The sequence below is a fragment of the Sminthopsis crassicaudata genome, chromosome 3 (genome assembly GCF_048593235.1).
Source record: "Sminthopsis crassicaudata isolate SCR6 chromosome 3, ASM4859323v1, whole genome shotgun sequence".
NCBI classification, from domain to species: domain Eukaryota; kingdom Metazoa; phylum Chordata; class Mammalia; order Dasyuromorphia; family Dasyuridae; genus Sminthopsis; species Sminthopsis crassicaudata.
In genome coordinates this window covers 636,622,595-636,758,330 of record NC_133619.1, presented here as the reverse complement: position 1 = coordinate 636,758,330, position 135,736 = coordinate 636,622,595, and the positions used below count along the sequence as shown (strand labels likewise).

Here is a 135,736-nt window from a genome sequence, read left to right as displayed (position 1 = left end):
CCCGCGCCTGCTGCCCCACTCCAGGCCATGAGCCGGCACAGCCGGCTGCAGAGGCAGGTGCTCGGCCTGTACCGCGAGCTGCTGCGCGCCGCGCGGGGAAAGCCGGGCGCCGAGGCCCGGGTCCGAGCCGAGTTCCGGGAGCAGGCGCGCCTGCCGCGCACCGACGTCCTGCGCATCGAGTACCTCTACCGGCGCGGCCGGCGCCAGCTGGAGCAGCTGCGGGGCCGCCACACCACGGGCGTGGGCGCCTTCGTCCCGGCGCCGGAGCCCGCGCCCGAGCCCGGCCCGGGGGGCCGCGAGACGCGCCCGGACCCGGACCCTCCAGACGGCGGCCAGGGCGCACGCGCAGACTCTGGGCCCGCCGCCCCGTCCGGGCCCCCGCGCTAGGCTGTCCCGCCCTCCGGGAGCCCCGTCTACTCTGAGGTCCCGGGCCCTTGAGCCCGCTTCTGGGCAGCTGTTCTCCCGCGCCCCAATAAAGAACCCCGTTTTCTAAGCGTCTGGCTTCTTTTCTGGGTGCGGGGCGCGTGCAATTGCAGGTTTCTGGTGGGACCGAGTGGAGGGTCCCCTGAAGCTACCCAGGGTCAGCAAGTGGCGAGGGGGTAGTGCGCCTTCCCTCCTTTCCTTCCTTTCTTTCTTCCTTCCTTCCTTCCTTCCTCCCTTCCTCTCTTCCTTCCTCTCTTCCTTCCTTCCTCCTTCCTTTCCTCCTTCCATCCCTCCCTTTTTTCTTTCCTTCCTTCTTCCTTTCTCCTTCCCTCTCTACTTCCCTTCCTTCCTTCCTTCACACATAGTAGATGCTTAACAAATGCTTTTTTTTTTTTTTTAACTAAAAGCCCCATTTGGGGTTTTTATGGCAAAGAACTGTTTGCCATTCCCTTTTACATTATCAAATCTATGGGAAGCAGTTTCTGATCCATTCAAAGTGCCTTGTATTTAAAGTATTCGGCATCTTTTTCTTTGCACTTTATTCTGCATCCATGGAGAGTATACCCACCTCTTTGTTTTCTCCTCTTCCCCCAAGGCCTTTCAAATGTCAGTTTCTGAAGCCTAGAATTTCCCCAAACACAGTAGGTGCTTAATAAATGCATATTGATTGATTCTCCTGTCCAGGATTTCTTCACAAGCCTGAAGATTTACAGAGGGAAGAGGGAGCATGCTGAACACCTGGGGAGAGGGAGAACTATCCCCAGCTCTCCAAACCCTTGGCCCTCAACCGTGTTCCTAAAGTAGTTAAATTAGGTTTAAAATTGGAGTTAGGCCCAGAATTATCTGGAAAGGGCTCCCATCATCATTATTCAGTCATTTTCAACTACTCCATTTGCATTTATTTATTTATTTTAATGGCATTTTCTTTTTCCAGACACATGCAAAGCTACTTTTCAGCATTCGCCTTTTGCAAAACTTTGTATTCCAAATTTTTCTCCTTGTCCCTGAAGTTGTTTTTTTTTGTTTGTTTGTTTGTTTGTTTGTTTTTGGAGTAGTTTGCTATTTCCTTCTCCAGTTCATTTTGCAAATTAGGAAACAGAATGAAGTTATTTGCTTAGGATCCCACAACTAGGACCTGTCTGAGGCTGATTTTGAACTCGGGTCCTCTTGACTCCAGGAGCTTCATCCACTTTGTCCCCTAGCTTTGCTCCTGTCCTAACTAGTGAGATAAAACAACTAAGGGGAGGGTTTGGACGCAGTTAGGTCTAGATGGATGGTACCGTATAGGAATTTCTGGCTTGGACATTTTGGCTTCTCCAGCCTTTGAGTTGAGGTTAGATTGGGTTGTTTTTGCTGAATCTTTTCATCTTCCCCTCCTTTTCCCACATCTGGGCCAGTATCTGCCGAGTTGAAGACGGCGGATACCCAAGGAATATACTTGACCCTCGTTCCTGTAGGCCTTCAATGCCTTCAGTTAAAGGAAAGGTTTCTAGTTTCCACTTTGTATTTTATTTTATTTATATATATATATTTTTGGCTGAGGCAATTGGGGTTAAGTGACTCCCCCAGGGTCACACAGCTAGGAAGTGTTAAGTGTCTGAAGCTAGATTTGAACTCAGGTCTTCCTGACCTCAGGGCTGGTACTCTATCCACTGCGCCACCTAGCTGCCCCTTCTATTTTATTTTTAATTATAAATTGATTTTTTTTTCTTATATGAACTTCAGTGCACTGTTTTTCCCCCTGAAATATTTGGCGGTACAAGGAAGAGAACAACATTAAGTGCCTACTGTATGCCAGATATTGTGCTAAGCATTTTATGAATAGTCTTTCATTCAGTCCCAGAAGAGTTGTCTCAAGCTGCTATAGGAATTACTGATCTTGCCTAATTTGACTGTGGACATGCCCCCTGGATTAGAATGTAAATTTCTTGACTGAATGTGGATTAAAACATAATTTTTTTTTTTATCTTTTTTTGTTGTTTGATTTTTTTATTTCATTTTTTTTGGGATTTTTCCCCTTTTGATCTGATATTTCTTGTGCAGCATGGCAAATATGGAAATATGTTTAGAAGAACTGTACATATTTAACCTATATCAGATTATTTGGGGTCTAGGAGAGGGGGAGTGGGGGAGAAAAGAAGGAAAATTTGGAGCACAGGGTTTTGCAAAAGTGAATGTTGCATGTGTTTGGAAAAATAAAATACATAAACTCGTGGAGGGCAGGTGTGTTTCTACTTTGTCTTTGTTTCTCTTGTACAAGGCACCTCATAAAGACTTGAGTATCAAAGGATATGAACAGACAATTTTCAGATGATGAATTGAAACTATATCCACTCATATGAAAGAGTGTTCCAAATCACTATTGATCAGAGAAATGCAAATTAAGACAACTCTGAGGTATCATTACACACCTGTCAGATTGGCTAAGATGACAGGAACAAATAATGATGAATGTTGGAGGGGATGTGGGAAAACTGGGACACTGATGCATTGTTGGTGGAGTTGTGAAAGAATCCAACCATTCTGGAGAGCAATCTGGAATTATGCCCAAAAAGTTATCAAAATGTGCATACCCTTTGACCCAGCCATACTACTACTGGACTTATATCCCAAGGAAATACTAAAGAAGGGAAAGGGACCTGTATGTGCCAAAATGTTTGTGGCAGCCCTTTTCATAGTGGCTAGAAGCTGGAAGATGAATGGATGTCCATCCATTGGAGAATGGTTGGGTAAACTATGGTATATGAAGTTTATGGAATATTATTGTTCTGTAAGAAATGACCACAGGAGAAATACAGAGAGGCTTGGAGAGACTTACATCAACTGATGCTGAGTGAGACGAGCAGAACCAGAAGATCATTATACACTTCAACAGTGATACTGTACAAGGATGTATGCTGATGGAAGTGGATATCTTCAACATAGAGAAGAGCTAATCCAATTCCAATTGATCAATGATGGACAGAATCAGCTACATCCAGAAAAGGAACACTGGGAAATGAGTGTAAACTGTTATTTTTACCTTCTGAATCCAATTCTTCCTGTGCAACAAGAAATTCAGTTCTACACACATATATTGTATCTAGAATATACTGTAATATATTTAACATGTATAAGACTGCTTGCCTTCTGGGGGAGGAAGGGAAAAAATCTGAACAGAAGTAAGTGCAAGGGATAATGTTGTAAAAAATTACCCATGCATATGTACTGTCAAAAAAAAAGTTATAATTATAAAATTAAATAATAATAAAAAAAAAGACTTGAGTAATTGATTTAGAGAAAATAAAGCCTTATCCCCAGGAAGGCCGAGAGGGGACATCAATAAGGAGACGTTTATTTTGTTTTCCAACATTCACTTTTGTAATATTTTGAGTTCCAAACTTTTTTCTTAGCAGTGTAAACATAATCTGATTTTTCTTGTGCAACACAATAATTGTATAAATATGTACACATATATTGGATTTAACATTTCTACCATGTTTAACATATATTGGACAACTTGCCATCTGGGGGAGGTTGTGGGGGAAGGGAGGGAAATTGGGACACAGGCTTTTTCGAGAGCTAATGTTGAATAATTGTCCATGTTTTGAAAAATAAAAATAAATTTTTAAAAGAGTATAAACCATTTGACAAGGGTCTATGAACTGGCTTCGTTAACGCTTCGGTTGGGAAATGCTGACTGACAAACTGAGCATTTATTTTGTGGGTTCAAGTACTCACTTTGAAGCAGGTTGTAAAATGGAAAATTAATACTTAGATGGTCCTTTAGACTTTTAAGCCAAAGCTTTCCCAGGCTCGTAACTTAGGAGCCATCCCAGAGTCCTATTTCTCATCCCCACACCCAAGCTGTTGCTGAAGCTTGTCATTAGAGCATCTTCCTCCTCTCTGACATGGCCTCCGCCCTCCTCATCTCTCCCCTGGATTACTGCTGTAGCTGCTGGAGAGTCTGACAGCTTCCAGTCTCCCGCTTGCCTCCAGCCTCATTTGTCCACCAGTGGGATATTCAGTCCATGCTTTCCTCCCTTGTTAGGCCCTCATGGCCTTCTGGAGGCTGTTCCACCTCCTCCTCTGCCTCCTGCCCTCCCTGATATCAAATCCCAGCATCCAAAGCAAACGTTCCCCAGTCCCACTTTATTCTTGTAAATGATCTCTTTTTACCTGTGTATTTGTATATGATTGTTTCCTAAAGGCCTTCCCCACTAGATGATGAGTTCCTCAGGAGCAAGGAACCGTCTTGCTTTTATATTCTCAGCACCTGACAATAGTAGGCACTTAATAAATGCTTATTATCAACTTATTATCAACTGATCTTTTCCTCTTAGAGGGCAGGAATTATTTCATTTTGGCCATTTCCCTCTCCACCTAGTATGAGTAAGAATATTTTCTTGACATGAAAAATATTCTTTTTTTTTTTTTTCAGTTCTAAATTTTATCCTCCCTAGTTCCTCTCCTTGAAAAAGCAAGCAATATAATACCAATTATAGCTGTGAAATCATGCAAAACATTTCCATATTAGCTATATTGCAAGAAAAAAAGGAAAGAGAAAAAATTCAATCTGTACTCAAGAGTTTATCAGTTCTCTTTCTGGAAACAATATTTTTCATCATGAGCTGTTCCAATTTTCTTTCTGAGGCAATTGGGTTAAGTGACTTGCCCAAGGTCACACAGCCAGGAAGTGTTAAGTGTCTGAGGTCTGATTTGAACTCAGGACCTCCTGACTTCAGGGTTCATTGTATTGACCAGAATACCTAATTGATGTTCAATGTTCTGCTTCAGCTCATCTCACTTTACATCATTTCACATATAGTTTTAGGTTTTTCTACAACCATCCTCTTTGTCATTTTTTCCCCTCAATAGTATTTTATTTTTCCAAATAAATGTAAAGATAGTTTTCAGCATTCATTTGTGTAAGACTTTGTGTTCCAAATTTTTCTCCCTCCCTCCCTTACTTCCCCTCTCCCCAAAACAGTAAGTCATCTAATGTAAATTAAACATGTAGTCCTTTTAAATATATTTCCATATTTATTGTGCTGGGCAAAAAAAAAATAATAAAATAAAAGGGAAAGAAGCCATGAGAAAGAAAAAGACAAAAAAATGAAAAATTCTTTGCTTCAATGCACATTCATTCTGCAGAGTTCTCCCTCCCAAGTCTATTGGAATTGCATGCATCACCTACTTGTCGTTTCTTATAACACAATAGTATTCCATCACAATCATACATCACAGCTTGTTGGACCATTCCCTGGTTGATGGGCAGCCCATAAATTCTCATTCTTTGTCACCACAAAAAGAGCTGCTATAAATCTGTACAAAGAGGTCCTTTTCCCATTTTTTTGATCTCTTTTGGATACAAACTTAGTAAAATTATTGCTGGATCAAAGAGTATGCATCCACCTCCCAGTGTTATGAGGATCAACTGAGATAATTTTTTTTAAAGTTTAATTTAATTTTTTATTTTTAACACGCATTGCTTTATGAATCATATTGAGAGAGAAGAATCAGAGCAAAAGGGAAAAACTATGGAAGAGACAAAAAAGCAGAAAAAAGAAATGAACATAGCACGTGTTGATTTACATTCTGAGATAATTATTGTTGCTGGTCAGTAGCTTGGTTTGTCATTTCCCTCTCCAGTGGATGAAAGCGAGCAAGTGAAATGACTGGCTCAGGCTCACACAATCAGTAAGTGTCTGAGGCAGGATTTGAGTTCAGGTTTTCCTAATGCCGGGCCTAGTGTTCATTTACTGAACCATCCAGCTGTCTCAGGCTATTATTATACCAAGATAAGCTCAAAATGGGTTCGTCATGTAGACATTAACAAATTAGGAAAGAATGGAAAATATTACTTGTCAGATTTATGGATATGGCATAGCTCCAAATTATCCAGAATGGTTGGACCAGTTCACAACTCCACCAACGGTGTATTAGTGTTCCTCTTCTTCCACCTCCCTTCAGTGTTTGTCATCTTCCTTTTCTGACGTCTTGGCCAATTTGCTGGATGTGAAATGGTATCTCAAAGTTGCTCTATTTTGCATTTCATTAATTATTGATGATAGCATTTTTTTTTTCACATGACTGTTGATAGGTCTGATTTCTTCTGAAAACTACCCTTTCATATCTTTTCCCCATTTGTCACTGGAGAAAGAGCTTTCATTTTTATAAATATGTCTCAGTTATTAAAGAAATTTGCTGTAAATTTTTTTTTTCCTGGTTTCTTGCTTTTATCCTAATTTTTGCTGCCTTGGTTTTGTTTGTGCAAAACCTTATTAATGTAATCAAAATTATTCATTTGATCTCTCATGATTTTATTTCTTGTTTAGTTATAAATTCTTCCCCTATCTATAGATCTGATAGATATTTTCCATATTCCCCTAATTGCTTATAATACCTTTTATATATCTAAATCAAGAATCTGCTTTGACCTTAATTAATATTCATATACTATCTATTATGTACCAGGCAATGTGCTAAAGACTTTACAACAATTTTTTCATTTGATCTTCACAATAATCCAGGGAAGTAATTGCTATTATTGAGCTATACCTAGTTTCTCCCAGACAGCTTTCCAGTTTTCCCAGAAAACTGGTCACATGGTGAGTTCTTGCTCCAGTAACCTGAATCTTTAGGTTTATTAAGCTTTATAGTGTGTGACTAATCTATATTTGATCTTATACCCTATCTTTTAGCTTTCAGTTCCAGATTGATATATAATGATTATTGCTTTGTAATATAGTTTGAGATCTGGTACTGCATGACCCCCTGACTTTGGGTTTTTCCCTCCAATTGATGTCCTTGGTATTCTTGGTCTTTTGTTCCTCTGGATGAATTTTTCAAATTTGTTTTTTTTGCCTCTAAAAAATAATTCTTTGGTAATTTGACTAGGATGGCAAAAATATGTAAATTAATTTAGGTAGTATTGTCATTTTTATTATACTGGCTTGGTCTACCCAGAAATTATGAACATTTCTCCAGCTGTTTAGATCTGTCTTTATTTGTGTGAAAAGTGTTTTGTAATTTATAGTTCCTGTGTATATCTTGGCAGGTAGGCTCCCAAGTGTTTTATTCTGTCTGCAGTTATTTTAAATGGAATTTCTCTTTCTATCCCTTCCTGCTGGGTTTTGTTCATGATTTATTGAAATGCTAATGATTTATGTGGGTTTATTTGATATCCTGCAACTTTACTAAAGCTGTAAATCATTTCAACTAGTAAATACCAATAAAACCAGGAGAAATGCCAGTGGAACAGAGGTCTTACACAATGTTCATTGATCTCATTGAGGTCTTTTACACTTTCAGACGTGGTGAGAACTTATGAGGAATTATGTCAAAATTTGGTCGCCCAAGAAGTTGGTCAGTTTCGGGACAGGGTTCTTTCCCAAGTTCTGGATAATGGGAGATGCTCTCGTGTATTCCCAGTCACCAGTGGAGTGAAACAAGGTTGGGCGCTTGCTTCCATGCTTTTTAGCCATGTTGTCAGATGTCTCCACTGGGGATAAGGGCATCAAGGTCAGTAACTCCCTTGATGGTAAATTCTTCAACTCGGAAAAGGCTACAAGAAATAGTAAAATTGAAGGAGGGCTGGTGCACGTTATTTTTGTTTGCTGTCTCTAAAAATTCCACAAAATATAGATTAATTTTCTGCTGCTTGTGCTAATTTTAGTCTAACAATTAACACCAAGAACTCGGGTGACTCCATCAGCCAGTAGCACATCAACTGTATATGGAACCAATTATGATTTTTGTTAGGTTTTTTATGGATATAGTCAGTGATGTTGACAGTTTTCTTAATATTGCACTAGCCCTGCATTATATATAATATAAATATATAAATACCACCTGATTATAATGTATGATCTTGCTAGTATTTTACTTTAAATTTTTCGTATTAATATTCATTAAAGTAATTAGTTTTCTTTCTCTGTTTTTGGTTTAGGAGTCAAAACTATATTTATGTCTTGGGAGAAATTTTATATGGCTCTTCCTTTACCTATTTTCTCAAATAACATACACAATGTTGGAATGAATTATCCTTTAAATGTCTGGTAGAATTCACTTGTAAATCTATCAAGTCCTAGACTTTTTTTTTGTTTGTTTGTTTGTTAAGAAGCATATTTATGGCTTGTTCAATTTAATTTTTGAAAGATAGGATTGTTTTTCTTCTTCCATTAACTTGGGCAGTTTATGGTTTTTTTAAAATGTTCACTCATTTCATTTAGATTGTCAGTTTTATTGGCATATAATTGGACCACAAAGCTCTAATAATTACTTTAATCTCATCTTCATTGCTTATGCATTCACTCTTTTCATTTTTTATACTGATAATTTGGTTCTAAAATAAGAACTTTTCCTTTTAAACTTCCTAAAATATGACATAGAGGTTCTTTTGATCATGGCTTTTAAATAGTCCAATAATTCTTAAATTAAGATGCTTTACTTGATTTATTTTCTAGGACAGTTGCCTATGGGGTTTATGTTTTCTTCTATTTTGGGGGGGGGGGTTGACTTTCTTGTATTGTTTCCAGATGTCTTGGAATCATTAGCTTCCACTTGACTAATTGTAATTTTTAAGAAGTCATTTTCTTAAATAATGTTATATAACTTACCATTTGGCTAATTCTGATTTTTAAGGAATTATTTTCTCCAATATTTTTATGCCTCTTTTATAAAGCTGTCAATTCTCTTTTCATAATCTATTTGCATTTCTCTCATTGCTTTCCCAAATTTTCCTCTTCCACTCATATATTTTAAATTAAAAGAAGGGGGGGGGGGTTAAGTGACTTGTCTGGGCCAAACAGCTAGTAAATATTTAGTGTCTGAGGCTGGATTTGAACTCAGGTCCCCCTGACTCCAGACCAGTGCTCTATCCACTGCACCACCTAGCTACTCCCTTATTTAAGTCTTTAATCATTTTTTTGCTCTTTAAAAAAAAAAATATCTCATTCTTTAGGGATTCTTGTGTCAAATCTGCATTTTTCTTTGAGGTTTTGTAGATTTTTTAAATCATTGTCTTCTGAATTTGTGACGATCTTCCCCATCACTAAGATAGCTTTTTATGGTCATGTTCTTTTTGTTATTGTTTGCTTGGGTTTCTAGCCCATTTCTTGACCATGGACTTTGTTACGTTTGGGCTCTGGTCATTTGGGGGAGTTACAAGGCTATCTGGTCTGGTCATTTGATGTATTTTCTGCAGCTTTCACAGCTAGGCCTAGAATGGCGGGGGAAGGGCCGTGGAGCTTTGAGCTTTTAGTGTGCTCCGGGGCTGGTTCTGTTCACTCCCACCTGGTCCTTGTTGGGGTAGGGCCCCATGTTCCCACCCTCTTCGCCCTGGAATTTCTCCCAGTTCACTCTTTTTCATGACCCTGAAATTGAGTAATGAGCAGTCGAGTTCTATGCTCAGTGATTCCCCCTAGACGTCGGTAGAGGCATCCCCCAGAATCTCTTTCTCAGCAGGAGTTCCGTTTCCTTACTGTCCAATACGTTGCAGCCCCCATTACTGACTGGAGGCCCACAGCTTCCCGGGCTGCTCCTGGGTCGTCTCCCCCACGGTATCTTCCAACCGCTCTCCTCCTAAGCGATTCCCTGCGTGGGAAAGCGGGTTATTCTGACTTCTCGGTTATTTGCCTAAAATTCTATTTGAAGCAGCCCCCCCCCCCCCATTTTTGGACAATCCATGTTTTTAAATTATTGAAGTTTATTACTTTTAAAACATCCGCATGGATAATTTTTCAACATTAACCCTTGCAAAACTTTGTGTTCCCATTCTTCCCCCGCCGCCTCATTAGACAAGTAATGCAGTGTCTGTTAAACCTGGTAAACACATAGGCCTAGTTACGGTTATCCGGAAGCAGTTCTGGGGAGAGAATGTTTTCCCTTCTTGCCTCCTGTTTCAGGCTTGCCTTCTGGGACTGAAGATCCCCTTCTTTTCTGCAGTAAGGGGCTCCAGCTCAGCAGTGATCTAAGCGTGCCCGGTCTGATAAAAGCTACTACCGACACCAGACTTCGGGAGTACTGAGCCGCCGCCCCACTCTGGGAAGCCCCCATAAAACACCGACAGGCGCTCTCCTTTCACCCTAAGCTTGGCGGGAACCTCACTTAATGCCCAAACCAGACCGTAGACGCGCACCAGGGACCCCCAGTCTCGGCTGCGCTCCATGGCCGAGGCTCTCCCCCGGGGACGCTGGAGCACCCCCAGGTTTGCGTTCAGGCAGGACTGCCGGCAGAGGGCTGCAGGCCTTCGGGCTCCCGAGCTTCCGGGTGAGACCCTTGTCCCGCAGGGCTGGGGTGAGACCGGTTTGGGGGGGCTAAGAAGGGAGGCTGACGGTTTGTCCCTAACGAGATTGATGGTTAATAAATATTATAATTAAATATCTAATAATGTTCACACAGGGGAGTGTGCAGATCCATTGCGGGGATGAGCACGGGGGGGGGGGGGGGGGGGGGGTGAGGGCCTCCGTGAGGGAGGATCCTTTCTCTCCTCTCTCTAGTTCCGGACGGGGTCTCCAGGCCGCTCCGGACACTGCGGGGCCCCTCCCACCCGGGCTCGGCCAGCCCCGGCCCCTCGGCTTCCCTCCCGCCAGGCTTGGCCGGGCCCCCCGAGTCCGGGAGTCTGGGGACGGAGCCTTTGTCCGAGACAAGCGGGGTCACGGGAGCAAATCCGCGTTTCAGGGTGCCCCTTGCCCCCGATTGTCCGCGGGCGGGCCGCCCGAGGCCGGGGAAGCGGGTTTAGTTGTTGGCGCGGGGCGCCGGCGGCCCCTTCATTAATTGTCTCTCGGGGGCTCAGTACACGTCGATTTCCCGGACGCGGCTCCTCCCGCCTTTTCCGCGGCGCTCGTTCGAGTAGTGAGGGAGGAGGTTGACTCTGCGGGAACGGCCCGTGGTGGGCGCTCGGGGACCCCGGCCCGGCCCCGTGAGGTGTTTGTGGGTCGTTCGTAGATTCGTGACACGGACACGGCGGCGGTGTAGACCCGCACGGCGTGCGGTGTAGCCGGGTGGGGGGTCTCGGGGGCCAGCTGAAGGGGTTGTGTGGAAAGCCCAACGCGGGGTATCAGCCCCTTGGGGCCGGGCCCTCCTGGTTCCAAACAGAACCTCCTCGGTCCCGTGGGGGCCCTCCCCCCGGGGGCTGCCGCTGCTTTAACCCGGGAGGGGGAGGGGCGGGAGATCCCCCCGAAAATGCGGAACGCCCCTGGGCCCTGGGCGGGCTCCTCCCCCTCCCGGGTCTGGAAGCAGGAACTGTCGGGGGGGGGGGGGGGGGGGGGAGGGGGGGCGGCGGAAGCTCTGGGACAAGAACTGCACGAAGTTGGGTTTGCAGCTTTATTCCCGGCTCTGCTGGGAGGCCCGGGCTCAGGTGGGGGGCGGGCCGTTGACATAGCTGAGGACCAGGTGCAGGGGCCCGGGCAGCCGCGGAGGGGGGCAGTGAGGCCCCCTGGGGGGCGGCAGGAGGCACGCCACCCCGAGGAGGAGCAGCAGCAGCGCGAAGAGGAGGGGGCGGCGGGAGCGTGGGGGCTGGGCGCCCCCGGCCGGCCCCTCCCCCTCCTTGTGGATCTGGACGGTCACATCCCGGGGGCTGGGCTGCTTCCTGTCCGGGGGGGCCACAGCCCGGGGGCCGCCCCACGGCCGGAGGGGCCACGCCTGCGGCGAGAAACACCGAGCTGGGCGCGGGAGACGTCGGGGGCTCGGATCCCTGCGCGCCGCCCCTGCCCCCGCAGCCCGGGGGCCTCCTTGGCGGAACCCCCCCCTGCAGTGTCCCAGGCGGCCCGAGGGGGAGACCCAGGAGGCATCGGGGCAGCCCCCCCTTCCCCCTCCTCTCCAGTCGGGGTCTCCGTCTCTCTGTCTCTCACTTTCTCTGTCTCTGACCCTCTTTGTGTCTCTGTCTCTCACCTTCTCTGTCTCTGTCTCTGACCCTGTATCTCTCATCTGTCTCTCTGACCCTCTTTGTGTCTCTGTCTCTCACTTTCTCTGTCTCTGACCCTCTTTGTGTCTCTGTCTCTCACTTTCTCTGTCTCTGACCCTCTTTGTGTCTCTGTCTCTCACCTTCTCTGTCTCTGTCTCTCACCTTCTCTGTCTCTGTCTCTGACCCTGTATCTCTCATCTGTCTCTCTGACCCTCTTTGTGTCTCTGTCTCTCACTTTCTCTGTCTCTGACCCTCTTTGTGTCTCTGTCTCTCACCTTCTCTGTCTCTGTCTCTCACCTTCTCTGTCTCTGTCTCTGACCCTGTATCTCTCATCTGTCTCTCTGACCCTCTTTGTGTCTCTGTCTCTCACCTCTCTGTCTCTGTCTCTGTCTCTGGGTCTCTTTCCCCTCTTCTTTCTCCCTCACCCCCCCCCCAGTGGAAGAGCCGGGGCAAGGCAGGGAGCCAAATATCCCGAGAAGAGACGGGGGTGGGGGGGAGCCCCTCGGACAGACGGACAGCCCGCCCCCTGCCCCAGCCCAGGCCCAGCTCTGACTCACCCCCAGCGGCTCCACGTGTCCGCACACTTCACAGGGGGACCCTGGCGTCCAGACTCTCCTGCTCCTGAAGGCACCCAGCCCCCCCACATCCCCCGTGGGGTCCCATTCCAGCTCAGCTCCGGGACCTTCCAGTGGGAGACCAGCCCTCTCTCCCCCAACCCCTGGGCCCAGACCCCCTGGGCCGGCCCCGGGCCCCTCTGAGTCAGTGTCAGAATCTGAATCCTGGATCCAGGCAGGGTCCTCAAACACCTGGAAGCAGAGGTCAGGGGTAAGAGGTCAAGGGTCGGAAGGGCTGGTTATAGGCAGGAGTCACTGGGGAGGGGGTCCGAGAAGGGCCAGGGGTCCCAAGGGTGGCCTTTGCCAGGGCTGGGATCAGAGGGGCAGGGACGGCAGCGGACTGAGGAAGCGGTCACCAGAGGGGGTGTCCATACCAGGCTGTAGGCGATCAGCCGGCCGCGACGCCGCCCGGGGTGCCGGACACCCTGGCAGTGGGCAGCTGGGGCGGGCCTGCCCTCCTCAAGGGTGGCCGCGCTCCGGGGCTCCCTCCTCCGCATCAGACCCTCCCCTGGCCCGGGCTCCGCGCTGGCTGATCATTAACCAGGAAGGCCTAGGGGGAACCGGGACACTGGGGACCAGGCCCGAGAGCGCCCTGTGGGCGGCCCCTCCAGGAGCCCCCAGCCCCCTTCTTCCCTGCCTGTGGCTACCATGCCCTCAAAAACCCGGCTGCTCAGGCCCTCTTCCCCAAAGCTCTGGGTCCCGGCCCTGCCCCACACCCACCGCCGGCCTCTCGTCCCCTGCGGAAGTGGGGGCTCGGTGCCAGTCACAGCCGGGGGTCAGCACCCGTCTTCCCCCAGCCCCCTTCTCCCCTACACCTCCGGGGAGCCGCGTCTCCTCCCTGCCCCTGTACCTGCAGCGGCGAGTCAGGCCGGCCCGCAGCCGCTCCCGGCAGGGGCCAAGGTCCAGGCATCTGCGCAGGGAGCAGGAAGGTTCAGGGCGGCGAGGAGGGGCCTGGCAGGGAGGGACAAGCGAGAGGGGGCAGTAAGGGGGAACCGGCGGGAGTCCGGGCGCCAGTACCTGGGGACCGCCTGCGGGGCGCCCGCACATTTCTTGCTGGCCCCCCACCTCCGTCTCTGGGGACCCAAGCTTCCCATTGACTTCCCAGCTTCCTGCCCTCCAAGAAGAGGCCGGGCCCTGCTCACCCAGGACTGGGGGCGTCTCCTCAGGGAGGCCCGAGCCGGTCCCTTCCCCTCCCCCAACCGGGGCGGAGGCAGCACCCAGGAAACTTGACGCCCAGCTCAGGTGACACTTGGGTAACTGTAACCCCTTCATTCCTGATGCCTGGGCTTCCCTCTGGCCCCTGGGGATCCAGATGTTCTTGAAGGGACCCAAACCCCTGGCCCCCCAGCCTCTGCCTCCTCCCTCACTGACCGGGTGTGTGCCCCCCCCCCAGCCTCTGCCTCCTCCCTCACTGACCAGGTGTGTGCCCCCCCCCCCAGCATCCTCCCTTAATGACCAGGTGTCTGCTTCCCCCCTCCTGGCAACCTCTCTTAATGACCAGGTGTGTGCCCCCCCCCCCCCCCGGCCTCTGCCTCCTCCCTCACTGACCGGGTGTGTGCCCCCCCAGCATCCTCCCTTAATGACCAGGTATCCCCCCTCCAACCTCTGCCTCCTCCCTCACTGACCAGGTGTGTGCCCCCCCCAGCATCCTCCCTCACTGACCAGGGATCCCCCCCAGCCTCTGCCTCCTCCCTCACTGACCAGGTGTGTGCCCCCCCCAGCATCCTTCCTCAGTGACCAGGGATCCCCCCCAACCTCTGCCTCCTCCCTCACTGACCAGGTGTGTGCCGTTTCCCCCCCCCCCCAGCATCCTTCCTCAGTGACCAGGGATCCCCCCCAACCTCTGCCTCCTCCCTCAGTGACCAGGTGTGTGCCCCCCCAGCATCCTTCCTCAGTGACCAGGGATCTATCTTCCCCCCACACCACTGGTCCCTTGCCCCAGTCCCCCTCCCCCCCTTCTCCAGGACATCTGCCCTTGCTCCCAGGCATCCCAGCCCCAACAAATCTAGAAGCCCGAGGTAACTGTAGTTTATTCCGGAACCAGGATGAGAACTTGGCAGGCGGGACCATCCCCCCAGAGAAGGGACGGAGCTGCTTTCCCCGGGACGGAGCCGAGGCGGGCGCAGCAGTTGAGTGATTGATTGGCTTATGGGCGCTGGGAGATCCCTGGGTTTACTTGGGAGATTTCTTGCTCAGCAAGAGGCCGGCCCGCAGCACTCGGGGGACCCTGCGGATGGTCAGCGAGACGCGCGTGCCCCGGGGGAGCAGGGCCCCCGGCCGGGCGGAGGGACAGGCCGAGGCGTTGGCCACGGGGGTGTCGGACAGCGAGTCCACCAAGATTGGGCGGATGCCGTGCAGCAGGTGGGTGTAAGCTTCCCCTCGGAGGACCAGGAGGCTTCTCGGCTCCAGCAGCAGGGAGAACTTGGGGTGCAGCTGGGGCTGGGAGGAGAAAGGACCGGGCTGAGGATGGGAGGCCGCCCGCCTGGCCCGGGCCAGGGCGCCCCTCCCTGCAGCGGCCCCTCACCTGCTCCTCTCGTGGGTCCTTCTCCAGCTCGGGTCCGCGGGGCGGGTACAGATCCAGGACGGTGTGGGAGCCCAGGCTGATGGTGCTGACCGTGGGGTAGTACAGAGGGCCGTCCTCGTGGGGCTGGGGGAGGGGCAGAGCCGGATTGGGGAACCCCCGTGGGGGTATTTACAGGAATCCCATCGGCCTCCGGGAGCACTGGGGGGTGCGTCTGTCCCACAGGATGCCCTCAGCCCCCCCCAAGCTCCATGCCCCTAGCCAGCCTACTGATGGGATCACTTGGTGACCTGGGCATCTTCCTGGCCAGCCCCTCCCCTGCGGGTCACCCCCCAACCCCCAGTCAGGTGGAGATTTCACCAGCTTTCACATTCCTGGATCTCCCTCCCCCCCCCAAGCCCTCGCCAACACTAGTGAATCCCAGAATTCTGAATGCCCAAAGGCCCCTCTGGCCAGAGCAGAGGGTCTTCCTGCCCCCTGCCCAGTCTTTAGCTGCCCTTCACAGGGTGGCACAGGGGGCAGTCACAAGAGCTGATTCACACTGCCTCTGTGATCCTGAACAGCTCCGTCAATGTGCCTCAGTTTCCCCATCTGCACCTCCCTCCCTGGGCAGTTGTGAAGATCAAAGGCGTGTGAAGTTCTTGGCGAGAGGCCTCCATCCCGAGGAGGTGGTTTTCCACTGGTGCCCAGGGCTTTCTGCCTGGCTCAAGCAGCTCCCTGACATCCCCACCACTGACCTCTGACCCTGGTGATCTCCCTCCCCCCTCCCTCCCCCACCAAAGGCCCTCCTGCCCATGACTCCTCCCGGAGCCTCCCTGTGAGCCCCCGGTGTGCAGACGCTCCCCGGAGGTGTCTGGGGAGCCCCTGGAGGATGCCCAATGGATCCGTGTCTGTGTGCAGTGGCGGGTGTGAGGTCACACACTTCCCATGATGCCCCCTCGGGGGTACAGGGGCAGGTGTGAGTCCCCACTCAGAGTCAGGGGCTCAGACTCACCATGATGCCCTCTCCTGGCCGGTACTCATTCACCAGCACGTGATTGGCTGGGGAGCCCCCGAACAAGCCGAGAGCAGAGACGGCGTCCACCCAGCGCTGCAGCCAGCGAGGCAGCTGCTCAGGCACCATGCCCTTCGGGTGGGGGAGCCCACCTGGGGAGGACCAAGGTAGAGGCACAAGAAGGAAGTGACGTCACTCCCAGAGAGCCTCGGGACCATCCCAGCAGGCCTCAGGCCGGGCCCAGCTCTCTTGGAGGGCCGAGGTCTCGAGCCAGGGATGCCCACCCTCTCCCTCCAGACCCGGCCGTGGGGTGCGTTCATGGTGGAGGGTCAGGGAAGCACTCACCCCAGTTCTGTAATTTCCGCCCAGAAAGCTGTGTCCATTTGGGCTTTGGAGCCTCATACACCTAACGGGGTGATCAGAGTGTGACCCTAGGACACTGGACTGACCCTGGGGACTGACCCCGGCCTGACCCGCTCCAGTACCAGAGTCACAAGGAAACCTATGAACTGTGCCTGCCCGCGGGGAGCATATTCGGGCACAGCCGATGTGTTGGGGGGAGGTGGGAAAGGCTCCCGGGCTGGGGGGGCTGGGCGGCCTGGGCAGGGGCTCGCAGTGGGCGGTGGGAGGCGGTGGTCACCTGTCGGAGCAGCTGGGCCTCTTCTGGCTCAGAGATGAAGTCTGGAACATAGTAGATGATGGGTGGGACCTGGAGGGGAGGGGGACAGGTCAGGCTGACCTCTGAACCCTAACAAGCCCCCCTCCCAGGTCCATCTCTCACCTGCTCTATCCTGAACGGCTCCAGGGAAGGGATCACAGCATCCAAGTCGCCCATTGCTGCTGGGGGAAAGCAAGAAGATGGAGGTCACCATTGCCCCTGCCCCATTCCCTTCTGGTCTCCCTCCTGGACTTCCAGACCCTGCCCCTCCCCCGTCATCCAAAGCTTCACCAACCCACTCTCCACAGTCCCCAGTTCTCCATCCCAGGGCAAACCCCCCCACACACTCAGCACCCCTCCTCCAACTGGTCTGGACCAACTCATTCTCTTCCATCTAGGACCAATTCCTCCTACAACTTCCCTTCCCTCCCAACCATCCTGGACCAACCCACGCCCCTCCCCCACCCCCCCCTCCCCCTCATTACAGACTAAGCCATTCTTTTTCCCCGCCCATCCCCAGACCTTTCCCCGCCCCGAACCAAACCATTCCCTGCTTCCCGCCCCCCCCAAACTATTCCCTATTTGTCCCGCCCACAAACCTTTGCCCCGCCCATTCTGGATCAAACCATTTTTCGTCACCACTCCCATCCCGGACCAAACCATTCCCGCTCATCCCTAAACCAAACCTTTCTTGTCTGCCACCCCCATCCCAGACCAAACCATTCGTCCACATACACCCCTCATTCCACTAAATTCATTCCCAAATCTTGGACTAACCCATTTCCCTCCCTCCTTCTATAGGGCGAGTTCATTTACTGATCCCCAAACTAGTCTTTTCCCTGATTTTCCCTGCACTTTCTGCCCCTCGTGAATCTCACCTTAGCCGGCCAGCGGCCCGGCCTGGTTCGGCCCTCAAACTCTATTCTATTTCCCCCCCTCGCGTTGCTTTATGGTCTCGACCACGGCCTTCATGACTTCCGGACTCTGAGACGGTCACCTGTTCTTTCCAATGGACGGTTCGCGGCTACAGTCTTTACCCAATCATCTGCCTAGACACTTAAGGGGGCCCGCCCCCTCACCGTCTTTTCTACGGTTCCGCCCAAAGAAAGGGTGTTCCAGGGAATCTGACCAATGAGAAACATAAAAGGCGTGATTCCTCTTAGAATTGTCCAATCCTAGAGTTTCCAAACCCTCCCTCCTACTCTTCAGTCTGTCAGAAGAATACAGAGGCGGGCTTTGTTGAGATCTTGGCCAATCTCCGTGCTTGTCCTACTCAGCTTACCCTTACCATCCCTCTCTTCACGTGTCGAAGCCTCCAGCCCAAGGACCAATGAGAAAGCAGAACATCATCTTACGTACCGTCACGGGGCCGTAACGGTGGGTAACCGAACGCCTAGTATACAAATGCAAAAAGCTAAGCCCCTCTGTAGATGCATCTGTAAAATGGGCGTGGTGGTACCCGTATTACCTTATTGTAAAAATAAAATGAAAATGGTAGGGTAAAACAGCCAGATGGTGATTCTTCACCCACCTCATTCTCATCTTTCTTATTTGTCCGAGTTCCAATAGAAACGCTCCAGGAACGAATACCCCCGATTTTGTGGTTATTCTTTCTCAGTTTTATTTTTTATAGATTGTAAGGAACTTGGATAAGGTGACTTCGCTTTTGCCATGGGAACCCCTCTTTAAGGCACACTGAAGGCAATTAGCGATTGGTCAATAAACATTAAGCTCCCATTATGGGCCAGGGTACCCTACAAATATTTAATTTGATTAAAAAAAATGCTGGGAGGTATGTACTGTTATTCCCATTTTACAGAGAAGGAAACTGAGGCAGAAGCTGACTTCCCTGAGTCACAATTAATGAAAGACTGAGACTATTTAGAATTTAGGTCATCCTGACGCCAGGCCCAGTGCTGGATCCACTGCGCCCCTGGCAGCCCTCCGTGGCCAGGTTATGAAGGCTTTTGGATATCTAATAGTTTTGTTTTGTTTTTTAATTAAAGCCTTTTATTTACAAATCATATGCATGGGTGATTTTTGTTCCAAATTTTCCCCTCCTCCCCCCCACCCCCTCCCCTAGCTGGCAGGTAGTCCAGTACATCCAACAGCTTTTTTGTGTTTGATCCTGAAGATGAGGAAACAATGGAGTTTAGAGAGTAAATAAATCTATATAAGTAAACTTCTAGGAGCTATATAGTCCCACCTGTACTTTAGGAAAATCACTTTAGTGGCTGGATGGAAGATGGAGTTGGGGAGCCAGGCAGGACCCCCATCCCCCACTCAAAAGCTATTGCAATAGTCCAGGTGGGGATCTTCTCCAGCCAGGCGACAGTCAGGGGAGAGGAAGGAGCAGCGAAGGGAAATCTACAAGGGATACTGCCAAGGTGAAACTGACAACCCCACTGGGATGTGGAGGAGCTGTTGAGCCTGGGGGAGGGGAGCTGAGAGGTTGCAGTAAAAGGGAAGATGGGCCGGTTAAAGGGGAGGATTGTGAGTTCTGTTTGGGAAATAGGAAGTTTAATATGTCTGTTGACATTCAGGTCTAGACTCTGAAAGGCAGTGGGAGATTGGAGATGGGATGGCAGAGAGAACAGACAGAAAAGGCCTATTTGAGAGTCATCGGGGAGCTGAGGAGATCCCCAAGTGAAATAGTATGAAGAGCAGAGGTCCCTGAGGGACCCCTGTATGAGAGGGTGAGAGAGAGGCGAAGAAAGACCCAGCAAAGAAGACAGAGGAGGATGGTGGGACATGATCTATTTCGTTATTGTTTCATTCACTAACTTATTTTATTTATTAAACACTTGCTGTGTTAAGCACTAAGTCCCCATTCTAAAGGAATTTAGAATCTAACGGGTGAGAGACAACAGGCAAACGCATGGGCAAGAAGTGTGGAAGGGACAATTAGGGGGTAATCTCAGGGGCGGCGAGGCGTAATCTGGGGAGGCTTGTGGCAGAAGGGGGCACTTAGTGAGCTGAGCCTTGAAGGAAGCCGGGAGGGAGAGGGGCATTTTAAACCTCGGAACAGCGCGAAGGCACAAGGTGGGGACAGTGTCATGTTACCCTTAAGAGATGGAGTATTAGGTCGGAAGACAGAAAGTGGGCGACAGACCCGGAGTCAGGAAGACCTGACTTCAAAGCAGCCTCAGATCTCCAGCAGTGGCGGGACTCTGGACTCAATCTCTGTCTACCTCAGTTTCCTCATCTGTAAAAGAAAAATAATAATGGCATCTTCCTCCCACGAGGGACCGTCATAAAGATAAAAGGAAGTAATATAGCACATGAATAATAAAAGAGCTTTGCAAATCTTAAAATGAAGCTCTATTACAGAACTACAAATACAAATATGCTATGATAAAAACATAATATAAAATATAAATTCTATTATAAAATATGTATATGAACTATAAAGTATAATCAGTAAAAATGCCATTATAAACAAAATAAAATACAAAATACCATCATAAAAATTGGAACCATATAAAATACAATATATAATATATAAAATGTAAAATACTATCATAAATATAAACAAACATTAAATGTAAGTAAACTGCTATTACAAAATATATTTATATATGAACTACAAACTATAAGTAATCTATTAAAACGCCATTATAAACAAAGTAAAATACAAAATGCTATTGTAAAAATATAAACTATATAAAATATACACCACTATTATAAATGTAAACATGAACAAAGTATAAGTATAAACTGCTCTTATAACATATAAATAAATATAAGCACGTAGATACAATGGTTGGTTGTTGTCCTTCCTTCTGGAAGAGGACCTAAATGATATCAATCAACCATTGTAGCTATAGTTATATTTATATTTACAAAAATAAAACAAAAATACAAAATGCTATTATTATCATCGTTATGCTCTCTGCATCAATATTGGGTTTGGGTGCTTGTGGGCAGTGTGATAATGCTCCAGTTTTAGTACAATGTATTTGTAGCACTCTCAAAAATAGTTTGTGTCTCTAGTTGTAGCTCAGGGCTTGATCATCTGTTAATCTAGGAAGGTTAATGAGCATCTGGTGTCTAAATCTGGCTTTGTGATCGTCTCTAGGTATTCAGGAGATGCTGGTTTTGTGCCCTGTGCATGGTACGGTTTCGACGTTTCCTTGAGACAAGATGCCCAAGCTCATAAAAGATCAACTTTTTGTATGGTAGAAAAACCCGATCCCAAATAGTCTTATATGTCTGTTTCCATCAAAGAAACAAACAAAACACTGAGGATGCAGCCATCGGTCCCGTGTGTGCAGAAACGGCCGAGGAGGGCCTCCAGATTCAATGGCTGTGTCCTCAGCCTTTCCAGCAGCCCTGCGCTTGGGGGCAAAAAGGCCCGAGCTCGAATCTAACCCCGACATTGACTAGCCGGGTGACTCTGGGCAAGTCATTTCACCCCGTCTGCCTGAGTTTCCTCACTTATAAAACGAGATGGGGAAGGAAAGGTCGCAGGTTTCTCTGAGGCTTTTGTAGTATGGAGGTTTTATTAGCAAGTTTATAATTGTAATTAACGTATGTTATTTTATTATATATATATAATTCGTTTTTATTTTATCATATTATTAGCTATTATTACCTCCTGTCTGAAGGAGTACAAGAGCACAGAGCCAGACACTTCCCTGCAGGCGGAGGACTGAACAGAAGGGAAGCCAAGGCCATCGCAGTTGTCCAGGGCAGGGGCAGAGTCATTCCCAGGTGACGCAGAGGCTAGAACGGGAGGCCAGAAAGAGCCGAGTCCTTGGAGAGCCGCACAGCTGGGCGGCCCTGAGCCCATCGGCTCACCTGCCTGGCTGTTTCCTCATCTGTAAATGGGCTACTTGCCTCCCAGAGCTGCCGTGAAGATTAAATGAGCAAAATGAGGATTCTGTAAAATGGGTGTTAGAGGAAAGGGAACGAGCAGTTCTGTGAGCGTGGAGTTTTGCGGAGCCAGTGCATATTTAGGTGGAAATGTCCATAGGATGTGGCTGATCTCGGGGAGAGATGGGCCGGGAGCTGGACACGGGCTGGGGGAACGGCCGCCGGAGAAGCCGACTCTTGGGCCGCCTGCTGACCCAGCACGTCTGGTTCCCCTTGGGCAGTGCCAGGCCGAGGCCTCGGCTCCCGCCAGCCTCCGGGCTCTTCCTTTTCCTTTGCCCAAGGATGGTTCCGTGCCAGGTGGGAAGGCAGCCAGAACGGGGCTCGTGCTTCTTGCCCAGCCTGCCAGCTCCTCCCTGCCCCCTGTGTGGGTGGGTGGGCCCGGCCCCCGGCAGCACTCCCCCGTGTCCCTGAGGCTCCTGAGGGCCCATGAGCAGGAATGGAGACGGACAGGGCCGAACGTCCCCGGCGCACACGGGCCTGGGCTAGAGCCTCACGCTGCCAGGCAAGGACCCTCCCCAGCCTCAAAGGGTCCAGGGCTCTGAACGCTATAATGACTCACAGTGACCCAAGACCCTTGGCCATAGAAATGTCTTTATTGAAGCCAGGCGGAGTGGGGGGGCATGCTGAGTTGGGGGGAGGGGGCATGCGGGTCAGTGAGTGACACCCCAGGCGGCTTTGGGGGCCCTAATGTGAGCGTGGGGCTTGGCCGGGATCCGGGAGGGCCCGAGGTGGGCCCGGGGGTGTAGTGTCTTAAAAAATAGAGATTTCTCTAAGGGGGAGGGGCTAATTGTGAATATCAAGGCACTGGGGGTTATAGGGAGTCACTTAGGGGGTCACCAAAGGTCAGGGGAAGGGGACAATTTGGGGTCATTTCAGGCCGTCTGGGGCTGACCGGGGGTCAGTGTCTCTGAGGGGAGAGTGGATGGCGCGGTCAGTGATGAGTAAGGGAGGGGTCTGACACTGGTGCCCACGTTAACTGGGGTCTGATCCGGAGGGGTGGAATATGGGGGGCTTGGGGCTGGTACATCTGGGGCAAGCTGGGGGTCAGTATACTGGGGGACGATTAGGGTCTCTGGTCCAGAGTCCACCGCGGCTCCTGGCTCCTATGACTGCATTTCTGCCCGAAGCATCCAAGGAAACCAGCAACAGAAGAGTAACCTGGGAGGAGGGAGGGGAGGAGGGATGGGGCCCAGGAAGCCGGGCCTCCCGCCTCCAGCACGGGCACTGCCCCCTTGCCCGCCCCTCTCCTGTGCCACGAGTGGGACGCTGGCGGGCCCAGCTCCTGCTGATCCCTACCATTCCCGCCGCCATCTCTGTTCTGCCCACGGCCACCCCCTTGGCCCGTCAGGCCTCCACCCAGCCCAGACTTGGCCCTGAGCACTCTGCCTCCCGCCACTCTCCCTGCCCCCGAGCTCCCCCTTGCACTTCCTCTCAGCGCCCCCCAGGGGCAGCCCCACTACCCCCCGAGAAGCCGGCTGGAGCTAAGTCAAGCTGGGGACCGCCCCGCCCCCATACCTGGAGATGGAGTTTTCGGACGTGATGTCCTTGGGAGTCCGGACAGTTGGGAACGTACGTTTGGGCTGAGTCACTGGGGAAAGGCAGCAGTGGTCAGGGTGGGGCAAGAAGCCTGGGCCCTCCCGGGTCCCCTGCCCCTCCTGGGGGCCTCCCACCTCACGCACCCCCAGAGCCCCTCCCCCGGGTCCCTCACACCCACTGGTCACTTGGACTTTCTTGGCTGTGACACTGTCCTTGGGGGGGTCAGCGGAGCCACCGATTCTGGAGAAACAGAAGAGGGCCTTCGTCAGCCAGGGCGGCAGGGCGGCAGACCAGTGGGGCTGACCTAGAGGTTCTCTGGGTTTCTGGGGATGCCAGGAGGGAGGGGGGAGGGGTCTTGGCCTTTGCTTGGGGAGGCCGGTCTCTGGGCTTGGAATCGCGGGGGGCCTGGGAGCGTCTGCACTGGTTTCTATGTTCAAGAGTCTGGGAGAGTCTGATCCAGCTCCGGGTTTCCCATGTCCAGTATGTATTTCTGGGGCTCCCGGGTCTTTTACTTGGGGGAGACTCTCAGGTCTGGGGGTACAAGTTTTCCAGCGGGTCCCGGGCCTTACCTCTGGATGCGGGATGCAGGTGCAAAGACCCCATGGCGAGGGGGGCACGTGAAGTATCTGACGCCGAAGACGGAGCCATCGTGCTTCCCCGTCGGGTGGTCGAGCTCAATGCCGAACCAGTAACCTGGGGGCGCAGGGAGGCTGGAGCTCGGCGCGGGGGCCCCCTTAGCCCCTCCCAGACCTCCCCACCAGCCTCCCCACCGGCGCCCGGAGCCTCCACCTTACCAGGGGCAAAGTCTGTTTTCCCATAGAAGCGAATCACGCCCTGCTTCTGCCCGGCCACCAGCACTTGGTCCCCAACCTCAGCTTTCAGGCCCTCGCGCTGGAGGCTGCCCAGGGAGGACGATGGAGACTTTTTCTTTGCTGCAGGAGGGGGAAGGGAAAAGGCAGGATGTTGGGGATCAGAATGTCCCCCTCCCCAGGAACCTCTTAAACCCAAGACTTCCGTCTGATACTCCTCGAACCCAAGACTCACTGGCCCAAAATCCAAGTAGATCCTTGAACACAGGAGACTCCCCCAAATCTTAGAACCTGTGAACCAAGGACTCCCTAAGTCAGGAACGTCCCACCCTCCAAACACTTCCTTGTTTCAGAAGCTGGACCAGACACAGCCATTTCTGGATGGCGACACAGAAGCCGGCCCCCCTCCCCTGGACCTCGGGGCCCCAGGACTCCTTCCTTGCTCTCACAGGGGCCAGGGACCCTTCTGACCTTTGCGCTCCTTGCGGCCTTTGCCAGTAACCCGAGAAAAGTCCATCCGAGGGGTGCGAGGGGTGGAGGTGACAGAGGAAGGAGGGGCGTCGGCTGCTTTTGACACCTTAGAGACTGAGGCAAAGAGCCCTGCGGGAGCAAAGGGTGTCAGAAGGGCTGCACCCTGGGGACCCCCAGCCCCTCCCAAGGGCATCGGCCTCCAGGTTCAGGACAAAGCCCAGGATGGGGCCCCTCCCTCTGGGGACCGAGCTGGGGCAGGGAGCGGCCGCACTGACCCTGCTTAGGGGGGCAGATGAAGTACCGCACGCCCCCCACGCTGCCGTCGTTCTTGCCCTCGGGTTCGTCCAGCTCCACGCCGACCCACTGGCCGCTGGCGAACTCCGTGGTCCCGCAGAAGCGCAGCGTCCCCACCTGGGTGAGAAGGCACAGGGGAGAGATCCGGAGCACTGAGGGGCGGGCGGTCCCCCCCATCTCACGCTGGACGCCCACCTCGTGTTCCAGCCAGTGACTTAGGCCTGCCCCCGCCCCTGTGTCTCATCCCGACCACTGCTCCTGCAGCCCCTGACCTTCTGGCCATCCAGCAGGACCCGGTCCCCGAGCCGAAGGCCGAGGGCACTGAGCATGAGGTTGCCCGGGACGTTGTCATAGTTGGGCAACGTGACCTTGGGGAGGGCACAGGACAGGGGCACGGCCTCCTCCAGCAGCGTCCTCAGCTCCTTGGCCACGAGGGCGGCCTCAGCCTTGTCCAGGGACATGTCCATGGGGTCCGGGACAACCTCAGCGGGAACTTGGCCCTTGCGGTTCTGCGGGGGACAGCTGTGGTTAGGGGGCGCTGAGACTTCTGGGGGTACAGGCCCACGGGGTTCCCCCGCTGAGGGCTGGCTCACGTACCCGCAGAGCAGGGTTGGCGCCGTGCTCCAGGAGGCAGCGGGCAGCCCCGAGGCACAGGTTGGACGCCGCGATGTGCAGGGCTGAGCCGTGGTTGAAGTCACTGCAAGTCGAATTCACCACTAGGAGGGGAGAGGGAGGAGGGGGCAGGAAGGGCCCGTTCAGGGTAGCCAGAGACTCCTCAGGCCCCAGACTCCCCCCCACAGACTGGGGCCCCATACCTCAGGCCCCAGACCCCCCCCCACAGACTGGGGCCCCATACCTCAGGCCCCAGACCCCCCCCCACAGACTGGGGCCCCATACCTCAGGTCCCAGACTCCCCCCCGCCAGGCTGGGCCTCCCCCCCACAATCTGGGGCCTCCCCCCATACCTCGGGGCCGGGCCCCCTTTAGCAGCACACGGATGAGATCGGGGACGTCAAAATATGCGGCATAATGGAGCGCGTTCATGTTTGTCCAGCGGCTCCGCAGGGTCACGTCGCCCCCCAGGGCCAGCAGCTGCTGCGACAGGCGGACAGCGGCCACCGGGTCTCCTGTTGGGAGGTTGGCAGGGTGGGCACAGGCTGCTGGCAGGGGTGAGAACTTAAGGGGACCTGGCGTTAGGGATCTCGGGGGCCTGGGGCCTCAGGAACTCAAGGATGGCTTCTGGGCTCCGGGGCCCAGCCCACTCACCCACGCCGTGAGCTCCGGCCTTGCAGGCGTAGTGCAGCAGAGTCATGTCCGTGAGCCCGTCCCGGTCATTCACGTGACATCCGCGGCGCAGGATCTGGGGGAAGGTCACGCTGTCACCCCCAGCCATCCTGCACCCCAGCCCCCCCCCCAGCCTCTACCCACCTCATTGCCAATGACGTCAATCTTGTGCTGAACTTGGGGCACCCATTGGCGGATGATGGCGAAGAGCTCGGGGATGGTGGTCCGTGGGTCCAGCAGAATCTCCTGACAGGCCGGGTCGTTGGGGTCAAAGAAAGTGAAGGCTGATGGGAGAGACAGGCAGGTCAGCCCAGAGGCTGGTTCCGGGGTCCCCAGAGAGCAGAGCGCTGCCCCCAGGGGTCGCCCTGCAGACTGAGAGTGCTCACCTGGACCCCCTCTCTGCCCCCTCGCTTCCTGCCTTCTGATTCACTAAGGGGGGGCGCCTAAGGGGGGGCCATGTGCGGCCCCGGGGCAGCCTGGGGGCCCTCCTCAGGAGGAGCCTCTAAATCATCAAATGCTCAAGATTAGAGGAAACCTACAAGAGCCAGTGCCCTTATGCCACCAAGTTGAGCCCCCAGCTGGAGATCCAGCAGATCCCGGGAGCTCTCGGGGCTGGATCCTTCTGGATTCCCACCAGGTCGCATCCCTCAGATCCAGATGGATCCCGCTGGGTCACAAGACCGGCCCCTCAGGCTCTCCCGGGATCTGGGCCCACTCCGGAGGCGGCTCCGGGGCTTCCCCGGCCCCCCTGAGCCACACCTCGGCCGTGTTTACCATAGTCCTTGGGCAGCGGGGCTGGGGCGGAGGGGTGCACCACGGGCTTCTGCCGGGGCTCCGGGATGGGGCTGGGCGCTTCGGGCAGGGGCTCCTCCTCCTCCTCCTCCTCCTCCTCCTCTTCCTCCTCCTCCGGGGGCAGCGCTGCGGCGTCCGTCTTCGTCATGGCCCCGGGGACGCTCAGGGAGGGGGCCGGGGCACTGGGGGAGCTGGGATCAAAGCCTGGGGGAGGGGGCAGCGAAGGGGGCGGACAGCTGTCAGGGCTCAGCGCCCCCCAGGGCAGGGCGGCCGGTGTAGCCGCTCCCGGGGTCCCGGAGCCCCCTCCCCCAGACCAAGGCCCGCACCTCTCCCCCCACCCCGCCCTTACTTGGGGAATCTACGACTCCCCCCATCTCCCCGCATCCCCTCCCCTCCCCTCCTGCCTGGACCAAAGCATCAGGCCGCCGGTCCAGCAGATGCCGCGGGGACCGCGGGCTCGGATGCCCGGGCGCTCCTTTACCCCGGTGGGGTCGGTCCCTCTTACCCCTGGTGCAGAGGCAGAGAAGGGGAGAGACAGGTGCAAAGAGAGGAGTACGGAGAGATGATGGAGATGGAGAGACCTGGAGACAGAGACGGGCCGGAGGGCGGGGGCCCCGAGCGCGCATGCGCGCCGGCCGCGCAGCGCCCCCGGGGGCGGGGGACGGGAGGGGGAGCGGGAGCGCGCAGTGAACAGAGACCCCCAGAAAGGCAGGAAAGACACACAGGGAGAGAAAGTCCGAGGCGGCGCTGAGCGGCCAGAAAGGGTTCAGATCCCCCCCAATTCACAGACTCCAGGTTTTCTCAAGTTAGTTTATTGAGTGCAAAAGAATCAGGGAGGCATGGCCCCCACCCCGCCCCCCGGGGCGCTCAGGGGCTGTGGGCGGACGTCAGCGTGTAGAGCACGGTGCCGGCGGGCTGCTCCCCGCACACGATGGTCACGGCGCCAGCCCCCGCGGGCTCGGGGCGTGCGGGGCCCCCGGGCACGCATGTCTGTGGGAAGAAAGGAGGGAGTGAGTGGGGTACAACCCAACCGCGGGCGGCCCTCCCACCGTGCCCCATCAGGGTTCTGCGGCCCGCCCCCCCACGGTGGGCACCCCTCTATATCCCCCTGCCCGCCCCCCCCCCCGTGTTCTCCGGTCCGCCCCGCCCGCTGCTACCCCCCCCCTTGTATCCTCCGTAGTGTCCGGAGCCGCCCCCCGAGGGTCCCCGCAGCCTGCCCTCCCCGCGCTGTGCACTTTTCTGTGCCCCGCGGCCCCCTCCCCGCCGTGTCCCGGCCCGCCCCCCACGTCTCCGGGCCCCGCAGCCTGCCCTTCCCCTCGCCGTGCACCCCTCCCTCCCGGCCTCTCATGGTGTCCCCTTCTATTGCACCGCCCGACCCCCGTCACGTCCCTCCGTCCCCCTCAGTCCCGGGACCCGCCTCCCGCCGTGTCGCCCTCGGGCTTCCCATTCCCCGCCCCCCGCCCCGCAGGCTTACCGCGCCCAGCAGCCGCAGGCGCTCGTGTGACAGCAGGTGGTCCCGATGCAGCTGCTGCACCAGTCCCTCGAGGGCGCCGAGGCGCGCGCGGTGCCGCCGCTGCCGCTGCTGCAGCCCCCGAACCTTGCGCTGCAGCGCCGCCACCAGCCCGTCCAGCCCGGCCTCGGGCTCCAGCCGGGCCCGATGGTAGGCGTGCTCGTCCCGCGGGGCCGCCCCGGACGGCTCCCCCGCCGGCTCCCCGGCCGCCCCGTCGGGCTCCCCCGGCTCGGCCCGCTCAGCCTCGGGCGAGGCCGCGGCGGCCGCGTGGCACACGATGGGGAGCGTGGAGACGATGGGGGTGACGAGCGCCGACGACACCACGGTCACGGGGGCCAGGGGCCGCGCCTCGAGGGGGAGGGCCGGCCAGGCTTCCAGGTACGCCGTCCCCGGGAGCGCGGGGGCCCCCCAGGAGGCCACGGTCGCGGTCGCCTTCAGGGCTGCTGCGGCGGGGATCCAGCCGTCAGGGCCCGGCCGTCTGCGTTCCTGAAACACACACACACACAGACGCCCCGCGTCAGGACCTCGAGCCGTGCCCGGGGCCAGGCCGGGGGCTGCGCGGCCGGGGCACGACGCCGACTCCCCGAGGGAGTGTGGGCCCCGCCTTGGACGCGACCCCGCCCGCCCCGGGCCTCAGTGTCCCCATCCGTACATCTGTCATCCTCCAGGCTGGAGGAGGTCTCCCGACTTTCAGTTCCAGAAGGGACCCGGGACCCTACTCCTAATTATAGGGGAGGGGCTGTGACCCCAGCTGGGCCTGGGGTAAAGGGGAGGGCTGAGTTCAGCCAGAAGAAGACCAATGTGAGAATCCCGGTTCTACGGACTTACTCCCGGAGAGACCTTGGACGAGTCACTTCTGCCTGGGTCTCAGTTTCCTCCTCTGTAGAGAGAGGGGATGGGATTGGTGGCCTCTGGGGCTCCTTCCACCTCTCGCCCAGGAATCCCAGGACTCCTCTCTCTCCCCCCGCCTCTTAGACTGGGGGCGTGGGGAGAAAGGGGAAGCCCCGCCCACACCTCCCTTGGCCCCGCCCTTGGGGCTTCGCTCTTTTTTCGGGAGGGGAATGGGGACCGACGTCACCACGGCGTCTTGACGTCAGAGTCACGATGCCGGAGCGCCCCGTTCGCCCTTCCCAGACAGTGACGCTCACTTGTAGAAAAGCTGAGGCGGAGGTTGTAGGTGCCGAGTAGGCCAGCAGTGTTGAGGCAGGGCGGAGCCAAAGACGTGGGCATGGCCCCGATCTCTGTCCCGGCCCTGTCTGGCTCCCTCCCTCGGGCCTCTGCGGGATTCCCGGGTCGGCCTGGTTCTACGCGCCGCCCTGGTCACGTGACTCCACTCCGCCCTCGTCATGTGCCGGGGTAGGGTAAGGGAAGAGCCCGGGAGCATGCGCAGTTGTAGCTGGACGCCCGGGCATGCGCAAAACTACGCGTGTCAAAGAAAGAGGAACGCACTTGCGCCTGCTCAAAAACCGAGGGGCGGGGTGCAATCGGACTCTAGCCTTTCTGTACCTAGGATGTCCCCGAGGTGGGGAGGGATGAGAAGTCCCTGTAAGTGAGAGGAAATCCCTGTTTCTGCCCTCGGGGAGTTTATTGTCTAATTTGGAAAAAGGAAAAGCTCTGTAAATTCCCGAATACTTTCCCCACTAAACCGGACTTTCTTTTGTCCGAACCGGAAGCTTTCTTACGGGCCGAATTTAGCGTGGAGAAAAGATCATTAATGGAGTAAAGAGGAGAACGGGGTCCCGGAAATAGAAGCAGCTTTGAAGCCTCGTAAATGGACTAAACACGAGAAGAGGCTGAGCCCGCTCACTAACCCAAGCAGCTTAAGGGGATGAAGCCGAGTTCAAATCCCCCTTCGGAAAACGCGCTTACCCCCTGCGTGACTAAATTACTTAGTTCCTCATCTGTAAAATAGGGATAAGACACGTCCGTTCTAGGATTAATTACGAACTTCTCTTGAACGAGTCACGTAAAACACTTTCAAGATTAACTTAAAGTTTCTAGATACTGTTTATAAACATGACATGTAAACTTCTACCGCTGTAAATAATACAATAATAATAAGTTGGGTTAAGCATAGAATACGTAAATGTTATTATTTCCCACCCACCCACCTCCCACTAGAATGTAACTACATCTGGCACATGCATCCGTCTATATTCCATTGGATGTCGAGAATTCTTGAAAGAAACCCCATTAGTGCGATGGACTTTAATTACTCTTTGTTCCGTAACATCTCAGAATTCTCGGAAGGAAGGATTTATTAAACCCTTAATATGCACTTGGCACAAAGCTAGAGTTCCGATTAATTCAATAATGATTAGGAATCATCTACTTCGGGCAAATTAGTCCACAAATGAAACTCACTACCCTCAAGGAAGGGTAGGGTTTGCTGTTTTCACTTTGCACCCAGATGCATGCCTGCCGCAATGTACTTTTCACCTCAACCTTAGTTTCCCAAATTTCCTTCCTTGAGACGGCTCAGACGTCTTCGTTTGCAGGAGCTCCTGGCAGCTACTGAGATTGCCTCCCATAGAACTCCATATTTAGAATGGAAAGGACTTAGTTGTGCCCTCTTGCAGAGGGCCTGGTGAGCCGGGAAGAAGCAGTGATTTGACCAGTCATTCAACCAGTAAAACTCTGAACAATGTTGGAAGCCAGTTCATCCTGACCGCATGGACTGTGCCCTTTTTTCCGTCCATTTCTAGGATGACACTAGCAATGTAGGGCTGTGGGAGTCAGGGAAATGAAATTGACCTCCACAGAAGCCACGCTTGCTGCGGAATTGTTGCTGCAAAAGGCTTTTGAGAGTGCTTTGGACAGCAAGCAAAGAGATCAAATTGGGCAATACTTAGAGAAATGGATTTGATGAGATGTGATCTGGCCCAGATGGGATCTGCCATTCTTCTCTCCAAAGCTTTATGGGTGGGTTCCTTCCGGTTCTCCAAGCTGTGATGAAAAGCTTTATTAATTAGAAAAGACCAATGTCTTGGGCAAGATCAGCTCCAAGAGAGTAATGATGTAGCAAAGAGACATTTTTCTCCAGGCCTATTTTATACAGAAACAGAACAATAAAACAGAATTGCATCCAGAAAAGGTACATTCTTTAGATAATTTTTTCCCCTCTTCCAGAGGGTATGGGGTAAATCCATTTAAGTTTGCTTACACTACTTTGCAGGGCTATCTGCCCTCATCAGATTCAGGCAATTTTTCACTGAAAGATCAAATACTGGAGCTGAAGTTTCCATATTTTGGCCACCTTTGAAAAGACCTTTTATGTTGGGGAAAGACTGAAGGCAAAAGGAGGAAAGGATGGCAGAGGATGAGAGAGAGAGATGGGGTCTTGAATACAATGAGCACGACCAAGGACAGTCTTCAAGAGATAGTGTAGGTAGAAAGGCCTTGCTTGCTGTGGTCCATTGAGTCACTAGGAATCAGATACTTCTGAAAAATGACTAGTAATTATTTGCATGTCATCTGGGGGAGGGGGTGGGGGGAAGGAGGGGAAAAGTTGGAATAGAAGGTTTTGCAAGGATCAATGTTGAAAAATTGCCCATGCATATGTTTTGACAATAAAAAAAAAATTATTTGCATGTTTCTCCTATTAGAATGTGAGCTCCTTGAAGCCAAGAACTTTGTTTGTATCCCCAGTGCTTACTTAGTGCAGTGCCTAGAATGGGGAAAGACAGATTCAAAATAATTCCTCAGATGCTAGTGGTGAATTTAGCATAAGTCATTTGAGTCTCAGTTTCCCCATCTGTAAAATGGGTTTTCCAATCCCACCTCTGGTTCTATGACCTTGTCATTTAACCTTTCTCACCCTAAGTTTCCTCATGTAGAAAATGGGAACAATGATAGCATCTCCTTCACAGAGTTGTTATGAGGATCAAATAAAATAATATATGTAAAAAGCTTTGCCTGGATGAATTTAAATTAAAATTGTAATTAAAGTTAATTAAAACATAAAACTTTAAAAGCATTATATAAATGCTATTCTTTTTTGTTATCTCTTTTCTGATACCAGGAACACTCATTCCAGGAGGTTTTTGTGAAATTCAAATGAAATAATTTTATTTCAGGCAGTACTAGGTAAACAATCATTTTAATTTTCTCCTCTATAAGACAAAATTGTTACTTACTGTTGTTCAGTAAGTAGTATCTGACTCATCATGATGCTCTTGAAGGTTTTCTGGGAACAGAAGTGGATTGGTTTGCCATTTCCTTCTCCAGCTCATTTTACAGATAAGGAAATGGAGGCCGACAGGTTAAGTTGCCCAGGATCACACCAGCTAGGACCAGTCTGGGGTCCCAGAATTCTCTCCTCTTGGATATCCAGCTGCGCAGAAAAGGAGGATGAGAAAGGATTAAATGATCTTAGAAGTTCCCTTCCAGCTAAATACTATCATCCCATGAATGCCCCTATGAGGTTGGTAGTCAAGTCTTAATTTCACAATTTATAGATAAGCAAAATAAGATTTATAAAAGTGAGAAGACTAGGTCAAGTTTGGTGACTATGAACCCTAAACCTTTCCAACAGTAACTTCTGTTCTGATCTTTACTCTGTCTGTAAGATGAAACCAAATTGCCTTTGGGATATGGTCTGACCAACCTTTGTTTCCCAAGGCTTTACCTTATCTTCCAGGCCTCCCAGTATTAGAGAAGTTTCTATATAAAACTCAGCAGGAAGAGCTAAAAAGAGAAACTATTTAAAATTACTATAGAATGTAGAAAATACTGAGGATTCCATGTTCCAAGATAGACACATGAACCATACAACTACAAAGGCTTGTAAAAAAAAAAAAAAAAAAAAGGGTAATTAAGTGGGAAATTTGTTAATTGCTCTTGGGTAGGATAAGCCTGGTTTAACCCTACAATAAACCTAAAGTAATTACTAAAAGTAAAGATAGTTGGCTTAGTGGATAGAGCTCTAGGGCTTAGAATCAGGGAGTAATAGTTAGATACAAACTAATTATTTGGGCCTGGACAAGGCACTTGTTCCTCTATAAAATGGGGCTAATAATAGCACCTGTTTCCCAAGATTATTGTGAGAATCAAAAGAAATAATATTTTTACCCACATTTAACATCATATACTAAGATAAGATCAAAATGGGTCCAAGATTTAGGCATAAAGAACAAAATCATAAATAAATTGGAGGAACATGGGATGGTTTACCTCTCAGACTTGTGGAGGAGGAAGGAGTTTGTGTCCAAGGGAGAACTAGAGACCATTATTGATCACAAAATAGAAAATTTTGATTATGCCAAATTAAAAAGTTTCTGCACAAACAAAACTAATGCAAACAAGATTAGAAGGGAAGTAACAAATTGGGAAAACATTTTTACAGTTAAAGGTTCTGATAAAGGCCTCATCTCCAAAATATACAGAGAATTGACTTTAATTTATAAGAAATCAAGCCATTCTCCAATTGATAAATGGTCAAAGGATATGAACAGACAATTTTCAGATGATGAAATTAAAACTATTTCCACTCATATGAAAGAGTGTTCCAAATCACTATTGATCAGAGAAATGCAAATTAAGACAACTCTGAGATATCATTACACACCTGTCAGATTGGCTAAGATGACAGGAACAAATAACGATGAAGGGGCTGTGGGAAAATTGGGATACTGATGCATTGTTGGTGGAGTTGTGAAAGAATCCAACCATTCTGGAGAGCAATCTGGAATTATGCCCAAAAAGTTATGAAAATGTGCATACCCTTTGACCCAGCAGTGCTACTACTGGGCTTATATCCCAAGGAAATACTAAAGAAGGGAAAGGGACCTGTATGTGCCAAAGTGTTTGTGGCAGCCCTTTTTGTAGTGGCTAAAAGCTGGAAGATGAATGGATGTCCATCAATTGGAGAATGGTTGGGTAAATTATGGTATATGAATGTTATGGAATATTATTGCTCTGTAAGAAATGACCAACAGGAGGAATACAGAGAGGTTTGGAGAGACTTACATCAACTGATGCTGAGTGAAATGAATAGAACCAGAAGATCATTATACACTTCAACAATGATACTGTATGAGGATGTATTCTGATGAAAGTGGATATCTTCAACACAGAGAAGAGCTAATCCAATTCCAATTGATCAATGATGGACAGAATCAGCTACACCCAGAAAAGGAACACTGGGAAATGAGTGTAAACTGAGAGGGTTGTTCTTTTTTTTGTTTGTTTGTTTTGTTTTGTTTCTCTTCCCAGATTATTTTTACCTTGGGAATACAATCCTTCCTTTGCAACAACAACAAAATTCGGTTCTGCACATATATATTGTACCTGGAATATACTATAAGATATTTAATATGTATGGGAATGCCTGCCATCTAGGGGAGGTGATGGAGGGAAGGAGGGGAAAAACTCGGAACAGAAGGGAGTACATGGGATAATGTTGTAAAAAAAAAAAAAAACAAAACAAAAAAAAAAACTACCTATGCATATGTACTGTCAAAGAAAATATTATAATTATAAAAATTAATAAAAAAACAAAAACAAAAACAAAAAAATGTTTACCAGAGAACACACATAAAAAAAAAAAAGAAATAATATTTTTGAAGCATTTACCAATAGTGATGATAGTGTAAAGTGAAATAGATTCAGAGGTTAAATGAAAAAAATTTTAAATCAGAGTGTTTTATTTTCAAAATATATACATGGATAATTTTCAAATTCATCCATACAAAATCTTGTGTTCTAAATAATTTTGATGACATGCAGCTAAAATTTATGTAGTGAATACTACATAAATGTTAGCCTTTATATTGTTATTCTATTTTATGCCAAACTACCAAGGATTGCTTTATGGAACCAGAAAAAAAAATGCCAGAATATTTCTGGAAGAACAAAAAAGGTGCAAATATTAAGAGAAACAATGGGGAAAATGGCAAGAAAAGAGGTCTAGCAGTATCAGATCTCTTTGTAGAGATCAGATCTCTACAAAGCTGTAATCATCAAAACAGTTTAGTACTGGGTAAGAAATAGAGAAGTTAATCATTGAAACAGATTAGATACCATATGCAAAAACAAATAAGCACAGTAGCCTAATCTTTGATAAAGCCACAGATCCCAACTATTAGAGCAAGAACTTACTATGTGACAAAAAAGAAAACAAAAAGTATTGGGAAAACTGGAGAGAAGTCTGGCAGAATCAAGGCATAGACTAACATCTCATATTATATACCAAGAGACTTCAAAATGAGTACATGATTTAGACATAAAAGGAGACATCATAAGCAAATTGGTAGAATATAGAAGACATTACATTTAAGATTTATTGATAGGGAGGGAGTCTATGATTACATGATAAGTAGAAAGATTTCTTTTTTTTAAATAATAGCTTTTTCTTTTTCAAAATACATGCAAACATAGTTTTCACCATTCATACTTGCAAAAACTTGGGTTCCATCTTTTTCACCCTCCCTCCCTCTTCCCCCTAGACAGCAAGTAATCCAATAAATTAAACATGTGCGATTCTTCTAAACATATTTCCACATTTATCGTGCTGCACAAGAAAAATCATCAAAAAGGGGGAAAAATGAGAAAAAAAAAAAAAAGCAAGAAACAAAACAACAAAAGTGAAAACACCAGGTTGTGATCTTAGTCCCCTTAGTTCTCTCTCTGGGTGCACATGGTTCTCTCCACCACAATACATTAGAACTGGCCTGAATCACCTCAGTGTTGAAGAGCCACATCCATCAGAATTGATCATCACATAATCTTGTTGCCGTGTACAATGTTCTCTTGATTCTACTCACTTCACTCAGCATCAGTTCCTGTGAGTCTCTCTAGGCCCCTCTGAAATCCTCCTGCTGATCATTTTTTACAGAACAATAATATTCCATAACTTTCATCTACCATAACTTATTCAGCCATTCTCCAGCTGATGGACATCCACTCAATTTCCAGTTTCTTGCGGCTACAAAGAGGGCTGTTACAACTATTTATGTACACGTGGGTCTTTTTCCCTTTTTTATGATCTCTTTGGAATACAAATTCAATAGAGACAGATCAAAGGGTATGCACAGTATGATAACTCTTTGGGCATAGTTCCAAATTGCTCTCCAGAAGTTGGATCAGTTCACAATTTCACCAACAATGTATGTGTCTCAGTTTTCCCACATCCCCACCAGCATTCATCATTTTCTTTTCCTGTCATTTTAACCAGAGAGCAGGTGTAAAATTAAATAGAGAGGTTCACAAGAGTTAAGTAAATAATTTTTTTAATTAAAGCTTTTTTATTTTCAAAATATACAAATGGATAATTTTCAACATTCATCCTTACAAAATCTTGTGTTCTAAATTAAATAATTTTGATGACATAAAATTTTAAAAAATTTTGCACAAACAAAATCAAATGCAGCTAAAATTAGTGGGGGGAGGAAAGCAGGAAAAGGGGAAGCTTTTGTAGCATATTTCTTTTATAATGATCTCATTTCTAAGATATTTAGGAAAGTGAGTAAAATTTACAAGAAAAAGATTCATTCCCCAGTTGATAAGTGGTAAACAGATATGAATAGGCAATTTTCAGAGGAAGAAATCAAAGCAGTCAATAACCATGTAAAAAACTGCTCTAAATAACAATTAGAAAAATACAAATTAACACAACTATGAGGTACCACTAACATCCATCAATTTGGTTAAGCTGACAAAAATGGAAAACTGCATGCTAGAGGGATTATGGGCGGGAAAGCTATACTAAGGCTCTGTCGGTATAGATAGTCCAGCTGGTCCAAAGAGGCAAGCAATATAGAAGTATGTCCCCAAATCTATGAAATTGTGCATATCTTTTGACCCAGCAATGACCTCTTCTAGGTCTATAAACCAAAGATATCAAAGACAGAACAAAAGGTCATATATATACAAAAATATTTATTGCCTCTCTTGTGGTGGAAAAGTATTGAAACCTGAAGGAATCTCCATCAATTGGGAAATGGCTGAACAAATTATGGTACATAAATGTAATAGAATACAAATGTCCTGTAAAAAAAAGATTGCAAAATGAAGTGAGGAGAACTAGAGGAACAATTTATTCAATAAAAATAATCAATTTTGAAAGAATAACTTTGATTAAACATATAACTAACCACAAGGCCAAAGTACTATCTACCTCATGATAAGGAGCTAATACTCAGAATTGCAGATTATAGAACATTTTTTTCCTCTCTTCATATAAGCAAGAAGCTCTCAGGGCCAAGGAGGACTTGGGGGGGGGAGATTCAGAGTGAAGATTCATTCCCACTTCAACCTTTGAGACACTCGGACAGGAGCTTTCAGGAACCAAAGAGGCCTCCAAGAAAGCTAACCGGGCACAGGAAAAAAAGATTCAGGATGTTGAAGGACACAATAAAGGATCCAGACTTTCTGCATTTGGTGATTATTGAACTGAACTGAAACTAAGGCTGCTCCCAGAAGCTCCCCAAGAAACCTGCTCAAGAAAATGATTACAATTTAGAAAAACAGAACATTACATATAAGAATAAGGATCATTCTCCAATTGATAAAATAGTTTAAGGATATGAACTCAGTTTTCGCAGAATAAATCTAGCCATGTTGGGGGCAGGAGATAGGGAATGTTCCATATGATTAAAGGAATTCAAATTAAAACAATTCTGAGATTCTTCCTTACATTCATATGTTCATCAGTATGGAAAATAGGACCAAAAAAAAAAAAAAAAAGAAAAGAAAAAAGATGAATAACTGTGGAAAAACAGGCACATTGCAACATGGGTGGTGGATCTACCAATGGTAGGCCGATACTCAAAGAGATCAAAGAAAAAAGGGTTCTTATATACAAAGATATTTATAGCACTTCTTTTTGAAGTGACAAAAACTCCCAAAAAGCAGTAACTGAGGAACTAAAAATACGTCCATCAATTTTGAGAACAATTTACCTGATGTCGACGGCAAAAACAAACTGAAAACGGTAAAATTGCCTTTTTTTTTTTTTTTTTTTTTTGCATTCCAGAGTTTAGTACCATTAGGCTATTAACCTGGCACTTGAGTGCTTATTAAGTGTGCGTTGTTTAACATATTGGATTACTTGCTGTCTAGGAAAGGGAGAGAGGAAAAATTTGGAACACAAGTTTTTGCAAAGGTGAATGCTGAAAATTATCTTTGCATGTATTTTGAAAATAAAAAAAAAATTGCTTAATAAATGTATTTTAATTGATTGAAGATGGTCCAGAGGATGGATGATGAAAATATCACAGAGGGGATGCGTTCGGGGTGCAGAGGGAGACATGTTTCTTTCTCTTATTTCCAGTGAGCTGAGAGTGGGAGGGAGAGAAGATAGATTTCTCTTCACTTTAAATAACAAAAAAGACAGGTGGGGGTGGGGGGTTGCACAAGAGATCTATAGTTTCACTCGTTTTATTTTGTTACAAGAGAGCTCTCATGGAGTCGGGGTAATCCGTGAATGTTTGTAACATAAAAGCACACTCGTAAATTTTTAATTAAAATTAAAAGAAAGTACAGGGGGCCGGGGAGGAGCTGGAAACCCCGTCCTCGTTAGTCGGACGAGCTCGGCTCTCCCCACTCCGCCACCACCCGCCAGTGACGCATGCGCCCAGGTCCGCCCCTGGCCTCTGATTGGCTGGCCGCGGGACCGGCCGCTCGGCCATTGGCTGGCCTTGGAGCGAAACGCAGCCAATCGCCCGGGAGCGCCGGCTTTTCCCGCGGCGGTTCGGAGCGAGCGGCCGTTGCGACGGCTAACGGTCTCTCCGCTCGTTCCGATCGACGCCGGGACCGTCGGAAGGGCGCCGGGAGCCGAGATGGCGGCCCCGGAGCCCGGCCTCGGCGGCTACGGGCGGAGCGAGGCGGGGCCCCGCGGGGAGAGGGAGAAGCAGCCCCCGGCGGCCGGGAGCCAGGGCGCGACCCGCAGGAGCATGGTTTCCTCGCCGCCGCCGCCGCCGCCGCCGCCGCCGCTCTGCCTGAGGCGCCGAGTGAAGCTCCTGCCGGGACCCGAGGAAACCGTGCAGAGCCGGGTGAGGACGAGCGCCGCCCCGCCTCCTCCCCTCGGGACCGCCCCTTAACGCCCCGCCCCTCAGGGCCGCCCCGCCCCCGGCCCCTACAGACCGCTTCCTACCTCCCCTCCTCTTGGATCCTAGCCCGGCCTCCACTCCTCCCCCCCACCTCCCTCTCCTCCCGGGGACCGCCCTGCCTCCCCCTCTTTACACTGCCCCCTTCCCTTTACACTGCCCCCCCCCTACCATTCCCTATTTCCCCTCTCAGTGTTGGCCCCGCCCCTTTTCCCTCCTCAGGGATTCTACCCTCAGCTGGTCTCCTGAACGGCGCCGGGATTGGGCCCGGTGGCCTCTGGGGGGCTCTCCCTCACTGACCCCTCCCTAACACTGCCTAGGGGCGGGAGATGCCCGGGCTCCCCGCTCCCCCTTGCCGTCCTGCCCCGTGTCCTCCCCTCCCCCTAGGCAGCTTTGGGGGGGCGGTTATAGATGCCGGGCGTCCTCATTTCACCCCTCTTGGCCTGGATCCCTCTGAGGGCGTGGGAGCAGCTGGCCCTAGATCTGGCGCTGGGAGCCACAAACCTCCAAACTGGCGGGCTCAGTGCGTGTGAGGGGTCCCCAGTCAAGGAACTGGGGCACTGGATGGAGCACCAGCCCTTACAGTCGGGAGGACCCTGGTTCAAATCCGACCTCAGACATTTAATAGCTCCTAGCAGGGTGCTCCTGGGAGGACCACTTAACCCATTATCTTGAAAAAAAAAAAGAACTGGGGACATGACCTTGTTAGGGACGAGCCATTTTACCAGATGGTCGCTTCCTATCCAAGCTGGTGTACGTGAGTGCTTAGAGTATTAAGGGAATGACTAAGAGCGGGAAGGTATCCCGGTAACACTGTGGGGGTGTCCTGGTCATCCCGGAGAAGAGGTCCGGAATGGCGTGGGGGTGGCAGGAGAGCCCGCGGTGCGGAGTGGCCAGCTCGGGACCTTCCGCTGCTGGCTTGCTAGAAGTGGCTGGGAAGGCTCGAGGCTGGGTTTAGGTTGGATCAGAGGGCACGCTCCCTGGCCCTGCTGCTGTCCTCCACATTTAAGGGGGGCTCTGGAGGGAGTAGTGGCCCTCGCTGCTTGGGGGCTCACCCTTGTACCCAAGGTGCTGGGCTCTGTGAGCAAAGCAGAGCTGAAGTACCAAAGGAAGCTAGAGAATCCTCCCCAGATGTTCCTAGGGGCCTGTCCGCCCTGAGGCGGGGCATTCTGAGCTGGGATTGTGGAGCAGCCATGGCACTAACTGGTGATGTCATTCTGGTGGTCTTCCCGAAGGGCGCACAGCGTCCAGCCCCCGATGCCCATGCTGCGCCTTGTGGTTACGTTGGCCCGGGGGACCCGAGCGGGCCTGGCCTCGGGGGCTCCGCAGGAAGGCCGGGCGCCCACTTTGCCGCCAGGTCTCCGGAAGGGCCCTGATGTTTGCTTTCCTTTGGGAGCAGGTGACACTGGAGAAAGTACTAGGCATCACGGCCCAAAACAGCAGCGGCTTAACGTGTGATCCGAACACAGGCCACATCGCCTACTTGGCTGGGTGAGTAGCGCGGCTCCTGCCTCTCCCCTCCATGGCTTTGTGGGCCCCTCCGCAAAGGAGACCCTGCGGTCCAGGCCCCTGGCTCCAGAAAGACTTTCAGGGAGAGGAGCTCCCAGGTCTCTGTACCCCTGTGGAGGCTGGGGACAAAAGTGCTTTTCCTGGACATCAGACGGGGTTATCTCAGTTTAGGAGTTCTGAATAGGGAGAGACAGGAGTGATAGATGCTCTGCTGGGCTTGTTGAAAACTTGGCGCACTTTGTTTGGACGTGATAATCATTCCCCAATGAGCGACCCTTTCACAAACTCCCCATCTCCTCTAATCCCTCATTTAACTCCGGTTTGGCCCTAATCTTTCTTTTGGATATGTCACTGTTAACATGTTTGCTACACGTTTTGTATAAATAGTCATTAGTAATTACTGCTTGACAGTTCTCTTTCTCTGCCGTACCTCTCTTTGGTTTGATTTGTGCCCCAAGGAAGTCAGTAAGAAAGTTCCCATGAGTGCCTTCCATTAAGCAAAATTAGTGAGCATTGTGATTGTGACTGGTTGATACACATGGAACTCAGAGTTGACCTTAACAGAAAGGAAGTGTTGCCTAACATCATTCTTCTGGAACTAACCCAGGCCATTGTGTTCGACCTGAATTCCGTTGTACTTGAGCTATACCTTTATTTACATCCTTTATTTACATCTATTGTTCTTTAGTCGTCCCCAGACCTGTATCCGTGTTCATACGTGTCGTCTCCTAATTCTCTGAATTCATATTTATGTTTCCTTATGGCACCACTGCATCCGATTCATTCGTTTAAGTTTGTCCAGCCATTCTCTAGGGGCTCAATTTGTTTTCATCTTTCTAATGCCAACAGTTCTTTGAATATTTGATACCCACGGGAACTTTCTGTTAGTGACCCCCTTAGGGGGTAAACCTAAACCAAGGAGAAGGATAAAGCAGAAAAAGAGAACTGTGGAGCAGTATTCCCTAATATTGAATTATTAAAATATTCAATTTCAAATACAATTTTAGCAAACATAGAACCAGTAGTCTATCTAAAAGGAGTATATTCATTATGCCCAAGTTGAAGTTAGACCAAAGATCAGAAAAACAAAGCAACATAATTAATCATATAAAATGTGTGTATAAATAATAATAATAATAATAATAAACATAAATCATATAAATAACAAAACCCACAATCATATCAATAGGTTCAGAAATTCCTTTAACAAAGTAGATCAGTCCTTTATGTTAAAAATGCCAAACTGTTTAGGTTTGGAAAGACCTTTTAAAAATAGAATCAAAAACAATTGTTCCACAAAGCAAGAGCTGACGGTGTCTATAATAGGGAAATTTCAGAAACTTCCTAGTATGATCGGGGCTGAAGCAAGAATTTCTCTTCTCTTCACTAGTATTTGTCTAGTATAGGACTAGACATGGTAATTATGTCAGGAAAACAGAAGAAGAAATGAAAGGAATAAACCAAGGGGAAGGTAAAATTATCTATTTGTAGATAGAGGATGGTTTATTTTAGAAACTTATCAAAATGATCAACAACTTCATCAAGTAGCAGGATACAAAATAAAGCCACAAAAATCATCAGCCTTTGTATGTGTTCCCAACGAAGCCAAGACACTTACAACTACAAAATGCATAAAATGTTGGCCACGAACCTACCATGACCCACTTAACACTTAAGTATAACTACAAAGCTATTTATAGAAGAAAGGAACTGAAGAAACAATCGGTTTTAATGCAGGCATTCAGTCCAGTATAACAATGATGGTCTAAGTTAATTTGCAGATTTAATCATTTACCAACTAAATTACCAAATTTGTACTCCACAGAATTTGGAAAAAAATAAAATAAAAATTCTTGTGGAGGAAAAAAAAAAGTTCCCATTAGTTAAAGGAAAGATGGGAGGGGGGGGGGGAAATATATATATATATATATATATATAAAATAAAATATATATTCATATATATATATAATATAAAAAATACATAAAAGGAGTCTCTTAAAACCAGATTTTTATATTTTAAGGTAAATATCAAAAGTATTTGGTTATTGGTGAAAAAAAATAAATCAGTAGGTAGGCTTCATGCAGACAAGTCCAACAATCCAGTGTTGGATTTATCCCAGAATTTGAGCTTATTTGCTGAGAACAGGCAGAATTGTAGTGAGAGGAACGGGAAAATGGTGTTTGGTGAACATTAGTAGGTTTAAACATAGTATATATATATTCTTTGCATGTATATATAGCCACATTAAATTCTAAATAGATTAAATATAAAAGGTCATATTAAAAAAAATTTAGAGGACAATGGAAAATCAGAAATTCCTAACTAGAAAAAAGATAAAAGATTTTGTAAAAGACAAAAAATAGACAATTTCAGGTATCTAAAATTAAAAAGCTTTTAAATGGACAAAATCAGTGCAGCCAGAATAAGAAGAAAAATCATTTGGAAAGAATGTTGTATCACTCATCCCTGATAAAAATATACTATCCTAATTCCACAGGAAATTGGCACAAATTTAAAGACTGAATGATTCCCTGAAAGATAAAGGGTGGAAGGATAATACATAGTTTTCTTTTTCTTTTTTTTTTTTAATGCTCATTTTTCTTTATTCATAGTATATATCATATTACTTCTTGTTCTAATGTAGTCTCTTCATAGAAGTAGTTAGTATAGTTAGTAACTTATGTTTTTATCATGGAACCCTTTGGAAGTCAGATGAAGCTTATACTTGCTCCATAGAGTAATGTTTTAAATACATAAAACAAAATACACCAGGTTACAAAGGAAATCAATTGTAATGATTTAAAGTCAAAAATACAAAATTTTTAAATACAAGTTAATAGATCCCAAATTAAAAAAAAAAAAAAAAACTTGCAGTTTATGGGGTAAGATCATGGAGAAAATAAGTTCCATTCTATTGCTAAAATCACTGATACTTTCATTAAAACAGGAATATAAAGAATACCTTTCTGCATCCATCTTATGCCTTATTGAAAAACACACTGATCTAGAAAACTAGAAGGCTTCTGGGCAGCCAAAGAAATTAAATAGTTTTATATCTCTATTAATCTATCTCATCATTTTTCAAAAGGCATTTGTAAAGCACAAAATTACATAGTTTTCTACAGAAGTGATACAAACTTAACAAGTGTGGGGAAAATGCTTCAAATCACCAGTTGGTGAAATGCAAATTAAAACAACACTTAATTTTTTTTCCTAAAATTGGTCGTTTTAACTTATCAAAATAAAAGGTGGTAGAAGATGGAGAGACTGGGGGAAATAGGTTAGTGGCCCTTCAAGGTTGTTCTAGTTGAAGTAGGAAATTATCTAGATCTATTTATTGAGAAGATACCAGAGGAAGCTGGGATATAGAGTTGACCCACTATCTTCCTTGAGTTCCTTTCAAACAAATGAATTGCTCCTCGGGAGTGAAACATGCACTATTGGGTTGGTTTATGGCCTTGCCACAGGCCCCAATGAGGGGAACATGTGGCCCTGATGGGTGGGAGGGGGCAGCAAGGGAGGGAGAGGGTCCATGTGCTATGGGGAGGGGCGGGAGAAGAGAGGAGGCTGGCTCAAACATTTGCCTGTCTGTGTCTGCAGCTGTGTGGTGGTGATCTTAGACCCCAAGGAGAGTAAGCAGCAGCACATCTTCAACACTGCCAGGTAACCACAGTACCCCAGCATTTCTCTGGCACCTCAAGTGTTACCTTATTTGATTTTTGCAACAACTCTGGGAAGTAGGAGCTGTTATTCTCATTTCCTCACGGTGAGGAAACTGAGGCAGAAAGAGCTTATGTGGCTGAGGCAGCATTTGAGTTTGGGTACAGTCCTGTCCACCTAGCAGGAGTTAGGAGTGGATGGTGACAGTTGAGGGGTCTATCCGGTAGAGAGGTCTGTGTGGGCAAGTGTCTGCGTGCATTTTAGGAGAACTGTGCCTTTTCTCTGATGGCTTGTCTCCTTAATCCAAGAACTCATTGTCTACAGGCCTGGGTGGCAGCCCAAGGAGTAGGCCATGGTGAGGGCCACAGGGAGGCTTTTTGGTTTTTCAAAGATCATTTGGAATTTCTTTTAGTGTTTTTGTTCATCATTAATTGAGGATTGCAAGGATCCCTGCCCAGTGCTTGTCCTTGGCTGGGCCATGTGGCCATGTCCTAATGGGCTGTAGACATCCTCCGAGCGTGGAAACTGGGCAAAACTTTTATTGGTAGAGTCCTGATGGTTGGTTCCTCCCTTTGGCCTCTGGCCTTGCTCACAGGCCTAGGAGGCAGGCCCTCCCATGGGACCTAGAGGGAAGTGTGGCAGCGTGGCTCATGTCCCAGCGCAGCTTTCTCTGCAAGTGTGTAAACCGTTTCTTGGCAGCCAGAAAACTAATAGCCTCCTTCTTGGTCCTCAGGAAAGCCCTGAGTGCCCTTTCCTTCTCTCCTGATGGGAGATACATCGTGACTGGCGAGGTGAGTTAGCAGCTTTTGGGTTCTCTCTGGCTCTTCCAAGGTCATGGGGATTCCCGTGGCCCTGAGGGCTGGCCAGAACAGGTTCCGTGCTCCCTGCTTGATCCCAGAGTCCTCATAAATGCCGCCCCGTACCTGCGACCTGGTCGGGAGCCTGTTCGCTCTGCCCACTGGGGTCCAGGTCTGTCCTGCCCTGCCCGTGGCTGCCGCTATAGCTCTGATTCCAGCCGTGTGGTTGATCCTTTCTGCCCCCCCCCAGAATGGGCACCGGCCGGCTGTTCGCATCTGGGACGTGGAGGAGAAGAGCCAGGTGGCGGAGATGCTGGGCCACAAGTACGGGGTGGCATGTGTGGCCTTCTCGCCCAACATGAAGCACATCGTGTCCATGGGCTACCAGCACGACATGGTGGTCAACGTCTGGGACTGGAAGGTACCTGCCTTTGGCTCTTAGAAAGTGTCCTCTCTTCAGGGGCCAGTTTGGACAGTTCTTGGGAGGGACTGCCAAGGCAGAGGCGGACTTGTCAGGGTATCGTCTGGGCTGTGGACCATGCAGGTAGAAGTGGTCCCTGGGCTCGAGATTGGAGGGAACCTGGAGGCCAGGCCAGTCATTGATGAGTCATTCTTAGCTTTGGGATCCAAGAGTTAGGGGGCTTTCCTCAGCACACCAGGCTGAGAGGGAGGTAGTGTGAACTTTCGTTTTACAAACAAGGAAACAGGCTCCAAGGAGCTGACCCTCACGGTCTGGCATAGGAATAGAATCCAGGCCTTGAAATCTCAAGCCCCGGGCTGGCTTCAGTTATTCTGAGCAGGGAGCGCCCACCTGGCAAACCTCTCTGCTGGCCGTTGTTCGGTGAAGCCCCTTGTGGGGCCACTGGTAGAGAAACAGGTTTGTCTGCCTCCGTCCTGCCGAGAACTGGGGACAGTGGCCCTGCTGCTTTCTTCCTCAAGCCTGGCCCGGCCTGAGCCTCCCTTCCTGGGAGAAGGAGACTGGGGGCCATGGTCCCCTGGGAAATTGATGCTGGCTATCTCTCCACCATGACTGCTGAGAGGAGGTGCTGCCTGGGGAGGGGCAGCATCTGCTGGCTGGACCTTGGGGAAAGGAGGGAAAGCAGCCATGACCCTCCGGGCCAGACTGTCATCTCCTGGAAGGAGATGAGGTGGAAGATGGTTCATGAGTTTGTGTAATTAAACCCCTACTCTGGGTCAGGCTCTGGGGAAACAGAAGAACCCAGTCCCTGACCTCCAGGAGCTTCCACTGGAGGAGATACTGGGCCAGGGAGTTGGCCAGAAGGAGCCCCATGCAGTGTAGGGAGAAAGGCTGGGTGCAATGCCTGGGAAAGGCAGGGCTACCCACGGGGCCCAGGGCATGTCTGGGAACTTTGGGGACGTTTTGTCTGCCCCCTTCCAGAAAGACAGTGTGGTCGCCTCCAACAAAGTGTCGTGTAAGGTCATTGCCATCTCATTTTCTGAGGACAGCAGCTACTTTGTGACTGTGGGCCACCGGCATGTCAAGTTCTGGTTCTTGGAGGTGTCCAAGGAAGTAAAGGTGCGAGACACGGGGGTGGAGGGAGGAGGAGGAGGGGAGAGGTGAGGGAGGGAGAGGGGGAGACCAGAGAGAGCGGCTGGCCTGGGGTCCCCGGAGGAAGTCTTCCTGAGCCCTCTGCTCCAATCTGTCCTTCAGGGGCCGGTGGGAGCCCTGCTGTGCCTCAGGCCCCGGCCATCTCCCCTCCGTTCTCAGGCCCTCCCTGGCGCCTCGGCCTACTCCTTGACTTTCCTCCTCTCCTTCCTGCCTCTCTGCTGGCCCTGGGCCTGCCTCCGGGCTCCGCTCCTCTTCCTCTCCCCTTCCTGCCCTTGTACCCAGTGGGTGGTGTGCTATTTTCAGGCCGCTCTAGTGGCTGCCTCCACATTAACCCTTGCCATCATGAGGCTGGGTGGGGTGCAGAGCTGTGAACTGTCCCTTTCTCCCCTAGGTGACCGGCACGGTGCCCCTGGTGGGGCGCTCGGGCATCCTGGGAGAGCTACACAACAATGTCTTCTGCGGCGTGGCCTGTGGGAGGGGCAGGATGGCGGGCAACACCTTCTGTGTGTCCTACTCCGGACTCCTCTGCCAGTTTAATGAGAAGAGAGTCCTGGAAAAGTGGATCAACTTAAAGGTGTCTACATCTTCCTGTTGATGCTTTGAAATCCCTTCCACTCCAGGAACCCACAGAACTCCCATCCCCCCGTGTGTGCATATCTGAGCTTAGTTCCCTGGGTGGGGCGGCGGGGGAGGGTGAGTGGAGTCATAAAAGACCTGACCCTGTGCCCCCCTCACCCCCACTTTTTTACCCATAGGTCTCCCTTTCATCTTGCCTGTGTGTCAGTGAGGATCTCATCTTCTGCGGCTGCACTGATGGGACGGTCCGCATCTTCCAGGCACATGACATGCATTATGTGACCAACTTACCCAAGCCCCATTACCTGGGAGTGGATGTGGCCCAAGGCCTGGATCCCAGGTACTGCAGATCCCTGATCTTGGAGCTGCCCCTGCCCGAGGGGAAACCAGCAGCCCCTCACTGGCCCATGTCCAAGTGGAGGGAGGGGGCCCCAAGAGGCTCAAAGTCCTGTCATCTCCCCCTCCCCTGGCGAAAGGAGAAGAGGGGTTGGTTCTGGGGATGATGAAGAGAATGAAGTGTCTTCTCTTGGGCAGCTTCCTCTTCAGTAGGAAGGCCCAGTCGGTCTACCCAGACACGGTGGCTCTGGCCTTCGACCCCCACCACCACTGGCTCTCGTGTGTGTACAAGGACCACAGTATCTACGTTTGGGACATCCTTGACCTAACCAAAGTGGGCAAAGTGTGGTCCGATCTTTTCCACAGTTCCTACGTCTGGAATGTCGAGGTGAGCATCCTCCCCTCTCTGCCCCTAAACTCTTACAACCTCTTCAAGGGGAAAGGTCCCAAGTCTGTCCCCGGAGGCCCGTGGAGCCCAGCTGCCCAGGCTCTGCTGGCCGCTGGCTTGGGCACTAGTGACAAAAGCCACCTCACACTGTCCTTGGGGACTCCAGGTCTACCCAGAGTTCGAAGACCAGAGAGCGTGTCTGCCCTCCGGATCGTTTCTGACCTGCTCCTCAGACAACACCATCCGCTTCTGGAACATGGAGAGCAGCCCGACTTCCGGCCGACCCAAGAACGTTTTCAGTAACGTGAGTAACCATGGCCTGATGAGCTTCTGTGGGCGAGGTGGCCCCCACTGTGCCCGAGCTTCCCCAAAGGGCGCTCTGCCGCTGAACCTTCGTGGAGGGTGACGGTGGGCAAAGAGCGTCCACCGGAGAGCACAAATGGTTCCCTATTTTTCCACGTCTTCCCCGTCCGAAAGATTCCCTTGTCTGGATCGTGCCTGTGAAGTTGGGACCAGCTTGTGTCTCCAGCTCAGCTTGGCTCCGATGTGTCCCGGACCCTGCACAGACACCGGGAGCAAGCGAGGGCCAGGCCTTTTCCTGGCTCTCCATCTCTGGGGGCTGCTGGGAGCCTTAGACATAATTGTTTGGTTTTAAAAATTTTATTTAGTATTTTATTCTTCCCTAGTTACATGTAAAAACTTTTAAGATTCCTTGTTTTTGTTTTTGGAGGGGAAGAATGAGCAAGATTAGACTTGGGGCCTCCCGCCTTCAGGGCCAGCGCTCTAGCTACTGTGCTACCTCGCTGCCCTTAACAATTCGTTTTTAAAATTTTGAGTTCCAAATTCTCTGTCTCCATCCCTTCATTGAGAAGGCAAGCAATCTGGATTATACACGTGGACTCACCGGCCTTGCTTAAATTGAGCCCCAAACCTGAAGCTGTGCCATTTCCTGGGCTCCTCCTGTGGGCAGGGCTTTGTGCCAGGGCCTGGGCTCCTGCCCTCTATAAAAGTGGACCAGTGCCCTCCTGTGTAGGGAGCGAGGTACAGCTGGGGCTTGGAGAAGGCTCACACCCTAGGGGAGCTGGGCCAGCCCGATGCCCCGCCACTAGTCACATTGTCTCGGGCCTGGAGATGTGCTTCTGACCTGCCTGCCTGGGGGCAGTCGGGTCTGTCTGCCGTGGCCTGGGCCCTGGCTTTGGTGCTTACGGTGCTTCTGAGCTCGGTGAGGCTGGGCCACGGTTGGAGCCTCCTAGGCCCTCCTGGTGCTGAGCCAACTGATACGCCCCCAATCTCAGTGCTTTCTTTCCTCCGTGACTGACTGTTACTGTTCCTTTTCCCTTCTCTTCAAAGAACCTGCTCAAGGTGGTGTATGTAGAAAATGACATCCAGCACCTGCAAGACATCTCCCATTTCCCGGACCGGGGGAATGAGAACGGGACTCCTGTGGACATGAAGTCAGGAGTGCGGGTCATGCAGGTCAGTCCTGATGGTCAGCACTTGGCCTCAGGCGACCGCAGTGGAAATCTGAGGCAAGTGTCCCCCTCGAGCGGCACCAGCTGTGCTGAAGAGTCGCCTCAGTCAGAGGCCCAACCTCCCCACTGTGTCCTCGCCAGGATCCTTTGGATCTAGCCCCGGAACCTCGAGTTGATGGCAAGTGGGGTGGCAGACTGGGCCCCCGGGGCTAGCTCAGACCCGGCTCCCCTTGCCCACTGGCTGGGGGGCTGTTTTGTTTTGCAGGATTCACGAGCTCAGGTTCATGGATGAGCTGATTAAGGTGGAGGCCCATGATGCAGAAGTTTTGTGTCTGGAATATTCCAAGCCTGAAACTGGTGAGTTATTTTTTTTTCCCTTGGGGTGGGCAAGGAAGTGTTCAAGGAAGTGGAGAAATAGATGGACAAGGGAGGGACAAGGAGCTGCTTCCATGCCGTGACCACGCTATCCGTCTCCTTCAGATTTCTTGGTGCAGGCATGTAGAGAGCTCTGGATTCATCTCAAGACTTTTAAAACTCAGCTTGGAGCTTGAGAGAAATTCCTGGATTTTGTAAGGCAACCTGAACCTTGGGAAAGGCTGAGTTCTCTGGAGGCTGAGCTAACAGGCCCCTGGGAAAGAGCCCGAAGCAGGGGTACGCTCAGTGAGCTAGGACCCAGGTTCTTGGGCAAGTCAGTGTGGGAGGCTGAGAAGGTGGCAGGATCTGCTGGGCAGCCTGGGCCTTCTTATCTTGCCAGGGGTGACATTGCTGGCCTCGGCCAGTCGGGACCGGCTCATCCACGTGCTCAATGTGGACAAGAATTATAACTTGGAACAGACCCTGGATGACCATTCCTCCTCAATCACAGCCATCAAATTTGCAGGTAAGACACAGACTTACAGACCTTCTGACTTAGGAGCCCAGTGGCCATCTATTCTGCCCCATGCTCTATAGTACCCCCGCCTCCATTACAACAAATGGAGAAGGGGGATCTAGTCTCAGCTGGAAGTGCCTCCCTCCCCCATCCCACCCTGGCTCTGGCAGCCCACTTCACTTGTGGTCAGCTCTAATGATTTTCCTGAATCAAAGCTCTATTTGTTTCTTTGCAGCTTCCTCCCATTGTTCTCACTTCTGCCCTCTGGGCCCAAAAGACCAAGTTTTATCTGCCTCTGCATTGTGGTCTTGATCCCTTCTGGCTTGAAGGAGATAAGGGGAGGGCTGAATTCTTAGGGAGACTTCTGGGTGGTCAGGAAGGGTGGTGAGATGGCAGGACAGCGATGAGGGTGCGGGAGGCTGAGAGGACAGAAGGTGGTCAGCCTTTAGGAAGGATGGAGGGGCCCACTGAGATGGCTTGTTCATTGCTGGCACTGAAATGACCCTGGGAGAGAGTGGTGTCGATCTGGGGTGGAAGCTCAGGTGGCTCACGGGAGCCGGGACTTAAAGAATTGGGGGCTGAAGACAATGGCCTGGGAGTGGGGAGGGTGCCTGTGACCAGAGCAGGAGATGGGTAGAAATGGGGATCACGGGAACGATAGAAGGTTGTTTGGGGACAATCCAGCAACAGGTGCAGAAAGTTCTGGGGCAGGAAGAGAGAAAGGAAGGTGGTTAGATTTTTCTTTGAGAGAGTAACTTTAGTAATTTGAAATTTAAAAAGTTTTTACTGGTAAGAGACCAGCTGAGCACCTCATCTGGTTGCATTAGGGCCTGGCAGGATTCTTCCACTTACCAACCAGAGGCAGCTCAGCAAGCTTGTGTCATGTGTGAAGAAGAGGTAGGAACTCCTGATAAATAAAGCCGCCTCAGGGAGCCAGTGCAAGGAGGCTGAAGGGCCAAAGCACCATCTCCCAAGGTTTTTGGAAATTCAGCTTCCAGATAATATATCCCCTCTCTGCAGACAGCAAAGCCTCGAGGGTAGAGTCCCGGCCTTAGAACCAGAATGCCAACTGGGCCTCCGACCTGTCCTGGCCCTGTCAGATCTGTGTAAATAGAAATGGGACAGGAACTATTGCATTGTATTTTTTTTTTTTTTTTAACTGATTTCTGTTTTCCCCAATTACATATAAGTCTGATTTGTACTCGGGCATTTTGCAGGCCTGGAGTTTGAATCGCTATGCTCTAGGCAGATCTGTAAGACAAAATCAACTGTGCAGGAAAGGCTGCTCCTCATTCTTAAGGGAAATTGTTTCCTCATTTGGAAGTTTCCTCTGCCAGTGACATCATGGGCTCAGTCCCGATTCCCTCTTGATTTCTTGAGGAATTCTTGGGAATACCAAGAGAAGAGCAGACAGTATCTCACCCAGGGAGATTCCATCCTCTTGGAACTGGGGTGAGAGTGTAGATCCCTGTACCAGCAGCTAAGAAAATACATGGAGTTTGGGAAGGCAGAGAAGACAATTGGTGGAAAGGCTTCACCTAGCAGGTGGCTTCCAAGTTAAACCAAGTAAATCTAAATAGAACCGAGAAAGGGAGTGTATTCTGGCTGGACAGAAGCATGGAGATTAGACAGAATGTCAAGTTTGGGGGCTGCCAGTTAGTTCCCTTGAGCTGGGAAGGAGAGTAAAACAAAGTCCAGAGAGGTTGGCCAAAAGCAAGTCTTGGAGGATTTGAAATAATAGCAAAGCCGTGATTTTTTAAAATAATAAGTTGGGATCAAATGCTAGTCTGAGGAATTGGTTTTATCTTCTTCCTATTAGGAAGTCATTGGAGATTGAGCAGGAGAGTGATGTTGTGCCCACGTTAGTACCCTGGATATCTTAGAATCAGCCAGAGTCCGGATAAGCAAAAGTCTTTATTCTTGGTCTTTTGGGGTCACCGTCAGGGGATTAGATCTAGGAATCTCCACACCTCCTTCCTCTCTCTCCACCACCAAAAGAATGATTCCCCCCTGTCTTACTCCACCCTCTCATCTCTCTCTTTTCCTTCTTGGTCCATACCCACCGATTGAGCCAGCACAGAATAGTTGGGGAGGGTCGTTCTCTAAGCATATGTTAATAGAGAACAGGCAAATTGGTAATTAGCCTTAAGTGCTTTGTTATCTGGGTTAAGTGCATCTGCTCAGTTCTAGCCCTTTACAGAGTGACCCATTCAGTCTTTGTCTTAGTGATTTTGGCACTTGTATGGAAGATGGATTGGGGAAGGGAGATGCTGGAAATGGGAAAATGAGTAGGAAGCTATTGCAGTAATTCAGGAGAGAAGGAAAAAGGATCTGAGCTAGGCTCAGGACCCTGTGAGTGAGTGAAGAAAGGAGGATAGATAGGGGAGAGGTGGTAACTAAATTTCACAACTGACTGACAGAAGCCAAAAAGAGGGAAGAGTCAGTCTGGATGAGAAGATAAATGGATATTGAGTCGGCCTGGTTATCTGCATAGAGAGCATAATTGAGCTCATGGGAACAAAGAGATCGCCAAGGAAGAATGTAGAGAGAAGAGACCTTCAGGAAGAGCTCTGGTGAAGAGCCCCAATTCTTAGTGTGGAAGATGGGTGACGATGTAGCAAAGGAGATTGAGGAAGGCCTTGAGAGACACAACAACAATGAAAAATGGTCTTCAAAAGCAGTGGAGAATCCCACATTGTGCAAAGAGATGAAAAACTGAATGGGTGAAGAAATTCAGAAGGGAGAAGCTTGGTGGAAATCGTTTCAGTGAGGGGGAGAAACAAGGGAAAGTGGATGACAGACCAGCTGGTGACAAGTTCAAAGATAAGGTATTTGGGAAAGATGACAAGCCTGGTAAGGAAGCAGGAGGCCAAATAAAAAGAGGGATGTAAGACCTTCCAGTAGCTGGGCTCTACTGGTACATGCTCTGGCCGCCCATTATTCTCACACCTATTAGTGACACCTATTGTCTAAGCATGACTGACATTTTCAGATCTGTGTCAGGTTTGAGGGCTGCCTGCCCCTATACTACAAAGTAATTAAAACACTTAACATGATATAATTTGGTTTCCTTGATAATTCCTTCCACAAAAAATGGAGCAAGCACCAAGAAGAACTGTTGGTTTGGATCTGAGTCTGACCACTGTGGATGGGCTGGACCCTGAAGTAAAAATAGGGGCACTGTTGAAGGAAAGAGCCATTCTACCTTCAAACTTGTGACACAGGAGAGGAAAGCCCACCTGTTGTCTGATGCTTAAACCCCCGGTTCTGGAAGATTATTTGGCGCAGTGGAGAGAGCACCAAACTGGGTGTCAGGAAGACCTGGATATAAATCTTGCCTTGAATATTTGAGCTATATGACCCTGGGCAAAGTTAACCCTGATTGCCTCACCCAAAAAAAGAAGGGAACTTTGGGGGGAACATGACTCACATCTTAGAACTTGTGATGGGAAATAGAAGTGACCAGAACAAATAATTCTGATGCGGAAAAATAGGAGCTGTTTAAAGAGACATGGCTGCATAGGGAACTCGAAAAAATTTATTGATGCTGTTAGTTTTTACATTACATTTATTTTTTTATCCTATTTCAGAATATATCCTGTTCTCCCTTGGCAGTTCTATTCTTGTAACATTTAAAAAAGAAACAGGAAAAAAGTTCAGCAAAAATAGCCAAATGTCTCATCTGATAGTGAGCATGGTATTCCATAGTCTTATTCCCCCACTTCTGCAATAAGGAGAGGAAGGTGCATTTTAACTCTTCTCTAGGACCGTACTTTGATCAATTAGGTTTTTGTTTTAATGTAGAAGTTAGAAGCAACAGTGATGGAGGATAAAGTACAAAAGGATAGCCTAATCCTCTAAAAAGTGTATTAAGGATGACAAGAAAGGACACTTTGAGGCGTATTGGGGGCAAGAGGAATATGAAGGAAAGACTCAATGGCCATTACTCTGAGTGAGTGGCTCAGTGGAACTGGTAGTGGAAGACAGGGCTAACCAGCTTCTGTTTTGCTTTTGTTTTCTAAGAATAACTTTAGAGTGATAAGCTCCAAAGTAGGTCACAGTGAACTGAAGCTCCATTTAACTTTGAAAGAGTACCTTGCTGCCCTCCTGAATTCAGACCAATGACAGTGTTCCAGTTGCTGAAGGTAGTGATGGCTAGACTTTCCCAGCCTCAAATCATTTTGGAGAATTCCAGAGCATAAAAAGACTAGGGACGGACAATCTTCCAATTTTCGATCAAGTCAGCGAGTGTGGCTTTGAAGGCAAAACGGTAGATTTGTGTTAAAGGGAAGGCTTGTGAATGGTTGCAAAGGGGAGCAGTGATCAGTAAGGGCTCTGAGTTTGGACTACTCTGCTTTTTAGAAGTTACTCAATAGGAAACCGTTAAATTCAGCAAAGTTCCAATGAAGTGTTTGTGGAAGAGACAGATACGGGCTCTGTGACAGCACAATTGGGTGTTGCAGATCTGGTTTAGCTGATGATTGGATCAATGTCATAGTGAAGGGAAATTTCAAGAGTGCCAGAAATCTGACTTTGGTCTTCGCCACGTGCCATGTTTATTCATGCCTTGGATGAAAACATCAGTAAAAATATGCTTATCAGATTGGCAGATGGCACAGTTAGCGGGTAACTAATGTCAATTAGAATTGGAGTCTAAAATCAGCCAGCCAGTCCCAAACATTAAGTGTGAAGACCTTAAGAGGCAGGCCTTGTGGAATGGCCTGACTAACAAGATGACATTGAGTGGTCACAAATCTGAAATGTTGGATTTGAAAAACTATGGGGAAGCATAACTTGGGGAGGGGGGAGAGCTGGGAATTTCAGGCCCAGTAGGACGTGGCAGCTACATGATCACAGGCCCCTGCCCAGAACAAGGGAGGTGATGGCAGAGCATGTCCTAGATTTTTGAGAAAGTCGAAAGTGGCCAGGATGGAGACGGAACTGGAGAGCTAGCTCCCTGTCAGCTGACCAGTGGAGGGATCAGAGCACATTGAGCCTGGTGAAGAGGAGATTATGGGTCATGAAGGTCTGGTGGCAGAAATAACAGTGCTTCCTTCTGCCTGACCATGAGAGGTAAAAAAAGGGAACAAGGAGGGCTTGAGAGAAGTCATAGTAGCTCAGTGTGTGGGAGAATATTCTAATTAACAGAGCTGACCAAATTGGAGTGGCCGCCTGGGGCCAGAGGGTTTCCCATCAGTGGAGCACTTCAGGTGGATACTGGATAACCCCTTGTTGGGGAGGGGATTCCAATGGAGCAGGGCCTTCCTCAGCCTTTTGGTGAGTCTTGGATAGTCAAGTCTGTGAATGGAACCTTTCCAAGAATCATGATTTTAATGTATGAGCTCGGGTACATTCAGTTACTAAGGAAACTAATTACACTGCAATACATCTATCAAAATATTTTTTTTGTTTTGTTTAATCTGGCCTAAGTAATGATGTTTCATTTATTTTATAGCTTTTTATTTACAAGATATATACATGGGTAATTTTTCAGCATTGACAATTGCAAAACCTTTTATTCCGTTTTTTCCCCTCCCCCCCCCCCATGGCAGGTTGGCCAACATATGTTAAAGTATAAGTTAAATAAAATATATGTCTATATGTCCAAACAGTTATTTTGCTGTACAAAAAGAATTGGACTTTGAAACAGTGTACAATTAGCCTGTGAAGGAAATAAAAAAATGCAGGCAGACAAAAATATGGGTACTGGGAATTCTATGTAGTGGTTCGTAGTCATCTCCCAGAGTTCTTTCGCCGGGTGTAGCCAGTTCAGTTACTGCTCCATTGGAGCTGATTTGGTTCATCTCATTGTTGGAGAGGGCCTCGTCCATCAGAATTGATCCTCATATAGTATTGTTGTTGGAGTATATAATGATCTCCTGGTCCAAAATATTTTTTAAAAAACAAGTTAGAGGATGTTTGAGGAGCACAGGAGAAAGTAGAATTAGCAAATTTAGGAAGTGGAGTTGGAGTGGGATTATAATGAGGAATAGAGGTTGGTTTGGAGTTTGTGAGAGCAGGTGGGGTCACATTTAGGACTTGATCTTGGGAGAAGTAGGGAAATGGCAAGGACTGTGAAGTGGTTGGAGCTGTTAGGGGGAGGTCACTGGCTTGGAGAGGGGAGCAGGCTAGGAGGCCGTAGAGGGGAGCGGGCATTGCATTGTGGAAATGTAGGAGTTACAGGAACAGGGGGGGCACAGGGAGGGGAGATTTAGGGAAGCAATAGATTTATTACAGATCAGAGAATGACTGGTCCCAGTGAGTGCTGAAGGGAGGGGGCAATTGCAGAAACAGGGTGGGCTAAGCTGTGGTCAGGGGCCCAACCTCTCTCCCCTCCTATAGGGAACAGAGACATCCAGATGATCAGCTGTGGAGCTGACAAAAGCATCTACTTCCGCAGCGCCCAAAAGGTCAGGGGGCCACTCCTAGGAATGGGGGGAGTGTGAGGCAGGGGGTTATGGAGCACTCTTTGGGCAGTCTCCCTTCGTGGGCTCTGTTCTTTCTAAAAGCCAAGATGTTCCCCATAGATGATGGGCGGGAGGTGGGATTTTCCCGGCCTCTGAAGGCCGCCTGTGGCCCTAGGTTTCCGATGGCCTTCATTTTGTACGCACCCATCATGTGGCAGAGAAAACTACCTTGTATGACATGGACATCGACATCACCCAGAAGTACGTGGCTGTGGCCTGTCAGGACAGGAATGTGAGGTGAGCCGACGCTGGCTGCAGCGAGCCCCAAAGCAAAGCCTTGTGGCCCTTCCCTAGCCCCCGGTGTCAGGGGCCCCTGACAGAGATGGGCCAGTGAGGTCCTGGTCAGCCCTTCCTGCTCCCCTCTGACCCTTGGGAGGGGCAGGGCTGCGGGGGAGTGGAGGGAGCTGACCTAAGGGCTCAAGTGAGCATTGGAGGCCCTGAGGGTAACTGACGTTCTCCCCAGAGTCTACAACACGGTCAATGGCAAACAGAAGAAATGCTACAAGGGCTCTCAGGGGGACGATGGCTCCTTGCTGAAGGTGAGAGCAGTGCGGGGGTGGGCAGCATGTCTGTGGGTCAGAAGCTCTCAGGGAGGGCTCCAAGCTCTGGAGTGGAGGGAGGGAAAGGCTGTGAGTGAGTAAAGCGGGAAGAAGGCACTGAAGAAAGGGGCCATTTTGTGGATCACGTGCAGCTTAATCCAGATTGCATTGGGGATGCCATGGCCCCTGCAGGTCAGCACCAGCTCTGCAGCGCAGTCTCGGACGCTGGTCAGCATTAGGAGGTGATGGGGATTGTGCAGAGGCCTGATGGTGGAGGCACGCCCTCCTGGCTCCCAGGCCCACTTTCTATCCGTGATGCTGAATGTAATCAAAGCTCACGATTTTGAATACAATCCTGTTTTCTGAAATCTGAAATGTCCACAACTTAAAAGAATGTCTGCATTTTTAAGACTTGGTCTTCTCCAGAGTTGTGTCTTGGCCCTTTGGACATCTGCTCAGGCCCTGAAGGAGTCTGGGAGCTGGAGGGGCAGGAAGGTGCAGCCTGGCAGCCTGTGGGGGTTGGGGATATAGAGACTAGACTAGCCTTGACTAGCGGGAGGGGTTGAAGGCCTGAGGGAATGCCCTTCTCAGGCCAAGGAAGGCCTGACTCTGGATCCGGGTCGATGATGGTTTCTCCCTCTCCCTCGGGCAGGTGCATGTTGACCCTTCAGGCACCTTCCTAGCCACCAGTTGCTCTGACAAGAGCATCTCGGTGATTGACTTCTATTCTGGAGAGTGCATTGCCAAGATGTTTGGACATTCAGGTAGGGCCGCCCACCAGGCAGGGGGTCTGCTTGGGGCCCGCGTGTTTGGCTGCTTTCCCGTGGGGGGGGAGGGTTTGTGAGAGACTCGTGTCTGATTTGGTTGCAGAAATTGTCACAGGCATGAAGTTTACTTATGACTGTCGCCACCTGATCACTGTGTCTGGAGACAGGTAAGGGACAGGACACAGTTCTGAACCACTGGGGTTCTGGTGAGGGGGCAACGGAGAAATGAAACTATATACTTTAGTTTGTTTAAAAACACTCTTCAATGTCCACGGTCTCCTGTCCAGCATGGAGCTATCTGGGAGAACTCTGAGGTGCCCAGGGCCCGTGGGGGGGGGTCTCCAGGAGAATCTCACAGCAGCCCTGGGCAGGGAGCAGGCTGGGCAGGGCCCGTGTTTCCAAGTGGGCTGTGTTGTGGGGGCGGCCTGGAGCGGCCCCGTGCGCTGTGGGGGTGGGGGGGCCTAGTTTGCTCTGCTGGACCCTGCCCGGGGAGCCGTGTGTCTGGTGAGGGGAAGGTCACGGGTGACTTTTTATGGCCCTGTTGGGGTTTCTTGGCAGAGATCTCGAGGGAGTGGCCATTTCCTTCTCAGTCATTTACAGATGAGGAAACTGAGGCAGGTGGGGCAGTGACCTGCCCAGGGCAGCCCAGGCAGAGAGACTGAGGCTGGATTTGAAGTCCGGGAGGCGAGTCCTCCTGGCTCCAGGCCTGGCAATTTGTGCGCTGTGGCGCCCCCTAGTCCCAGCGGTGCCCACGGCAGGAAACAGTTTCTGTTCCTCAGTCAGACTCCGGCGTCATGGGCTGGTGAGGGGGCGGCCCCTGTTCTGAGGCTGCTGCAGGCCCTTAGATGTTTTCAGGGGCTCCTCAACTCAGTTCAAAGGATGGGAGAGACTGATTTCTGATTCTAGGACCTTATTAAAGGGATGATTTGTGAGCACATATGTATATATATCCATATACGTGTGTGTGTATGTGTGTAAGATACATATATATATACATATATATAAATATATATATATTCCCCCCCTGTGGCAATTGGGGGGTTAAGTAACCTGGCCAGGATCACACAGCCACAAAGTGTTTGAGTTTAGATTAGAACTCAGGTCCTCCTGACTTCAGGGCTGGGGCTCCCTCCACCGCGCCCCCTCGCTGCCCCGATGTGTAAGCAGTGGTCCCCAAGAGCAGCAGCTTTTCAGCCCACAGGTTTGGGGAGGAGGCCTTGAGGCGCCCGCCTGTCTTTTTCAGCATTTGCGTCTGTGCCTTGGAGGATGACACCGGGGGCATCCCCAGCAAATGGGCCACTAGCACAGGGCCTGGAAGGCCAATTTATGGAGCCCTTCGTGTAGAGGGTCTCATGGGAACCTCACTTCTACACGAGGCTTAAGAGGGCTTAGGTGTCGCACGGTGTCAGAAGTGGAATTTGAACCTGGATCCCTCTGGTCCTGAGCTCTTTCCACTGAGGTCTTTAAATGCCCTGATCTCCCACCCCCCGCCCCTTTCTTTGAGATGCTTCCATCTCCCTCAGAGCTGACACTCTTCCCCTCTCCCCCTTTCCCCCTTAAAACGTGAGCTCATGAGGAGCAAGGACTCTTCCCGGCTCGCTCTCTGTATACCGAGTGCTTAGAACGGCAGTTCTTCAGGCCTTTTCTTCCTCCTCCTCTTCTCTCCCTCCTTGGCAATCGCTCACGTCTGGTCCCTTCCTCTCCTCCAGTTGTGTCTTCATCTGGCAGCTGGGCCCAGAGATCACGAGCTGCATGAAACAGCACCTGATGGAGATCGATCACATTGAGCAGCAGAAGAAGCTCAAAGACAGAAAGTGGACCAGCCAGCTGAGGTGGGGGCGGGCCTCTGCCTCATTGTGTAGTGGCTCAGAGCACTTGGCTCACCTCCCCAAAGGTGGCAAGACAGGGTCCGAAAGCTGGGGAGGGGCTCGGCACTCCCTCAGCCATTGGGAAGCGTGGTGGGACTAGGGAGCCGGAGCTCGGACAGACCCCTGGGGACCCTTCAGCCGGAAGCCATGGGAGGGGAAAGGGCTCTCAGCTGGGGGGGGTTCTGGGCGAGGGCTGAGATGCATGGAGTCAGCCGTGCCTCAAGCCCTGGGGCAGCAGTTTCTGGGCTTGCCTGGTCATGGAGGAGGGGCGGGGGCAATCTCAGGGAAGGCCTTAACATTGCCCCATCTCTGCTCTCTGAGTGCAGGCGGGAAACTTACATGTCTGTGCCCAGCGGGACTTGTTCCCCAAGCCCCGGAGAGCAGACGGAGGATGAACTGGAAGAGGAGTGTGAGCCGGAGGAGCTGCTGAAGACCCCCACCAAAGACAGCTTTGAGACAGGCAGGTCCCTGCTTGCCCAGGCAGGGCAGGGGGCAGGCGCGGCCTCTGCTGCTAATTCGGTGTTCTTCCCCTCCCTGCACCTCAGGCTCCTTGTTTGTGAAAGGGCTCAGTTGGGGGTCTAGGGTCCTAGGACCTACTAATCACTGCCATGAAATGACCAGGCCTCAGCTCAGTGGCTCTAACCTGGCCCCCAGCCCTACTTAGTGCTCAGTTTTTCCCAGGGAGCTTAGCCAGAAATTGCCAACATAGCTGACTCTGCATTGAATAGGCTTGAATAGTGCCACAATTCCAGCATCAGGACACTGGGTGGGCATCTGGTCTGTAATATCACCAGCTTCTAGTATCTTTGTGCCAATTCATCCCATTTCTGGGCAGCTGCTTATTTGGGGGGAGTTGTTCTGTCCCTTGTTCCCCGGGGTAGGAGATCTCCCCCAGCTCTTTTGTGCTTGGTGGGGAGTTCCCTTTTGCTCCTGAGGGAGTTAGGGTCGGGCCTGGGTAGCTGTTGAGGACTGTGCAGTTCCCCAGGGATAGAGACATGGGAACAGGGCATTCTCCTCCTGACCCTGATCCCCTTTGGCTTTCTAGATCCCCGATGTCTGCTGACCAATGGCAAGCTTCCCCTCTGGGCTAAGCGGTTGGTAAGTGGGTTTGGCTTGGAAGGGCCACTGAGGACAGTGTCTGTTAGTGAGGGTGGGGCTGAGGTCCTCCCTTCCTTGGTGATGATTTCCTGGCACTTGGTACCCTCTGGGAGCGAGGGCTGAAGAGGGGAGGGCTTTTAAGGGGGTCCTGCTCGGTTATTTGGAGCTGCTCCCTCTCCCAGGATGCCAGATATTTGGTCCCGGAGAGCTGAGTCTCCTTGCAGGGTCACATGGGTAGCTACAGTTCCAGAACCTAACAGGAGGCCTGGAGCAGCATTGGTGCTTCGTAGGTGTCTGCAGGCTAACTGTCCTGGACGGGAGAAGGGTGGCTGCCGCTTGGCGGGCAGGGGCACAGCTGGCTCTTCTTTGTCTCTGTAGCTGGGGGATGAGGACGTGGATGGGGCCACGTTCCATACCAAGCGGAGCTACCAGCCCCACGGCCGCTGGGCTGAGCGGGCTGACAGGGAGCCCATCAAGACCATTCTGGATGCCCGGGACCTGAATTACTATTTCAGCCCTGTGAACCCCGATGTGCTGGAGGACTCTGGCCTGGAGAAGGTGGAGCCGCAGAGCCTGGCCCAGCTGCTCAATGAGGTCAGCACCCAGCTTTGGGTTTCCCAGGCTTTCCTTTGGTGGGGGCCAGGGTGGACGGTTCTAGGCTAACCCAGCTGGTTCATGGGCCGAAAGGCCTGACTGGGCCTGCTCTCGGACCACAAGCTTCTGTCCTTCAGACAGAGGGCCAAGAGGGTCCAAGCCAGACGGAAGGTGGTTTCCGGTGCCCTGACTTCCTCCAGTTGGATCTGGAGTCTTCCAAAGAGAATGACATCATCATTTACACCCTGGAGCCAGAGGCCCTTCCTAAGAAGAGGTGCACTTTTCTTCTGGCAGTAACTACTGCTTGTGCAGGAGGATCCTCTGGGGACTTGAGGGGCTGGGTCAGGCAGGCCCTGGGGCTGCTGGGCAAGAGGGAGGCTGGGAGGAGGATGGGGAGAGAGGGAGTCCCAATGTAAAAATCCCCCCACCTCCAGCCCTGCACTTACGAGTTGACAATTCACTTTTCTTAACCCTGGGAATTGAGTAATGCAGAGTTTGAGAAGTGCTGGGACTCCACGGGCGTCCCATAGGCTAGCAGCCTTTATTAGCGCCTTGTGGCCAGCCCAAGGAGGGGTTCCCTGGGAGCCAAAAGGAAAGCAGCCCCTTTGGGGGATTTGCCACGTCCCAGGCTCTATACTTGCAGTGGGGGCCCAGAGGAACAGTATTTGTTGTTGCTGAGGCAACTGGGGTTAAGTGACTTGCCCAGGGCCACAGAGCCAGGAAGTGTCAAGCGTCTGAGGCCACAGTTGAACTCGGGTCCTCCTGACTTCAGGGCTGGTGCTGTATCCACTGCGCCCCCTAGCTGCCCCAACAGTCTCTCTTCTTGAAGGCTTACCCTCATCTCGGGAGGCCTTCTAGAATCCATCTGGGGAGCTGGAGAGGTCTGTTGGGGAGCCCTCGGTGACAGCCTCTCCCTTGGATTTTCTCCCTGCCCCAAAGTGAGTACCACATGAAGGAAGTGGACATCCCCCCCTCTCAGCGGGGCAACGGGTATCTGCGAGTCGGCTCCGTTCTGAAGGGGGACCTGGACGGCCGTGTGCGGGAGCGGGAGCTGCAGCCTGAAGGTAGACACAGGGCGAAGGGGCTCCTGGGCGCTGGCACTGCCTTCCCCAGCGGGGAGCTTGTAGTGTGGGAGGGGGCCGCCTCTGCTGTTTGGGCTGGGGCTGAGCCTCTTCCTCCTAAGGCTACTCCTCCCCTAGTCAGCTTGCGGAGGTCTGGAGTTGGGTCTGCCCTTTGCCCCTGCTGTGGCCTTAGCTGTGTTTCCCCCCTGTACCTGGCACTGCCCTCGCACACAGCCCTGGGAGAGATCTCTGTCCAGAGCCTAGGGTCCTTCCCGTGAGGGCTTTCTCCCCTTCCCTCCTTCCTCGATGGCCGGACCGTGGCTCGGTCCCCAGTGAGAGTAGCCCCCCCGGGTCGTTCCCTCCAGGTGGGGACTCGCTGGAGTCCGAGGCTGAAACGGAAGTGGAGCCCGCCGACCTGGAAGGCAGCTTCAAAGCCATTCACTCCTCACCCCCCCAGCCCAAGGCCGAGAAGAGCCCTTTGGAGCCGATGCCCTTAGTCCCAGGTGAGTCCCGCTGTCCTCGGCCTGGGGGGAGGGGGGAGGGCAGTTCCTCTCCTGCAAGGCCTGGCTCTGCTTTCTTGTTCTGGGCTTCCTGGTGTGCTGGTCTCGGACGCAGAGAGCGCTTTGGAGGTGGAGCTCATCGGACCCGAGGGGCCCGTGCCCCCCAGCAGCTCTTTGCCACAGACCCCAGAGCAGGAGAAGTTTCTCAGGCACCACTTTGAAACCCTCACTGATGCCCATCCTGAAGGTAAGGCGCCTGGGCTGCTCAGGGCTGGCCGTCAGTGGCCTGCTCAACGCCGGGAGGATCAGGGCCGCCTCCCTCCAGGGGTGGGGACAGGATGGATCCCTTCTTTGTCTTGGGCCCCCTGAAGTTGGGGGAGGGAGAAGTCTCATCTGGCCCCCCGTGAGGGGGATGGCTGCCCCCGGCCCGTGCCGGCACGGGCCGGCATTTTGTGGGTACTGGCCAGTTGCTTACTGTCAGTCTCTTGTGGCCCTGTTCTGGGGGGATGCACTTTGCTCTGCTTCTCAGTTTCCCAAGCTCCAGTGGAGTGAAAGGCCTCTGAACACCAAAGACAGCTGGGCCTGTCACTGGGGGACAGGGGGAGGGGACCTGGATTTAACCTGCCCAGTGATGCTGCAGCACAGAAGCCTCTGAGGGTCTGTCTGGCCCCTCTCTGAAGGGGATGGGCTCCCTCCTTTTGCTGCAGGGAACTCCCAGGTGTGAGAGAGTCTTTCCACCAATCCAGACCAGCAGCTGCTCAGCAGCTTAATCACCATGGAGTCCATGGCCTGGTCCGGGGAGGGGGATTGCAAGCAATATAGCTTAAGGAAGTAAATAGTCAGAACAGAGAGAACTGAGTATGTGGTTCCCAGGTCAGGGGACAGCTATTGGAGCCCACAGGCCAGGGCTCGGACGTGCCCATCTGCAGAGACGAGCCTTTTCTCTCTAGGTTCATTTAGCTGCTGCTTTTGGGGGTCCCTCCCCCATTCCCTTCCAGTAGAGCTGGGCAGTCACTCAAGTTAAAAATGCTGTTTTTGCCCACCCAGAACTATTTAATGGTTCCCTGAAGGACATGGAGGCCCCTGAGGAAGACACAGAGTCTGAGAAACATTTCTTCCTCAACCCTCGCCTGAGCATTTCTGCCCAGTTTCTTTCTCGCTTCCAGAAAAACCCCAGGTAGGGAGAGGGCTTGGCCACGCCTCCCCACAGCTGCAGTCCCTGGGAGCCCACAGCCACAGAGCCCTGGCCAATCCCACCGGGATCCCCCATTCCCAGGGAGTGATGACCTTAGGGCCTGGCCCGTGGCCCCCAGACACAGACTATTCACCACCCCCCGACTCTTCCCCAAGAAGCCTCAGATAAACCCGGGCACTGTGGAAGGCCCTGGGTACCCACGTGGCCATTTCTGCTGAAGGCACCCCCCCCCATGCCCACACTGGGATGCCCCCAGCCCAGTCCATGCACTTCAAGAAGTGAGAAGAGCCCGATTTCCCTCTTCCTGGAGAATCCTCTCTGTGTCTGTGGCCCTGGTCTCCTTCCCCTCACGAGCAAAAGCCCCGTTGGTGCCCCCAGCTTGGTGGACCCGTGTGGGTACTGTGCCAAGCCCAGGCCCAGAGTTGTGTTTACCTGGAGCCTCTGCTGCAATACACAGGCCCTGCCAGGGTCGGGCCGTTTCCCATCCCCATCACACGAGGGTGGGGCCCGTGGCTCCCTCCCTGCCCCTGGTTCTGCCGGGGCTCATCCCACTCAATGCACCTGTTTCCCCTCCAGGTTTGCGCACACCTTCCCACCGACATTGCCCCTTCAGTTAGTGAAGCCGCTGGAGGCCGTGGCACTTGGCCGGGACAGGCCCGAGGCCCAGAGGACCTATGGGACCGCAGACGCCTCTGATGTGAGTGGGGCTGCCCCACCGGCCCAACGGGAATTCGGGGTGGGGAGGCGCGGGCGGGCGCGGCTCCCGAGCTCTCTTGGGTGACTGTGACGGGTTTGGCTTGAAGGAACTCCTTGGTGGGAAGGCGGCCAAGAGCATGGAGACCCCAGCGCCCGCGTCCTGGTGCCCACTGAGTAAGACTTCTGCCACTGTGCCCTCAGTGATCCTCCCTGCCCTGTTGTAAGGCCCTGTTCCCATTGGGCAAGGCCTTCCTGTGTGTCTCTCCTCACCCTCCCGGCACCTCAGGTCTACCTCCTTCTAGAAGGGCCCGTCCTGAGCATCGGTCTTCTGGGAACCCTCTGAACCGGGGCAGGGAGGGTGGTGATCCCACTGTGGCCGCAGAGTAGCTCCCTTGTAACTCCCAGACTCAAGCCCAGGGATGGCCGAAGAAGTCAAATGTCTTTGTTTTGCCCCTAGTCTCTGACGTCACTGGCATGGTGCCAGGCCCACCCCCCGAGGCTCTTGTGGGCCCCTCTCTGGAGGAAGAGAGGGCAAGGAAATCGAAGCAGTCGCCTCCACTCCCCTGCACTCTGGCCCGGGGTGGCCGAGAGCCCCGGGCCCGTTCCTACCTGGAGTCCACCACGAGCTCCCGAGCCAAGATGTCCCGAAGCGTATCTCTTGGAGAGAACCTCACCCCGGCCCTGATAGAACCCCCGCGACCCCTGTATGGCTTGAGGAGGCCTCTGTCCATGGGAGAACTCTCAACATTGGGGCAGGATGGTCAGCCGAGCCCGGCCAGAGAGCCGAGCGGCCCGGAGCGGGGCCCGGGCCCGCCCCTGTGGGGTAATCATGAAGCCCGAGCCAGCCTGAGACTGGACCTGCCCAATGTGTGTGACCCGCTCCGGATGCCTCCCCGCTCCCCACCCCCTGCTCCGGCTCCAGCCCCGAGGCCTCCAGAGGTAGGCCTGGGGAGAAGCTGGCTCAAGGGTTCCCTGGCCACCGTGGAGACCGCCCCAGCGGCGTTCCTGGCCAGTGACCCTCCCGAGATGAAGGCCATGGGCCTCTATGAGCCTGGCTTCCTCCAGAGGCTGTCGGGAGCTAAGCCGCCAGTTCAGGCCCTCCCCGAGGGCCCGGCAGCCATAGAATCTCTGGGGCCCAGGGGCAGCGCTTCTGAAACCCCCCTCTTGGAACCTCCCTCTGGTGAGTGTGACTGCCCCAAGGACTCGCCCCTCCCTCCCCCGGCCCAGACCCAGAGGACTGGACTGTGCCCATCCCACATTGCCACGAAGGGCAGGTCCTGGCACTGTCTGCCATCTCACAGTTGTTATCCATTCTGCCCCCTCTCTGCCCCCTCTCCAACCCCATCATGACCCCCACCCTTCGTCTCCGGCCCTGTGCCCTTAAATCTGTGCGGAAGATGGAAGGTTCAACACCCCCGGGGCTCCCAGCTTCCCCGGGCCCAGCTCGGCTGCCGGCCTCCTGGGCAGGACCCCCTTTGCTGACGGAACTTATCCTCTGTCAGTCCCCCAGCTCAGCATGAGGAATGTGGAGTGCGTCACCCAAAAGCTGCAGCGTAGCTTCCAGGAGGCCCTGGACCTTTACAAGATGGTAAGGGCTGGGGGTCAGCCTGGGGCTGCCGAGGGAAGCGGAGATCCTGGCCTCTGCTGGGAGAATGGGCCCCCCTCTCGCGTCCTCCTGTGCTTCTTCCGCCCCATCCTTTTCTCCAAGAACAGCTGGCTGGTCCCACCCCTGTCCCAAGCCTGGGCAAGCCTGCCTGCCTGCCTGGGCCTGGGCCAGAGGCCCCCAGCCAAGAGGCCTGGATTCCCGAGACCGCCGTCTCTTCCTGCTCTCTTCCCAGGTGGTTTCCAGCCCTCAGATGAGTGGGGAACAGCAGCAAGTTCGGGCAGAATTGTCATCTACCTTCCTGTGGATCCAGGGCCAGCTGGAGGCCATGACCTGGCTTGGGGGGGAGGAGGTGGCCCAACCCCCATCCCTGCCCTTGTCTCCAGCCCCTTCCCCAGCACAAGGTCTAGCTCTGGCCCCGGCCCCGACCCCGAGCTGGGCCCTTTCCCCTTCCCCTGCCACAAGCCCAGCCCCAGGCCTTCCGTCCCCTCTCCTGTGGTCCTTGCCCAGCTCAGAAGTCCGGGCCCTGTTGGAACACTACTCAGAGCTGTTGGTGCAGGCGGTCCGAAGAAAGGCGGGTGGCAGGGAGTTAAGGGCGGGCCAGGGGAGCAGGACCTGAGCCGCCTCTTAGCACCAGTACCCCTTCGGGGGGTCAAGAGCCATAACACTGACATGACAACCTCTTCCTTCTCTGCTCTGCTGCTTTTAAGAAAATGTCTATTTTTTGGAAAATAAACAACTTTGATGTGAGTGGCTCCTGGTGCCTCATCCCCAGCCCCTAGTCCCTCTCATCCTAGAGCAGCTCCTTTGGGCAGGGGGATCTTTCCACCAGGCCCTTTTCCTCTCTCCAGTCATGCCATAAAATCAAGATGCTTTAACAGAGGTCACCCGTTACTCCACCTTTTCCCTTCTGGCCCTACTGCCTGCCCATGAATCTTCTCTAAGATGCAGCCTTTTTTTCCTCCACTAATATTTTATTTTTTCTAATTACATATATAGTTTTCAACATTCACTTGAAGATTCTGAGTTCCAAATTTTTTTCTCCTCTTCCCTTTCAACATCCTCAAAAGAGCAAGTAATCTGATCTAGATTATACATGTGCAGTAATTTTCAACATATTTCTATATTATTTGTGTTGTGAGAGAAAAATCGGATAAAAAGGGAAAAAATACAAGAAAAAAATGGAAACGGTATCTTTCAATCCACATTTAGTCTCCCTGGTTCTTTCTATGGACCCAGGTAGCATTTTTCATCCCAAATCTATTGGAATTGTCTTGGATCACTGTGTTGCTGAGAAGCGCTAAGTCCATCCCAGTTGATCACATAATCTTGCTGTTGCCGTGTGTCATGATCTAGTTCTGTTCACTTCCCTCAGCAGCAGTTCCTGTAAGTCTCTCCAGGCATCTCTGAAATCTTCCTGCTGGTCGTTTCTTACATAACAATATTCCACAGCATTCATACACTATAACTTAGCCATTCTCCAGCTGATGGGCATCCGCTCAGTTCCCAGAGTTCCTTGCCACCACAAAGAGTCGCCACAAACATTTGTGCACACGTGGGTCCTGTTCCCTCCTCCATGATCTCCATGGATACAGGCCCAGTAGTGAGACTGCATCCAACCTTTTCTTGATTGTTGGGGGGTGGGGAGTGCTCGCCCTCAGCAAGGCGGTCCGTTCCACTGCGGAGCAGCCCAGCTGGCTAGGAAGTCCCTTGTATAACAGGCCCCAATATGGCAATGAAAGTCCACTGACCATCCATCGGTTCCAGTTCTCGGGCCCAAGCGCCTGCTTGCTGTGACCATATGTCTCCGTCTATGTCTCATGTCTTCTCTCTTCATCCTTCTGTGAGTGTGGTTCACCTTGGCCAACATCCCCTGCCCTAGATAGGAGACCCTGGAGCGGGAGGAGCCGCACTCGGCTGCTCCGTGCAGACTTGCTCTGTCGCCTTGTTGGTCCTTTTCCCAGGAAAGCTTTCTAGCTCCAAGTCCCCGTAGGCAGGACATTGAAGGAGAGCATGGGGTGTGGGCAGGAAGATCTGGGTTCCAATGACTCTTCAGCAGCTTAACCTGCTGTTAGGACCCCGGGGAAGCCCTGAGGCCAACCTGAGCCTGTTTCCCCACCTGTAGGAGAGGGGTGGAGGGAGTGCCCTCCTTCCAACTCCAGCCAAAGGCCTCTGGCTCCTCCGAACCACCCTTAAGGGGAATCGTGGGCCTTTTCCTTGTGGCTTGTTTCTGAGAAAGGCACTCGCTCTCTGAGTGCACTTCCTGGAAGCCTGATGGGGGGGTAAGGCCTCCAAGTGATTGTAGGGTTTTCTCCAAAAGTCAACCCCACCACCCAGGGCTAGAAAGTTGGCGCCCTTCACCCCCCACCCCCCACTTGGAGGCAGCTGCAGTGATTTGAATAACCTGTCTCCAGAGACAGCTTCCTCAGGGGCCGTTGGATGCTGTGCAGGGGGGCTGATTTGACTGTCAAACACCCCCACCCCCTCCCTGCCCCACCCTGAGCCATTGTCAATTTAGGGAGTGGGCAGTGTGACCCTCCAATGGGGTCGGCCTTCCCCACCTAACTCCTCCACCTACAGCTCGGCTCTCTTGCAGAGGCCTCTGGAAATGCCTCAGCTTCCCTCACTCCAGGGCCTAGCATCCATCCCTCCTGTGGTAGATTAGACTGTTTGTCCAGAGATTCGCAAATAGGCCGTTGGGCGGGAGGGAGGGGGCAGAGGTAACTGGAGCCCAAGCAGGGCCGTTGGCTGAGGCCCATCCCAGATTTGCATGGAGAGGATGAGGAGGTCTAGGCCCCATCCCCCCCTACCTCATCCACCGCTCCTAGAAACAGGTGGGTAGGATCACAGGAGGGGGCACAGTCACAGACTGCAGGCCGCCCGGCTTGGGCAGTGGCAACAAGGGCCCCCTGGTGTTCCCCACCTCTCGCAGGACATGCCTCGATCCTTCCTGGTGAGGAGCTGCCGGCCCCAGCCCCGAGACTGGGGCCACCTCGCCGACCAGCACCGGGGAGACGCCTACGTGCCAGGTAACGGCTGTCCCCAACGCCCAGGCAGGAGCCCCCGGGCCAAGGGGGGCAGGAGGTGATCAAGGGCAAGTGCTGCCGGGGACCTCCACAAACGGGCCAGACATCAGTGCCAGTGGGCACTAAGGGGGTGCCATCGTGGCCCCTATTTGGGAGGTGACTCGGTTTGCCAGGGGACAGCTGCAGGCCAGTGCTCTTCCCACTGAGCCAGCGGCTGCCAGGAGAGAAGCTCAAAAGGGGCATCCCCTCGCACTGTTAATACTGGGGCATGGGGCACAGTGCCAGGGATGCCCACGTGCCTCAGTGGCTCAGGACGGCCTTCTTTCAGACTGCAGCCTGGACAAAGGGTCGGTGGACCAAGGAGGCCCCAAGGCCGGGTCCGCAGGCAGAGACACCTCCCGAAGTGCCCCATCCTGCCCGCTGCCCAACAGCGGGGAGGCCCAAGCCCGGGTGAGAGCCCCCAGCAGTCTCTGGGGGTGGGGAGCCTGGCCCAGGCGGGGGGAAGGAGAGGTGCCCCCGGCTGAGCGGGGCCCCGGGGGGCTGAGCTGCCCCCTCTGCCCTAAGGCTTTCCCGCTTCAGCGCATGCTAACCCGCCACCTCAAATGTCACAACCCTGCCCGGCGCCATGTTTGCAGCTGCTGCACCAAAGGTTTCCACGATGCCTTTGACCTCAAGCGGCACATGAGGACGCACACAGGTGAGGGGGCGGGGGGCAGCCCCACGAGGTTGGGGGAGGGGGCCAGCCCGTCTGGAGCCCCACTCACAGCCTCTGCGGCGGCCCCCAGGAATCCGGCCCTTCCGCTGCCCGGCCTGCGGCAAAGCCTTCACGCAGCGGTGCTCCCTCGAGTCCCACCTAGGCAAGATCCACGGGCAGCCTCCCCGCTACGGCTACCGGGAGCGCCGGGAGAAGCTGCACGTGTGCGAGGACTGCGGCTACACCAGCGCCCGCCCCGAGGACTACGCCCAGCACCGGGCCCTCCACCCCGGCCTGGGCACCGGCTACCCCTGAGAAGGCCCCGCCCCCCGCCGCACAACCCCGCCCCCATAGAGCAGCCCGGATGCCAAAAAGCTAAAAATAAAACGCTTTTATTAGGAAGCCGCGTGCAGGAGAAGGCGGTGCGAGCCTGGGTCACTCGGTCCAGCGATGGCCGCAGTGGGGGGCGGTGCACACGTAATAGAGCCTCATGGCGTCCTGGGGGAGAGAAGGCAGGAGGGCGGTCAGGGGAGCGCCAACTCCCGAGGCCGCCCCGAAGGCTGGGGGAAGGGTCTCCTTACCTCCGCCCTCGCGCTGTGGGACTGGAAGAACACAGCTTCCTTGTGGCCGCACCTGCGGAAGGAGAAAGCCGTTAGGGAAAGCCCCGGCCCAGCCCCGGCCCGGCCCCGGCCCGGCCCGCCAGCCCCGGCTGCTCACTTCTGGCACGGGTGGTCCTCCGTCCTGGGCAGCGTGGGGTCTTGCGACACGTCTGCGATAATCTGGGTTAGCTCGCTGGGCAGAGGAGACACAAAGGATGCTGGGTGAACTGAGGCCCTCGGGGGTCTCCCCAGGGCTCCCCCTCCCCTCCCCTCCCCGGCCCCGGACTTACTCCACCTCGTGCGTGATCTTGTTCACGTAGATGCAGCTGTTGTCAGCCTCCTGCTGGTAGTCACAGTTGCGACACTGGGGGGAAAGGGGACACCTAAGTACCCCCTGTGGGGAGAGGGGACACCGATCACCCCCGCGGCGGGAGGGCGGGAGGTCCAGAGCACGACAGGAAACTTGCTCTGAGCCCCAAAGGTGCGGGTCCCCGGGGACCGCCCGGAACCCCCCGGAACCCCGCGGAGGTGCCCGGAGAGCAGCCCCGCTACCCCTCGCGGTGAAGCCCCCCCACCCTGAGTGCCCCCGGGCCGGGGGGTAGGGGCCGCCCTGAATCCAGTGCCGCGATCAAAGGCACACGTGCGTGGGGGAGTCGGGTAGGGGCAGAGTGGGGGCCCTGGCTCTCACCGCGTACAGAAGGATGCGATTCTCCTTGTCCTCCTTGGGATACAGCATGTTGTTGCTGGGGGTAGGAGATCGGAGGTCATAGTTCATTCCAGGCCTCGGCCTGTGGGTCCCCGTCTACCCAGACCGGCCCCCCGACGTCGGATCCCGTCCCCGCCCCAGCCCCAGGCCCAGCCCCAGGCCCAGCCTCAGAAGCTCACCACTCCTGGCAGAAGCGGATTCCTACAAAACCCGGCTCATAGGTCCCGTCGGGCTCCATGGTGAAGGCAAACCGTCTAGTGCCGGATCCTCAGTGCGCAGGCGCACTTAAAGGGTCGCGGGAAGGTCCGGAGGGAAACTCCGCCTTTCTCGGGGGCGGGGCCAGTGCTCACGTGGGAATGAGGGAAAGCGTCAGTTTCGAGCTGTCAAGAGATCTTGTCCCGCCTCTGTTTTACAGAGGGGGAAACTGAGGGCTCCCAGGTCCTCTCAGGACCCTTGACCGTGACCACCCATAGCACGGTACCGCGGAGTGGGAAGGAGTATCTCCATGGGGCCCCAGATGTACGGATGGGCTCCCGTTTGTCTCCCTTAATGGGGACCCGTGCTCTGCAGTGGGATCAGGCTGACCCTGTCTCTTGGGGGCCATGACCAGAGAAAGAAAGTGACCAGAGAAGTCACCTCCAGCCGTCTCGGCTCACAAACGCGACAACGGAGGCCTCCAGACGGACCCGCAGGACAGGACGTGGGTGCGGCCAACTGCCCCAAGTCTGGACGCTGAAGGGCGCTGCCCGCCCTTTCCCTCGGGGCGTGGCCAACCCAAGGAGACTCTTCCCGGACTGGAGGATGAATGGAAAGCGAACCGCTCTCCGCCACCTCCCCTCCGCCAGAGCGGAGCAGGCGGGCGCCGCGCATGCTTCCTGGGGCTCGGGGCAGGCTGGTGCCAGTCCCTCCCGTCGGCTTCAGCCCGCCGTGGCCCTCCCAGAATAGCGTGTTCTTACTGGGCTGCAGGGTTCCGCAGCTAGAGCAAAACGACAAGCGATAGGCTGATCCTCCACAGAGGACCCGGATGAGCTTCACCATCTGCGGAAGGAGGGCCACTCTGGAGAGGAGGTGGTCATTCGAGGACAGAGTCAAGTGCCGATTGGTCTGAGTTAAGACGTTCGAGGTGGCGATTGGCTGGCGGAGGGTGCAGGGGGCGGGGCGAAAGTTCCAGTAGCGGTGGCCGTGGCTGTAGCATTGGCGGCGGCGACTACGACGGCGGTTTCGGGCGGCCGGGCCTGAGGGGAGCGAGGAGGCGGCGGCCGGGAAGGAGCGCCCGCGGCCGGAAGCCCTCCGCAAACATGAATGTGGCCGGGGTATCGGCGCCCACGGTCACCGTGTTTATCAGCAGCTCCCTCAATAGCTTCCGCTCGGAGAAGCGGTACAACCGGGGCCTCACTCTGGCCGAGTTCAAGGTGCGGGCTCGGGGGAAGACGGGAGGGGCGGGGCCTGCTGTGAGGAAAGATCCCGGCTGGGGAGGGGGTGGGATGTGGGGAAGAGGTGATATCTCGGAGGGCGGGGCCCGGGAAAGGCGAGGGGACGGGGAGGGGGCGGGGCTTGACGACCGAAGTCCGGCGGGGAGTAGCGGTGGGGTACGGGATGAGATGGAGCTGAGCGACTAGAGTCACCCTGCTGCGGCTGGTGCTGGGGATTCAGAGCGCGGAAGGCAGCCTGTCCTCAAGGATGCTCCAGTCTAGTGGGGAGACAACCAATAGTTCAATAGGAAACATGTGAAGGCACCGAGATAAAGTGGGGGTGGGGTGGGACGGGCTTCTTGTAGAAGGGGGTAGATTTTAATGGGGCTTGAGGCCCGTGGTTAGAGCGCAGGGGGGAGAGCGGTCCGGGGGGAGGGGGGAGCCGCGGCCAGAGCCGAGAAAGGCGGGGCCTTGTTTCTGAAATAGCTTGGAGGCCAGAGCCGCAGGTCCGGGACTCGGGAAGGGAAGGAGGTGCAGGTTCTGAAGAACTGTGAATGGGAAATGACGTTTTGCCTTAGATTCCTCAGAGGGAACCTTGCAGTTCTTAGCGGGGGAGGGGAAGTGCTTGGGCTAAGTCACTTTAGTGGCTGCATGGAAGACATTGCAGGGGAAGAAACTCGAGGCAGGGAGATCCAGTCGGGTTCGGTGTCAGAGGAGAGAGAGGGGCCCGTGAGAGGCTGCGGAGGGGACATTGACAGGTCTCTACAACAGCTTGGATGGGGGGGGTTACATGGAGAAGTCCATCCTGTCTTAGGTCGGAAGCCTTGGGGGACTAGGAGCCATTTAGTTATTGTTATTGTTGTGGCTTTTTAAAATTTATTCAGTAGTTTTCTTTTTTCCCAGTTTCATGTAAAACTAATTTTTTATCTGCATTTTAAAAATTTTGAGTTCCAAATTCTTTTCCTCCCTTCCTCCCTCCCTCCCCACCAACCCTTATTGACAAGGCAATTTGATATGTGTATAGTCAGGTTAAAAAAAAAAATCTATATGTCCTGATGTGAGAAAAAATATAGACCGAAAGGAAAAAAAAATCTCAAGAAAAACAAAGTAAACTCATGCTTCATTCTGTATTCGGTTGCCATCAATTCTTTCTCTGGAAATGGTTAACATTTGGCCAGTCCTTCCCAGTTTTCTTATACCTTTGTATTGCTGAGAATCGTTGTTATTCATAGCTCATCATCTTACAATATTGCTCTCACTTTGTACACTTTGGACATTTCGCTTTGCACCAGCTCATGGAATGCTTTCCAGGGTTTGCTGAGCTCCTCCTGCACAATAGTATTTCAAGCATCACAACCTTAACTTGTTCAGCTAGTTTCAATTGATGGGCATCCTTTCAGTATCCATTTCTTTGCCATTGGAAAAGAACTGCTATGTTTTTGTGGATATAAATCTTTTTCCTTTTATTTTGATCTCTTTTGGGTTGCAGGTCTAGAATTGCTAGGTCATGGCATTATAGCCCTTTGGTCATAGTTCTGTATTGCCCTACAGAATGCTCCAATCAGTTCACAACTCCACCAACAGTGCATTAATTTCCCATTTTTCCTACTTCCCCTCCAACATTTGTTGTTTTCCTTCTCTGCCCTGTGAAATAGTCTAATTAGGTATAAGGTTGTATCTCAGAGTTTTAATTTTATTTTTCCAATCAAGAGGGAGTTAGAGCTACGAGAGGTTTTTGCCTTCTACAATAATAAGGAAGGTAGCAGCAGAGGAGAGTTTAGGGGGAAAGATAATTTTTGTACCTGTTGGGTTTCAGAGGTCAACTGGATAGTTGATTTGAGATGTCCAAAAGGCATTTGGGGATTTGACATTGGGTGTTAGCAGAGAGGTTAGGGTAGGAGAGGTAGGTCCTTTTAAGCATCATCCACATAGACATAGAAATGAAATCCCTGGAAACTGATGAGATCATCAAGTGAAGTAGTGTAGAGGGAGAAAGGAATAGGGCTCAGGATGAATCCCTCAGGGTTACTTCTGGTCAATGGGTATGATATGGGAGGCTCCAGTAAAGAGTTAGAAAACTCAGGGAAGGAGAAGGAAACCTGGAGAGAGTGGGAGAGGGCAAAAGGGAGAGGAAGGGGGAGAAAGACATGTCTTACAAACCTAGAGAGAAGAGACTATCAAGGCGGAGAGGGTAATTCACAGAGTCGGAGACTGCAGGGAACCCAAGGAGATTTCAAAAAGGCTGTTGGATTTAGCAACTAAGGTATCACTGCTCACTTTGGAAAGAGCAGTTTTCTGTGAAATAATATTAGAAGGCAGATTGCAGAGTTAAGAAGAAAATGAGAGGAAAAGAAGGAAAGTTTTTTTTTTTAATTTATTAGTTTTCAATATTAACTTTTATGATATTTCAATTTCCGTTTCTCTCTCCCTTCCTCATCCCTCTCCCAAGACCACAATCAATCTGATATAGGTTATACATGTTTAATCATATTAAACATATTTCTATATTAGTCATGTTCTTAAAGAAGAATCGGAACAAAAGAAAAAAACCATGAGAGAGAAAAAACAACAAAGTGAAAGTAGTATGCTTCGATCTGTATTCAGACTCCATAGTTCTTTCTCTGGATGTGAATAGCAGTTTCCATCATTAGTCTTTTGGAATTGTCATTGTATTTCTGGGAAGAACAAAGTCTGTCAAAATCGATTACCCATCCAGTTCTGCTGTTACTGTGTACAGTGTTCTCCTAGTTCTGCTCACTTGACTCAACATCAGTTCATGTAAGTCTTTCCAGGTTTTTCTGAAATCTGCCTGCTCATCATTTCTTATAAAACAGTAGTTTTCAGTTACAATCACATACTACAACTTATTTCGCCATTCCCCAATTGATGGGCATCTCCTCAATTTCCAATTCTTTGCCACTACAGAGAGAGTTGCTACAAACATTTTTGTATATATGGATCCCTTTCCATTATTTATGATCTCTTGGGAATACAGATCTAATAGTGGTATTGCTGAATCAAAGGGTGTGCTGTTTATTTGGACATAGTTCCAAATTGCTTTCCACAATGGTTGGATCAGTTCACAAGTCCACTAACAATGCATTAGTGTTCCAATTTTTCCATATCCTCTTGAACATTTATCATTTTCCTTTTCTATCATATTAGCCAATCTGGTAGGTATGAGGTATACCTCAGAATTGTTTTAATTTGCATTTCTCTAATCACTAGTGATTTAGAGTATTTTTTCATATGATTGCTTTAATTTCTTCACCTGAAAACTACCTATTCATATTCTTTATCAATTGGGGAATGATATGTCTTTAAAAATCTAACTCATTTTTCTATATATTTTAGAAATGAAGTCTTTTCCAAACTGTTTCTCAGCTTGATGCTTTCCCTCTAATCTTGGTTACATTGGCTTTATTTGTGCAAAAAGTTTTACATTTTTAATGTTGTTAGGATTTTTATAAGGTGTTAGGTCACTGGAATGAATAGAAACAATTGATTTGATCCTACAGGGAGATGTTATAGGCCAGAACTTGAAACAAGGTACTGAGTGGAATTGAAGAGACGATGATTAAATCTAATTTAGCATTGATTTCATCCTACAACAAATAATGGTTTCCTAGTGATGAAATGATTGGTGTATACTCATTGTGCACCATATAAGCAAGAAACTCTCAGGGACAAGCAGACAGGAACACACAATCACAGTCTTGTGTTATTTTTTTTTCAGCTCTAAAAATCGTTTTTGGCAGTTTTATTGATATGGCACTGAATAAGTAGTAGGTAGATTTGTCATTTTTATATTAACTTGTTCTACCTATGAGCAAGTAATATTTTTCTAGTTATTTAGAAGTCACTTTGTGAAAAATATTTTGTAATTATGTTCATAGAGAATTCTTGGGTTTGTCTTGGCAAGTAGACTCCCAAATATTTTATATTGTCTACAGTTACTAATTAATTGTTCGTCTCTTTCTCTATTTTATTCATGTGATCATTTAGAAGAATAAAATTTTCCCTAAGGTCTGCTTTGGCTGCATCCTGTGAATTTTGGTATGTTGTCATCTTCTTGTTCTTGAGAATGAAATTTTTGATTATTTCCATGATTTGCTTTTTGAGCCACTCATTCTCTAGGATTAGATTGTTTAGTTTCCAATTAGTTTTTAGTCTATTTTTCCATGGCCCTTTATTGCATGTAATTTTTATTGCATCATGATCTAAAAAGGATGCAGTTAATATTTCTGTCTTTCAATCTTTGATTGTGAGATTTTCAAACCCTAATTTTTGGTCAGTTTTTGTGAAGGTGGGAAAAAAAATATATATATATGTAAACACCATTCAATTTTCTTCAGAGGTTTTCCATATATATTTTTTCTAAAATTCTATCATCTCCTTAACTTTCTTTTGTTGTTGTGGCTAGATTTATCTAATGTTGAGAGGTAGAGGTTAAGATCTCCCAATAGTATAGTTTTGCTGTCCCTTTTTGTAAGTCACTTAACTTCTCTTAGAATTCAGACACTTAACACATCTATGTTTAGTTTTGATATTACTTCATTGTCTATGGTACTTTTTAGCAAAATGTATTTTCCTTATGAGATCTATTTTTGCTTTTGCTTAAGTGAAATCAGGATTGCTACTTTAGATTTTTTTACTTCAGCTAAAGCATAATATATTCTGTTCCATTCTTTTGCCTTTACTTTGTAGCTCTGCTTCAAATATGTTTCTTGTAAACAACTTCTGGTAGGATTATTGTTAGGATTACTAGGTGAGAACTCAGGTTGTCTGGACAATTACTAGGTGAGAACTCAGGTTGTCTGGACAATTACTAGGTGAGAACTCAGGTTGTCTGGACAATTACTAGGTGAGAACTCAGGTTGTCTGGACAATTACTAGGTGAGAACTCAGGTTGTCTGGACAATTACTAGGTGAGAACTCAGGTTGTCTGGACAATTACTAGGTGAAAACTCAGGTTGTCTGGACAATTACTAGGTGAGAACTCAGGTTGTCTGGACAATTACTAGGTGAGAACTCAGGTTGTCTGGACAATTACAAGGTGAGAACTCAGGTTGACTTGACAGTTCTCTGGCTCAGACCTGTAAAGGGAGTTTACACCTTAGGGGAAGGACAAGGGCTGGACAACAGCACTCCAGGAGGAAAAAAAGTCTCTGCATTACATCAGGCCTGACGGGGCTCTCTGCAGGAAGGGAAGTCACTTCTATGGACAAGAGTTAACAGCAACTGTCTGGAGACAACAGTTCACTACAGGAAGAAGAATCTGTCCAAGAGATTTGAGTTGACACAGCAGATCTCTTCCCAGAGAGCGATCCGGCAGCTTCTGGAGACGACAGCTCGCCACAGATTATGATTTTTATTCCACACTCTTTATCTACTTCCGTTTTTTGGGAGAGTTTATTTCATTCACTTTTTTTTTTTTCTTTTTTTTTGAGGCTGGGGTTAAGTGACTTTCCCAGGGTCACACAGCTCGGAAGTGTTAAATGTCTGAGACCAGATTTGAACTCTGGTCCTCCTGAATTCAAGGCTAGTGCTCTATCCACTGTGCTACCTAGCTGCCCCATCATTCACTTTCACATTTATTTTTACCAGCTGTGTATTTCCCTCCATCCTTTCTCTCACTTGTACTTCTTTCTCTCTTTTTTTTATGATATTTTATTTGTTTTAAATTTTTTATTTTCCTCAGTTAGATGTAAAAACAACTTTTTTTGGTTATATGTGTACATTAATTTTAAAAACATTTCTTTATGCATCATGTTGGGAGAAAAAAAATCATAAAAAGGGGAAAAGAAAAAGAAAAAAAAGTGAACATAGCATTTGTTAATTTATATCAATTTCCAGAGTTTTCTCTGGATGCAGATAGCATTTTCCATCCAAAGTTTATTGGTTCACTGAACTACTGAGAAGAACTATGTTTGTAATTGATCATCACATAATCTTGCTGTTCCTGTGTACAATGTTTTACCGGTTCTGCTTGTTTTGCTCAGCATCTGTTAGTGTAAATCTTTCCAGGTCTTTCTAAAAATCAGCCTATTTGTCATTTTTAAAAGAACAATAATATTTCATTATTTTCATGCACCATGACTTATTTAGCCATTCCCAATTGATAGGCATCTATTTATTTTCCAATTCTTAGCCACCACAAAAAGAGCTGCTACATTTTTGTACATGTGGGTCCTTTTTCCTCTTTCGTGATTTTTTTTTTTTTTTTGGAATGTAGACCCAATAATGACACTGCTAGACCAAAGAGTGTGCCCAATTTTATAGCCCTTCAGGCATAGTTCCAAATTGCTCTCCAAAATGGTTGAAATCATTTCACAACTTTATCAATTATGCATTAGTGTCCCAATTTTCCCACATCTCCTCCAGCATTTAACATCTTTTCCTGTCTTCTTAGCCAATATGAGAGGTGTGAGATAGTATCTCAGAGTTGTTTTAATTTGAATTTCTCTAAATCAATATTAATTTAGAAAACTTTTTCATATGACTAAATAGATGGTTTTAATTTCTTCATCTGAAAATTGTTCATATACTTTGACCATTTATCAATTGGAGAATGACTTGTATTCTTATAAATTTTAGAAGCAAGGCCTTTATCAGAAAAACTTATTGTAAATTTTTTCCCCCAGCTTTCTGCTTCCCTTCTTGGCTGCATTGGTTTTGTTTGTGCAAAATCTTTTTTAGTTTAACATAATCAAACTTGCTCTCCTAATTGGCTTATAGTATCACTCTTTACACCTAAATCATGTGGCCATTTTAATCTTACTTTGGTATGGGGTGTGAAGCGTATGTTCATACCAAGTTTCTGACATTATTTTCTAGTTTTCCCAGCAATTTTTGTGAAATAGTGACTGGTTTTACATCTTCTTTAAGAATTTGAATGCTGTAGCAGTGCACATTCATTTCATGTTGGTACCACTGCATTGTCTGTGGTACCCTTTAACAAGATGTAGTTTCCTGCCTTATCTCTTTCAATTATTTCTTCTTTTATCTTAGATCAGAATTGCTATCCCTGCTTTTTTTTTTTTTTTTTTTTGCTTCTGCTGAAGTTTAATACATTCTGTTCCAGAGTTTTATCCCTATTCTGTATGTATAGCTCTGTTTCAAACGTGTTTCTTGTAGATGCATGTTGTAAGATTCTGTTTTTTAATCCATTTCCATTTTGTGGAAGAGTTCATACTATTCACATTCACAGTTGTGATTCCCAGCTGTGTATTTCCCTGCATCCTATTTTCTACTCTGTATATACTTTTTTCCTCTTTCTACCTTGTTCCTTTTGTTTCTGAGCCAACCCCCCTCCCCCCCACACACACCTGCTCTCTCTCTCTATCACCCCTCCTCTCTTCACTTATTCCTTTCTCCTACTTTTTCTGCCCTCCCTTCTTTCCCCTTTCTCCTCCTACTTAATATAAATTTCTATACTCAACTGCGTGAATGTCATTTCCTCTTTGAGGCAAAACTGTTGAGATTAAGCCCATCCTCCTCCCTTTTTTCCCTCTATTGTAATAGATCTTTTGTGCCTCTTGTGATTTAATTTATTCCTACATTGCCTGATAACAATTCTTTTTCTACCCCTTAATGTCTTTTTCTTTGACATCATCACATCCGAATCAATTTCTACTCACACACTATGTATGTTCCTGCTATAACTGCCTTAATAAAAGGTACAGCTCTCAAGAGTTACAAGCATCATTTTTTCCTTGTAGGGGTGTAAACAGTTTAACCTTTAAATAACATGTTTGTTTTTTTCTTTCATGTTTACTTTTTTTATGCTTTTCTTGAATCTTATTATTTGAAAATCAAATTTTCTATTTAGTTGTAGTCTTTTAATCAGAAATTGTTGGAAGTTCCCTATTTTATTGAATGTCCATCTTTTCCCCTGAAAGATAATTTCTTGGTTGTAATACAAATTTTTTTTGCTTTGCAAAGTATTATATTCCAGACCCTCTGACCCTTTAATGTAGGGTAAATCCTGAGTACTCTTGATTGTAGTTCCTTGATATTTGAATCATTTTTTTCAGGCACTTTTTGTCCTTCCTTTTCCAAGCTGTTAACTTTCTCTTGCATATCTCTTTTTTCTTTTCCAGTTTTTTCTTCTAACTTTCATTTGACTTTTAGATTTCTTTTTGTGCTTGAGACCAATTCATATCCCTGTTGTGGCCGGCTTTTAGGAGCTCTTGGCATATGAACCCTTTGATCTCAGTGGTGAAATGAATAAGGCAGGAGATTCATAGAATGTGAAAAGAGCTCCAGTTTATTATGTTGCACAGCCTTGGTGATGTACATTTTTGCAAGAGTGGTCAGCACAAGGACAGTAGGTGATCCCCAATCACCATTCAGAAAAGCAGCTGATAGGCATTGCATATGCATGGTATCTGCTAATGGAAGGAGAGTGGATCCAGCAATTCAGCAGCTCGCTCCCAGGCAGAGGCCCTGTTCAGGCATCCCGGCTCATGTAGCCTCTGGCTGTGACCCTCAGCTTACACTCATTCCCATGATCACAAATCATTGCTCCTTGCTTGCTCAACAAGGGCGTTTCTCTGCAACGTGGCAGAAAACTTATTGTGCATCAAGGGTCCAGGTGGCCTCGGTAATCCCCCTCAGCAGAATCCCGTATTCTTGCACCCCTTGCCAAAAACCCTTTGAGGTTTTACCCAAAGACACTTTTGTCGTTTTCTGAGTTGGTGTTTTGATCTTCTCTATCATTATAGTAGCTTTCTATGGCAGAGCTTCTTTTTAGTTATATTTTGGGGAGAGGGAGTGCTATTTCATGGCTTTTACGATTGACCTCTACTCTCCAGGGCATTCTGTCCTATGCTTCTTATGTAGGGTCACTAGCTCTGAGAGCTGGGGCCTACAAAGCTGGTTGATACAGCACTGGTGTAGCCTGACCTAGTGATGCCCATTGTTGCTTGGTTTCCAGGGCTGGCAATACACTTTCTGCACCAGGGTTGGAGGTTCTACCACTGGTCTGTTGTGTTTTCTCCTTTTGAGCCAGGATTGAGGGATCTCAGTTGCTGATTGGTGTGCTGTGGCTAAGAGCATCCCTCTGGACACTTTCTGGCCTGGACTGCAGTCTCCCTTTACCCAAGTGACATTGACCTTTGCTGAAGTCTTTCCAACTATCTTTTTTTTTTTTTTTTTTATTAAACATTTTAATAGATTTTTATTTTGAAAATACATGCAAAGATGGTTTTCCACAGTCATCCTTATAAAATCTTGTGTTCCAAATTTTTCTTCTCCCCTTTCCCTCACCCTTCTACCCTAGACAATAAGTAATCCAATATAGATTAGAGGTTTGCAATTCTTCTAAACATATTTCCACATTTATCTCATTATACAAGAAAAATCAGATCAAAAAGGAAAGCAAAATGAGAAAAGAAAAAAAAAAAAAAACAAAGCAAACAACAACTAAAAAGGTGAAAATAATATGTTGTGATCTGCATTCAGTCTCCAGTTTTCTTTTTGGGTGCAGGTGGCTCTCCATCACAGATCTATTGGAATTGGCCTGAATCACCTTGTTGTCTTCCAAGCTATCTTAAGCTGGAAAATCGTTTCATTCCATGTCTGTTCTATGACACCACAATCTCTATTCAGAGGCTTGATTTAAAGTGGTTTCTGAGGGAAACTGGAGATCTCAGGCAACTTCCTGGCTTCTCTTAGTCATCTTAGCTCCACTCCTCAAGTGAAGGCATTTATTATAGATACCTTCTCAAATTTAGCTCCCAAAGGGAAGAGAGGTATGGGAAAATAGCTAATGGGAATGTAAAAACCAAGGGAGGGTTTTTTGAGGATGGTGGAAACCTAAGCATGTTTGTAGGGAATTAGCCAGAGAACAAGAAAAAGCTGAAACCAAGTGAGAGTAGGAATGGGAGAAGTGGGACCAACTGCTAGAGATGATGAGTTACAATGGAATTGCTTCTTTTTGGCAAGGGGTGAGCTTTTGTGAGGAGGAAGGCCACCTTGTTATGTGAGACAGATAAAGGAGAACTAACAGTGATGGGAGATGAGGAGGATCAAGCTCAAGGTGACCAGCTTTAGTTATTCTATAAAATAGGAAGCAGACATTCTCTTGGCTGAGAGAATGAGGGCAGAGTTCTGGGGAGGGCTGAAGAGGTGTGGAGTGAATGGGAAAATGGAATTGCAGCAGTGTGGACTCAGTTGAGATTCTATAACAGAAATATGTAGCCACAAGGAATCCAGAGTGACAGCAGTGAGTGGAGGGAATGATCCAAGGTGCAGGTTGGTCAGGGGAGGGTCTTCATTAGGATAAGGAGGTGAGGGACTGAGGACAAGAGGACAATAGAGAGCCAGAGTCGTTCACCAAATTCAAGAGGTCATAATAAAAATAGGTTGGCCTGGGAGAGAACTTGGGGCTGGAAGGATGCAGGGCTTGTAGTTGCAAGGCAGTGGGAATGGCTTGTGAGTGGTGGATCCATCTCTGTGGGTGGCTAAGGTGGGAAGGGATCATGGGAAAGCACCTGAGACAGCCACTGACCCTTCTTGACAAAAGTGGAGAGAGGTCAAGAGGAATGAGAACTGAGAAAAGGAGATTTGCAGTAAAGAAGTCACTGATGACTTTGGAGAGAGAAATTTTGGTTGGATGATGAAATTTATAGAACCAAGTGGGAAGAGAAGAGATGGAGGCCGTTTTACTCCAAGAGTCAGGCCACAAAGCCGAGGGCCAGACATACATACGTAGGGGAATGGAGGATCAGGTCAGAGAATTTTAAGGATGAGGGAGATAGGGTCATGTTTGTAGGCAGTGAGGAAGGATCAATACAAAGGTCAGGACTGAAGATTAGAGAGAGTCTGGATCAAAGAAGAGGCAGGAGAAAGTGCAATGGCTCCCTATTACCTCCAGATCCAATAAAGGGTGTCCCAAAGACTTAGGACAATTTTAAACTTTAATAATTTTAAATTGCCCTAAAAAGTGAAAATACGATGTAATGGTGTCAGAGACACCCTGTATTAAAACCCTTTTTGTTTTTCATTTAAAGTCCTTCAGAGGCTGGCCCCCTTCCGCCTTTCTAGTTTTTTCACACCTCACTCTGGGATCTAGTGACACTGGGCTCTGCTGTTTCTGGAGTAAGGCCTTCTATCTCCAGCCTCCAGGCATTTCCCCTGGCTGTTCCCCCTCCTCATCTCTGTTTCTAGGCTTCCTTGGGTCCCTCCCACAGGAAGGCTTTTCCAAGCCCACTGAATTCTGGTGCTTCCCCTGGGTTCAACTCCATTTGATCAAACCCATGTTTTATCTGTAGGTGGTTCTTGCAGGCCCCCTCCCCCTGCCATTAGTTCTGTGCCCAGCCTGTTGTGAGTGCCTAATACATACATAGTGACTGGTCTTGGGATGGGGTGGAAGAAGGCCTGAGTGGTACAGGAGGGGGAAGCTGGTAGGCCAGAGCCAGGGGGCTTGAGGCGCTGAGGGAGGGGAGGTTTAGCTAGAGAGAGAGAATGGGGGAGGATGAGGCCAAAAAGGAGGATTCTGGGTCCTCGGCTTGGGGACCTAGGGAAGAAGCAGCGGGGAAGGTCCCATGCTTCTGGGAGACAGGGAAGGCACAAGGCCTGTGCCACGCCCCCACTCTCTTGTAACCCAGCTGCTTCAGCTGGGCGGGGTGCAGTCAGAGGGCCGCATGGTGGAGTCAGCAGCTTCCAAGACAGCCCCGACTCACTGAGTCCCTGTCCCCCAGTGCAAACTGGAGCTGGTCGTGGGGAGCCCGGCCTCCTGCATGGACTTGGAGCTCTACACTGCCGATGACCGCTTCTGCATGAAACTCGACCAGGACGATGCGCTCTTGGGCTCCTACCCAGTGGATGATGGCTGCAGGATCCACGTGAGAGACCTCCCCTGCCCTGTCCCTCTGCCCGCGCTGGGGCCCTCCCTGTGCAGCTCTGCCATGCTTCCTGTGGAGGCACCCTACCCCAAGATCCTGGGCTGAAGGAGGCCATGGTTCCCCCCCCAGTACAGAAGGACTGGGGAGGGGCAGACCTTGAGCTCAGTCACTGTGTCCCCACAGGTTATCGACCGCAGCGGGGCTCGTCTGGGCGAGTATGAGGACCTGTCCCAGGTGGAGAAGTTTGAGCTCTCCCAGTCAGCCTATGAAAGCAGAACGGGTACAGCAGCAGGAGGGAGGGGGGACGGGGAGAGGTGGGAGAAATGGAGGGAGGCAGGGGGAGTGAGTGTGGGGCAGTGACCCCCTTGACCCCTGGCCTCCAGACTCCGTACGCTCCTTCCTGAAGCGCAGCAAGATGGGCAAATTCAATGAGGAGGAGCAGAAGCGGCGGGAGGCCGAGGCGGCCCAGCGCCTGGCCGAGGAGGAGGCCCAGGCCCAGGCCATCCCGGTGGGGAGCCGCTGCCAAGTGCAGGCGTCCGGCCAGCCCACCAAGCGGGGCACCGTCATGTATGTGGGTGAGTGCCCTGAGGGCCGGGGGAGGGGTTGCTGGGAGAGGTGGGACCCTCCACCATGAGTCAGCCCCGAGCTCAGCCAGCTCCTCACTGGGCACTGCTGCTCTGGGCAGGACTCACGGATTTCAAGCCTGGCTACTGGGTTGGTGTGCGTTACGATGAGCCGCTGGGGAAACATGACGGCAGGTGAGTCGAGAGTCCCTGGGGGCCCAGCTCTTGGGGGAGGAGGGTGTGTGTGCGCGTGCGCTTGAAGCCTCCAATACTCTTTGTTGTCTGCAGTGTGAATGGCAAACGATACTTTGAGTGCCAGGACAAGTATGGTGCCTTTGTCAAGCCACACACGGTGACCGTTGGGGACTTCCCAGAGGAGGATTACGGACTGGACGATGATGAGATGTGACCCCCCTGGTGGGGGTGGGGGGTTAAACACTACTGGGGGGGGTCGTCCCCTTGGATGCAGCCTCCCTTCTTTCCCCACCCTCTAGCCTGGGACACCCCCCCCTTTTTCCATGTCTGTGGTGTATTCCCTCTTCCCTTCCCTATCTTGAGTTGTATTTTTTATCTTATTTTCCCTTTGGCTCTTGTGAGTTTGTGAGACAAGTGAATTAAATGCCGCTGATTCCCTTGGAGGGAGAGGGTCTCTCAGTGCTCTATACAGATAGTGGGCGGTCCAGGAGCACAGCATGGGGTGCGTGGGTTCTGAAGGAGCAGCGGGGAGCCTGATGAGGAAGTCAGCCTTCCCTCGTGTTCCCAGAAGTGGCCTGGGCCCTGAGGGACAAGGATGCGCTTATGCCGGTGCCTTCTGAACTGCCTTCTGGGGGCTTGCTTGGAAAGTATTTTGAAGAGAAGACCAGAGGCCGGTGGCCATCTCATTCAGCGTTTGACTTCTTATTCATACATCACCTCTGACCTTTCCCAGAGGTTCATCCCTTAGCAAAATAAAAACCAAAACCAAAAAAATCAACTCAACCACACCTGCGGTGTTCAACTCCCACAGTCCCCCAGTTCGCCAAAGAAGGGAGGGAAGGAGATCTTCTTTTGGGCCAAGCACTTGTCATAATTTTATATTTGGAAGATTTTAATTAAAAGCTGCTGAAATATCCAGGCTGCTAGATGGCGCTATAGCACATAGAGCCCTGGAAACTTTCTCCTCCAGAGTTCAGATTTAGCCTCTGACACATTTTAGCTGTAGGACTCTGAGCAAAAGTCACTTAATCCTTGCCATGGTCTGGTCTAGCTCCTCTTGTCAGGATAAGCAAAAGTCCTTGCCCCACATTGGGCGCCAATTGTAGCGAGCTGTCGTCTCCAGAAGCTCTCTGGGAAGAGATCTGCTGTGTCTACTCGTGGGATAATGCAAGGGCTTCTGGGAAGAACCACTTCAACCAATGAGCTTGCTCCTTCTAGGATTCCTAAGGTGTAAACTCCCTTTACAGGTCTGAGCCAGAGAACTGTCAAGTCAACCTGAGTTCTCACCTTGTAATTGTCCAGACAACCTGAGTTCTCACCTAGTAATCCTAACAAATCCTGTTTGCCTCAGTTTCCCAAGTTTGAGGAGATGGCGGAAACCCCCTCCTTCCTCTCCTCCCCCTCCCCCCCAGTATCTTTGCCAAGAAAACACTAAATGGCGACCTGAGTGAACAACTGAAATTGAGCCAGTAGGTGTAGCCCCCAGCAGAGGGGCTCAGTTTGTAGCAGGGAATTCTGACCAGGGTTTGAGTCCTTCCTCTTACACTTGCTGGCTTGGTCATCTTGGGCAAGTCCCATCACCTCTCAGTGTTTCCAGGCGACCACCTCTAGCTGTTAAAAGTGACTAAGGAGTTGCTAATTGCATCTGTGGATAAAACTGCCATGATGAAATCATCAGTCTGGGATTTCTCATCCCCATAAATTAAAATAGTCCAAGTGAGACCATCCCCTCCCTTTGTCATTATTAACAAGTTTATAGAGTTAAAAGTGAAGCTTCATCATTATTTTGATTGGCATTTTTCTAATTTTTAGTAATTTGGAGTATTCTTTCATATGATTTATCATTTTTTCCAATATTTCATTTTTCCAATTACATTTTTTTTTATTTGTTTTTATTTTTAAAATTTTTATTTTTCCCCCTGAGGCTGAGGTTAAGTGACTTGCCCAGGGTCACACAGGAAGTTTTAAGTGTCTGAGACTAGATTTGAACTCAGGTCCAGTGCTCTATCCACTGCACCACCTAGCTGCCCCCAATTACACTTAAAGATAGTATTCAACAGTAATTTTTGTTACATTTTGAGTTCCAATTTTTTTTCTCCCCAAGATAGCAAGCAATCTCATATAGATTATACATGTACAGTCATTTTAAATACATTTCCATATTAGTCATGTTGTGAAAAACAAAATCAGAACAAAAGGGGAAAACAAACAAAAAATGGTGAAAATAGTGTGCTTTGCTTTGATAAACTTCATTGAGTCTCCATAGTTCTTTCTGTGGATGCAGATGGCATTTTCTTTTCCTTTTTTAATTTTAAATTTTTAGTAATATGTATTACAAATTATATATTTTTTATAGCACTCTAGAATTCTATACAGTAAGACCTGGAAAGACTTTTTGTGTAAAAAGGCCAAAGTCCTTCCTAGATTTCTTTTTCTTCCTTTTTTTTTTTTTTTTTTTTTTTGAGATTTTATTTTTCCAAATACATGAAGTAGTTTTCAGTATTCATTTTTCTAAGATGGTGTTCTAAAGTTTTCTTCTTCCCTTCGAAATTTCCTCTTTCCCTTGAAATTCCCTCTTTCTCAAAGATAGCAAGCAATCTGATGTAAGCCAAACATTATGTGTAATCCTTTTAAACATTTCCATATTTGTTTTAGTACAAGAAAAATCAGACCAAATGGGGAAGGGGGGGAGAATAAGAAAGAAAAAAAGATGAAAATACTCTGCTTCAATCCAGTCTCCATAGTTCTCTCTTTGGATATGGTGGCATTTTTTATTCCAAGTCTATTGGAATTGTTTTGGATCACCTCATTGCTGAAAAGAGCTAAGACATCTAGATTTTTTTTTTTAATAGTATTTTATTTTTCCAAATACATGAAGTAGTTTTCAGTATTCATTTTTCTAAGATGGTGTTCTAAATTTTTCTCTTTCCTTTCAAAATTCCCTCTTTCCCTCAAGACAGAAAGCAATCTGATTATATAAAGCCAAATATTATGTGTAATCCTTTTAAACATTTCCATATTTGTTGTACAAGAAAAATCAGACCAAAAGGGTGGGGGGAGAAGAATGAGAAAGATGAAAATATTCTGCTTCAATCCACATTCAATCTCCATAGTTCTCTCTGGATATAGTGGCATTTTCTATTCCAAGTCTATTGGAATTGTTTTGGATCACCTCATTGCTGAAAAGAGCTAAGTCATAGCTGATCATATCATTTTTTTGTTGTTGTTGGTGAGGCAAAATGACTTGCATGGTGTCCCCTAGCAATCATTACGTAAATCTTGTTGCTGTGCACAATGTTCTCCTGGTTCTGCTCGCTTCAGCATCAGTTCAGGGAAAGTCTCTCCAGCCCTTTCTGAAAAAAGCCTGCTCATCATCTCTTACAGAACAATAATATTCCATTACATTCATATACCTGCGGTTAGTAATTCTTTGGAGAACCATCCAAGTCACTTGCTCTGTTGGAATGACTTTTGATCTTAGAGGTTTGTTAGCTTTAGATATGAGCCCAAATATCAGAAATAGACAAAGATAATGTTTTTCACAGTTAATTTTATCCTCCTTGCATTAATTTTGTTCATGCAAAACTTGGGAGTTTCAACTAAGCAAACAGCTGTTTTTTTGCAATTTCCCCCATCTTTTGTTTAGTATAGAAATCATCTCCACAAAATTATAAAGATCAAACATGACTCCAGAGAAGTGATATGGTTAATTTGATCTTAATCTGCCTCTCCCGCATTTTGTGCAGCTGGGGAGGACCACAATTTCATGTCTTAAAACTTTTTTTTGATATAGTGCATGCTTTCATTTTTCTATACTATTACAAGAAATGCTTCAGAGGGAAGAATACTAAAAATTTAAGAAAGCCCTTGCCCTTTAAACGTACTCTAATAGGGCATTTGGGGCTGGGGCCTTCCCGATTGGGGGGCTCTCTCCAGTATGACTTGAAGCAAACACCAGCCTCGGCACTAAATTGCAGTGTGTGTGCTACCGAGCTGATGGAGGGAATTGATTCCTTCGGGAGTTTCCTGCTTCGTGAAATCCCCGGTCTGGCCCCAGTCCCCCGTTCGGGCCACGTCTATTTTGGAATGATTGAGGGATATGGGCTGACTAATGGGTCCGAACCTCATTTCCGCCAGACTTCTAATTTCCCCCGTAGTTCCTAACAAAGAGTGAATTGTTTCCCACGTGATTTGTTTTTAGACTTCTTTGGGCTTTCCTAGAGCTGGCGGTGACGCAGCAAGCATCGGTCAGTCCCCACTAAGTGTCCTGCACAGTCCTAGGTCCCAAGACCTAGCAGCTCGGAGCTTGGAACACAGTAGGCACTTAATCTGTGCTCGTTTGCATTCATCGCAAACAATCTCTTCCCATGATAAGTGGGCAGCCCAACGGGGGAGCCCGGGGAAGGCCAGCCGGCTGGGGGCGGAGGGGCACGAGGGAGGAACCGCAGAGTGTGGCCGGAGTGCCCTGGAGGCCGCACCGGTGGGCCACAAACGTGGAGCAGCCACGGAGCGGGCAGGGCAAGTGCCCCATAGCCCCGCCCCCTGGACAAGGACCGGCCCCACCCGGAGCCGCGGGCTTATCGTCTCCCCTCCCCACCCCAGTCACTTCCGCTTCTCGGAATGGTCCCCGGGGCTGCGGAGTGAAACCAGGGCCCGGCTTCCGGGGGGCGGGGACAGGGATGGGGACGGAGGAGTCATCCCAGTCCTCTCCCCTCCTTCCCCGGCTAGTCTAGGCTGACGCCCCGCCCCCCCCCTCCCCCCCCGCTTCTGCCCTGGGACCCGGTAGTCCCTGCATAGTCCCTCGCGTGTCCTGTGGACCCCGAAAAACTCCAGAAAACAGCTGCCCTGAGTCATGGGGGGAGGGGGGGAACTCGGTGGGGTTATTAAAGGCGAAGGCATCCGCCCCTTCCTTCCTTGCCGGAATCCCGTTCCGGGGAGCAGCGGGGAGGCGGGGACACCAGGGTCCCGTTATGCAGCGGGGAGGGGCGGGGCCGGAGCGGGAGGTCTGGAGGACTGGGCTCTAGGGCCGCGCGGACGCCCAGAGAAGGCACATCGCCCCGGGCGGGGCCGCCCCTGAGTCACCCCGGCCCCGCCCGACCCTCCTGCGCCGGACCGAGAGGAGCGGATCGCGGAGGACCAGAGGCCAGTCCGGAGCCGGGAAAACTGAGGCCGAGATCAGGGTGAGAGGGTCCCCAGATCCGGGCCCCGAGTCAGAGACACCCCCCCAGCGCGGCTCAGGACTCCCCCAACCTGGCCTTGAGCCCTCCAAGCCCTGCTCCAATGCCTCCTGTCCCATGTTTCCTGACCCCCACGCTCAGTCACAAGCAAGAGCTCCCCTCAGCCCGGGGGCCCCACGCCGGCCCCAGCCCCCCAGACTCCCAGCTCCTCAGGCCCGCTCCGAGCCCTCCCGCCTCGCATCCCGGCCGGGCCGGGGTCCTGACTCGTGCTCCCCCCTCCTCCCGCCCCAGGTCCTGCAGACATGTTCCTGGTTAATTCATTCCTGGGCGGGAAGGGCGGCGGCGGCGGCGCCGGGAACGCTCTCGGGGGGCTGCTCAGCGGCGGAGGCGGAGGCGGCGGCGGCGGCGGCGGCATCGGCAATGTCATCGGAGGGCTGCTCAGCGGCGGCGGCGGCGGAGGAGGGGGCGGCGGCGCTGGAGGCATCGGCAATGTCATCGGGGGGCTGCTCAGCGGGGGCGGCGGCGGCGGCGGCGGAGGCGGAGGCGGAGGCGGCGGCAGGGCCGGGGGCGCCATGGGCTTCCTAGGCGGCGTCATCAACGCCATCAGGTGAGCCGGGGCCCTGGGCCGTGGGGAGCTGCGGAAGGGGGGCCCTGGGCAAGGGGGGCCCGGCACGTGAGGGAACGCGGACGTGGGGAGCTCGGGTGGGGGCGCAGGGGGATCGGCGGACGTGGGGAGTCCCGGAGGAAGCTGGGAGGGGAGTGGGCCTGAGCCGGTGGGGAATCCGCTTGAACTACGTTAACCTGCTTCAGTAGGGAGTCCCGGCAGGTGTGTGGCGGGGAAGGGGGTGGGGGTGGGGGTGGGGTTGGTCAGACCACACTCTGTGTACAGTGCGGGAAGAAACTTCCCCTGAGCCCGGGCTTCCCACGAACGAGGGGCTGGGAGTCCCCGGGTGCCCAGGACTGAAGGCTGGATTTTATTTGGTGCGGTGTCGGCCGGGAATGTCCCCCTCCCAGTTGAGGAAACTGAGGCTCCCCAGAGTCTGACACCCGGGGGGGGGGGGGGGAGACCCCGGGGGGGGATGGGCACGAACCAGAGGCAGCCCCTCCCCCTCAGAGCTGGTGTTGCCTGAGAGTTTGGATACCGTAGGGCCAGAGCCACAGATGTATATATACGCATTGGGGGGCCGGAGGGATTCAAGTCCTCCCTTCGAACCCCAGTGTTTGTGGGACTTTGGGCAAATCTGTTTCCGTCTGTGTAAAAAGGGGCTGGGCTAGGCCCTTCCAGACGGACAGTCTGTAATTGGAGACCCACAATCTGAGTAATGTCCCTAGGTAGGAGTCCCCCCTCCTCCCCAGCTACAGCTGAAGGGGCGGGGCCGCCGGAGAGTAAACAGAGCTGGCTGAGGGGGGAACTGGATGCGGGGTTAGGCAGGTCCTGATTCCGGGGGAGTCTGCGGGCAGTAAGGAGCCACGGGTGACTGAGCAGAAGCAGCCAGTGGGGGAAGCATCTTGGCCGGCCCCCATCCCTTGTTTTCTCTGGTTTCCTCTTGTGCCGCCTTAACGAGGCCAGGGCCACCTGCTGCTGAGGTCTGACTCTAGTGAGACCACGGAGGGTTATTCCTGGCCCTGAATGAGTCCCGTGGGGGGGGCTCAGCAGCGGCTGTGGCAGGGCCCTCAGGGAGGGGCCGGGGAGCAGAGCGGAGCCTGGCGAGATGCTGGAGGCAGAGGTGGCAGGCTGGGGACTTCAGTGGAGGGAAGAGCTTTCTAAGACTGGGAAGCCGAAGGGGTGGTGACGCAGCGGCCTCCTTGCTGTGGCCTCTGGGTCTGCCCGCGGCTGCCCCTTCCCTCCCTTTGGGCCCGTTACCTGAGCCCGGCAGTGGGAGTGAGCCCCGGGGCAGGGGCGCTTTCCTGCTGTGTGTTTTGCACGATTTCCCGGAGCCCCCAGACGGTGGGAACACTCTGTCCCCGTGGGAAGGAGAAGGGAGCCGGGGCGGCAGGACCCATTCTGGTGCCAGACTTAAGCTTTGGCTGTAGGAGCGAGAGGTGGTACCCCTGCTCCAGGAGGGGATCCCACGGGGGAAAGGAGGAGCGTGGTGGGAGATACGTTGAGATCCGGGGAAGAGGAAAAGCATTTATTGGGTGCCGAGCATCTTGCTGGGGCGGGGGTACCCGTGAGAGACAAGGATCCGGCCCGTTCTGAGAGGAGGAGACGCTTACAGGGCGGTCCCAGCTGGGCTGGGGGGCGGCAGGATTACTCGGAAGTCAGGAGTTGGGGATGGAGCTGAAAGGAGGAGGACTTGGTGAAGGGAGAAAGATAAGCCTGTCCTCATAACCACTCTGGGGAAGGAGGCCACACTGGGGGATGTTCGAGGGCCTGCTTTGCAGTCAGGAGGACCCGAGTTCAAATTCTGCCCGTGATCTTTCCTCACCCACTCTCCCAGTGCGAGCCATGGAAGAGATTTCCCCCACCTACCATCAAGTTCCGGAGAACTGTTAGAATCAGAAACAGATCCCTGTGCCATCTTCTGGAAATTGATGGTCTGGACTGGCGGTCTCTTTGGTGTTGGGAACTCCCGGTGAGGGGGAGCCCTCCCACAGTGCAGAATATCTCATAGTGGGTCCCAGCTCCCAGCCAGGGACTTGTAAGGCATCTTCAGGTCCTTCCTGACCTACCTGGAACGAGATCAGCATTGTCCACCTGTACGTTGTCGTGCCTCACTTATTTGTGTCCATCTCTTTGTGAAACCTCTTGAGGTATTGTTTCCTTCTCTGGCTCATTTTACAGGTGAGGAAACTGAGGCAAGCAGGATTAACTGACTTGCCCAGGCTCGCATGGCTAGTGAGGGCGAATTTGAACTCTGGTCTTCCTGACGCCAGGCCTGATGGCCTATCCACTGGGCCAGCAAGGGGCCCTTTCTTTTACATAGATAAAAAAAATTACAGCTAATTACTCCTGTCTGCCAACCCCCAAATTTCCCTGAGTGGCAGTAGGAGGTCTCACTTCCCTTCTCTCTGTCTCTCTGTCTCTCTCCCTCTGTCTCTCTCTCCCTCTGTCTCCCTCCCTCTCTCTCTCTCTCTCTCTCTCTCTCTCTCTCTCTCTCTCTCTCTCTCTCTCTCTCCTTCCTTTCTTTCTCTCTCTCTCCTTCCTTTCTTTCTCTCTCTCTTTCTCTCTCTCTCTCCTTCCTTTCTCTCTGTCTCTCTCTCTCTCTCTGACTCTGTCTCTTGTTTTTCTCTGTCTCTCTGTCTGTCTGTCTCTGTCTCTCTCTGTTGATATAGAGACTAACAATTATCTTGCTTTGAGATTGGAAAAGTTCTCCATCTCCCTTATCTCACTGGAACCTTCCCATAATTCTGCCCAGTAGTTGCTGCGAGTTTTTATCACCATTTGGCCCAGGAGGCCCAGAGAGTTTACATGAGCTTGGCTGTGGTCACAGAGCAAGAGAGGGTCAGAGTTTCTATGTGGAATGGGTTTGTATTTTTTTGCCTTCCCTGTGGGTGGGAGATGGACAGAGGAAGGGAGGAAATCTGGGACTGAAAATGAAAGTCAAAACCAGATCTTGAGTCTTGGGCTCCTGACCCCCAATCCTGGGTGCCCCGACTGTGATTCTACGGGGACGAGGTTGGGTTGGCTCTAACTCTCCCCACCTCCCGTCCTCCCCGGTGCCCAGCACAGTCCTTGGGAAATGTTTGCTTAGAAGCAGTGACATCCCACGAAGGAATGAGGTGAGGAATGGCTGCAAGTCAGTTTGGAATGTGTGTCCAAGGTGGGACTGGCCGGGCCTGGGAGATAGAGGATGGGGGCCTGAGGGGACAGAGAGAGACAGACAAGAGACAAAGGGAGAGTGAGAGACAGACAAAACAGAGAGAAAGACAAAGGAAGGGAGATAGAGACAGATGGAAAGAGGGAGAGACAGACGGACAACCTGTATTCAGGCTGTGGGAGATGGTGAAAATCCTGAAGAATCTGTCAGTGACAAAAGGAAGAGAAGTTTCCTGAGGGAGAAAGCAGAGAACGGGGCGGGGTTGGGGGTAGATGAGTTACCGGGACTGTGGGATCGGAACACAACAGATTGGGAGTTGGAAGGAACGCTTGAGTCCTGTTTTACAAACAGGAGAATCAAGACCCAAATTGACCAAGCTAGTGTGGGCGGTACAGACCCAAGGCAATTTTTTCTATTTAGAATTTCACAAACCCACCCTGACCCACGGCACCTGATACATAAAAAGGTGGTTGGGAAACAACAGATTGTGATTTTCTTTCCCAGCAAAAGCAGAAAACCTGGGGCTTTCACAGCTGTCCTGCTTTCCGGGCTCCTTTCTGACCCGCCGTTTTTAAAACTGTGCTCCTGGACCCTCTTTAGTTTTGCACCCGAGCTCTCTCCCACTGGGTCTCACTGAGAAAGAGAAACGAGCAGAGCAGCTCCTCCGGAGTCAGGGCGGGGCGCTTGTTCTCACCTGGGCGTTTGGTGGTCTTTACAGCACTGGCCACTTTTACCTTGTCCCCGGATCTAGGTCCTCCTGGGTTTATTGTGTGACCTACTGTATACCTTGTCCCCGGATCTAGGTCCTCCTAGCTTTATTGTGTGGCCTACTGTATACCTTGTCCCCGGATCTAGGTCCTCCTGGGTTTATTGTGTGGCCTACTGTATACCTTGCCCCGGATCTAGGTCCTCCTAGCTTTATTGTGTGGCCTACTGTATACCTTGTCCCCGGATCTAGGTCCTCCTGGGTTTATTGTGTGACCTACTGTATACCTTGCCCCGGATCTAGGTCCTCCTAGCTTTATTGTGTGGCCTACTGTATACCTTGCCCCGGATCTAGGTCCTCCTGGGTTTATTGTGTGGCCTACTGTATACCTTGTCCCCTGATCTAGGTCCTCCTGGGTTTATTGTGTGACCTACTGTATACCTTGCCCCGGATCTAGGTCCTCCTGGGTTTATTGTGTGGACTACTGTATACCTTGCCCCGGATCTAGGTCCTCCTAGCTTTATTGTGTGGCCTACTGTATACCTTGTCCCCGGATCTAGGTCCTCCTGGGTTTATTGTGTGACCTACTGTATACCTTGCCCCGGATCTAGGTCCTCCTAGCTTTATTGTGTGGCCTACTGTATACCTTGCCCCGGATCTAGGTCCTCCTGGGTTTATTGTGTGGCCTACTGTATACCTTGTCCCCTGATCTAGGTCCTCCTGGGTTTATTGTGTGACCTACTGTATACCTTGCCCCGGATCTAGGTCCTCCTGGGTTTATTGTGTGGACTACTGTATACCTTGCCCCGGATCTAGGTCCTCCTAGCTTTATTGTGTGGCCTACTGTATACCTTGTCCCCTGATCTAGGTCCTCCTGGGTTTATTGTGTGACCTACTGTATACCTTGTCCCCTGATCTAGGTCCTCCTGGGTTTATTGTGTGACCTATTATATATCTTGTCCCGGATCTCACAGCACAGCAGTGCCCTGGAACTTTCCTAGGTCACACCTTGTTAGCCGTGCCCCTTTGATGGGCTTTCCCTCAGTCTCCCGTTCCTCACTCGCTCAAAGAGAGCTGCCATGAGCTCTTTGTGCCTGGGGGTGCTTTTGTTCTCTGACTTCTGGGGTAACCGGTCCCATGCTTCCTGCTAGATGGGAAGCAAGGGGCTGGGCGCCTCGGCCAGGGCCTGGAGCACCAGACTCATGGGATGGAGGGATGACTCACAGCTGGCAGGAAGCTGCCACACAAGCCTTACAGTAACAGGCAAACCCGCCGGGTCATTGGAAGGATACCCGGGTGTCTCCTCTTGAGTCGGCAGTCACCCGGGGGCCACGAGAGAACCAGCCCCGGCTCGGGATGGGGATTCCCCCCGCATGGGAGGGAGGCTGCTTGAGGCGCCTTGTGGGAGAGGGGCAAGACCCGGGGAGCCTTGTGACCGGGCTGCTAGGATTCAGACAGGGGCTTTTAAAACTTTCTGTTAATGCTTGTATAATTGTAAAATTGGCTTCCTTTGTGATCATACATGTTTTATTGCTTTAAAAACCTGCTTCTAGGAAGGGGTGCAGAGGTTTTACCACATGGGCCCTAGAGGGGAGGCTCCACAGGTCTCCCTCGTTTAGCAAACGGGGAGCCCAAGGCCCGGGGAGATGAGATGAAGTTTTTTGCTGATCGTCACTCGGGGAGTAAGAGGCCTGGGTGGGCCAGCTGCTAGAGACAAATTTTTTTAGTTTATTTATTTTGAATACACTTATTATTTATTTATGTATTTATTTTGAATACATTTATTTTGAATTTAGAGGCATTTGTTAATAAACTTTTGTTGAAACTGGAAAACTGGAGATGGGAAGTTAGAACGGGGAGTCCAAAGGGTTAGCGCAGGAAAGGTGCTGGGGCTGTCCTGGCCCTCGGTAGGGAGAGCCTCAGACCCAGGATGGAAAGGGGGAAGAAGCCGGCCAGTCTGTGCCCTCCCCCCCTCGGAGATGAGGATGGGAGGGGTGATGGAGGCCCCTCCTGCAGCGGGGATGCGACCTCTCAGAGAGGACCAAGGCCCTGCCGGAAAGGGGGAAGGGCTTGCCCAAGTGGGGGGAGCTGACTGCTCGGGCGGAATGCTGCCCTCCCTTTGCCAGCCCGGGTCTGGTTTCCTGAGATCTTGTAGTTACCTGGGAGGGTTCTGTGGGCACTTTGTCAGGAAGTGATTGAGATTTTGAATGAAACTAAGAAGCATCTGGAGGGGGAAGGGGAGGGCATAGGGACCCAAACTTGGGGGAGGCGTTGGTGTGTAGGGACCCAAACTTGGGGGGGTGTCAGTGAGTGGAGCATTCTGGGAGGGGACGGGGGTGGCGATTTCTGGTTCTTGGCAGGGATCCACACACAGCTCCCAGGGTGGGTGAGGAGGCTCTCGGCCTGGGCAGAGGCCTTTCTGCAGGCCGCCAGACCGGTTTTGGGAGAGGGTAGGCCAGCCTCTGCCCCTTCCTTGACACTCCCTCTTCTTCTCTCTAGTGAAGCTGCAGCCAATTATAACCCAGAGCCCCCGGTAAGTGAAGCCCCCCGACCCACGGAGGCCCTGCTCTGCCTGCCTGGGGGGAGATCCCAGAGGGGGGCAAGCCTGGGCCCTTGGGTGGGAGGAGCCGGCCTGGATGGAAAACTGGGGCCGTGTCTGCACTGACCCTGCTCTTCCCCCCAGCCCCCTCGGTCCCACTACTCCAACATCGAAGCCAATGAGAGCGAGGAGGTCCGGCAGTTCAGGAGGCTGTTTGCTCAGCTGGCCGGCGATGTGAGTGCCCCCTCTTGGGTCCCCCAGGGACGGTACCCCGGGGTCCAGCCCCTTCCCTCACTCCCTTCGTCTTCCTCCTTCCCCAATGTCTCCTCCGACCTCTCCCTGCAGGACATGGAGGTCAGTGCCTCGGAGCTCATGAACATCCTGAATAAGGTGGTGACTCGACGTGAGTGCCCGGCGACCTGGCGGGGAGGGCTGGGCCAGGGCACTGAGGTTGAAGTCTGACCTTGGACCTTGGTATCTACAGATCCTGACCTGAAGACGGATGGTTTTGCCATCGACACCTGCAGGAGCATGGTGGCCGTCATGGATGTATCCTTGGGCTTCAGAGGCTTGAGGGCTGGTCCCCGGGGGTCCCCACTCTGACCTCCCACATGATGGGAGCTGCGTCAGGCCCCCCTTCACATAATGGCCTCCCTCCCAATTTGAGCCTTAACTCTGCCTCCACCAGAGCGACACCACGGGCAAACTCGGCTTTGAGGAGTTTAAGTACCTTTGGAACAACATAAAGAAGTGGCAGGTGGGCCCGCCCCCAGGACGCACCTTCCCCCCCCCAGTCCCGGCCACCCCCTCCCCACTAGGGACCTTCCCAGCGCCCCCTGACCTCTCCCTGTCCCCTTCCCCGCTCCAGGCCATCTACAAACAGTTCGACTTAGACCGCTCGGGGACCATCAGCAGCAACGAGCTTCCGGGAGCCTTTTCGGCTGCAGGTTCGGGGGCTGTGGGGCTGGAGGGCTGCATTTGTCCAGCAGTGGAGGTGGGGGCAGGGCCCAGAGGCGAGGTACAGTTAGGGAGGGAACAGACCTGGGATTTGGTCAGGACAGGAAATAACTCGTGGCCTGTGGCCCCCACCGGGCCGGAGATGTGGCCCAGGGGTCATGACCTGGGATGGGAAAAATCCTCTTTATTTTCAGAAACCTCCAGCTGAAAATTCTGTCCTGAGTGTAGGCTTCCAATAGGGGCTCATGACCCAAAATGGCGGAATCTGAACCCAGGGTCCTGAGCCCTCAGCCCCGCCCCACAGAAGGGCCCACATGGGCTGCGACTGACCCAGAACCTCAGTCTCACAAGTCGGGACTTAGAGCTGGGCTTCCAGGGCAGCCAATCCGACCCCTTTAGAGAGGGGGAGGCCGAGGCCTGGAGAAGGCCCCGAGGAGGCCCGAGTTCGGGTCCTTCCTGGGACACTCACTGGCCATAGCAGGATTTCCCAGCCTTAGTGCCTTCGTTTACAAAAAGGGGGAGTGAACCCTTGCACCCCCTCCCTCCTGAGGTGGCCCTGAGTGACAGACGCGGGACGGTCCAAAACCAGCGGGGGGTCAGTGAGATCCCTCCTCTATGGCGAGTGCTCCTTCAGTGACAGGCCGGGACTCAGTGTCCAGTCCAGTCAGTGTTTATTAAGCACCTACTGTGCGCAAGCACTGGGGAACCACTTAATCCAAAAAAATCCCTCCCCCCACAGGGATTATGCCCTCGAGGCTTGTGGGGAGAGCCAGCCTCAGTCAAAAAGCAGGTTTGGTTTTTCCCCTGAGGCAACTGGGGTTAAGTGACTTGCTCAGGGTCCCACAGCCAGGAGGAGCTAAGAGGCCAGATTTGAACTCGGGTCCTGACTCCAGGGCTGACCACCCAGCTGCCCCTCAAAAAGTCTTTGTTAAAGCACCTACTGTGTGCTGAGTTTTGCTGCTGCCCGCTGTGGGAGCCTACAACCTGAGCCCCCTTTTCCATCGGTAAGACCGAGGGCAATCACCGCCACCTCCCAGCGGTGCTGAAAGACCCAGAGTTATCGGTAACCGCCAGGCAGACCCCGGGGCTGCGGGAATGTTCGGGGTTCGGCGACTCAAAGGAGCCACAGAATCTGAGGCCCCCCTTCCACAGGGGCTGGACTAGCGGGCCTGGGAGGAGAGGACAGGCTCCGGCCCGACCCTGGGAGAACCAAAGTGCGGGGGCTTGCTGGGCCCTGCCCCGGGCATGTAGGGGGGAGGGCAGAGGGAGGGCTTCCTCTGACCCCTGGTGACCCCCCAGGCTTCCAGCTCAGCCCGGAGCTGTACCAGATGATCATTCGGCGCTACTCCGACGAGGACGGCAGCATGGACTTCGACAACTTCATCAGCTGCCTCGTGCGCCTCGACGCCATGTTCCGTGAGTGAGCTGGGCCTGCGGGGGCGGGGGGGTGCCCCTCCCCATTCTGCGCTCTTGAACCCTCCCTGGAGTGGGACTTCCCAGAACACACCACTCTCCTGCCAACCTTCTGCCCCCCCAACCCAGGTGCCTTCAAGTCTCTGGACAAGGATGGCAGCGGGCAGATCCGGGTGAACATCCAAGAGGTGAGGGCCGTGCTCTGGGGGGCCCGGTGCGGGCGCTGCTCTCAGCCCGGGGTGGGGGGGTGGCCCTGGGAGGAGCGCCCCCACTCACTCCTCCCCCCCACAGTGGCTGCAGCTGACCATGTACTCCTGAGGCCGAGCGTCCCTTCTCCTGACTGCCGTTGTCAATCTCAGCCTGACGTGGGAGCCTCTGGCACAGGCGCCCACAGCCGCCGGTGCTGTGCCATCCCTGGGCGCGCCCTCGTACCCCCGCCCCTGCAAACACGGTCTCTACCAGGAGCCCCTGCTCCCCTCCCCCCTCCCAGTGCCCCCCAGCACCCCTATAAACACGTCCCTTCTCTAACATACGTGCCCCCTGCTCCCCCAAGCCCTCCAGCAAGCACATCCCCTCCCCCCTCCCAGCGCCCCCCAGCACCCCCTGCAAACACGTCCCCTCCCTGCCCCCCCAGAGCCCCCCCACACACCCCGTGTGTTCTCTCGTGCGGGCCGCTGCCCCAGGAGCCTGCCCACGCGTGTTCTATGCTTTGCCACGTCCGCTACCACACGCCACCTGGCTGGTGTCTAGTGCCTTCCCCCATGTGCTTAGCCCCCCCCCCCCCCGCCCCCCAGGGTGGGCTGGGAGCCGGGGCAGGGTTCAGGGCGGCCCAAAGCCCAAAATAAACAGAGGTCACAAGACTGCCTGCCTCCTGTGCTGTGTGCCAGGCCCCTCATGGCCACCACTGGCCGCAGATCGGGTGAGGGGGCCCGGGCTGGGGTCCCTGGGTTCTCGGCGGGGAGGGGTGTTTGTCCCTGCGGTCACCATGAGCTCCCCACATTCAGGGCCTGATGGCCTGGGAGAGGGCGGGGGATGGGGAGGCCTGTGGCCCGGACATGGAGCAGCAGCAGGTGCTGACTCCAGGGAGCCAGGCCCTGGCACCTGTTGGGAGTCCCCCATCTGTCTTGGGAGCCGGGGGCGGGGGGTGGTGCTGAAGGCCCAGAAGGTGCCCAGCCAGGCCCACACCGTCCCTTCACACAGGCCTGTCCTGCATCTGATTTCCTGTGACCCCCTGACCCCTGGGTGACCCAGGTCATCTGGGAGAGTGGGGGGGAGGGACAGGGCACACACACCCTGGAGGGGGTGGGGGGGCCCTGGGGCCCCTGAGCAGCCCAGATCGGGCCAGGGCAGCTGTAGCCCTGCTCTGGGAGGATTCCCTTTTCTGGGTCCCCTGGCTTCCCCCCAGACTCCCTGGAACCCAGGCTTCTGCTATAGTGTGGGTGCTGGGGTGTGGGCCGGGGTCCCGGCTCCCTTTGGGAAAGGGGGAGACAGGGAGCCCCTCCGGGCCGGCCGATCACAATCACAGACAGACAGACTCCCTCTGGATTAGTGTCTCCCAGCCAGGGACTTTATTTCGGCCCGGGGCCCTGCCAGGCCGTCCCCCCTCCGAAGTCCTGCTGTCCACTCTCACTTCTTGTGGGGGAAGGAGGCCCAGCCGAGGCAGAAGAGGCTGTAAGTGGTACCTGAGGGGAGGGAGGGAGTGAGGGGGCCCGCCCTGATCTCCCCCTCCCCACAGGCCCGCCCCACATGGGCTCAGGGAGCCCCTCCCCCACCCAGCCTGAGGCTTCATCCGCCCCCCCACTCACCTCCCAAGCAAATGGCCATGGTCAATCTGTAGAGAAGGTTGTCCTGGGCGCCCCCTTTCAGATGAATCGGGAGGTCATTGTTCTCCTGGACAGGGGCAAAGCTTTAGGCTTGAGTGAGGACAGGCCCTGTCATCACCCCCAAAGAGTGGGGGTGGGGAGTCCCCATCACTAGGAGCTCGGGGCAGGTTCCAGCAGTGAGAGTCTCAGGAAATGGGGGTCCCTAGGAGAATGTAGTGGCTACCCCAAAGCAAGGGCCCACTCTGGATAAGGCCGCATCGGGGGATCCTGGGAAAAGCGCCAAGCTTGGTGCTACCCGGGGCAGGGGGGCTTGGGTCCTGGGTTCCCCTCACCTGGAAGAGTTTTTGTTTTTCTGCCACTTTATTTGCCAGGTTTCTGGTACTGGAGCTGAAGGGACGTATCAGGGTCCGGGAGCAAGATATCTGGGGTAGGGAAGGAAAATGAGAAGGGGAGGGTGCTGGGGTACAGCTGTCAAGGGCAAAGAGCACTGGGCCTGAATCGCAAGAATTGGAAGGAACCTCCGAGATCAGGGGCCAAGAATCCCCCCCAATAGCACAGATCGGGGGAGAGGAAGGGCAGGGAGTGGGGCATCCCACCGGAGGGTTAATGGAGAGCTCTGGCTGGAGACCCAGGATACAGAGAAGGGAGTCCCAGGCTGACAGAAGGGGGTTCCTGGGAAAGGGATGGCCCATGGAGAGGGGTCCCAGGCCCAGGAGTCAGGCAGTTTCTGGGCTTGGAGGATCCCAGCTCCAGAGGAGATTCTTTTGGGAGGCCTGATGGGGCTCAGGAGGTCAGAGGGGAGTCCTGGGCCTACAAGTCCCAGTGGGTCCCGACTCAGGGTCACAGAGAGGCCTGGGATCGGGGCCGGCGCAGGAGGTCAGAGGGGAGTCCTGGGCCTACAAGTCCCAGTGGGTCCCGACTCAGGGTCACAGAGAGGCCTGGGATCGGGGCCCGGCACAGGTCAGAGGGGAGTCCTGGGCCTACAAGTCCCAGTGGGTCCCGACTCAGGGTCACAGAGGCCTGGGATCGGGGCCTGGCGCAGGAGGTCAGAGGGGAGTCCTGGGCCTACAAGTCCCAGTGGGTCCCGACTCAGGGTCACAGAGAGGCCTAGGATCAGGGCCCGGCACAGGTCAGAGGGGAGTCCTGGGCCTACAAGTCCCAGTGGGTCCCAACTCAGGGTCACAGAGAGGCCTGGGATCGGGGCCTGGCGCAGGAGGTCAGAGGGGAGTCCTGGGCCTACAAGTCCCAGTGGGTTCTCAGGGTCACAGAGGCCTGGGATCGGGGCCTGGTGCAGGAGGTCAGAGGGGTGTCCTGGGTTGAATGATTCCAAAGGGTAAAAAGCCCCAGTCCAGAGCTCAGGAGGTCCCAGTGGGTCCCGGCTCGGGAGGTCAGTGAGCTCCTCTGTGGTTAAAGAGCCTGGTGGTTAGTGGGGGTTGCAGTGGGTCCTAGATCAGGGATTAGGCCCCCCGGTGTGTCCCCGCCTAGGTTAAAGAACAGGGTGACAGCCCCTACTGTGTGTCGGGCAGAGCGCCGGCTTTGAACTCAGGAAGAGCCAAGTTCAAAATGTGGCCTCCCACGGGCCCAGTAAGCCTGGCAGCTCCCTGGTCATCTCTGCGCGGAGAAGGAAATGCAAGTGCTCTGGCTAAGGAGGCCCCTCGGGCCGGGGGTAGAGCCCGGCTCAGGAAGAGGCGGATGAGGCTGGACAACGGCCAGGCCAGGGCTGAGCGGTCTACCACGGAGACTGACCTAAGGTCAGAGGTAGCTGTGCTGGAGATGGGACCTAATGGGACTCCAACCCCAGCTCAGGAGGTCAGGGGGCTCCGGGCGGGGGGTCCCAGGGGTCCCAGCTCAGGAGGTCAGGGGGCTCCGGGCGGGGGTTCCAGGTCAGGGGGCTCCGGGCTGGGGTCCCAGGTCAGGGGGCTCCGGGCGGGGGTCCCAGGGGTCCCAGCTCAGGAGGTCAGAGGGAGCTCCCTCCCAGGGATTTTTGGATCCCGTCTGAGGAGATCAGGGGGTTCTGGGCTGGGGTCCTAGGTCAGGAGGTCAGGGAGTGCTCCAGGCAGGGGTCCCAGCGGGTCCCGTCTCAGGGGTCCGAGGGCTGAGGGTCCCACCTCAGGAAGTCGGGGGCTCCAGGCCGGGGTCCTTTGGGTCCGGCTCAGGAGGTCAGAGGGCACTCCCTCCCAGAGCTGGGGGTCCCGGCGGGTCTCAGCCCGGAGTTGGGGGGCAGCCCCGGGCTGGGGTTTTGGGCTGGCACTGGGCGCTCACCAACAAGCCCCTCATGGTGCGTCCTGTGCGTGTCCGGTCCGGCGCTGACAGCCCAAGGACACTGGGGCACACCCCGCCCCCGCTGAAGCCTGGGCCAGGCTCCAGGAGCAACAGCTGAGGGGGCGGGGCCTAACGGGAGGGGCGGAGACTTGAGGAATTGGAGGAAGGCTCAGAAATAGTCCAATGAACGCACGAGAAACTCCTCCACTCCCGGTCCAGGGCTCAGAGGCCGAGCCCGGGCACCTCATGAAGAAAGCAAGGATTGGCTACCATGCCTATCAATCTATAGAGCTTTACGTTCCCATTGGTCAGAGGGGGCGCGGCCCGCAATGTACAGAAAGAGTCCAGAGCCGGGCTTGGGTGAAATTGTCAATCAGCTTCTGCGGCCCATTGGCTTAGGATCCGGGAGTTTACCGCTGGGGCGGCGCGGTTCCCGGAGAGAATGGTGCCCTTCCCCTTAGGACGGGACCCCCCACCAGGCCCCTTGCCCTCAGCCCACCTCCTTCCCCAAGGAGCAAAGCCCCCTTTGTCTCGTGCTAGGTCGACGTGCTTTCTTCCCCTGCCTCAGTTTACCTCCAGCGTCTCCAAAGGACAGTTCGCCTCTAACCTCGTTTTCGCCCAAAAGACTTGTCCGGGATAAGGTCGGGGGGAGGGAGAGTTGGGCGCAGGTCCGCGCGTTCGGGCCGGGCCCGGTCCAACTGAGGGTCTCTTTCAGGGTCTGGCTTTAGGGTCAGGGTCAAGTTGATGAGTCACAGCAGGGGGCGCCCAGTGACGCCCCTCGGAGGTCTTAGCGCCGGCTGGTCCTCTGGCCTCTGAGAGCCTGGGGCTCCATTTAAAAAGAACAGGCTCCAGCCAAGGTCGTCGAGCGGCGGCTGTTAAAGGGGGGTCGTTTGAGAGGAAATCTGCCGAAGCAAAACTACCAAAATGCCAAAAAGAGTCGTTTTTGTCTCTGTGTCCCTAAAGCTTTGCACAAAGTCGGTCAACTTAGCTGAGTGAAATCCCAAACTTCCCCCACGACAAGGGAGGAAAGCTGCATTTCAGCAAATGGGAGAAGTGACTGCAATGGGCAAAGGCCAGGAGCCCCAGGGATCTTTCATTAGCCTGGGAAGGACCAGTATGTCCCAGATTTAGAACTGAAAGGGACCTTCCAGGCAGCTTAGGGAAGAAAAACTGCTCCAGGGACAGGAAAACCGGAAGCATCTCTCCTCATTCCAGCCCTATTCTAGAACAGCTTCCTTCCTGCTCGCCTTTGTGCACAGCCCGGCCTGAAACCCACCTTTTCCCACCCGCCTCCCAGAGTCCTTTAGCATCTTCCAGGCTCAGCTCGCTGCTGGCCCTTATTGGAGGCCTTTCTTACTCCTTCTGTTAACGCATCGGTCCATTTAGTTAATGTTTTCACTGGCCTGGGTTCAGTTGTATCCTCCAATGGACTGTTTATTTAGTTTAAATACCCCCATTGCTTTATGAATCATGTTGGGGGAGAGAAAAGTCAGAGCAAAAGAAATATCAAAACAGAAAAAAGAAGTGAGCCTAGCAGCAGACGTTGATTTACATTCAGTCTCCATTTCTTTTTGTGGATGCGGATGCATTTTCTGTCTTTGCTTTGGATCATCGAACCAAGTCTTTCAACGGGCTGGCCCACGATGGTTTCATTTTTGCCTCTGTCCCTAAGGCTTTGTGCAAAGTTGGTAAAATTTGCTGAGTTAAATTCAGAACTTCCAGTCTTTTGGATGATAAGGGAGAAAAGCTGGATTTGCAGCAAATGGGAGACTGGATGGGGAAATGTCTCCTTTCCCTCCTTCTGTTTCTGGGGATTCTTCTTTCTTGAGGGGAGAGGAATTCCTCTGTTTGTCCACGTGCTGCTGAGCCCACTTGGGGCTGAGATAATCCCCCCACCCCCTGTTCTTCCTCTTCTGCTGTAGGTAGGTTAAAGTCCATCTCCCACCTCAAGCACCCTGGGCAGTGGTGTCAAAGAAAGGTAGTATTCTTCATAAAGAGACACAGATCACTACTATTAGGCCTGTGTCCCAAAGAGGTCAAAGAAGAAGGAAAAGGGCCTATTTGTACAAAAATATTTATAGCGGCTTTTTTTATGGTGGCAAAGAATTGAAAAGTCATCATTTGGGTTGTGGCCTAAGATTGTGATGGAGTACCATTGTGCTCTGAGAAATGACAAGCAGGTTTCAGAAAAACCAGAACTGACGCCAAGTGAAGTGAGCAAAAGCAGGAGAATGTTGTACAGCCAGCGGTCCTCAAACTTTTTAAATAGGGGCCCAGTTCACTGTCCCCCAGACTGTGGGAAGGCCAGATTAGAGTAAAAACAAAAGCTCCCACTCTGTCTCCGCCCCTCAGCCCATTTGCCATAACCTGGCAGGCCGCATAATCGTCCTCAGTGGGCCGCATGTGGCCCGAGGGCCCTAATTTGAGAACCCCTGTAACAGTAATAGCAAAACTGTACAGGGATCAACTATGGGCAGCTCAGCAAGACAATGAGCCAAGGCAACTCCAGAGGACCCACAATAAAAAATGCTATCTACCTCCCGAAAAAAAAAAAATCGGTGAACTTTGAGTGCAGATTAAAATGTACTTTTATTCACTTTATTTTTATTATTTTGGATTGTTTGTGTTTTCTTTTGCAAAGAGATCTAATAAGGAAATATACTTTCATGATTTCATATGTATAATCGATATCAAACTACCTTCTCAAAGGTGGGGAGGAGTGAGCAAGAGGGAGCCAATTTGGAACTCAAAAATTGTCTAAATTGATTTCATTTTTTACTTGGGAAATATTTGTTTATTTATTTATTTTATAATTATAATTTTTTTTGACAGTACATGTGCATGAGTAATTTTTTTATGACATTATCCCTTGTATTCATTTTTCCAAATTTTCCCCTCCCTCCCTTTACTCCCTCCCCTAGATAATAGGCAATCCCATACATATTCAATGAGTTACAGTATAATCTAGATACGAATGTGTGTATAAATTCAATTTTCTTGTTGCATGGTAAGAATTAGATTGCAAAGGTATAAGTAACCGGGGTTAGAAAGACAATAGTGCAAACAGTTTACATTCACTTCCCAGTGTTCCTTTTCTGGGTGTAGCTGTTTCTGTCCATCATTGATCCACTGGAAGTGAGTTGGATCTTCTCTATGTTGAATATTTCCACCTCCATCAGAATACATCCTCATACAGTATCATTGCTGAAGTGTATAATGATCTCCTGGTTCTACTCCTTTCACTCAGCATCAGTTGATTTAAGTCTCTCCAAGCCTCTCTGTATTCCTCCTGTTGGTCATTTCTTACAGAGCAATAATATTCCATAACATTCATATACCATGATTTACCCAACCATTCTCCAGTTGATGGACATCCATTCATCTTCCAGTTCCTAGCCACTACAAAAAAGGGCTGCCACAAACATTTTGGCACATACAGGTCCCTTTCCCTTCTTTAGTATTTCCTTGGGATATAATCCCAGTAGTAGCACTGCTGGGTCAAAGGGTATGCACAGTGTGATAACTTTTTGGGCATAATTCCAGATTGCTCTCCAGAATGGTTGCATTCTTTCACAACTCCACCAACAATGCATCAGTGTCCCAGTTTTCTCACATCCCCTCCAACATTCATCATTATCTTTTCCTGTCAGCTTAGCCAATCTGACAGGTGTGTAGTGGTATCTCAGAGTTGTCTTAATTTGCATTTCTCTGATCAGTAGTGATTTGGAACACTCTTTCATATGAGTGGAAATAGTTTCAATTTCATCATCTGAGAATTGTGTGTTCATATCCCTTGACCACTTATCAATTGGAGAATGGTTTGATTTCTTATAAATTAGGGTCAGTTCTCTATATATTTTGGAAATGAAGCCTTTATCAGAACCTTTAACTGTAAAAATATTTTCACTTGGGAAATATTTAATGAAATAAATTTGTTTTTCACTTTATTCTCTCTCAGGTTTGGCTTTTTTTTAAATCTGTTTCTTCTTTTACAACTGTGACTAGTATGGAAATGTTTTACATGAAAGCATGGTTTATATAATATAAATTATACAAAACTGCCTATACCATCTTTAGAAGAAGAGAGAGGAGGAAGGGAGGAGAAATCTTTGGAACTCAAAATCTTGTAGAAAATTGAATGCTAAAATATTTCTTGATTTGTAACTTGGAAAAAACTGAAATACTATTAAAAGGAAAACTGTATAAACTTAAAAATTGTATTTAAAAATGTGTTGAAGATACATCAGAAAAATTCAAAAAGCTCTCCAAAGTTGGGAAAGATAACTATCATAAAAGAAGATTCTGCTCATTTCTAAAATAATCTTTCCATATTGAGTCAAATTTAGAAAGATTAAATTTAATAGAAATTTATGTAAATTCTTATACTTGGAATTAAAAAAATGACTTCATAAACACATGGTGGGTGAATAGTATCTACTTTATAGGATTTTTAAGTTAATGAATTTTTTTTTTTTTTTTGGAGGCTGGGGTTGTGACTTGCCCAGGATCACACAGCTAGGAAGTGTTAAGTGTCTGAGACCAAATTTGAACTCAGGTCCTCCTGATTTCAAGACTGGTTCTCTATCCACTGAGCCATCTAGCTGCTCCTGAAATAGTTTTTTTTTTTTTTTTTTTTTTTTTTTTTAATGTTTTTAAAAGAGAGACATAGGGACCTGAAACTGGGGAGTTTCCTGGTCAGCTCTCTCCCAATTTTTTTTTTTTGTTCATGATCCTATTGCAAAGGTACTGGAGTAGTTTGCCATTTTCCTCTTTCCTCCCCTCCCCTCCCCTTTCTTCCCCTCCCTTCCTCTCCCTTCCCCTCCCCTCTCCTTCCCTTTCCTTCCTCCTTCCCTCCCTCTCTCTTTCTTTCTGCAATTGGGGTTAAGTGACTTGCCCAGGGTCACACAGCCAGTGTCTGAGTGTCTGAGACCAGATCTGAACTCAGGTTCTCCTGGTTTCAGGGCTGGTGCTCTAACCACTGTACCACCTAGCTGCCCTTGCCATTTTCTTCTCCAGCTCAATTTTACAGATGAGGAAACTGAGGCAGAGTGAAGTAGCTTGTCCAGGATCACTTTGCTGTTAGGTGTCTGGGGCCAAATTTGAATTCAGCAAGAGGAATCTTCTCAAATCCTAGCCCAGGGCTCTACCCACTGCACCACTTAGCCACTCCAGCAAGTTAACACAGTAAAGCAATTCACCTATTATCTGTGTCTGAAAATGTTTCTTTCCTCCCTTTGCCCCAACTCTTTCCCAAGCATCTGAATTAGGAATGAGTTTTTAAGATCAGAATCAGATCCACTCTCAAGGATTCTTCTGGGCCAGACCTGACTCAGGCTGGTCTACTAGGACAGGTTCAGGATTATAATGAAATGAGACACCTTTACAAATAAAATGGGAACACTAACAATGATAAAATGGAAAGTGCTATAATGGTCCAATTGGACCCAACTCCCTTGATGCTACTTATGTCACTTTAGCACTTTCCATCCAAAGGTGAAATTGACTCAAAGTAATTGGATGTCCATCAAACTTAAGGAGCTGTAATTGCTCAAGTGCTGGGTAACCAGGGTAACCAGGAAGTGATGACAACAGAGAAGCAGCATGAGGAAGACCTGAGTTCAAAATTGGCCTCAGATGCTTCCTAGACCCTGGCCAAATCACTAGATTTCTCAGGGCCTCAGTTTCTAAGGACCCCTCTAAATTTATGATCATATGATCTCTTGAATTAAGTCTTGAGGAAGGTTTTACTTTTCTTTCTTTTTTTTTTTTTTTAATGATAAACCAGCTCATGTAACTTTTTAGAGTCTTATGTCACATGTGACAAATTCCATGCTACATAAGGGTGACTATTATTATGGTTCCACTAAGATGAATAATAAATTTTGCTCCATCTATTGCCCCAGTTACCTAGTCACAAAAAACATAGATGTCCTAAATCATCTCTCCAGCTTTTACTGACCCAGCCAGGTGAGTGTGAAGTGGAATTTATTTATTCATTCATCTGCTTATCTATTTTTTTAATGATCATGAATTAAATTTATACATTTTTCTCAATAGTATTTTATTTTTTAGTCAATGACTAAATCTAGTGTTTGACAAACCCAAAGACCCCAGCTTTTGAGATAAGAATTCACTATTTGACACTATTTTAACTGATGCTGGGAAAATTGGAAACTGGTATGACAGAAACTAGGCATTGACCCACACCAAACACCGTACAGCAAGATAAGGTTGAAATGGATTCATGATATAGATATAAAGAATGAAATTATAAACAAATTTGAAGAACATAGGATAGTTTACCTCTCAGATCTGTGGAGGAGGAAGGAATTTGTGACCAAAAAAGAACTGGAATATATTATTAAATAGAAAATGAATAATTTTGATTAAATGATTAATAATTTGAGTGTTTTATTATATTAAGTTAAAAAGGTTTTGTACAAACAAAACCAATTCTGACAAGATTAGAAGCAATAAACTGGGAAAACAGTTTTACATCCAAAGAATCTGATAAAGGCCTCATTTCTAAAATATATAGAGAATTGACTCTATAAGAATTCAAGCCATTCTCCAATTGATAAATGGTCAAAGGATATGAACAGACAATTTTCAGATGAAGAAATTGAAATTATTTCTAGTCATATGAAAAGGGGCTCCAAATCACTATTGATCAGAGAAATGCAAATTAAGACAATTCTGAGATACCACTACACACCTGTCAGATTGGCTAAGGTGATAGGAAAAGATAGTGACAAATGTTGGAGGGGATGTGGGAAAACAGGGACACTGATGCATTGTTGGTGGAATTGTGAATACATCCAGCCATTCTGGAGAGCAATTTGCAACTATGCTCAAAAAGTTATCAAACTGAGCATCCCCTCTGATCCAGTAGTGCTACTACTGGGCTTATTTCCCAAAGAAATACTAAACAAGGGAAAGGAACCCGTATGTGCCAAAACGTTTGTGGCAGCCCGTTTGGTAGTGGCTAGAAATTGGAAACTGAGCGGACGCCCATCAGCTGGAGAATGGCTGAATAAATTGTGAAATGTGAATGTTATGGAATATTATTGTTCTGAAAGAAATGACCAGCAGGAGGATTTTATTTATTTATTTTTTTTATTTTATATATATATATATATTTTTTTTTTTATAATATTATCCCTTGTATTCATCCCTCCAAATTACCCCCCCTCCCTTTATTCCCTCCCCCCGACGACAGGCAATACCACACATCCTACATGTGTTACAATATAGTCTAGGTACAATACATGTGTGCGAATATCATTTTCTTGTTGCACAATAAACATTAGAATCCGAAGGTACATGCAACCTGGGCAGACAGATATCAGTGCTAACAATTTTCATTCCCCTCCCAGTGTTTCTTCTCTGGGTGCAGCTACCCCTGTCCATCATTGATCAACTGGAAGTGAGTTGGATCTTCTTTATGTTGAAGATTTCCACTTCCATCAGAATACATCCCCATACAGTATTGTTGTTGAAGTGTACAGTGATCTTCTGGTTCTGCTCATTTCACTCAGCATCAGTTGATTTAAGTCTCTCCCAGCAGGAGGATTTTAGAGAAGCCTGGAGAGATTGACATGAACTGATGCTGAGTGAAAGGAGCAGGACCAGGAGATCATTATACATGGCAGCAAGAAGATTATGTGATGATTACTTCTGGTGGACATGGCTCTCTTCAACAGTGAGAAGATTCAAACGAGTTCCAATTGTGTAGTGATGAAGAGAGCCACCGATACCTAGAGAAAGGACTGACTATGGGAACTGAGTAGGGATCACAACATAACATTCTCACTCTTTCTGTTGTTATTTGCTTGCATTTTTTTTTATCAGTTTTTCTTTTTCTTCCTTCTTGATCTGATTTTTCTTGCGCAACAAAACTGCATAAATATGTATACATATATTGGATTTAACATATATTTTAATATATTTAACATGTATGGGACTACCTGCCATCTAGGGGTGGGGATGGGGGTAATGGGGGAAAATTTGGAACAGAAGGCTTTGCAAGGGTCAGTGTTGAAAAATTACCCATGCATATGTTTTGTAAATAAAAAGCTTTAATAAAAAATAACGTTTTTCCTCAATCTCTCTCAAAAAATAGTATTTTATTTTTCAAAAAAAAAAAACCACAAAAAAGAGTTTTTAACATTCATTTTTGTAAGACTTTGCATTCCAAATTTTTCTCCTTCCTTCCCTTCCTTCCCTCCTCCGCAAGACAGCAAGTAATCTGACATTGGGTAAACATGTGCAGTCCTTTTAAACATATTTCCATATTTGTCATGTTGTGCAAGAAAAATCAGACCAAAAGGGAAAAGCCATGAGAAAGAAAAAGCAAACAAGCAAAAAAAAAAAAAAAAATGGTGAACCAGGGAACCCCTGCCCTAATTTAGGGGCTGAAAGTCTGTGACTCGATTTTTCCTTTCAAGCTGATGTTAGTGGGGTTCTGTCTTCCACAAAAACCCTATAGAGTTGGGTCTGGCCCCTTGGACCTGCTATACAAATGAGCCTAATTTGGCCCAAAAGCTAACTCCTTGGGCAAAGTCAATTTTTATCCTCAGAGCACCTAAAGACATTCTGGATCTCACATACACGAATGGATAAATGGAGCCTTTGTCCAGGGTTTGGACCTACCCAACATGCTCTAATTGGATAGAAATATAGTTTTTCACAAAAGACTTTAGAAAAGGGTCCGGGTGTGCAAAGAAAAGACTCCCCCCAATCCCTCAGCTCCCCAGTTACCTCCACCTTTGTGAGGTTTGTTAAGAGCATCAAGGGAAGAAAAAAGGGGTTTTTTCCTCTTCTCTTCCAGTCACTAGCAATGGTGTCTTACCAAGAAGCCCACACCAACTTTTAGTGAAGAAGAGCCGAGCTGGCAAGAGAAGGGGTTAAAAGTCTAGGATCAAGAACTGGAATTTTGCCCAGGAAAGGGAAGGCCCGGCATGAAGACTTCTGGTCCTGAGGTGTCAGCTCTGATTTTTTTCCAAAAGCAAATATTGGTTTCCTCCGTCACAGACCAGGAAGACCATGGCCAAACCCCAAAGCCACATACCTAGTAGTGGAACAGGTCCAGGATTAGCCAAAATATGGAAATCTCCACAGCTCATCCCATTGAGCTTGTGTTGGAAGTTTCCTGATCTTCATCAACAATCATGGGTATTGATGATTCATAGGGAATCAACATTTCTGTGGCTACGTCATTTATTAGATGTAATTGGCTTCCTGGTAGAGAGCTTTTCCAAGTTATCCTTCAAACCTTCTCCCTCCCCACGGAGGGAGGAAGCCACGGAAAAAGGAATAAGAAAGGATCTGGTACCTGTGACACTTGGACTCATAGGACAAGGGCAAGGAGGGGAACTAATTTCTTTACCTTGTTTCATCAGCCTGGTTATTCAAGATCTATAAGAGGCATCTAGATAGCTCAATTCCCTGAATTCAAAACTGACCTCAGACACTTGTGATGTGATCCTGAACAGGTCATTTAACTGCCTGCCTCAGTTTCCTCATCTGTAAAATGAGCTGGAGAAAGAAATGACAAAGCACTCCAGTATCTCTGCCAAGAAAACTTCAAAAGGGGAAAAGAAAAGTTGGCCATAACTAAAAAACAAAGTTTCACATTGATATTGGTTTGTTACTTATAGTTTCTTTAAACACAATGAGGTTTCCTTCTCTTTTTTTGGCACCATGAATCTCTAGTTTTGCTTAATCTGATAGGATCATCATGATTCCTGTTTGTTTGGCTCCAGCCTGCAATTTTCTTTCCGTATTTTTATTTATTCTAAATGTATTTCCTCTGTGTGTGTATATATGTGTGTGTGTGTGTGTGTGTGTGTGTGTGTGTGTGTGTGTGTGTATATATATATATATATATATATATATATATATATACATATATATATGATGAAGTTCCACAGTGACTTAAAATAGAGATATTTAATTTAAGCTTGGATTTTTTTTATTTACCAAATAGAACAATAGTCATAACAGGGCCAGTGTACGATTGCAGAAAATATCTTTCTGAAACTTTCCTCCCTTTTCAAATCCAATCAAGGGTAAGTGAAGAGTTAATTGAATTACACAGAGGCATCTCTACTCTTTTCTTTCTACCACAAATAAGGCTCAATTTTTTAGAACCAGTTCCAGAAATCAATTCTCCAAGCTCCTCCCTGGAACTGGCAAGTTATATCACTGGAAATCAACTGATAATTATTTTCCAGTGGATTCTAGGAGTAACCTTGAGAATATCGGAGTTACTAACACTAGTACTCCTAAGTCCCCATCCTGTGTGTTTCCCATTATCAGTCAACCAGTAAAACTCGCTTAATTTTTTGAAAAGGGTACTTGCAAAATATGGCAAAAGCAGTTGCTACAACTGTTATTCCCCCACCGGGGTATATGCTCTCTGTGCAAGGTTCCTGGGAAGAATGAGCTCAAACTTAAAGGATGGTGGGAGTGAGAAATACTTGTAGAGAACACGTGAAGCTGCCTGCTCTCCTTTTGTAGTGCTCATGAAAGTTCTATTAGTTGGAACTCTGAAGGTCAATGCCTTTCAAGAGTCCATTACCAGAACTTCTCTCTGCCACAATTGACAGATCCCTGTAGCTACACCTTCCCGGGGTGATTGTCTTTCCACCTCCATTGTCTGACATCAGCCACTGCTACTGCCTCCAGGGGACTTTACTAATAACTGTGATTGCTGGTGACATCTCTGACAGTGCTGATGGACCTCCTGGTCACTGGATACTCTCTTAGAATACTCATTAACCTAACATCAGGGAAGAATAAACATCCAAGAAATGAGTTTGACATGTGCACATGGACACAGGGTAACCAGGTGGGAAATAGAACAGCCACTCCTCCCCGCCCTGCCCCAAAAGTTCACCGAAATTCCACACCCTGCTTGCAGGAAGGACACATTTTGAACAAAAGGACAAATAGAGGGCAGAGAATCCCTTTTGTGCTCACACATTCAGTGCATTAACTCAGCCTGAGTCATTAATCCTTTCAGATCCTCAGCCAACCAGAAGACTCAAGGACCAAGCCCTTCAGTGATACAAGGCACAAGAAGGATCCCCAACCTTCTCCATCTTAGATTGGAACCAGTTATATCAGTTATATAGTCTGTCTAACCCACTAGGGAGGGTAATTCTGAGCTTGTTCTAAGAGCTGAGATCCAATTAAACACTTCCTCTATTACACAAGGAAGATGTAATTCTTCATCCTAAGTGAGACCAAGGATTTAAGATGAGGACACACTCATAATCTCATCATATTATTTTTAATATATTTTCTATGAGCATATTGATATTAAAGGCAGCTAGTTTGCGCGGTAGATAAAGGTGGGCCGGAATCAAAAAGACCCAAGTTCAAGTTCAGTCTCACATATTTCTTGTCTGGACAAGCCACTTCACTTTTTTTTGCTTTAGTTTCTTCAACTGCAAATGGGGGTAAAAATCCCAGGGTTGCTGTGAGGATCAAATGAGATTTCTGTAAAACACTGTGCACAGTGCCTAGCACATAGTAGGTGCTCAATGTTGGTTCCCCCTCTTAACTCAGCCTCTTTTCATGGAAGAGTGGGAATTACTGGCCCCAGATCTCTGCCCATAGTAAAATCCAGGGGGAGCAGACTAGCCCCTACTGACTGTCCAGTCTCCTTCCCTTAGATGTTTCCTCCCTACCTCATGCTCTTTTCCATTTTATCAGACTCCATGCTATGGTCTATATTACTTATATCTTCCCCCTTTTCTCATGCAATCATCCTCCCTCTTTCCAGTAGTTAGAAATAATCAGTCTATTACTTCATGTAGTAGCAGAGGCTCAAACCTTGCTATGTCAATAATGGATGAGAGAATCATTTGTCTTTAGGTTGGCTTGAATGTATGCCCCACACCTGGCCCCTGACATCACGAGTGGAGGCTTTCAGCATTTGCGTTCTCCTTGGATATCTCATGCTGATTCACCTTGTCCTGGTACTTCTGTTTCTTATCTTGTGATTCAAATTGAATTACTCTAGATTTGGTGTACATTCCTTTTCCTGAAGTCTTTGAGGTTCTGAGGATTATTACTGTGTCATCCTGCCTCTTCCTTTCATGTTGTGGGGAGCAAGTATGAAGTAAGGATGTGGTGAAGAACTTACAGCAATGTTAAATTCCTTTTCTGTATTCTATCTTCTCTAGGTCTCTGTGACCTGCATAGGTATGTTCAATGTTTAGGCGACTAATTGCTTAGATTTTTGATGACATTTATGTCTGTCCAGGCCATCGATGTTTAGGCTACTAATTGTTTAGTTTTTGAGATATATGATGACATTCAATTAACTGGTGGGGGCATCTATCTCTTAATGTTCCCCAAACTCATGATGTAATCCTTTTGCAATTAATCCTATAAAAAGTGTATATCTTCCCTTAGTTCTTTAGCCCTTCTACTGTGAGCTTTCTTTCTTTCCCTCCTCACGGTGGAATTGCTCATTCTCATGAGAATTTGTTAAATAAACAACTTTTCTGCTTTTTACTTCAAGAGGTCTCTAAGAAGTCATTTTTGGATAGGATTTTCTATCCCTCACAATGTTTATCCTTAAATGTCCCCAGGATAACTTTTTAAAATTGTCTCTTGCCAACCTTTGTTTCAACAAGTTTCTAGCTACTTAAGAAAAGAATGATGGCAGACTATTCTTTTCTAAAGTAGTCCTTGGAGGCCATATTTCTTGCCTTGATGAGGAAGCCAACCGTTTGCCAATTCTGACCCTCTTTAATTCTCTTGGTTTCTCTTTGTGGCAAGTGGCTAAATTTGTGGCTAAATTTCCATGGGAAATTATTAAATTAGTATTGATGTAATTTATTTGGTTCATATCCTATTTTTAGCATTAATTTGCTTAAGGAGGTCAAATTGGATTGTTTTAATTGTATGCCACATTTGTATTTTTCCCTCTCTTTTTTATTCTTTCACTGGTCTGTGCATTAATTTGATATGTTCCTCTAATATGTTTGTATTCTGACTTTATACAGAATGTTGATTTGGGGATGGCTCCCACATTAGTAATAGGTTGCTTCCTGTCTTTCCAACCATAGTAAAAGCAATAGCTAGCATTTATTTATTTATTTTTCCCTGAGGCTGGGGTTAAGTGACTCGCCCAGGGTCACACAGGTAGGAAGTGTTAAGTGTCTGAGACCAGATTTGAACTCAGGTCCTCCTGAATTCAAGGCTGGTGCTCTATCTACTGCACCACCTAGCTGCCCCAATAGCATATAAATGCTATTTATATAGCATTTTGAGGTTTGCAAAGAACTTTAAATTTATCCATCCTCACAACAACCACCCCCATTTTACATATATATATATATATATATATTCATACACATGTACAAATATACAGACACGTAGATATTGTTGTTTATCCTTCATTTTGAAAGAGGACCAAAGTGGATTTAAATGAAGTAGAATTTCATGAAGTCATTAGCCTCACTTGCTCTTCTACATTGAGGTCCTGTGTTAAGACAAAAGTCAGAATGACTGGCAATGGACCAGTAGACAGTGTATGACCATGGCATGTTCAATTTCTGACCAAGCTCTAAGCATTTTTTAAGCGTTTGAGTGAAGGATCCTCTTTCTTTGTTCTCAAGCATCCCAACTCTACCATATCATGCAATTTCAGTCAATCAAGGAAAATTATACTAAGGGCTTACCTTTTATTTATAGTACCAAGTCTTTTGTGTGGTAGGTGCTAAGAAATACAAAGCCTTCACTGACTGGGCTCTGAATGAATCTGGGGTGTGGTAAGAAACATACCTCAGGATTTAAAACTCTGAAAACCTCTATGGCTCACTCCTCTACTTGCCTTGGGAAATTTCCTATTCTTTGTCAACAACCTTCAAATTGATGATTCATAGGTAGTCAACATTTCTGGGACCACATGGTTAATTAAACATAATAAAACTGCAAAAAATCTGCCAGCCACTCCCTGTAATAGAGGGCATCAACTTCCTCCTGTACTCCCCAGTAACAAAAAAGGAACAAGGAAGTGTGTGTATGGAGAGGGAAGGAGAAATTCTGTGTCTATGTTTGTGATCTACCTGCTTTCCCTATCTTCTCACCAGCCAGAGAGTCATCATGTAAAATTAATCTAGGTTCAGATTTGAATTTAACAAGCATAGTCTTAAAGGGAGTGGATGCTCCCTAGTTATTACTGCTCAGAAGCTTTATTTAAATAAGACATAAGGGAAGAGGAAACTCATAGCATAAAAAGAATACACAAACAGAGTGGTCACCATAACAATAAAGACACTGTAACAAACAAATAACATACAACTTATGTCATCACTACTTCACGGAAGCACCAATATCTGAATTTCTTGGCTGGGAGAATCCTTGGTCATAGAATCTCCAGTGGGAGGAATTGCTAGAATAGCTGTACAGTACTTCTTAGCTGAAGTTTCAAGGTCCCTTTCCACTAAGGGGTTTTAATAGGCTGAGAACAGAGAAGTCACTACGCTAAGTATTCTTATTTGTTATGTGACTCTTGAGACAGAGCAGCCTCCCAGGTAATAGGATGCTCCATCACAAGAGGCCCACCAAAGAAAATATTTGTTCATTTCTTTAGGAGGACTATGTTTACTCGAGAAACTGGCCAGGTTTGCAATGCAGGCATGCAATAAAGGATACTTATTAATGCACCAGAAAAGCGGCCTGCAAACTTTTTTTGTGCTTTCCCTGACATTAGAAAACTGTAAACATGTTCTCAACAGAAAAAAATGTTACACAAAAGACGTGGCTGAGACTCACTTAAGATTCCTGACTCACTAGGATTTCTTACACACCATGACTGGCCAACATTGGTCAGTTTCAGTCCGTATTTGGGTCTGGCATTGGCCACAGCAATGCCCTCTGCTTGCCTCTAGCACTATGTTGATCTCTGGCAGCCAGTGGCAGTCATCTCCACCCTCCCACCTCCACCTCAGCTGTATTCATTTTCAATACCAAAGGGGTAAAAATTGGCTTTATCTCTTTCTTTCTTTTCTTCTCCCTGGCAGCAACAACCAGATACTCCTCCAAGGTCTGATGGACGGGAAGAGACCACCTGGTCCAACCCTTCCAATAGTGGTTTCATAAAGGTCTTTGCCTCCTGCCAGAGGGAGGGTAATTCCCCCCCTTGGAATTCCCCCCCCCAGCAGAGGTAGAAGAATATTGACAATCTTGTGGTAAATTGTAGAAAAAATAAGGATTGAAGCTCTAGAAAAAAGGGAAACTCACAAGTCACAGAGTTCAATCCTTTCATTTTACAAATGAGAAAAGAAATTTATCTTCATGGATTCAAATTCAGCCTTAAACACTCAGTAATTGTGTGAGCCTCCTTTCACCCTGACTGCCTCAGTTTCCTCATCTGTAAAATGAACTGGAGAAGGAAATGGCAAACCACTGCAGTATCTTTGCCACTAAAACTCCAAATGGGGTCACAGAGAGATGGATAGGGCTGAAAGGCCTGAACAACTTCCAATTGCAGATGCAATAATCCTTTGACTAAACTGCACTGTATCCAAGGAAGCACTTTTTGGTGTGGAACCCCTTAGACTTGTCTTGGTTGAATAAAGGGAAAGAAGTTTAGGTTCATAGAATCAGGGAAAGAGCCAGGCTCTTGGGAATTCAGGGTTATGGCAGGAGGCCAAAATTAAAGGAATAAAGTTCCCCAAAGCAGATACAGTTTTGTTCACAAGGACACTCGGATTCTCAAAGTTGTGTTTGTGTGTGTGTGTGTGTGTGTGTGTGTGTGTGTGTGTGTGTGTGTGTGTATTATGAGCCTAGTAAACAACAAACACATTCAGAGACATAAAACAGAATTCAAAGTTTAAAAAAATGTCATGCTTAAAGCCATAAAATTTACTTTTCACATGTAGTTTATTTACCAACAAAGATGAGCATTTTATTTTGTGATTCAGTAATAAAATTGTCCTGCTTATTTTCTCTGACACCTTTCAAGCTTTTTTTTTTTTTTTTAATGCTTCTCTGTTTTTCCCAGACTGATGCCAGGGCCTCCAGTGGGGAGGGGAGGAGTCACCAGTGAAGGGGATCAGAAAAGGGCTGCTGAGTGAATGAATGGGTGAATTGTATGGACCTTTCTGCCTCTGCTTTGTTGGATGACCCTCAAGGAGGACATTGGCCAAACAAGGAGCGCTGACTGCTGTGTAGAATGTAGAATGAGGAGGCACCCCAGAAGTAGTAGGTATATATATAGTAAGAATCTAACTAGGTTGGAATAGGAAAACAAGGCTGAAGAGGGGAAAGGTCTGGAAAAAATAGATTATGAAATAGGGGAGGGCAAGAGACCAGAGACACAAAGCCAGAGCAGCCCAGCATTTGGAGGATAAAAGCATTTGCAGTGGAGGGGCCATTGTTGTGACCTGAGAGACTGTCCCTCTTGTAATTGGATCACTGTCCTCTGAAACTACTTTGGGATCTGATTTTTCACCATGATTGTTGACTGATTGATAGTTGATAGCTGATGACAGAACTCTGTATCCCTTGGTGATCCTAGATAAAGGGGAGGTCCCATGGCCAGGCTTTGGAAGAAGACCTCTTCTGATGGACAAGGAGACAAGGGCAGAGTCTAGTCTGCATAGCTGCCATGATGGTTCCTTAAGCCATTTCTGTGCTTGCTATCCTGGATATGTCCGACTGCTCCTGGAAAAATTTGTGTTGTTGGAAATGATTTATCCAAACATTAGTAACTACCAACAAAAACAAATCTTACATCTGAAAACAAGGTTTTAGAATACTCCTACAGAAAGCGCAAAACTTCGCAACTTGTTCAAATGATATGTGGTTGTTTTCCTTAGTTCTTGAAGGGGACAATAATGACATCATGTCGGGGTCAAGGTTCAGCTTGTCCAGTTGTGTCTGATGACACCAATACAAGCTCAGAAGGCTCTGCTGCAGGCCAGGCACAAATAGTCCATGTGAAAATGTGGAGGGGAGATTTCTCTAAATTTGTGTATCTCACGTTTCTTTTTTTATTATTTTTTTATATCTCATATTTCTTTTGTGCTGCTTTTCTGTAATTCTGCTTTAATCCCAGAGCCCAGCACCTTCTTTGATGTTGGGCAGTCCTGTGCCAGTGTCTCCTATGTCACGCAATTTCCAAAGTTCTCCAAAGAGACCTTGTATTGCTTCTTCCCCTGAGAGCGCTACTGTGACAAAATAGCAACAAAATGTCCTGTTGGCTTCCATAATCTATTGCCTTTTTTTTTTCTGATCTTTTCTGAATTTTTGTGTTAAATAGCTTCTTCCTTGCTCTCCCTGCCTCTAAACTCCCCCTTTTCCAACCCATTCTCCATTTTCCTCTCAAAATAGCCTTCAAAGCTTAGTTTATACTATGATGGATGTGGCTCTTTTCAACAATGAGGTGATTCAGGCCAGTTCTAATGGTCTTGTGATGGAGAGAGCCATCTGTACCCAGAGAGGATTATGGGAACTGAATGTGGACCACAACATAGTATTTTCACCATTTTTTCTTGCTGCTGTTTGCTTGATTGTTTTTTCCTCTCATTTTTTCCTTTTTTTTGTTCTGATTTTTCTTGTGCAGCATGATAAACGTGGAAATATGTTTAGAAGAATTATGTATGTTTATTTTCTTTCTTTCTTTCTTTCTTTCTTTATTTTCTGAGGCTGGGTCTTGCCCAGGGTCACACAGCCAGGAAGTGTTAAGTGTCTGAGATCAGATTTGAACTCGGGTCCTCCTGAATTCAGGGCTGGTGCTCTATCCACTGCGCCACCTAGCTGCCCCCAGAATTATATATGTTTAACCCATTAACCCATATTGGGTTATTTGCTGTTTACTGGAGGGGGAAAGGAAGAAAGGAAGGAGAAAAATATGGAACACAAGATTTTGCAAGGGTGAATGTTGAAAACTATCTTCATACCCTGTTCTTTTCCCCCCATGCATCGTCTCCAGTCCAGTGGTCAGGGCTTCCTGCCTGTTGCTCAGACAAGACATTGTGTCTCTCAGCTATGGGAGATCTCTCTGTTCTTCATGCTTGATAAGCACTCCCTCTTCCACTGCAATTACTGACCTCTCTCACTTGCTTTAAATCCCAGCTAAAATCCCATCTTTTACTGGAAACCTTCCCTAATGTCCCTTAATTCTAGCGCTGTCCTACTGTCATTTCCTATTTTTCCTGTATATGGCTGTTTCTATATTTGTTCACTTGTTTAGATTAGATTGTAAGCTCCTTGCGGTCAGGGATTTGCCCTTTTTTTATGTCCCCATATTTGCCCGGCACATTTTTTTTTGGTCCGGTCCTCACACTTCTGTCCGATTCAGTTCTTCATGACCCCATTTGACGTCTTCTTGGCAGATACCTGAGTGGTTGGCTATTTCCTTCTCCAGCTCAGTTTACAGATGGGGAAACTGAGGCAAATTAGGGTTCAGGGACTTGTTCAGGTTCACACAGTTAATAAATGTCTGAGGCTGGTTTTAAACTCAGGAAGATGAGTCTTCCTTACTTTATCACTATGTCTGGCACTCTATCCACTGCACCATCTAGCTGCCTGGCTGGTACATAGCAGGTGCTTAATGTTGATTGATTAATTGATTGGATGATCACTTGTCAGTTGTAATGTTCTCTTCTCTATAATATAATGTGCTCTGGGTGTAGGTTTCTTGGGAGGCTTCTGGAGGCAGCCTTGGCTTCAGTTCAGTTTCATTACCCCAAATGCAGCCAGGTATTAAAGTCCAGCTCCTTTATTGTCTCCAAAATCTTTCTCCTTCACTTGGGGCTCAGCTAGTTTTCTGGAGGCCTTCCTTTCTCCTTGGCTCCGGAGAGCTCCTGTCCGAATGTCCAGCCAGCAAAAAGGTAGAAGTGGGAATGAATCTCTCTTTTTTTTTTTTTTTTTAATTTTATAATTATAACATTTTTTTTGACAGTACATATGCATAGGTAATTTTTTATAACATTATCCCTTGTACTCCTTTCTGTTCCGAATTTTTCCCCTCCTTCCCTCCACCCCCTCCCCTAGATGGCAGGCATTCAGTGGGAATGAATCTTCACTCTGAATCTCTTGAAGTTCCCTTGAAGTTCTCCCCAAGTCCTCCTTGGCTCTGAGAGCTTCTTGTTTATATGCTGCGCACTGAGTACACACCAATCATTACATCACTAGGAAACCATTATTTGTTGTAGGATGAAATCAATGCTAAATTAGATTGAACCATTGTCTCCTCAATTTCACTCAGTACCTTGTTTCAAGTAATGGCCCATAATATCTCCTTCTAGGATCAGATCAATCATACCTAACCATGCTAAATTAGATAATTATTGTCTCTATTCATTCCAGTGACTGAGCACCTTATAAGAATCCTAACAGTCAGTTATGCTTTAGTGCAAAGATATTTTTTTCCTCCTGAGGTAATGGGGGATAAGTGATTTGCCCACCATCACACAGCTAGGAAGTGTTAAGTATTTGAGGTGAGATTCTGACTTCAGAGCTGATGCTCTATCCACTGCACCACCTAGCTGCCCCCAGTGCAAAGATTCTTCTTCTTCTTCTTTTTTTTTTTTAATAGCTTTTTATTTACCAGATATGTGCATGGGTAATTTTACAGCATTGACAATTGCCAAACCTTTTGTTCCAATTTTTCCCCTCCTTCCCCCCACTCCCTCTCCCTGATGGCAGGTTGACCAATACATGTTAAATATGGTAAAGTATAAATTAAATACAATATTTGTTTACATGTCCAGTTACTTTGCTGTACAAAAAGAATCGGACTTTGAAACAGTGTATCATGAGCCTGTGAAGGAAATCAGAAATGCAGGCGGACAAAAACAGAGGGATTGGGAATTTTATGTAGTGGTTCATGGTCATCTCCCAGAGTTCTTTCGCTGAGTGTAACTGGTTCAGTTCATTCTGCTCTAATCGAACTGATTTGGTTCATCTCATTGTTTAAGAGGGCCTCGTCCATCAGAATTGATCATCAAAGATCATCCTGTATTGTTGAAGTATATAATGATTTCATTTCACTGCTCATTTCACTCAGCATCAGTTCCTGTCAGTCTCTCCAGGCCTCTCTGAAATCTTCCTGCTGGTCATTTCTTACAGAACAATAATATTCCATAACATTCATATACCATAATTTATTCAGCCATTCTCCAATGGATGGGCATCCATTCGGTTTCCAGTTTCTGGCCACTACAAAGAGGGCTGCCACAAACATTCTTGCACCTACAGGTCCCTTTCCCTTCTTTAAGATCTCTTTGGGATATAAGCCCAGTAGTGACAGTGCAAAGATTTTTCAACAGTGAGTCATGATCCTGTATGGGATCACAAAACTGTTTCAAAAAATTTGGCAACAATTAAAGGTATCAAATATTCTGCCAAGACTTAATTCTTTACATAGAAATAAGCACATCCATCACATTAGTATGCAAATTTGCTTTTGTCTTTAATAAATGACAAAAATATATCCATACCAAAGAATTATTTTAGGATAGATTTCTTTATAATTCGTTATCATAAATCTTTGATTTGTTATATCTATTTTATATACTTATATACCTGGGGTTGAGTATAAATTTCTCAGTTGAGAATGGCAAAAGTTTATGAAGTCTCTCTATTGTGGGCATCCCGTTAGGGGTGTAATTGAACAAAATGGCCTTTTCCCAGTCTGCAATTCTATGTGTAGCTGAGAGATTCAACCTTGTTTTTTATGTTTCTGTGGAGATCATTTGAGTCCAAAGGAATGATTTGGAGTAGATTCTGAAATGTCGGCACAGGAAAGGGATGGATTGTCTTGGCTTTCACTCTGGTTGCAATCCTTCATTTGTGACAGGAGTACAGATCTACAAGACAGGATGAAAAAAAAAAATCCATACTGTAGCCATGTGATAGGCACGAGCTTGCCAGAAACAATTCCCCCAAATTTATTGTTATTCTAAATCCAAGCGAACTTCAGCCAGGAGAGAAAAAATGTCCAGACAGATGGAGATGTCGATGCTCTCAGACAGCTCTCTAAACCAAGACATTTTAAACTAACATTTACAGGTTTCCTGAACAAGGAAACTTTATATGATATAATTATGCCGCTCGGGATAAAGTAAAAGTTAATCATCTGCTTCATTAGGCAAGAACAATAATCATTTAATCTTGGAAAATCATTTTCCTAAAATTCATTCAAAGGGCCACTCCACTCCTGTCTTTCCTTAGCTTCCTCTCCCCAGATGATAAAAAGTAATGGAGGTGGCGTTTCTCCTTAATGGGTTATCTCAGTCATTGTCTTATGGTGTGGAGGCTGCTGCTTTTTAATGTACTGGTCAAAGATATGTCATCCTTGCCTTTGTCCTGCCCTAATTACTTCAAAGAAAGAGTCTTTCTTTTCCTGGGCTGATAAGAGACAAGGAACAGGGGAGTAAAAAAAGGAAGAGTCCCCAAACTTCAGAATAGAGCAGGGCTATTAAGATGCTACTATCTTTGAGGGGGAGCTGCACTCACTATATTTTGTGATCTTTTTCCCATACAGTTACTTGGTTTTGAGGCAGCCAGTGCCAGAAGTCAAGAAGAGTTTGGAGCTTCCATCTCTGGGCAGCAGAGAGAAAACCAGGCTCCAATCACGAGGAACAAGACAGCAGTGGAAGCCCCGTTAGCTTCTGATTGCACAGAATCTCTCAAGTGTCCCCCCAAATCTCCGGGGGCCTGCCACTGCTAGCAATTGTGTTCTCCAGCGGACCAATGAGCTGGACAAAAAGCATCATCTTCTGATCTCTCCGGAGCCTGAGACGAAGAGCCCCAGGTGTGAATACTTTGGGGGGGGGGTCTGGTCTGCTCCAGTGATCCATCAGGGACAAACATGGCTGAGGAATGAGGGAGGATGGGAAATGGAGGATTTATATTTCCTTGTGCATTTTAATTCTGTCATTAAAACTATATATCTAGCTATTCAATGTCTGAAAAGCATTGGAGAGGGAACTATCTCAGGGAGACACTAAGCCATGTAAATATCATAACTGTCACTTACATTATCTGATTAATATTTCATCTTGTGGACTAAATTGAAAGAAGAAGGTGTTGAAAAGGCTAATAATCTGGAGCTGAGAATGGAGTTCAGGTTGGTTAGAATTGCTCAGCCAACTTTGGGCTTTAGTACCCCCTGGTGGCCAGTGGGGATACTGCAGAATGGCTAATCCATACCCGGGGATTCAGGAGCTGCTGGAAGATCCAGCCTTGTCCCTCCCATTGCCTTCCACCTGATGATTAACTCAAACATTGCACCCACAACAACTCAGACTTCTTGGATGGATTTTTTTTTACCAGTCTCAGCACACTTAAGTAAGTCACATTTAAGTCACATTTAAGTGACTACTACCACTGTGTAATTATTTCCTTATCCATATATCGGTCCATGTGCTTACATTTGTCACCTGTGAAGACTTGTAGTTATCACATGTTGTTAGGATTACTAGGTGAGAACTCAGGTTGTCTGGATAGTGACAAGGTGAGAATTCAGGTTGGACAATTACAAGGTGAGAACTCAGGTTGACTTGATAGAGGGGGCAAGCTCATTGGCTGAAGACACAGCAGATCTCTTCCCAGAGAGTGATCCGGCAGCTTCTAGAGACGACAGCTCGCTACAACATGTAATTCTGTGATGTCAATCAGAATAGAATTAAATGGTTAGGAAGGTCCTCAGCTGAGATTGTGGAGGCAGGGGAGGCTTGAAGGATCATATAGTTATTACTCAAATTTATATTGCACCAGCTGTGGGCACTGTGTTAAACACTCTAAAATTATCTTATTTGATTCCGGTATTTAATGGATTAAAGCAAATAGAGCGTAAGTGATTTGCTGGAGTCATCCAACTAGTGTTGGGGGTTTGAAGAATCATATAATAACAATAGGGAAAATTTGTGTAGAACCAGCTGTGGGCACAAGCAGAGAACGAGCTGGAGTGATAACAGATTATAATGAGATAAAGAAATTTCAGAGTTCACGAACATGGAAGAGGAACATTTGTGGGTGATGGTAAGATCATAGGTATGATCTTCGCTGTGTTTAACTATAATGAGATGGAAGAGTAGATCATGGGATATGAACACCAAGAAATGAGAAAACAGTGTCAAAGAAAATATACAGAAGAAAATGTAGAGTAAATCAGCAAAAAAAAAAAAATGAACTGGAAAACAAATTGAGATAATTTACAAATTATTGGACTACCTGAAATCAATGGTTAAAAAGAGCCTAGACATTATATTTAAAGAAATCAGAAAATACTTCTTTGAACCACAGGGCAAAGTAGGAATAAGAATCGGTCATCTCCTGGAAAAACAACAACAACAACAACAACAAAAAACTCCAAAATGAAACCTGCTAGAAGTATTATAGTCAAAATCCAGAGCTGCTAAGTCAAAGAAAAAATACCACAAGGAGCTACAGTCAGGACTGCACAAAATTTAGCAGCCGTCACAATAAAGAAGCAGAGAGCTAAGAATATCGTATTCCAGAAGGCAAAGGATCTAGGCTTACAACTAAGAATAACTTGCCCAGCAAAACTAAGTATAGTTCTGGGGAGGGGGAGAGAAGGAAGGAAGAAATGAGTCTTTAATGAAATAAAGGATTTTCAAGCATTCCCAAGGAAATAACAGAGCTGAGAACAAACTTTGAAATATAAACACAGGAATCACTCATTTGATATGTCCCAAAAGGTGTGATAGATGAATAATTAGACCCCTATTTTGTTCCAGTCAGCATTGATCAGTTTGATATGCTTCCAAAGAGGTAGTGATTGTAAATTCTGTATATTAGACCCTAGAGCTATGGAATACAGATTTTAAGTTCACTTGATTAATCATACAAAGCTATCTAGAAGCTCTCCACTCTTTTCCCCTGTTATGGTGACCAAGTCCAGCATGGCAGAGGTGACTCAATGATATGAAAAGTCCTCAGCTATTTCTGTTGCTCCTCTGCATCCTGCTATTACCCAACATGGAAAGATGGCTATGAGTATTTGGCCAATAAGTGACTCTTTAGCTTGTGGCTTGCCTTTCTACCATCCCCAAGTCACATGTAAATGTTTTGACATTCATTTATTGGCCCACCCCATGGGTCTGCTCATTGAGGTGGGACCTCCTAAAAGGTCAAGACAGGTCTATCAAAAAGCCCTTCATTTCTAAAATATATAGAGAATTGACTCAAACTTATAAGAATACAAGACATTCCCCAGTTCACAGATGGTCAGAGGACATGAACAGAAAATTTTTAGACCAAGAAATTAAAGCCATTTCCAGTCATATGAAAAAATGCTCCAAATCACTACTGATTAGAGAAATGCAAATGAAGACTTCACACTTCTCAGATTGGTTAAAATGACAAAACATAATGATAAATGTTGGAGGGAATGTGGAAAAACTGGGACACTAATGCATTGTTGGGGGAATTGTGAACTGAGAGCAATTCAGAACTATGCTCAAAAGACTATAAAACTGTGATCCAACAGTGCTTCTGCTGATTCGTATAATCAGCAACAAGAAGATTATATGATGATCAATTCTGACGGACAGGGCTCTTTCCAACAATGGGATAATTCAGACCAGTTCCAATAATCTTGTGATGAAGAGCACCATCTATACCCAGAGAGAGGACTGTGGGAATTGAGTGTGGATCACAACATAGTATTTTTACTCTTTATGTTATTTGCTTGCATTTTGTTTTCTTTCTCAGTTTTTTTCTCCTTGATCTGATTTTTCTTGTGCAGCAAGATAACAGTATAAAATATATATATATATATGTATATATATATATATACACATATTAGATTTAACTATATTTTTATTATAGCTTTTTATTGACAAAACATATGCATGGGTAATTTTTCAACATTGACCCTTGCAAAAACTTCTGCTCCAACTTTTCCCCTCCTTCCCTCCACTCCCCTCCACTCCCCTCCACTCCCCTCCCCTAGATGGCAGGTAGTCCCATACATGGGATTTAACCTATTATATTTAACATGCATTATATTACCTGCCATCTAGGGGAGGAGGTGTAGGAAAGGAGGGGAAAATTTGGAACACAAGATTTTGCAAGAGTCAATATTAAAAAATTACCCATGCATATGTCTTATAAATAAAAAGTTTTAATAATAATAATAATAATAAAAGAAATAATGAGCAAGCTGATATCAGAAAAGCATGGAAAGACTTAACATGAACTGATGCTTAATGGAGTACAAACAAAAGGACATTGTACACAGAAGGTTATGTGATGATCAAATATGATGGAATTGGCTTTTTTCAAGAATGAGGTGATTCAAGACAATTCCAACAGACTGTTTTGGAAAGAGCCATCCACATTCAGAGAGAGAACTATGGAGACTGAATGTGGATCAAAGCACAGTACTTTCATCTTTTGTTGTTTGTTTGTTTGCTTGTTTTTTTTTTTTTTTATTTCTTGTGTTTTCTTTTTTTCCCTTTGACCTGACTTTTCTTGGACATCATGGTGAGTAGGAAAATATGTTTAGAAGAATTGCACATTATTTAACCTATATTGGATTGATTGCTGTCTAGGGGAAGGGAGAGGAGAGAAGGGAGAGAGAGAAATTTGGAACACAAAGTTTTGTAAAGGTGAATGTTGAAAGATAACTTTGCATGTATTTGGAAAAATAAAAAAAATATTAAAAATAGGTCTGCCAAGGTCTGCTCATAGGTTCTTTTGTCAGCTTAGGATTCATTATTTTATGTAGACCTTCCCAGAGAGGCAAGGTCAAGAGGCTCTTCATTTTTAGTTTGCTTCATCTGCATTGTCTGAGTATCAAGCACTATAAAACTATGGTCCTGGAAGAAGAAAGCATCTCAGACCATGAGAAAGATTTATGTTGTTAGAAGTGGCCATGGATCCTTTTATAAAATGTTATTGGCTTGGATCTCTGCCTAGGTCTTTTTTATTGTAGTTCGGATAAGGTTGGACCTCACAAAAGAAAACAGATTTTACAGATACAAATGAGAGAAAAGGACATTAGTAATTCTTACTAAGGAAGAAATTTCCCTAGAAATTAAAATGATAGATGAAACAGAACAGCATTCGAAAATGCTTGCTCATTGGCTGCATTGGACCATTATCACTAATAAATACAATATAAAAAAAAAAGAAGAAGAAGAAGAATGGGGCAAGGGAGAAGGCAAATACAGTACACTAGGAAGAGGATAGGATAAGAAAGATGGGGAAAATTCTTCCAGGTCAATGAAGTATACCAGAAGTTTATACAAACAAAAAGGAAAATGAACAAAGGCACACTTGATCCTCATTTTAATCTGAACTGATCAAAGGAGGAAAGAATACATATACAATAGGATAAAGAAATGCATTTCACTCAAACAGAGAACAGTAGAGAAAGGATAGAGTAGAAATAAGAGAATAAGAGGGAGGGTAGATTAAAGGAGAGATTAATTTTAAATATACAGATAACAATCATAATTGTAAATGTGAATTGGATGAATTCATCTAACATCAAAAAAAAGATAGCAAGAGGGATTAGAAGCAGAATACAATAACAGAACACAACTGTTGTACCTTGTTGTTTTTGTTAAATTTATTTTATCGAAAAAAAAAAAAAAAATAAAGAAAAGCAAAAGAAACACAAAACAAAAGAAAGCAAAACAAAAGAGAACACTGTCATGTGCCCAGCAGAACATTAGGGAGGATACAAAATATATTACCAGATCAAGAAAGTATATATATATATATATATATATATATATATATATATATATATATATATATATATATATATATATATATATATATATATATATATATACATGTATATATATGTATATATATGTATATATATATGTATATATATATACATGTATATATGTATATATATACATATATACGTATATATATGTATATATATATGTATATATATATATATATATTAGTAGAAGACATTATATTCATGAATGTTCACTATTTCTTTACTTCCTTGTAAATTGTTTTTTGATTCTCTGCTGCACACCTTCTTTATTTTATTCTTTTCCCCCCTTTCATCCCCCATCCCCATTCCAAAACAACCTACAATTAGGAAAAGATATATTTATGTATTCGTATGTAGATATATACATAATACATAGACTCTCTCACAGACATAATAGTACCTTGTTTATAAGAAATACATTTGAAACAAAGATGTCCATAGAGCAAATATATATCATGCTTCAGTTGAAGTGCAAAGAGGTAGAAATAGTAATCATAATCTCAGACAAAGCAAAGGCAAAAATGGATCTATGTAAAAGAGATAAACATTTTGTGATGAGCGTTAGGTAAGAGGTACCTAGATGAAATTAGGGTTAATTGAGTTCTAGTAGCGGCGCAAGAATCCCTGTAAAGGAATTTACAGACCTGAAAACCTAGATTAATAAAAGAGGTTTATTTAAGGTTTGGAAGTAAGGGTAAAGGTAGAAAGATGCCAGGGCCAGGCTGGCACTGAGTGGACAGGAACCCTTAACATGGCCAGCATAAGGATGCCATGTTGGGGCTCCTGCAAAGAGTGGACTCCAGGGTTCCCCTTTTTATAATGGGGGCCTTTGGTAATCTTGAAAGAGGCCCGTGGGTTGGGGTCCCAGATTGGCCTCTGGCTTCAGCCAGGGTTAGAATTTGAATAAGATTCAATGGGTTTTTAGACAAGGAGGAAGCTCTTTGTGCTGGGGGTGGGGGTTGGGGAAACCTGAGCAGATCATTAGAGTGGGGACTGGGACAGCCCAAGTGAGCTCAGATGGGGGGGGGGGGGGCTGGAAAAGCCCGGATATCTTCCATTGGGATTCATGAGGGTTGGGAATTAGAAAGGAATCTTTAACCCATATAATTTTGAACTACATTTTGTTGAAAGGTCTCAAACACAATAAGTGTATATATGAATACTGAACATATATGTACCAAATGGAATAGTATATGAATTCCTTTTTAAAAAATATATATATAAGTTCCTAAAGAAAAAGTTAAATAAGTTACAGAGAGAAATAACAAAACTGTAATAGGGACCTCAGTTTACCCCTTTCATAATTAGGTAAATCTGGCCAAAAAAATAAATGAAGGAGCTGAACAGAATTTTAGAAAATTCAGCCATGATAAGTATCTGGAGATTATTAGATGGGAACAGAAAGGAGTATACATTTTATCCATACATACACATATTATACATAATCATAGCTATGCATGATACTGTTACAAAATGCAGTAGGACATCACAAATAAATGCAGAAAGGCAGAAATATTAAGTACAGTTTTGACAGACCGTGAAGCAATAAAAATTATATTCAGTAAAAAACTTTGAAGCAAAGATTAAAACCTCAATTAAATATTAAAATTGAAGTCCTGAAAATTGAAACGGTTCCCTACTGAATTAATAGATATAACTAGAAGTAGCTTTTTATTTTAACGGTTTCATCATTTTTTTAATTTTTAAAGTGTTATATTTTCCAAACATGCATAGATAGTTTTCAACATTCACTCTCGAAAAACTCTGGATTCCAGTTGTTTTTTCTGCCTCCGACTTGGTCACCCCCTCCGCTAGAGGCAAATAGTCCAATATATATTAAATATGTGCAATTCTAGAAGCAGTTTTTAAAAACACAAGAAATACTGTAAAACTAGTTAGCTTATTTTTCTTAAAAGAAAATCAAATTAGCAGTATCAAAGTGGAAAAAGTTGAATTCCTAACAAATGAAATAAATTAGAAACCACCTGCCCAATTCAATGCCAATAAAGTCATGATTTAATGAATGAATATTTACAAAAAGATAAAATGCCCAGATTAACAGAAAGTAATTAACAAGAAATAGAGGATTTAAACAATCCAGTCTTAGAAACTTATTAAGTTATTAACTCCCAAAGGAAAAAAAATCTAATGACCAAATGATTTTAACATCGAATCCTATCACACGTTTAAAGAGCAATTAATTCCAATGTTACATAAACTGTGGGGGGAAATTGGAAAAGGAATCTAATCAAATGCAAGGAAAGGGGAGGGAGGAGGAGGAGAGGAAGATGAGGAGGGGGAGCATTCACCACCAGCCCACATAGAGTTGGAACCTAGCTGGGACAAATCGGGGGCCTGCCTCGTGGTCTTTAGTGATTCTACAGGGCGTCAAGGAACAACTCTCCCGGATGTGCAGGCTAACGAGCATCTCCTGCCCTCCCGCTCCAAACCCGGCCGAATCTGTTCTCCCCTCCCCCTCCCCATCCCTCCCCCTCCCTCCCTCCCCCCCTCCCTCCCTCCCCCCCTTCCACCTCCCCCCACCTGAGGTTTCCGGCTCAGACCTTTTCCTTTGTTCCATCCCTTTCCCTTTCGGCCAATAGGAACCCGGCTCGCGCCTGCGTCCACACGCCCTCCGCCAATCAGAGCCTGTTCTCGAAGGATACTGCGGCTTGAACTCAGGCCCAAGGCTGAGAGTTGTGCAGGTGTGTCCGGTGTGTCGGGGCGCGGCTCGAGAGGCCCGGAGAACTTCTTTGCCTGGCGGAGGGTTAAAGGAGCCCCGGACGCGTGCGCTCGGTCTGTTGGGATAAGTTCTTGTCGGGCAGAGGACGCATCATGAGGGGTTTGCTGGTGAGCGGCCCGACCCCCTGGGACCCTGCCCCACCCCCTTCTGGTACCCGCAGGAATGTGACATTTCCTCCATCCCGCAGAGAGTGGTCGGGTTCCTTTCCAGCCACTGCAGGCGCAGGCCGCGCAGGCCGCACAGGCGACGCTTGGTCCCCTCGAGAGGGTCACCCCCCCCAGGAGGGGATGGACGCGTGCCCGTCACCCCCCCCCCCCGGAGCCGGGGTGGGGACAGTGAGCGGGAGGTGTGGATAAGACCGAGGCGCAGCTTTAGGAAAAGGAAGGATGCTCCCAGAGGCCTCGGACGCGGTCACTCCCCGGAGCTAAGAAACACTCGCTGAGTCCTGAGTCTCTTATAGTGGAGAAGAGATCGAGGGGAGGGCGGGAGACAGAGTCACCCAGAAAAAGGCGTAACAGCAGCAAACGTGGCGCTAAATGGGTCGGCTCTGTTCCCCCCCAAATCCACGCCCCTCCCCTCCCTCCCCTCCCCCACCTGACGGCCTATTCGGGGACCCTGGCCAGGATTAATGAGGATCCCTCCAAAGCTGAGATTCTTCCATCCTGATCCAGGGGCCAGAAACCAGAGATTCGCGCCCCTCCCCCCTCGCCTCCCCCCTCCCCCATTATAGCTCCTTCTAAACCCCGGCCGTGCCTTCCCACCCTACCCCCACCCTAGGTGTCTCGTTCGAGAGCTCTTCTGCGGTCCTTCAGCTCCAGCGCCAGAAATCTCTTTGAGAACAAAGTGGCGGAGAAACAGAAAATCTTTCAGGTCAGGGGGAGCCCAGGCCCTGCCCCCTCTGTCGGGGGCCTCCTTCCTTGGGGATCCCCCCCACCCGTACTCGTCCTACTTCTCCCCAGGGCCCCAACGTATCTCCCCCCTCCCCCTCCCCCGGCTCTGAGGGACCCTGGGAGAGACTGAGGCTTCCGCACAAGGGGCAGGGCGGGAAAACCCCTCTGGGAGTCCAGGCTGGAGCAGCTTCCTTCAGCCCTTGGCAGTGAGGGTAGACCCTCACCGCTCCCCGTGGTCTCCCTCCTAGGAAAACAACGACCTCCCGGTCTTCCTGAAGGGTGGAGCCCTAGATAAAATGCTATTTAACCTGACCATGACGATATCTGTGGCAGGTGAGTTACCAGGAAGGGCACCGGGGCTGGCCCTAGCCCAGAATGGGAGGCTTTCTGTCCAGGGTCCT

General features: G+C 49.2%; 11 protein-coding genes across 26 annotated transcripts in view; 5 read left to right on the top strand and 6 right to left on the bottom strand.

Annotated features, from left to right (window-relative positions):
• The window catches only part of SDHAF1 (succinate dehydrogenase complex assembly factor 1), an 845-nt gene extending 351 nt beyond the window's left edge, over window positions 1-494 (top strand). The window contains exon 2 of the mRNA XM_074306691.1: window positions 1-494. This exon is cut by the window's left edge and continues 88 nt beyond it. Coding sequence (XP_074162792.1) covers window positions 28-387 — 360 coding nt within the window. The 5' untranslated portion in view covers window positions 1-27 and the 3' untranslated portion in view covers window positions 388-494.
• An 11,222-nt stretch (window positions 495-11,716) lies between these two features.
• SYNE4 (spectrin repeat containing nuclear envelope family member 4) lies at window positions 11,717-14,266 on the bottom strand. 5 transcript variants are annotated; one of them, XM_074306687.1, is made up of 5 exons: window positions 14,067-14,266; window positions 13,775-13,875; window positions 13,299-13,492; window positions 12,868-13,116; window positions 11,717-12,048 (listed from the first exon to the last, which is right to left on the bottom strand). In XM_074306687.1, the coding sequence occupies exons 3-5, from the start codon at window positions 13,419-13,421 to the stop codon at window positions 11,761-11,763; spliced, it is 660 nt and encodes a 219-aa protein (XP_074162788.1). In that variant the 5' UTR covers window positions 13,422-13,492; window positions 13,775-13,875; window positions 14,067-14,266; the 3' UTR covers window positions 11,717-11,760. The 5 variants fall into 5 exon arrangements, with proteins under 5 accessions (XP_074162788.1, XP_074162787.1, XP_074162786.1 ...); XM_074306686.1 differs by having other exon boundaries at window positions 13,299-13,474; window positions 14,067-14,265; XM_074306685.1 differs by having other exon boundaries at window positions 13,775-14,266.
• A 670-nt stretch (window positions 14,267-14,936) lies between these two features.
• Window positions 14,937-18,410, bottom strand: ALKBH6 (alkB homolog 6). Of its 6 annotated transcripts, none has more exons than XM_074306679.1 (7): window positions 17,976-18,410; window positions 17,221-17,276; window positions 17,080-17,148; window positions 16,785-16,845; window positions 16,440-16,591; window positions 15,449-15,571; window positions 14,937-15,363 (listed from the first exon to the last, which is right to left on the bottom strand). In XM_074306679.1, the coding sequence occupies exons 2-7, from the start codon at window positions 17,272-17,274 to the stop codon at window positions 15,097-15,099; spliced, it is 726 nt and encodes a 241-aa protein (XP_074162780.1). In that variant the 5' UTR covers window positions 17,275-17,276; window positions 17,976-18,410; the 3' UTR covers window positions 14,937-15,096. The 6 variants fall into 6 exon arrangements, with proteins under 6 accessions (XP_074162780.1, XP_074162781.1, XP_074162779.1 ...); XM_074306680.1 differs by having other exon boundaries at window positions 17,221-17,279; window positions 17,976-18,409; XM_074306678.1 differs by lacking the exon at window positions 17,976-18,410 and adding an exon at window positions 17,443-17,494.
• Window positions 18,411-22,545: 4,135 nt separating this feature from the next.
• On the bottom strand, window positions 22,546-27,791 carry CLIP3 (CAP-Gly domain containing linker protein 3). Its single transcript, XM_074306676.1, has 14 exons — window positions 27,663-27,791; window positions 27,140-27,361; window positions 26,510-26,649; window positions 26,348-26,441; window positions 26,047-26,208; window positions 25,680-25,798; window positions 25,355-25,591; window positions 25,064-25,199; window positions 24,789-24,917; window positions 24,303-24,440; window positions 24,078-24,201; window positions 23,687-23,748; window positions 23,488-23,560; window positions 22,546-23,130 (listed from the first exon to the last, which is right to left on the bottom strand). The coding sequence occupies exons 1-14, from the start codon at window positions 27,781-27,783 to the stop codon at window positions 23,076-23,078; spliced, it is 1,812 nt and encodes a 603-aa protein (XP_074162777.1). The 5' UTR covers window positions 27,784-27,791; the 3' UTR covers window positions 22,546-23,075.
• A 162-nt stretch (window positions 27,792-27,953) lies between these two features.
• On the bottom strand, window positions 27,954-31,366 carry THAP8 (THAP domain containing 8). The gene is made up of 4 exons (XM_074302579.1): window positions 31,337-31,366; window positions 29,816-29,971; window positions 28,632-29,153; window positions 27,954-28,147 (listed from the first exon to the last, which is right to left on the bottom strand). The coding sequence occupies exons 1-4, from the start codon at window positions 31,364-31,366 to the stop codon at window positions 28,025-28,027; spliced, it is 831 nt and encodes a 276-aa protein (XP_074158680.1). The 3' UTR covers window positions 27,954-28,024.
• A 7,971-nt stretch (window positions 31,367-39,337) lies between these two features.
• Window positions 39,338-71,415, top strand: WDR62 (WD repeat domain 62). 5 transcript variants are annotated; one of them, XM_074306671.1, is made up of 36 exons: window positions 39,345-39,658; window positions 41,112-41,203; window positions 44,823-44,885; window positions 45,616-45,673; window positions 45,930-46,100; window positions 47,079-47,216; window positions 47,641-47,823; window positions 48,005-48,165; window positions 48,360-48,549; window positions 48,716-48,853; window positions 49,900-50,078; window positions 50,287-50,378; window positions 50,776-50,901; window positions 57,235-57,302; window positions 57,475-57,596; window positions 57,823-57,898; window positions 58,551-58,662; window positions 58,769-58,832; window positions 60,375-60,497; window positions 60,860-60,993; window positions 61,579-61,631; window positions 62,010-62,225; window positions 62,363-62,499; window positions 63,165-63,289; window positions 63,652-63,789; window positions 63,902-64,033; window positions 64,834-64,963; window positions 65,558-65,678; window positions 65,785-65,851; window positions 66,135-66,857; window positions 67,180-67,265; window positions 67,516-67,632; window positions 70,213-70,309; window positions 70,635-70,756; window positions 70,942-71,003; window positions 71,092-71,415. In XM_074306671.1, exons 1-35 carry the CDS (start codon window positions 39,446-39,448, stop codon window positions 70,972-70,974), a joined length of 4,800 nt encoding a protein of 1,599 aa, XP_074162772.1. In that variant the 5' UTR covers window positions 39,345-39,445; the 3' UTR covers window positions 70,975-71,003; window positions 71,092-71,415. The 5 variants fall into 5 exon arrangements, with proteins under 5 accessions (XP_074162773.1, XP_074162772.1, XP_074162770.1 ...); XM_074306669.1 differs by having other exon boundaries at window positions 70,886-71,003; XM_074306668.1 differs by having other exon boundaries at window positions 70,871-71,003.
• POLR2I (RNA polymerase II subunit I) lies at window positions 71,377-72,669 on the bottom strand. The gene is made up of 6 exons (XM_074306675.1): window positions 72,485-72,669; window positions 72,288-72,342; window positions 71,890-71,963; window positions 71,718-71,792; window positions 71,582-71,633; window positions 71,377-71,498 (listed from the first exon to the last, which is right to left on the bottom strand). The coding sequence occupies exons 1-6, from the start codon at window positions 72,541-72,543 to the stop codon at window positions 71,436-71,438; spliced, it is 378 nt and encodes a 125-aa protein (XP_074162776.1). The 5' UTR covers window positions 72,544-72,669; the 3' UTR covers window positions 71,377-71,435.
• Window positions 72,664-86,767, top strand: TBCB (tubulin folding cofactor B). Of its 2 annotated transcripts, none has more exons than XM_074306673.1 (6): window positions 72,664-73,717; window positions 85,423-85,566; window positions 85,750-85,846; window positions 85,950-86,141; window positions 86,252-86,324; window positions 86,418-86,767. In XM_074306673.1, the coding sequence occupies exons 1-6, from the start codon at window positions 73,604-73,606 to the stop codon at window positions 86,536-86,538; spliced, it is 741 nt and encodes a 246-aa protein (XP_074162774.1). In that variant the 5' UTR covers window positions 72,664-73,603; the 3' UTR covers window positions 86,539-86,767. The 2 variants fall into 2 exon arrangements, with proteins under 2 accessions (XP_074162774.1, XP_074162775.1); XM_074306674.1 differs by having other exon boundaries at window positions 72,677-73,717; window positions 85,978-86,141.
• A 4,564-nt stretch (window positions 86,768-91,331) lies between these two features.
• CAPNS1 (calpain small subunit 1) lies at window positions 91,332-101,737 on the top strand. Of its 2 annotated transcripts, XM_074306665.1 has the most exons (11): window positions 91,332-91,504; window positions 91,793-92,108; window positions 98,468-98,501; window positions 98,652-98,741; window positions 98,853-98,910; window positions 98,992-99,056; window positions 99,196-99,264; window positions 99,376-99,454; window positions 100,764-100,880; window positions 101,007-101,065; window positions 101,169-101,737. In XM_074306665.1, exons 2-11 carry the CDS (start codon window positions 91,804-91,806, stop codon window positions 101,193-101,195), a joined length of 903 nt encoding a protein of 300 aa, XP_074162766.1. In that variant the 5' UTR covers window positions 91,332-91,504; window positions 91,793-91,803; the 3' UTR covers window positions 101,196-101,737. The 2 variants fall into 2 exon arrangements, with proteins under 2 accessions (XP_074162766.1, XP_074162767.1); XM_074306666.1 differs by lacking the exons at window positions 91,332-91,504; window positions 91,793-92,108 and adding an exon at window positions 93,067-93,088.
• A 679-nt stretch (window positions 101,738-102,416) lies between these two features.
• Window positions 102,417-105,091, bottom strand: COX7A1 (cytochrome c oxidase subunit 7A1). The gene is made up of 4 exons (XM_074306664.1): window positions 104,963-105,091; window positions 103,033-103,122; window positions 102,683-102,767; window positions 102,417-102,559 (listed from the first exon to the last, which is right to left on the bottom strand). The coding sequence occupies exons 1-4, from the start codon at window positions 104,975-104,977 to the stop codon at window positions 102,504-102,506; spliced, it is 246 nt and encodes an 81-aa protein (XP_074162765.1). The 5' UTR covers window positions 104,978-105,091; the 3' UTR covers window positions 102,417-102,503.
• Window positions 105,092-134,326: 29,235 nt separating this feature from the next.
• The window catches only part of LOC141564324 (cytochrome c oxidase subunit 7A1, mitochondrial-like), a 1,716-nt gene continuing 306 nt past the window's right edge, over window positions 134,327-135,736 (top strand). The window contains exons 1-3 of the mRNA XM_074306663.1: window positions 134,327-134,552; window positions 135,223-135,315; window positions 135,584-135,668. Of these exons, the coding sequence (XP_074162764.1) occupies window positions 134,538-134,552; window positions 135,223-135,315; window positions 135,584-135,668 (193 nt within the window). The 5' untranslated portion in view covers window positions 134,327-134,537. The remainder of the gene's footprint in view (window positions 134,553-135,222; window positions 135,316-135,583; window positions 135,669-135,736) is intronic.

Excerpts from the sequence above, each read along its gene's own strand:
- SYNE4 (XM_074306685.1), bottom strand. The coding sequence starts at position 13,421 with ATGCGGAGGAGGGAGCCCCGGAGCGCGGCCACCCTTGAGGAGGGCAGG. Across the intron at positions 13,117-13,298 it reads GGCTGATCGCCTACAGCCTG|GTGTTTGAGGACCCTGCCTG; the intron begins GTATGGACACCC and ends CTCTGCTTCCAG. Across the intron at positions 12,049-12,867 it reads GACACGTGGAGCCGCTGGGG|GCGTGGCCCCTCCGGCCGTG; the intron begins GTGAGTCAGAGC and ends TTCTCGCCGCAG.
- ALKBH6 (XM_074306678.1), bottom strand. The coding sequence starts at position 17,491 with ATGGAAGAGAATGAGTTGGTCCAGACCAGTTGGAGGAGGGGTGCTGAG. Across the intron at positions 17,149-17,220 it reads AGCCGTTCAGGATAGAGCAG|GTCCCACCCATCATCTACTA; the intron begins GTGAGAGATGGA and ends CCTCCCCTCCAG. Across the intron at positions 15,572-16,439 it reads GGCCAGGAGAGGGCATCATG|CCCCACGAGGACGGCCCTCT; the intron begins GTGAGTCTGAGC and ends CCCCTCCCCCAG.
- CLIP3 (XM_074306676.1), bottom strand. The coding sequence starts at position 27,783 with ATGCGCGCTCGGGGCCCCCGCCCTCCGGCCCGTCTCTGTCTCCAGGTC. Across the intron at positions 26,209-26,347 it reads GGCCGGAGCTCACGGCGTGG|GAGACCCGGTGGCCGCTGTC; the intron begins GTGAGTGGGCTG and ends ACCTCCCAACAG. Across the intron at positions 23,561-23,686 it reads CAAGAAAGTCCAAGTGACCA|TGACTCAGCCCAAACGTACG; the intron begins GTGGGTGTGAGG and ends GCCTTTCCCCAG.
- THAP8 (XM_074302579.1), bottom strand. The coding sequence starts at position 31,366 with ATGGACGGAAAAAAGGGCACAGTCCATGCG. Across the intron at positions 29,972-31,336 it reads AAAAGGGCACAGTCCATGCG|AACCAGGCCGACCCGGGAAT; the intron begins GTCAGGATGAAC and ends GGCGGCGCGTAG. Across the intron at positions 28,148-28,631 it reads GCCTGCGGCTGCTGGGCGCG|ACATGCGTGCCCGGGGGCCC; the intron begins GTAAGCCTGCGG and ends TTCTTCCCACAG.
- WDR62 (XM_074306672.1), top strand. The coding sequence starts at position 39,446 with ATGGCGGCCCCGGAGCCCGGCCTCGGCGGCTACGGGCGGAGCGAGGCG. Across the intron at positions 47,824-48,004 it reads AAAAGTGGATCAACTTAAAG|GTCTCCCTTTCATCTTGCCT; the intron begins GTGTCTACATCT and ends TTTTACCCATAG. Across the intron at positions 71,004-71,091 it reads GCACATGAGGACGCACACAG|GAATCCGGCCCTTCCGCTGC; the intron begins GTGAGGGGGCGG and ends GGCGGCCCCCAG.
- POLR2I (XM_074306675.1), bottom strand. The coding sequence starts at position 72,543 with ATGGAGCCCGACGGGACCTATGAGCCGGGTTTTGTAGGAATCCGCTTC. Across the intron at positions 72,343-72,484 it reads ATCCGCTTCTGCCAGGAGTG|CAACAACATGCTGTATCCCA; the intron begins GTGAGCTTCTGA and ends TCCTACCCCCAG. Across the intron at positions 71,499-71,581 it reads CCCACAGCGCGAGGGCGGAG|GACGCCATGAGGCTCTATTA; the intron begins GTAAGGAGACCC and ends TCTCTCCCCCAG.
- TBCB (XM_074306673.1), top strand. The coding sequence starts at position 73,604 with ATGAATGTGGCCGGGGTATCGGCGCCCACGGTCACCGTGTTTATCAGC. Across the intron at positions 73,718-85,422 it reads TCACTCTGGCCGAGTTCAAG|TGCAAACTGGAGCTGGTCGT; the intron begins GTGCGGGCTCGG and ends CCTGTCCCCCAG. Across the intron at positions 86,142-86,251 it reads GGGCACCGTCATGTATGTGG|GACTCACGGATTTCAAGCCT; the intron begins GTGAGTGCCCTG and ends TGCTCTGGGCAG.
- CAPNS1 (XM_074306665.1), top strand. The coding sequence starts at position 91,804 with ATGTTCCTGGTTAATTCATTCCTGGGCGGGAAGGGCGGCGGCGGCGGC. Across the intron at positions 99,057-99,195 it reads GCATGGTGGCCGTCATGGAT|AGCGACACCACGGGCAAACT; the intron begins GTATCCTTGGGC and ends TGCCTCCACCAG. Across the intron at positions 99,265-99,375 it reads ACAACATAAAGAAGTGGCAG|GCCATCTACAAACAGTTCGA; the intron begins GTGGGCCCGCCC and ends TCCCCGCTCCAG.
- COX7A1 (XM_074306664.1), bottom strand. Across the intron at positions 102,768-103,032 it reads AAAAACAAAAACTCTTCCAG|GAGAACAATGACCTCCCGAT; the intron begins GTGAGGGGAACC and ends GCCCCTGTCCAG. Across the intron at positions 102,560-102,682 it reads CATGGCCATTTGCTTGGGAG|GTACCACTTACAGCCTCTTC; the intron begins GTGAGTGGGGGG and ends CCCTCCCCTCAG.